Raw genomic sequence first — 144,179 nt, 5'->3', positions numbered from 1 at the left:
AACGTCTCAGGGCCCCTCAGGAACCGCAGCTCCCCAGACGTAATCGTAATCTGGCGGTTCTACCTTCCTCCCGCCACTCGATCCTTTCCCCCACCAAATGCCCTGGACTCCGAAGCCACTCTGAGCAGCCGCAGCTCTCCCGCCCTCCCTCGGGCCAGGTTCCATTAGGCTCTCCATCCAAGGCCGCCTCTGCCGTCAGACCGTCAGGGTTTGCTCTACGTGTTCAGTCCAGCTCTGTCTCAGATTTGACTGTGACTCTGAGAAAACAGGGATATTGTTTGTTTTTGTTCACCACTACATCCACATAAATTGCATATTGGTTAACAGTTTTAAAGATATAGATTACAGATTTTTTTTCACAGCTGAAATGCCTTTACCGTTCTTGCTAATTATAAAGTAATCTATACTTAGCATGAAAAACAAAACGTCTAACAAACACACACACACACACAGAAGTGTAAATTCAAACATAGACTCTGCCTGTCACCCAAAAACATGCCACCTCTTAGAATAACTGCAGACTATTTAATTTTTATGCTCCCAGACGTGTGTGATGCACTGACATTTATAAATATTATAAAAATAAGATTATAATACTCATAATACTGTTTTGAAACCTATTTTATTCTCCACTGGATTGTGGTGATAATAACACAAGTGCATGTATATATGTCTAAACTCACCGAGTTTTATACATTAATTAAGTGCATTTTTGTATAACAGTTACACCTCAATAAAGCTGGGGAGAAAAGGAAAACAAAAATAAACAAAAGAACAATAGATATATAACCATTGCAATTCAGATGCCCTGCAGGTAGATCTAATTCATACTGCAGTGGCTACATATTATTCCATAATCCAGCTGTGATGTAATTTATTTTTACCAATTACCTGTAGATGGGCTTCTAGATGGTATATTATATATTATACATGCAGAACTGAAAGAACCTCAGAGTAACATTCTAGTACACATTCATTTTTTGTGGATCTGAGATCACCAAGTTAGTCTGTTCTTTTCCTGAATGAGTTTCCTACATCTGGATTTCTCCATCAGTTTATATATGCACATATTTTTACTTCGCAGCATGTTTGAAATCAGGATGCAGGTTGCAGTAGATGGCAACGTAGATTCAGTGAAATGTGGTACTCCTCCTCCATAAGCCGTCAATAAACATCCTTGTGTGTCAGTATGAAGATCTCCCGGAGAGACATAAATATACACCTGCTCACGGGAAACCAGGGCAAGGTGGTGGACCCAGGCATTCTGTCATCTCTCTCCCAGGGGACTAGATACACACACTCTGTTCCACATCAGAACCCATTTATCACCTGGGCAGAGAGATGCCGTGTAGATGGAAGGAAATCAAGGAATCTTATAAAGGAAGAGCGTTCTGGGGCTGCAGGGCTGAACCAGGCTTGCACTGTGCTCTTTAGTGTGGGACGTTGGCTCCAATTTCTCCTGTCGTTGGCTCTCTTCTTTGGCTTTATTAGATTCGGCACAGTAAGCTGTTAGGCGGAGTGTCACGCCCACCAGTGTCAACCCACACCTTCTTCTTGGGCTTGATTTGCATTTAAGACTAACACAGTTGTTCAGGCTTCCAGAGGAGAATTATCAGGCTGTGAGGTCCTCTGAGATAATATTTATCAAACTGTCAGCCCAAATCCAAAGTGGAAGTCAAGATCCCAATGGTATTGTAGAATCAAAGTCTTTACAGATAAATAAATAAATAAGGCAAACTAGCAAATAGTGTGCATTTGCAGACTAAGTTGAACTCTAATTAGTGAAATTATAGTTTGGTGTTGTAGTGGGTGGTACGGCACTGCAGAATTAAAAGCTGTTTCACGCTGAGGGTTCTAGTCCACAAAGCTTGTGAACCAGCGCTGTCCACCTAGCGCGCTGTCTGCCTGGGGCTGGCTTTCCCCCTTCCCGGTCCTCGGCTGCCTCTGCCGTGTTCAGCCTCTGTGTCCAGCAGGCTAAGGGCGGCCAATCCCCTGCCCCTGCACCTTCAAGTGGGATGGAAGAGAAACAGGAGAACAAGTGCCTGCTGCATCCCTTGCTCATTCCTCCTTTTCTTACATGTTTCAAAATAGCCCTTTTATTCCATTTGTAGAGCTAGGTGAGCAAAAGCCTCGGGGTGCTTGAGGTCTGCTGCTGATTAAAAGAAAATCCCTTTTCCCCACTCTTAAATCTCTTAACTCGTTTTTCCCAAATTTTTACCACAATGGTTCTTAAACCTATCTGGGCTAAGAGTCTTTGCAGACTCTAGCGAAAAATGCAAAGCCCAGAGAATACCACAAAAAAATTGACTTACGGTTTGAGGCTCTTTGAAGCTGGATCAGCTGTACATCTAGCTATTGGATCCATGAGAATCCAAGGTTACAAACATCAGACTATTAAGTTAACCATGCGTCAAATATGAGAGAGAGTCAGAGGGCAAAACATTAAAAAAAAAATAGATATGCTCTTAGGGCACCACTGTTCTTGTCTGCTCATTCTGAACACCAGCATTTTACCTGTAATTTTCAAGTTGAATTCTGCTTGATCCAGCACAATACAAAAGTAAGTTCTTAAATTTGAGGTATTAATGTGACATTGAAAGAAGAGTTATTAAAGTTTCCTGAACTCACTACAAAAGTTTCCTGAACTCACTGCAAAATAACTTTACCACTTATTTTAATTGTGCTTTGCTATAAATGTAATGAGTGCAGTGATATATGGTACATATTTGATATTAACTTTGATTTCTTCTTATTGAAGAATTGACAAAGCAAGTACAGGTGTGCTTAATAGAAATGTCTCTAACCTTATCTAGTCTAACTTCTTCTATTCCTTGATTATTTTGTTTCCGTGTCATTTAATGATCCTCATTTGCACCCCAAAGGCGTCTCATTATATCAGAGATTCTGGTATTAATTGCATAACATCATGAATCACACTGTCTGAAACAGATCAAACCCAGACAATGTAGAGCGTTTCCATGAGCTCCCCACATTTCAAGTCATTCAGTTCAGGAATATAAGATTGCCCTTTCTCCTTCAATGAGTTTCTGAAGCCACCTGTTACCCTTTCCCAAGAATTGTTCTTTTACCTGGCGTTGTTTGTATGCGTTCACATTTAGATTGTGGGGATGTAATGGTTAATTTTATGAGTCATCTTGACTGGGCTGCAGGGCGCCCAGATAGCTGGCTAAATATTATTTCTGAGTGTGTCTGTTTCGGGATGAGATTAACATTTGAATTGGTAGACTGAGTAAAGAAGTGTGGACTCATCCAATCCCTTGAGGACCTGAGTAGAGCAAAAAGGTAGAGAAAGGGCAAATTTGCTCTTCGTGCCTGATTTACTTACTTGAACTGGGACATAGATCTCCTCCTGCCTTTGGACTGGGACTTACCCCGTGGGTTGCCCTGGTTCTCAAGCCGTCGGGTTTGGACTGGAGCTATGTCACCGACTTCCCTGGGCCTCCAACCTGTAGACAGTAGATCAAAAGACTTCTCAACCTCCACTATCACGTGAGCTAATCCCTCATAATCAATTGCTTTCTATATATCTATATTTGTCCTATTAGTTCTATGTCTCTGGAGAACCCTGAATGATACAACACTTTTGATATTCCCAGGAAATTAGAAAACCATGCTAATTTCTTGTTGCATAAAATGGATACATTAGAACATTCTGATGAGCAAATTCTAAACAATAGAGCAAAAGCTTTCACACTGATTTACCTTTTCTCCCTTAAAAAGTCGCCTTGATGTGATCATTAAAATTATGAGAATCCCGGGAGTAGGGTATCGGTCTGTCAGACATTTTTACAAAAATCTAGTGCCTCACAAGAGGATGGGAGGGTAGTAACAGATGAACCAGAGCAGGAGTTTTGCAGAGAAGAGAAACTGGAGAAGGATGCAGAAGCCAGAACAAGTGTCAGCACCCTCGGTCTAAAAACAGCCATCAGTGACCAGAGGAAATGACAAGCTGGCGAGAAGAAGGAAGTTGTCCTGGCGTGGGCTTTTGCACCCAGCACAGCCCTCTTCATTTTCACAGTGTGGAGGGAGAGGGTCCTGCCTACGCCTCGCAGCCTCCTCTGCACCCACACCTGCCTCGTGAAGGTTGCTGCCCAATACCGTTGACCTACACACAGACCCCAGGGTCAGGTGTGTGTCGGGAGAGGCCACTAGAGGCTGCCGCACCGCACGCCTGCAGAAGGAGTCATCTTCAGCTGTCCAGGGTTAGACTCCTAGTCCTTTTTTCTTAACAAACAGAAAAGCAAGGAATTTATGACTCACAAAGACAGGTAAATAATATGGATATTTCAGGAAAACTGTTGTGTCTAAAGAGAAGGACCAAGATGAATAAACAGAAGTGGGGACCTGGAGAAAAACAGAGCTAATTCAAGGAACAGAAAATGTAAAAAAAATAAATAAATAGGGACTTCCCTTGTGGTCCACTGCAGGGGCCACAGTTTTGATCCCTGGTCGAGGAACTAAGATCCCGCATAAATAAAATAAAATAAAGTTTTAAAAAATAAATAAATAAAACAAGATGGAGATAATGCAGTAGGTATTTTATGCATGAAAAAGTTGCTTTGAAAATGAACAGGCCTGGCCACTTGGAGCCGTCCTCGGCATTGTCGCCTTTCTTGTGCCTCGCATGCAGCCTGGTCACTCCCCTCTGAAATGTCCTGCACACCTTTTCCTCCTCGTCATCTCTCTTCCCCAGCTGTCATCCCGCCTCTCGCTGGCCGCTGTCAGCACAGCCTAGTGGGCTCTGCACAGCTATTCTGTGTAACCTTCCCAGACATCCCCCACTGGTGGAGTGAGAGGTATCTTTCAGAACCTGATTCTGATCAGCTTCCCCACTCACTTTTCCTCAGTGCCTCCTCAGTTCGGTGAGGTTATGGGCTAGAACCTTGGCCACAGCCCCGAGGCCCCATGAACTGGCCAAGCTCGCCCTCCCTTACCCCCTCTGCACTGAGTCACATCCAGTGTGATGGGCCTCTTGCCGTCGTGGGGCTTCTGTCTAGGCAATGCTCCCATTTGCCTGGCTTCATTTCATCCTTTGATCCTTTCACCTTCATCCGTTTGTATTCTTTTATTCTTCAGACCTCAGTTCAAATGTCATGTATTCAGAGAGGCTGAATGGTATGTTTCTCCATCATGATGATATCTTGTCATTTTTCTTTATTTCAGTAATCAGATTTCCAATTGCATATTTATTTGGTTGTTTGTTTAGATCAATCTTTTCTTAACTACATTATATTTAACTCACCAAAATTCTACCTCCATGTGGGAGGACTAATATAATTTACTTATCATTAGATACCTGGAAAAGAGCACAGCAGATACCAATAAAGGATTTCAAACCCCTATGATACATGAGCTTTATGAATTCTGTCATTGACCCTGAAAGCTCCATGTTATTCTCACGTTGTCGTTGAAATTGAGGGTCAGCAGTAGTTAGTAGTTTGTCACGGTTTAAGTTGTTCAAATAACACCAATAACCTTTTAAGGTTTATCTCTGATTGTTTAAAAGTTTCACTTTATATTATGCCAAAAGATGTAAGTCCCTCTGGTACATTTCTTCAAATGTGAAAACTATAGGACACATCTAATCAGAGAGTCTACGTAAAGAAGGTCCAGAGTCTCACCTTTTCCATCTGAAGGGGGTCCTTCCTTTAACCTCATCTCCTGGGGCAAGATATCACCAAGGGTCCCCTGTACTTGGGATTAACTCCAGAATAAAGGGGTAATGGGGAGAGAGAGCACACCAGGAACCAGTCCTGTCACTTGGGAATTGTCTATACTGTCTCTCAGCTTTGATGTCTCCTTTAGTGAGTGTGACTGACTGGGCAGACTCTGGGGGGCATTATATGCACTAACAGACATACAATTCCTGGCACCTGGTAGACACTTAGAAAACCTAAGGTCTGTAACCCGATACAATCTATTTCATTTTATCACCATCTCAAAAGTTTGCTGCAAAGTAAAGTAAATATTCATTTATATGTATTTACATATCAAGCATAAATATTAAGAAATACCATGTATTTCTTAAAAGTACAGGTATTTTTAAAATAAACATTATAAATAATAATTGCCTAGAATCAAGCTATATGCTGCCAGAAACCTTTAGAGTTTTAAGTTGATTTTTTTTAAATCTAGAATAAACAAAGAAAAAATATCCTGAAATACTGAAATTGGAGAGGCAAGTGTTGCTTTTCTGTTCTTTGGACAATAATTGTTTCTTAGTAAAACCCTTAAGGTTTATTCTTAATGGACAGATAAAAATGCCTTGTAATTAAATACATTGTATTAAATGCTTTCTTGAAAATGCTTTTTCTAAATCAGTTTTTTCTTAAATAATATTAGAAGTTCTCTCAATTCTATTTTCTTTGCTACACAAATATTTTTTACATAGAGCAAAAAATATGTAAATATATTTAAATGTGAATTTAATATGGCTTATTTTGCTTCTATTGCCTGCTAAAGACATATTACACCACATGAAAATTCTTTCTTAAATACAGTGTGTTTTCCATAGAATGAAATTGTAACGTGAATGAGGTTAGAACAATTGCTTATGATTTTCCAATAAAAACATAGATTTAATTTTATGGTTAAATTTTAAATTTGAAACCACTATGACATAACTGTGTGTATTTTCCAGTTTTATTTTTTTGAGGGCCTAGTGAGTATATCTCTATGTGCAGATGTATACAGAGAGATATAATCTCAGAACACAAGAAGTTCTCAGCAGATACGGATATGCACCTCAGTTTCATAATCAAATAGAAATATTTAAGCACTAGGAATCAATTTAACCACCTTCTCTGGGAAAGAAAACTGTCAAAATTGGTAAAGCTCTTTGAGACTGTCTTTAAAGCTCATTGATGCTGTAAAATCTTCCATAATCACTTATTTGATCTCTAAGAACTTTGATAATCTCTGCATCACTTTTTTCCCCCTCAAGAAGGCAATAATTTACAATGGTCAGTTTTTAAACAGGCTTTAATGAAGGTAAATGTCTTTACTAAAATAAAGGCATTAAATTAAAACTTCTATCTTAAACCACATGCTTCACTTGAAGATGTCCATGATTTCTAATTTGTTAGGACTTCTGCTTGATTATATAACTACCCTCCTAGAGAGTAAAATCTCCTTGCATCTTTTGACAGTTTCTAGCCTGTGACACAAAATGAAGAGTTAAATGCATTCAGTTTATTGTTATTGTTAGCATTATTACTCAGGGTGTTTTTCTTCCTGATTAGCGATGGCTCCTGACAGAATCTGACGTATCATGCTGTCAGGAAAGGGGTAAACAGGTGCTCAGGGGACGAGTCGCAGACTCACTGAGGCAAATTGGCAGAGGGAGGCCTGTCAGAAGCAATCACGCTAACGCCCACGTCTCTATTCACTGTGAGCGGAGACGTTCGGCAGACAGGGCTGGAGACTTCTGGTGACACTGCTCGTGCAGGGGACAGTGGCAGAATTCAGCCAAACACACAGCAACCTCCCTGATCATGGTGTGGGTTGGAAGATTTCACCCAACTGGACCTATCCCAAGGTTACATTCCAACGAGGCGGCTTCTGTTCATGCAAAACCCAGAGCCCTGCCAGCTACACACCTTCTAAGGGAACCGTACTGTCCAAGACACCAGAGCCCCGAAAACACTTTCTGAACAAGTACTTGCTTTATAAACCCTGTAAAGACAGCTCGTGAGCACAGTTTTTGTTTCTTCGGGCGGAGCATTCCCACCTGTCAAGACAAGCACTTCTCAGCCAAGATTTGAGCCCCGTGCTCTCAGACTGATGTCAAACCATCGTGAGGGTCAAGAGGGCGGCTGTCTGGCAACAGCCGTGCATTGAAGACCCCAGAGCCGCATGCCACGGGCTGCAACCTGGTCAGAAGCACTTGAATGCGAGGAATGTGACAACAAGGATGCCTGCTTGTTGGATTGGAAGAAGATGGTTTATCGGTGCCCGAGCCCCTGCCCTGCTTGCGTCCTGCCCTCCTCTCTTCTCCAGTGCTCACTGGGCCCCCAGCGCTGGGTGTGTGATGGGGGACACAGGTACCCGGGTCTGCGTGTAGACAGAATTGGGTTCCTGACATGGTATTAAATTTATGCAGCCATCCAATTACTACAGTGAATAATAACAACATAATTTTGAAGTGTATTACATTCTAAAACAGTCTTTAAAAAAATTCCCTCGAAAAAAATAAAATGCTATCTCCCACTTGCTAATACAATTCCAACACATAATTTGCTCCCTGATAAATACAAGCTATGTTACACCAAGGGTTCTCCATTTGCAATAATTCACAAATTATTTATAGTTTACACAAGATAGGCTCTTCCTGTAAAACTTAAATGCCTCATTTTTAGCTAAAGAACATAAAATCATTTATTGATAGTTTACATTTACCCATCCCCTTTCCCAGAAATAGATGATACATTTTTCTTGTGATGCAATATTTCCCATATGCATAAATGGTTTAGTAGCAACAGTAAATCAGAAAAGGATTAATAAAATATTTGGGATAGGGGCAAGAAAATCGATCTCCTTATCACTCGTGTTTGCATTCATCTGATGTAACTGCTGTTCTCCAAGACACAGGGCACTCCTTGGAGAGGATGGGAAATGCTTGCTTCCCTTCACTGTAGGAGCAGGGGCAGGACCAGGGCACCTCCATCAGCCACAGGACCTGGCTCGCCCACCCTTCTCGGGAAACATGGGGGTCAGGGTGTGTCCTCCACGCAGCAGGACAGAGCCAGACTGAGTCTACCCATGTGAAGTAGTCCAAATAGTAACAATATTGAAATAGGTTTTTTTTTTGTTTTTAAGCTTTGGGATTCATGTTAAAAAAAAAACAAAACAAAACAAACAAAAACAAAAAGACACTTGGGATGGACTAAGAAACTAAAACATATCAACCAGTTACTACACTGAGTGCAGGGCTGCAGGATCTGTTCACACTTTTTACGTCTGTGAGCACTACGGGAAAAGACAACACTTGAAATGCTTCCATTTCTTTCCACACCACATGTGCATCTCATTGTATAAGAAAATACGTGCTGACAAGTAGCATAATATTTTAAGAAAACAACACTTTTGACCTATATTCCAATGGTTTTCCCTTTTTCTTGGTGAATTTTTTAAACAGGCTAAAAACTCCTAGCTTCCTGAACTTCAAATATTTTCTTCTCTAGTTCTCTTATTAAATTAAATTGAAGGAGCTCACTATTTAAAACAAAATCCTTCTTTTCATTAAAGAAATCATACTTTTGTTCAGCCACATTTTAAGTTTTATTTTGAATACCTGAAGCTTTTAGTGAAATGCCTCTTAAATATGTGATAAAAATTTTTAATCATGATGATCAAAGGATGGAAGCTATTGTTTTATACCTTTAGCTTTTTCAAAGTGCATTGAGAATCACAAACCCTGTAGGTGGACCACCATCTTGGAAAAGAGACAGAGAAATTGAATTGTAAGAACAAAGAATAGAAGCTTTCTTGTAAAAGGAGAAATTTCCATGCACAGCCCTGTCCCTAGTGAATCAATGTGTTAGACTCTGAAAGGCAAGTACATCTTATTGGGAGATGTTCTGCAGCCCCAGTTATAACCCCAGAGCTGCTTGGAGGGAAACAGTGTTTATAGAGTAGACATGAATTAAAAGTAAAACTTATCTGTAATGAAGAAAAGAAAACTTTCTATTAGAAAAAAAAAGAAAAATTAATTCAAAAATAATGTTCCGTTCTAAAACAGGAAGATGTTGTTGTGATTCTAAGGGAAGCTTTTTGGGGTAATGTAGTATGGACAGTTTCTCAAATGCAACAGGACAGCAGCTAATTGTATAATTAGTCTTTGTTCATTATACCTGTGTGGTATAATCAGATTTAGGGATAATATGAAACTATGGAACTGCAGGTCTTGTCACATTAAATTGATGAGAAAAATTATTGCTTAAAGAGACCTTATGACATGTTAATAAATGGGTATAGTCTGTAAGGAATATTAACAAAACCTGTCTGAACGAGATTATAAATCTCCAATGAGTTTTCAAATTACTCATGCCTCCAGGACACAGAAACACAAACTACTGGATTGGAGCCATGTCAGATTTGCAGCTACAAGGCTGAAAAAAAAAAGCAAGATAAAAGGCAATGCTTAATTAAATGTGTCTACAAATAAATTCCAGGTTAGGTTAATTTAATTGTGTCTGTGTAATGCAGTGCACCTCTGGACATTTCAGAATGACGTTGGCTCAGTCCTAAAGCATCGGGAAAGCCCGTATGCCCTCAAACAGTGTACTCTAAGAACAAATACGTCTATTTTTTATTTAATATCTTATTGGACCTTTTTTTGCAGGAAGAGCAAGCTTATTGAGGCATGGATGATTTATAATTTAGGTTAGAAACTATTTTCTCAGGCACTTTGTTGACCCTTTAACACCAATTGCAGTGAACAAAGAGCAAATAGTAAGATGTTCCACATACCTTGGATTTACCAAATCAGTTTGTTTTCACAAATGAAGAAGCTCAAGTCCACAGAGATTAAATCCCTTGGACTAAGTTACTTATGTGGCAAATGCTTCTTGGACCATGGGTCTGAGCCCAGGCAGGAAACTGACTCTAATTCAGTTTTACACGCGTAACCATGCTGATGTCTACGGCCTCCCAACAGTTTCTAAGAAAACCTGTTTCATTAAACAGGAGGCGACTTAAGCATAAGGTTAGCAATGAGAACATCAGCAAATCATCTAAGAATGTGAGGCGTAACTTAACACCTATTTATTTTAAGTCTTTCACTGTATCATTTTCCTTGGCTCTGCTGAGAAATAGTTAAGTCTAGATTCACATGTATGAATGAGATTCCTGAGAAAACGGCTGTTCTTCTCAACTTGCATCACTTAAGGGTGATGTTAAGAAGACGTGCAATTGACAAATGTGTGGAGAGCAACGATGACAGCTGTTTCAAGTGGTATTTCCAGAAAGTTGCGCTGAGGCCCATGAATCCACTCCTACTCGGAAGGCAGTGCTGCTTTGGCTTTCATGGGTGTTCTGGGTTTGGTGCTAGATCGGGTATATTGAGTGACCTTGGATGGTGTTTCATCAGCATGGTTGTTGAGGAACAATGGCTGTGATCCATCCGCCGTCTTCTAGGAGAAAGCCTTGGATACCCTTGGGCGGAAACTGGACTCACATCACCCTTGTGTTCATCCAGCAGAGGGATGCACATGGGGTTAGGTCCAGCCTGCAGACCAGACTGCTGACCTCTGACTCGAAATCCCTTCTTGGAAGCCTCATGAAATAAAGTTCAAAGACACCATTGGCAACTCAAATATTCTTTCATCTCGATTTGTTTAATGTACCAAAAAATATACCAGCATTTCCATTCCTTCACTCATTCATTTATTCCCTCTAAGTTTACAATATTTGGAAAAAGAGTTCCTATGTTTTTTCCAAAACGCGCAGCAGATTAGAGGTGTTCAGTTTAACTACATTTTCTTAGAATGGGTGGGCAGGTCCCTAAATCTCCATCCGGAGCTCCCATTTCCATTTTAACTGATGTTTTATCTAATGATACTGCTTGGAAGAAGCCAGGACAGGACCCCTTTGCTTAAATAAAAGTTTTTGCTTAGGGATTTTAAACAACTGACCCAGATCCTTCCAACCTCAAATCCAGGGTTAAGCATGACAATACCAAATTGGTATAAGTAAGCATACAGCTGCCAATATTAGGAAAAGTGTTAGGATAAAATATTTTTTCACAGAAATGTATTACCTTGAGTATTATTTAAAATTATTCGCTTTTGTTATTTCCCTCGGAGATCTATTGTGTTTTATTTTGTCATATCTAATTACTCCTCTTCTGTTTATGTTTTTAATTGAGGAAATAATAGTCAAAATTGAAGCAATTAAAATTATTTAAAGTCACCAATAAGTTTTATTGTGAAAAAACTGCTAATCTCTTTCTCCAGGAGATATCGGGAGAAAGAATTGGTGAGGGAGTTGAATACAGTGGTGTATAGAGTTGGGGATGTTTCAAAATAGCAAGAGGATAGAATTTGTTCATGCTTCAAATAATTAGGAAAAAATGTCTAGCACTAATCAGTTTCAAACTGGGTAGAAGTACTTATCTCCTGGCTTCAATAAATATTTAAAATGCTATCCATCATATTATTTTGAGCTCCTTACTCAATTTAACTCTACCCTCCTCCATCCAATTCTGCTTCCTCACTTTAAATATTTTCTTCATGGACCAGCTGCATAGTTTTAGAGCATCATCCGGGCCCCAAATGCCAAGAGTAAGGAAATAGGTGGGCTATGGAGATTAATAAAAATTAAATTCACGTATTTACTCTCAGTCCATTCCATCACAAACGTATTTTTTAAGTATTTCAACTACCTATATTAATGCTTTTTTCTTTTATTATTGAGGTATAGTTGACATGTAACATCATTATCAGTTTCAGATGTACAACATAATGATTCAATATTTGTGTATATTGTGAAATGATCACAAGTCTAGTTAACACCCATCACCATACACCGTTACAGTTTTTTTCCTTGTGATGAGACCTTTTAAGATCTATAAGATCAATATTCTGTTCTTAATGAAGAACTCTACATATTTTTTCTAAATATTCCTGTTTACATAATTTTGACACTTCATTTTACTTGTGCTTAGAAGTTAGGGGATAAGGTCTCCCTATATTGTAATACTGGGGTTCTCTGCACCTTAGCTGTGAGATTTCTAAGCGAGGTAGTGAGGGACTTACTACCTAATCAAGACTAAATTTTCAGGTCCAAGAAACTAATTAACCAGAAACCATTGCCCTCTATCTTTTACACCCAAAGCAGGTAAATGTGCACTTATAGGTACATCAATTTACTTCCTATCTTTCCTCACTAGACGATGAAGCCCAAGATAGCAAAGACTTTGTTGTTTCCTTCACTAACACATCCCCAGAATGTAGAACAGTGCCTGGAGCATAGTAGCTGCTCAGTAAATATTTTTGGAATGAACCAGTGGATGGAAGGGGGGTGTAGATGCACAGAGGATGGGAGGGCACAGATGTGTAGATAGATGGAAGTGTAGATGGGTGAGCAGACAGGTGAAAGGGTGGTGGGTGGATAGGAGGGTAGATGGATGACTAGCGTAGCCTGTTCCAGTTCCAAGGCCATCTGCAGGAGAATTCCCCCTTTCTCAGAAGAGGATCAGGCTTTTTGTACTATGCAGGGCTTCAACTGATTGGACGAGGCCCACCTACATTATGGAGAGCAATTGCTTTACTCTACAGCTTAAACTATTAATCTCATCCAGAAGCACCCTCACAAAAACACCCAGAATAATGTTTGGCCAAATATCTGGGTACCTTATAGCCAGTGAAGTTGACACATAAAATTAGCCATCAGAGTTGCTCTTATCTATGCTATGAATTTCTGTCCTTTAGTAAGATTTTAATTTTTTTTACATTATGACTAAGGGCAAATTTATGATCCATAAGGTAACAGCTTATTAATAGTTTTTTGCTGTCATATTATGACCACTGTGGTTTATTCATGGTCTCTTCTCTGTTTATTGTCTCTTCCCTTCCTTCATTTGAATGCTCCAGATGCCTTTACTTGCCATCTTTCTTCCCTATGGTTTCAGTACAATCATTCTCCTTCGTAGTCCCCTATCATGAGTTTTTATATACATGCTTTTAAAAGTATCTTTTTGCATTTACTCTTACATATCAATATTCATCCTTATCTAAATAATGGCTAAAGTTAAATAATATATGTATCATTTTCCTGAGTAACACAAGATAGACCACTTTTATGTCAATCATTTCAATCTCGTTTTACATGTTACTTTAGTCAGATATTTTAATCTCACTTCATTATAGGGACATCAAATTATTCATTGCTATTTTTGTTGAATTTCATAGTCCATGCTTATTCAGAATTATTATCATAGTTATGAACTTATTTGCTCTCTTTTGCTTCTTAGTGATATATTAGAGCCTCTCAATGTATCCATCACATCTTTTGTCTCTTGGTCATTTTTTTGTGTTTTTTTTTTTTGTGTGTGTGTGTGTCTTTTTGAATCTCTGTGCTGTATTTTAGCCAAGGGTCACTATTTTTTTTTTCCTGTAAAGGACCAAATAGTAAATATTTTAGGCTTTTTAGGTCACATAGGTCTCTGCCACAACTATTCAACCCTGCCATTGTAGAGTGAAAACAACCATAAGTAATGCATAAATGAGTGGAGTTGGTCGTGTTTTGATAAAACTTTATTTACAAAAACTGCTGTCAGTGGCCATAAGGTTTGGTTTCTGATACATGTTCTAGATGAATTTGTCAGTTTTCTTCCAATTTACTGTTTCTGTTTAATCATGTCCCTTTGATGGATTCTAGAGTTCATCCTACATATATTGTCTCACGTGACAAAATTTTTGAAATTCAAGACTCAGTTGAAAATAATATGAAATATTGAGGGCTCTTCTGTTAATTAAATGGTACATTGTGTATGTGATATTTATGCTACATCCATGGTAACATCTCGATGAACTGTTGCCACATTAACAAAAATGCTGATGTTTCCTTAGATGGATTCTGTAGCTTAGTGTTTGTTTATAAAATATCTTCCTCTACTTGGAATTTTGGGTAATATCTGGAAATCTAACATATTTTTATTTGGTTCTTCTTTTTTTCTGGTAGAACCTAATAGTAAATGAGGTTTTGATGTTGGTTACGCCAAAGGAGGGCAAGTGGCAGATGATAATACATTTTAAAACAGGCCATGATTGATGGACAATTTTCTTTAAAAGTAAATAAAATGACTAGTCTGAGACATTATTGAAAACAAAAAGCCAAAAAAGTTATGAATAAGAGGAATGTCAGTGTAGTTTAATCCAGCTTCAGTTAAACCAACTTTTCTTCCTTACAGTGTGGATACAACATGCACTTTTTTGACAATTGTATCCTTTTTACTCTCAAATTTCTAGTGCTAAGAAAAAATCTTGACTGCCCCAAGCTTCTCCTTTAATGACATGATCTGTGCCAAATCGGACATGTCTCTCAGCCCTGCTTGGGCTTATGTCTAAGTACATATTGGAAAACCTTGTTCAGCCCCTCCTTAACTTTTCACAATAATAATCCCATTTACTGAAAACCCATCTTAGAGACTGGAGCTTGATAATGTCATGAAGCCGCCGGTCATTAGGGTGCCTCTAGTGGTGCTGTTGTGCAATTTGGTGAGTAACGATGTGTTTGCCTTGTATTATTCTCTTTAGCCTAGTTGAATTATGAATGATTAAGAAAAGCTTTGCCCATCATAGGAAATGTTGGATACAGACATGCACTCAGACAGAAAACTCAGAATCAATCAGTAGATCATGTTATTTGTTCATTCATTTTAAAATTTATTGTTTCAAAAGTATTTATTGAGCATCTACTACATACTAGGCACTGAGAATAGGTCAGTCAAGTTTCTTGTTCTCATGGAATTTTGGACTTTTTTTTTTTTTTGCATTGAAGCTACAATAATTACATATCCTAAGCAAATAGTTACCATATGGGTTTTTTTCTTAGTACCTGATTTTACTCAGGAAATAAAGAATAAAATGGAGCAAAGTGAGTATTTTTATTCATTTCAAGCAGAAATTAATATATTTCCTCAGATGTACATTTAATCAATTGATTTTTGATCCACACATGAATGAGTAAAATATTGTTAATGCTCTCTGAAAGTTGAATAAAAACAAAGATAAAGCATTAAAAAGGCAGACAGTCTCAATGTATTTAGAATAAATAAATGAATCATATATGCTCTACAAAAGCTCATTTGCAGGAACAAACCAACTTATTTTCTGGGATTAAAAAAAAAGTCTTTTCTGAGGACAGTTGACAAAATTTCATTGCTTTTGAATTTTCCATCTTTGTTTCATCCCTTTTGAAGGCTACTTTAAACTTACAATTGTATTTTCAACTTTATAGGTAAGTAATACCTAACAAGTATATTTGCATCAAAGTGCATATTTTTGCTCGCTTTGACAAAAAATATATATATATGAACTAAAAAAAAAAAAACAAAAAACTTCCCTTCTATTTTGGCTTTAAATATGATATTCTTCATATGTGGACCTGTGGACCCACCATCACCAGGGTTTGAATCACTCTCTTCATTAGTTGTGATGAATGCATGCCTGTCCCTTCTCGTCAGGTGATCCCAAAGAATTTATAGGATGTTTCTGGCAAAAGGAGTCTTTGATTAAGGAACGTAGCATAGCTTGCTACCCAAGGAAGCTGTCAAAAATCATTATGATTTTTCATACCTTTGGTAGGAACTTTGTAACCCAGTTAATCAGTCAGAGTCAGTTTTAGTTACGCACTTAAAAAAATACACTGAATTTTCTGCACATGGAGGAGGAGGATTTGTAATCAGATATGCCCTTTTTGCTCCCATTTACGTGTGAAGCCTGCCCCGTGTCCCCACCAAGCCTTTACTTCTGGTGCTTAAAAGTGCACTCTCCCCACTGCCCAGCATCTGATAACCCTTTGCCTACAGCTGTTATCTTTGTACCTTTCCCACTTGGGAAGTATATGCACACTCATTGCTTCAACTACCGTTTGAGTGAAATCTCTAATCCGGATCATCCACCCACACCTGAGTGTCGATATTTTAGTGTCAATTTAGTATTTCTATAAGAATGTCTCACTTTCATGTCTCACACGTTCAAATTCTGCACAGCATTTTCCTAACCAAGCTAGAGACCCTTTCTGCTTCCTTTTGGCACAAACATCACAGTGGCCCCCTGGGAAGTTGCCCTTCCTTCCCTCCTTCTTCCCTCCCTCCCTCCCTTCCTTCCTTCCTGCCTTTCTTCCTTCCTTCCTTCCTTCCCCTCAACTTTTCTGTTAACCTGCCATGGTCTGTATATAATCCTATATTACTTTAACTTGGCCCCTGGGTTTCTACATCTGTCCCAATGACCAGTAGGTGGACTCCTTAATATTAGGGACTTAGTTCTCTCTTTCTCTTTTTATTTTCCAGAACCTAACATAGTGCAGGATACAAAGTAAGCCCTCAATAATCTCTTCCTGAACAGATAAAGAAGGAAATAAACATCTGCAATCACAACCTCTGTTCACTCTTCCTGTATATTTTTTTTTACCTGGTTTCTCACTCTTCCTTGCCCACACCTCTCTAAAATGACTCCTGTTTGAATGACGGTAAGTATCATTACCTGTCTCCTTCCCACCAAAATCAACGCCTTGCAGTCCTGTTCCATATGCTATTTTTTTTTTTTTTTTTTTTTTTTTTTTTTTAGCGGTACACGGGCCTCTCACTGTTGTGGCCTCTCCCGTTGCGGAGCACAGGCTCTGGACGCGCAGGCTCAGCGGCCATGGCTCACGGGCCCAGCCGCTCCACGGCATGTGGGATCTTCCCGGACCGTGTCCCCTGCATCGGCAGGCGGACTCTCAACCACTGCGCCACCAGGGAAGCCCCCATATCCTATTTTATAACCAATGATGGCTGTTGCTGTTTAGAGACCTCACAGTAATACGAGCTGATATATAACAATACAGTTTGTTGTATTAAACTAAAGCGTCTAAACAGGCAGCATTTTACCCGTACATTCACTGGGGGCACGTATTAATTAAGATACTCAATGGGTCCAAGAGGAAGGAGAGAGGCACTGGTTTCACTCAACTTTTCTGAGTTAGTTGTTAAGGAAAGCTTACATCCCTGTCATTTTTCCTGGAAAAATTCTCCCAGGAAAGTACACAGTTTGTATGAGCTTCTCTCTTCTCCAAGAAGCCTAGAAAGTTGCCCTCTTAAAAGAGAGAGGGAGTTCACGCTGACTTTCAATACTTCCAACAAACAAGAGTGAAAGATTATGTCTCCCATTGGGATTACAACAAAACTGCCTCCAAATACGGGTTTGTGTTTCTCCAGTAGACACCTGTAAAGTGTCAATTGAAAACATCTTAAAGATAATCTTGCATAATAATTGAGGCATGCTTAGTATTCAAATGGATATCTTATCTTTGAATATCTTTATAAATATTAACTAAATTCTTACAACATCAGCCCTATGATTAAATATCAGTTCCCTCCATATTATGTTTCAGGGAAAAATGGATCAATAGAAGAAGTAATATTCTTATAGAGAGACGGAGGGAAAAAATAGGGTTTTTGAGAACAATTTAAAATGGAAAATCTAAGTAAAAGTGAACTTGAAGGCTTAAAGGTATTAATTCATTGCTGCCAGACCCTTTGGGGGTTATCAAGATTGAAACAAAGCTGGTTTCGTTTCGTATCTGATAAAATTCAGTTTCAATCTCCACACGACATGTCAAGCAATAAGGGTCTTTTTGGAAGCAACCAAGTGGATAGTGGCCTTGGACTGAAGGCAGTGACTGCATAGGCACCTCACAGCCACCGGACCTGTGAGGCTCTCCTGAGCGGCCAGCTGCTTGGCCTGGGGACCCAGGGCAAGGCCGGAACGTGTGAGCGTAGGACTGTCTCACCCTGAGATGTGTGTGGCGGGCAAATGAGAGAGGGAGGCAGAGTACTAACAAACAGTCCTCTTCCACTGCTTTTTTTTAAAGATAGAAATCATGTATATATATTTTTTCTTTGTTTATTGATATGTAATTGACAAACATCACTGTATAAACTTACAGTGTACAGCATAATGATTTGATTTACATATATTGTGAAATGTTTACTACAAGAAGTTTAGTTAACATCCATCACCTTGTACAGTTATTAAAAACAGAAAGAAAAAGACAAAACGTATTTTCCCTCATGGTGAGAACTTTTAGCACTGCTTTACTCTCACTGCGGGCACCGATGGTCTGTGTGGAGACTTTCAAGGGCCTCCCTCCTTCTTGTTGATGGGGCCCCCAGTAGAAGAAAGCACAGGTGAGCTCCCTCACATCCTTCCTAAGCTGGGAGGTCCTGGTGTTTACCCTGAACTCCAGCACGGGCATCAGGACAAGGGTAGCACGGGCTGCAGACCTCTGTCTCCGATTCACAGATGGGCTCGGCACAGGCCCACAGAAGCAACCAGCTCAAGGCCTCAACTGCAGAAACAAAAACATCAGACTTAAATCGCATGCTTAAAACTCCAAAGGTTAACCAGGAAACCATCATTTCTCTCTCGACCCGGAGGACAATATAAATAAATCACCTGATATTGGTAACAAAGTTCCTCTCCATCACAATTGCACAGACTCACGGGTCAAGGGTCAGAAAATAATGACCCGGGAAAGCTTGTAATGATGGAGCACAGTTGAAGGGGCCTGATCTCTGATGGCCAAGGTGCTTCCAAGTCAATGAGATGTGTTTGACCCAGAAAAGCTAATGACTTAGAGAATGTCAGCTGGCGGCACTGAATAGAGAAGCTTCTGATTGTCTGTAAGACAGAGCCTGGTTTTGTGCACGAAGGCCCCTGAGCATGACGGAGAACATGCCCCCACGAAAATTGCAGCTGTCTGTGCATCAGAAACATGTGCGCTTAGGCAGGGATTCCTCCAGAAGACGTTTTCCGTAAATCTTTGAGGAAAGATTCAGTCGTGGATTTATTGTCGGTTTGCTGCATAATATTGGCAAGTTGCCTTCCCCTACGACTGTCTCCACTCATGAAGCACGGAGAACACCCTGCTGAATTCAGGCATCCCCGCACTCCCAGCATCAAAGTGAAATACTAGGAAATTACAAGTGAATCTTAACACAACTTCTAAAATTTGGCAAATTCAAGCACTACATTTTTTTTTGAATCTTTAAAATCACCCATGTTTGGAAGATGGTTATTTTGATAGTGAAAAATGTGAAATGTCGTGTTTAAAACACAGAATGAAAACGTATCTTATGCCTATTTGGTTCTCCTTTCTTAGGGAGGGCAAAATGTAAAACCTCACAAAGATTCATCTTAGGGAGAAAGATGGATGAGTTTTTTTTTCTTTTGCAGACACTGTCCATTTTATCAACATGAAAAAAACCCAAAATGCATATTTAAAGATCGGGCAAAACCGTAAAGTTGATTAAGAGCACCTCTAACTGTTATTTTTCCCTTCCTTCTTCTTGGTCCAATGCCAACAATCATCAGTTATTCCAGACGGAGTTGTTGAGTAGAGCAGCTGGACCCCACCGTGCAGGATGGCATTTTTGTCCTTTCTGTGTGAGCTGACTTAGGCTGGAGGAGGAGTAAGGGATAAAACGCTTCCTTGAATTCTGACTGTGGTGTGCACTAGCTTGAGAGGATTTTCATGACACTTTCTAGTGGAATGGACCGTTCAGTTGGCTATCAAGATGTGTGTTCTTGACTCTGTCTTGGAGCTAACCCATGTATTTGCATATCTAAAATGGCATTCATTTAAAAGATGTATGTTAATGAATAACATCATTAACATGAAATTTTAGATTCTAATGGGTGCTGTTTAGGGGCTTACCAGTAGACAAAGGACAGACACAGTTTACATCCTATTCAGGAAAAGAACATTAGATTATTAAATCTGACTGTCCACAGCTGCCTGTAACTTTAGGGGGAAACATTAAAATAACCACGTTTAATGAGATTATTAGTTAAGGATATGCAATTAGATCTGTTTTGTATCCAGTGAACCACTCTTAAATATGTCAACATTTTTATTACAAAATACACTATTATGATAATCCTTTAAAATAATTCTAATTCATAGCTATATGAAGTTCCCATTTTGTGAGTCACTGCATTAAGTTGGTAATTGGAATAAGATGGTTGCTCCCATTGGAAAGAGACTATGCATTAGAATAAATCAACTGCTTCTTATGAGCTTGTAAGAAGTATGTGATCCATTTTGCTTCCTGTTCCACTCTGTGCAAACAATGAAGATATTTATGAACACAGTGAATTCTGTTGAGTAACTGAATTGCATGTAATCAAATAAGATATGATTGAGAAAAAAAAGGTAGGAAGAATAAGGAAACGACCGGGGTGAATATGTGATATGGACACATGGGTGGGGCAGGGGCGGGATAAAAGTCCAAATTATAACCAACTAAAGGACGGTGCTAAGGCGGCGCTGTCTTTTTAGTTCAGGATCGCTTATGTGAAACCTATTAATAGGATCTCAGAGCTGTGAATCTGGCTGGAAAAAGCAGCTCAGTCTGTGGAAGGCAGGTTTGCTCAAGTCCATTGTCTCAATGTCTGTCTCCGGATTTGAGAATATGAATGAGAGAAACAGTTGATGGTGGAAAGATTTCATCTCCCCTCAGCGGCTGGAAAAATGAAGGACTTGAGACCAGCACAGCAAATGCTTAAGCTGAGATTTGAAATCAGAAGCTTTCCTGCAATGCCTCTCATGCTGATCTCTGAGACTGTCTTTGCATCCCTCAAAATAACTCTGTAATTTGTCTCTGGCATCTAATAGAGATGGAATGGGTGGCTCTCACCACACAGTCTAAAAATAGAATCTCCCATTTTAGAGAACATCCAACAGAACGCAGGCTATAGGTACCCTGGTTTATTTGCAAAACAAAGCCTGCTTGCTTCCTCAGACAAGCTTTGCATCATTGCGGAATAGCTCAGAGTGGGTAAGATGTGCTTAAAATGCAGTAAAAGACAAGGAGGTCACAGAAAAGGGGAAAAATGGAAATCACTCCGAGGATTGGCAGGAAGTCGGTTTCTTCTTGACCCTGTGGACCGACCGTGGATTACTGAATGAGACTCAGAACAACATATAAAAAAACAAAAAAACTCAGGAAGAGTCAACAGGCTCTTTCTTCTCCTTGGGAATGATAGACACAGCAGGAGAATTTATCCCTAACATCAGTTGTTTGAAAGGCACACAGAGTACGGCTTCTCATGCACAACTTGAAAGACACTCCCTAGTGTTTCTTATTGTTTCATTTTTTCCTGTGTTTATCCCAAGTTGGCATAAATAAACTAGTGAAACAGCAAATTTGTGTATCTGGTAATTATGTCTAAGCCCCAGAACTAGAATATATGAAATTGGCCCGACTCTTACATTTTAAGATACTCTAGAAAGAAATAAAGAAAAAAGGAGAGGAGGGAGGGAGAGACAGAGAGAGAGAGGGAGAGACCACAGCCTTATTACTGAGACGATATTCAATTCTATAAGAAATCTTAAGTCATACACAAACCCAGAATAGGAATCCCTATTCAAATTTAACCATTTTAAAGTAGTTACTATGGGGTACAGTAAGAGAACATAAAAATAATATTAAATGAGACCAATGTTTCATTAAGTTCAAAATCTTCAAACAGCCTCAGTTTATTTTCTCTAACTTTGATCTCAAAAGATGAGAAATTTAGCTAGGATAAACCTTTTCTCTCTTGGCCAATTTTCTAAAATCCTAATCCCTGGACCAACAAGGGGTTTGGAGAGAGTAGTACTCAGTGTACAATTTAGCTGGATTGGTGGACAGGCTCTGCCACTTCATTATCTTTTAACTGGGGAAAGTTGCATAACTTCTCTGTGCCTCAGTTTCCACATCTGCAAACTGGGAACAATTTTAGAATTTATCTCATAATGTTTGTTATGGGTTGAATTGTGTCCCCCGCAAAAAATCCATATGTCAAAGTCCTCAGAATGTGACCTTATTTGGAGACAGGGTCTTTGCAGAGGTCATCAAGTTAAAATGAGGTCAGTAGGGTGGCCCCTGATCCAATATGACCAGTGTCCTTATAAAAGGGGAAAATTTGGAAACAGACACAGACAGGAGACCCCAAATGAAGATGGAGGCGAAGACTGGGATGATGTGTCTACAAGCCAAGGCACACAAGAGTTGCCAGCAAACCACCAGAAGTTGGGGGAGAGGCCAGGAACAGGTTCCCCCTGGCAGCCTCAGAAGGACCCCACCCTGCTGACGCCATGATCTCAGACTTCAAGCCTCGGAACTCGGAGATGATAAGTTTCTGTTAAGTCATCCAGTCTGTGGTATTTTGTTACAGCAGCCTTGAAAAACTAATATCGGGTCATTGAGAGGTTGATGGACTGATAAATGTAAGAAGCTTGGAAACATGCCAGGAGCAAGATAAAAGCTCAGTAACAGTGAGCTAGGATTATTGTTATTATTACTGCTACGACTCAGGTCATTTTAAATTTTAATGACATATATTCTATGACTATTTCCTCTAAATAACATAACTACCTTGAGTCGATGACCACAGGTGGCTCCTTACCGACTTGTTTGATTGACACAACTGGCCAGTGGATTTGGTGAGGAAAGACACGTGGAGCTGTTTGGGGGACATTCATAGTCGGCCTGACTCCGTGTTCTTTGCCTTCCAGCAGCTGAGTCCAGGCTCTCCCCATTGCCCTGCACATGCAGGAGGGCACCACCCAGACTGCTCCGTACACATGTGCAAACACACAAGCATGCCCACCCCTACATAAAGCCAATGCCCTCTCCTCCTTTTCAAGGAAAGACCATCAAATGGGGAGACGAAATGGAACAGAGCAGAAAAGCAGCTTCTGAGCCCTCACTACACAAGCGCTGTGCAGCTCCAGGTTAAAAACAGATGGTCCGGCCCGATAGTTTTCACTCTCAACTGCAGAGCATGAGTGGGAAAGCTCATTTCTAGATTTGCCCAAGAACGGAGACCACTTTGGAAAGGTTGTTCCATGGGTCGTGGCCCCAGCAACACTTCCCATGGTGCTGAGTCTTAGAATATTTTGCAGCTTCCTGCCTCCATCCAGGGTTCAGACCTTTCATAAGCAGCATGGCCGTTATCTCTGAGTCACTTCCTGACACTCAGCTACGCATACCTTACATGCCAATACTTGTCTCAAAACTTGGGCCAAATTACTCTGTCTTGGGGATTCTCTCTTTTCACGTCTCCCAGACTTTAACTTGAAGATGAACTCTCCGGGGCTCACAGCTGACACATAACAGATGCCTTCTGTAGGAGTGAATGGAGGCTACTTGCCAGCTAGGCCCAGGAGAAATTCTGCACAGCCAGGAGGTGCCAGCTCTCCTACCCCTCTGCGTCCCCACCCAAAGGAACGTGAGCCCCTCTTTCCTGAAGACGGGCACCAGTCTCCCTGCAGGACCATCTGCGGGGCTTGGAAGGAGGGTCCAATTTCCCAGATTCTTGAATACCTTGTTTAGAACTTTCCCAAGCAGTTTTCTTCTTGAAATATGTCTTTAGGCAAAATGCAGTCTAAACATCTCTCAGGTGATTTAACACAGATATCCAGATAACCTGTTGGCTTTTGAGGAATTTCAACCTGACATACAGGTGGCATGCAAGTGAGTTTTGTTACTAGAAACTTGAAATAATGCAGTTACTGTGACCAGTCTCATAGAATCCCCCCAAATACACTTATATTATTGAACTACATGGAAGGTTCTTACATTTGCACACTTGTGTGTGTGTGTGTGTGTGTGTGTGTGTGGTACGCGGACCTCTCACTGCCGTGGCCTCTCCCGTTGCAGAGTACAGGCTCTGGACACGCAGGTCCAGCGGCCATGGCTCACGGGCCCAGCCGCTCCGCGGCATGTGGGATCCTCCCAGACCGGGGCACGAGCCTGTGTCCCCTGCATCGGCAGGCAGACTCCCAACCACTGTGCCACCAGGGAAGCCCGACATTTGCACGTTTTAGAGAGTAAGTCACCATTTAGCTTTTTAATCTTAATAGCAGTACTAAATAATTGGTGTATATATATATATATATAGAGAGAGAGAGAGAGAGAGAGAGAGACAGAGAGACAGAGAGAGACAGAGAGAGAGATTTAAGACGCTATCAAACAGTATTTCAAGGGATGTGGAAAATTGCTTTTGCTATCAAACAAAGCAGGGCATTTCAAGGACAGCCAAATAACTCCTGGGTTGTCTTAGATCAAGCTGAGTTCTCAGATCCGCAAATGATCTTCAAGTTTTCGTGGTGCATGTCAAACACATGGGGCACTCACTGTATGCCAGGCTTCTTGAAGCTGGAAAGTGAATAAAATAACATTTGCTTTTCAATCTGTCCAAAAATATACAAAATACAGCACCATATAATGACTGTTTAATGGTGGTTACCTAATGAATTTAAAACAAGTTACATAGACACAGGCGATTTGAGGTTTTCCAGGAACATGCACATGTAATGCATAGAGGCAGTTGTGTCGTTAAGCTGGTACCCAGGGAACAGGTGTGGGCAAGATGATCAAAGGCAGCATGATCATACCTATTAAATCGTTAACCTAATATCGTGCTTCGTTCAGTACATCTCCTAAAGATATAAAATTTAATTTACAATTGTAAGTGAATATTTAATGTATGCTCATTGCCGTGATAGAAATATTTGCAGAGTATTATGGAGCAGAAAAAAGATAAATAATTTTGCTTGCAGGTGAAGAGAAAGACTTGTATTGAGCTGGGTCTTGAAGAATGAGGAGACTGTAAGTGTGAAGTTCAGGGAACCAGTGAAAGGGCAAGGCGTTCTGGGAAAAGGAAGGACAGGGGTCAGGCACAGAATTGTAAATATACAGGAGACGTGCAGAGAGAGGTGAGAATTTCCACTTGGAGGATGACAGTGCAGGCAGGTGTCTGACATCCTTGTAGGTCCTTTATGTCCTACCTACCTACCCACTTACCTACCTATCCATCTATGCCTGTCTATCTGTCTATCTCATCTATCTATCATCTATACATCCAGTCCGTTCGTCCAACCATCCATCCGTCCTCTGTATGTATGTATTTACCTATCCATCCTATTTATCATCTCTCTCGTTATCGGACATGATTCCTGAAAGCCTCTCCAGGTGGTTTTTTTTTTTTTTAAGTATTTTATAAATTTAGTTATTTATTTTTGGCTGCATTGGGTCTTCGTTGCTGCGCGCTGGCCCTCTCTAGTTGTGGTGAGCGGGGGCTACTCTTCACTGCGGTGCGCGGACTTCTCATTGCGGTGGCCTCTCTTGTTGTGGAGCACGGGCTGTAGGTGCATGGGCTTCAGTAGTTGTGGCACTTGGGCTCTAGAGTGCAGACTCAGCAGTTGCGGCCCACGGGCCTAGTTGCTCCGTGACAAGTGGGATCCTCCCTGACCAGGGCTCAAACCTGTGTCCCCTGCATTGGCAGGCGGGTTCGTAACCACTTCACCACCAGGGAAGTCCGGAGGTTTGTATAATCTCTTAAGGATTCAGTCTACCATTGAACTGGTAGCTATGGTGGAATATTAAATCATAAACGATATGAAGGAAATATTTTAAAACATTTCTAAAGATCAGTAATTTCAGAATCTGGTCAGCTTCTTTTGGATTCAAGCAGCGCACTGAACAATATTAATTCTGTTTGTGCAGGAGCGCTACGCCCAAACTGTTCTGAGAGCTGAAGCTGCCATTCTGTTTTGCGCCATTTTCTCTCAGTCCAAGGGTGTGGCTACACACACAAACGGGTCTCACCAAATTAAGCATTTCATGGGATTTTAAAGGTTGGATTCAGTTGAGAGATTAGGTTGCTTTCTTCCAGCTGCAACATTTCAGATGGAGGCGGCTTGGAGACTTCACTTTCTAATGCTTGTTTAAGCTTGTGGAGGTTGCCTAGGTGATGGGACCCCAGGTCACATGAAGTCAGAGGAGCGGAGGGCAGGGAGGGTGGGCGCCTTTCTGCGCTGAGGCCCAGGCTCGGTGTGAGAGGCGGCCTTCTCCGTGTTGGCCAAGTGTCTTCATGTTGACTCTGTACGCCATCCCCGTGCCTCTGCATGATGGTGCTATCAACATGCCTTCAGTATGCTGGTGTAGGCCCTGTAGGGTCACTGCTAAAAGGCCATTTCCTTTTACAGTCCAACCATATTTAGTGTCTCTGTCTCTCTAGAACAACTGGGCTTCCTTCAGTCATATAAGGATGCCCAGCTGTCCTCTGACAGGCAGGCCTTACTAAACTCACTGCTGATTTTTATGTGTTAAAGCCAGTGGCACCACAGCCTGTAACAGGCACCCATGCACTGAAGAGTGATCTATAATCTTGCCCGGCAGGGGGAACGGATAATTGGTTGCTCCCTTTCCTGTGGGCAAGCTTCCAGCACGTTTAGTCATTGAGGGTAGATAAACACAACTGCGTTTCAGAGATTTTTGCAGTTACCCCCAATATATGCCTTTATACAGAGGACCTTTACCTTAAAAAGTCATAAATTAATTCCAATGTTTTAAGCAGATGGCATCTATACTCCTCTTTCATTTCTTTGAAAAGAGTTTCACAGTGTTTTTAATTTTGAGTTTTTTAAAGGATGCATGGGTTAAAAATCTTTTTGAATCATTTAGTGTTCCATAAGCCAGTCCTGTCTTGTGGTAGCTTGGTTTAATAATAAATGAACTTTTAAAATCTAATCCTGGGTAATTCAGGAAACAGAATGTCCTCCTCCTAATGTCTTTTTCTGATAATGATGGAGATTTACATTGATAAAATTGCTTGCATGGAAGATGAAGTGGTCCTGATGGCTGCTTTCAATCGTGGACGGGCCGTGCAAGGCCATGAGGTTCCTTGCGTGGACAGAGCGGACGCATTCCTCAAGGGCGCAGGACCAGGCTGCATCCACGTGGAGGCTTCTGCCAGAGGGAGACCCAGGTACACAGACAGGAACTGGGGGGCTGGCCCACAGGGAAAAGGGCCGAGAGCTTGACTTTGCTGGCCCTTTCATTCAACCAGTTGATTGATAAATAGTCACTGAATGTTGACTCAGTATCACATATTTTCTTGGGCAGTGGGGATAAAGCAGTGCAAAACACCCAGAAATCCTTGCCTTTCTAGGGTTCTCATTTTGGTACCTAAAGTCAGAAATGATGTAGATGAATGGAATGTGTAATAAATTAGATGAAGGTAAGTGCTACGGGGGGAAAAAAGCAGAAGGAGGACAGAGGCTGCTGCCGGGTTCCTGCTGGGCGGAGGGGCCCCTTTTAAACAAGGAGGAGGAGGAGGACCCAGAGAGGAGATAACATTTGAGCAAAGTCCTGAGCAGAGTGAATCCCAGGAGAAAACATTCCAGGTGGACAGAGAGAAGAGCAAGTGCAAAGGGCGGGAGCCAGTGAGGATGTCGGTGGAAATGCGGTCTTAGGGGAAACAGGGGGCTTGCAGCCATGGGGTATTTCGGGTAGAGAACTGGCATGATCTGAACTCACTGGTTAGACCGTGGGGACCAAGGGCATAACCAGAGCCCAGCTGGGAGGCCGTGCAGTGATCCTGACAAGACATTGCGGTGGCGTGGACCAGAGAGTGCCGGCAGAGATGAGAAGCAGGCAGACCGTGGACGTGTTCTGGAAGTTAGGCAGAATTTGCTGTGGATTAGACGCGGGTGTGAGAGGGGGAAGTGAGGGCTCCAGTGTGTGCTGTCTTTGTAAATGAAGGGGAGCTTGGAGTGGGGCTGGAGGGCATCAGACTGAGCCCAGCCACCCTGCGGGTGATGTCCTGCCACGGGGGACACCAAACAGGGTCTCTCCCCTTCACTCATGGATGGTGCAAAATCAAGGGAATGGCTGCTGTGATGTGGATGCCTTTTGCGGCAGAGCTGAGGGAAAGGGTTCCACCCTAACCATTTGTAGGGAAGGAAAAAAGTCTTTTTCTTTTTACCCTTCTTGGTCCTTAGATGGGGCTTCATGAACAAAACACACATGAACAAGAGAAAAGCGTACACATTTATTGAATATGTTTTACTTGACACAGGAGCCTTCACAAGGAAAGAAGCAGTGAGAGCTGAACGCTTATATGCCAGCTTGGACGAAGAATAGTAATTGTGAAAACCTGACAAGGGAAATGGGTCCAGGCCAGGGCAGTTGACGGTGACTTAGTCATTACAAAGATGGGGCTCGTTTTCCAAGCTTGTTCTTCCTCCCGGTACAGGGGGTGCCCTTTCACTCGGCAGTTTCAGCTCCTGCTTTCAGGAAGGAGGAGGAGGTCAGAGGGCCCTACTTGCACCTGCTGTTTTTCAAGAACCTTTAACTCAAAATAATACGTCAGATCAGCATAGTTGGGGGGTGGTTGGCGTGTTCTGCATCCCTCCACGTGCAGGGCTGCTGGCTCAGGACCACGGCTGGTGGGGAAGCGTGCCCTGCCTGAGAGCTGCTTAGGAACAGTGAGGGGGAAGATATCGTTGTTGATGATGACCGCAGGACATGGCTCTTTTCCCACGGGGGTGAAAGCCACGCCTTCTGAAAGGGCACTGGCAGAAGCTATACTTGGGCATCAGCTCCAAGGGCAGAGCAGGGCTGTACACGCATTGACCCCTGGGCGGTGCACCTGGGGCCCCGGCAGCAGGACGCTCTCTCGATGGGCACCTACTGCACGGCTGCGTGACAGCAGTCTCGTGCGGGGCTGCACGACACGGGACTTCTTGGGACAATACGCCGACCTTGAGAAGAGGCCCTGTGGAAGCTAGCTGTTCCCCAAATCTCTCTTTCTCTTCCTTCACAGATGGTCTCACTGGGGGAAATTCCAGCATTATAGACTTATTCTTTTGCAGGTCTGAAAGGATTTATGGTTTTTGGAAAACTTCTTATGCGAATGAAAAGTACTTTGGGAGGAGTAAGTCATTAACCGGCTCTCAAGTAGCCCTTCCACAGGAATTGACTTCCAAGGTCAGTCTGAGATAAATGCGGATTTGGGCAAAGGCTGTGTCCCCGCAGGGGGCTGGGATCAGCTGCCAGCAGCAGAGGAGACAGACAGCTGATGGGGCAGGGAACAGGGCCCGTCAGGCCTGTTTAGGTACTTTTTTGGGCCACCTCCTTCCCCGTTGCAGGCCCAGGTGGACCCTCCAGCCCTACCTTGCTTACTTGTCTCTAAAGCTGGCCCAAGGAAACATCTTTAAAATTGGATCTATCCCCTCCTAGATTTTAAAAGACACCAAGAGGAGGAAAAGTCCTCTGTAACAGAGAGAGCTGAAGGGGCGGCCCCAGGACAAGCAAAAGAAAACCGTCAGCCGTTCCACATCTGCAGCTGTGCTTACAGCAGTTCAACACTTGAAGCAAAATATTTCTATTACAGAACACAGAGCTTTCTTCATCTGTGCTCCATAGTTTGCCCCTGGCTACCTATTAACGTCTGGGGCCAATTAAAGCTGTTGATTTTACTCTAAAATCCGCATGCAAAAGAGGGTTTCTGATTATCTTGGAGTTTTCCTCTCCCTAGTTGCTCTCCACGATTCCCTGCTTCTCACTGAAAGTCCTTGAGACATTGTATTTTTCTCTAAATAGGCCAGAACAGGATTTTACTTTGCATTGGGTTCCAGGTTTTCTCTTGGTGAACTTTGGATGGTTATTTTCACCTGCCAGCTACTGTACCCCAGTGCCTGGCAGTGCTGAGGGCTTCCTGTAGCAGTGGAAGGCCCACTAGGTGTCCTCCTGGTAGGGCCCAGTCCACCGTTCTGTTGAGTGGCCCTGAGACTGAGGGCCACTTTTTATCTCAGTGTCCGTGGTTGCCTCCAGGGGATTTTGCCGTTGGAGAAATGCTTAGCACATCACACTTTCCTCTTTTTTTTTTAACTAGAAGCTCAAAAATCTGTAAACCAAACTGATCTCAAACATATTATTTTTTTTTTTGCGGTACGCGGGCCTCTCACTGTTGTGGCCTCTCCCGTTGCAGAGCACAGGCTCCGGACGCGCAGGCTCAGCGGCCATGGCTCACGGGCCCAGCCGCTCCGAGGCATGTGGGATCTTCCCGGACCGGGGCACGAACCCGTGTCCCCTGCGTCGGTAGGCGGACTCTCAACCACTGCGCCACCAGAGAAGCCCTCAAACGTATTTTTAATGAATCGTGTACCGTCTTAGTGTGGTGGCAAGAGCATCAGCCCCGAAGTCTCCCTCCACAGCTGGAAGCAATCCCAGGAGCCTTTCTGACCTTGTCTCCCCACATGGAAAGTGTGAGTTTGGGGACAAGTCAATAGTTTTCACATGAATTGTGCTGCAGACCCTTTTCCATTTGTAAACTGAGGCCTCAGGCTTCTGCACTCATAGTTTGAAAACCTCGCGACTAAGTGATTTCTGAGATCCCCCATTTCCCCAAACCCCAGTTTCCAGAATCCTACTGTAACTCCGCATCTCCCAGTAACTCAGAGTGCACAGTGTTGGCAGCTGCCCTTCAGAAGCACTACTTCTGTCCCTGGACGACAGCCTCTTGTCTTATTTGCTGGGTGGCCCTGAGCACCTTGAGTCGCATTTCACATCCTCTATTTTCTCTTCTGTAAACTGGGACTATTCCAGAATGGTTGGGAGAATTGATGAAGTGTAGTGTGTAAACCACTCAGCACATCGGCGGGGAGGGACCAAAACCGAACAGGAAGCTCACTGCCTTCTCCAGCCTGACTTATCTAGGGTCCTTAAGTTGCATAAGATCTGCTTTAAAAACCCTTTGAGGCAAATTGCTTTAGTCACCAAAAGATTTAAACCCGAGGGAGTTTTCTCCTGATGATTTTGGGTTTTTCAGTGCCTTTTCTGCAACAAATGTATTTTAAAAGTATTATTTTTAAATGTAACTATTTTGGAAATTTCTCACTTGGAAGCAATTTTCTGCTGCAGGTCAAAGGATTAAGAGGGAAAAAAAACAGGTTAGTCCACCGCAGGATATATTGTATATGCTTTCTAGAAAAATTTTTTAAGGAAGCAGGAGAAGTGTAAGCTAAAGGCAGAATTTAAATTTGAAGCATTCATTCAGCAGCTGTCTTTAGAAGGAGGGAAGACTGAATTGTGTCCAAATCAAGCATCGGATCCAGGGGAAGCAGGCGAGAAACTAGAAAATGTGAAGAAAACAGCAGAAATGGCTGTTAAAAGGTCATAGCCTTTTAAAATTGGCAAGACTTTTTGCTCAGATAACAGACCCAAGAGCTGGAGGTCTTAATTCAGGCATGAAGATGGGGGGAGGATGAGGGGGGACTCGCAGGAACGATGGGTTTGAACCTACTCGGAGTTGTCCGAAATCTACTTTAGGTAGAAGATTAAAAGTTAGAAAAAAAAAGTGCAAAGCAGTTAGGGGTCATCCGGAGAGTTCTTTGGGTGAGGAGTCCCTTGGCCCAGTATTATTATCAGGGACTCAAGTTCTGGGGACCTTTCAGTTTTTTCAGCATCAGGAGGGCAGCCTGGGACCTCCGGGTCAAGTTTTCATCCCAAGCTTGGGCATGATACAGACCCTCTCCTAGACCAAAGGAGAGGAGAGTCAGGGCCTCTGGGCCTCTTCTCAGCGGGGCCTCCACCTTGGCCCCCATCCCTGCTGGGCCTTAGCAAGAATTCTGCTAAGTCACTTTATCAAGAATCCCTCCACCCCCGGCATCTGATCACCCCCTGTATCTAATCATATTCTTCATCCCCCACCCCGGATGCCCGGTCCCTATGGCCTGCCTTCGGTGAGAATCCTGTTGAGCTGGTTTAATAAGAATCCTCCCCGCACCATGTCTCCTCTTATTCACATCCATCCAATGGCCCCCTCACTCTGCTTGTCAGTATAAACCCCCAGCTTTGTCTTTGCCATAAAGAGTTGAACCCTGGGCTTCCCTGGTGGCGCAGTGGTTGAGAGTCCGCCTGCCGATTCAGGGGACACGGGTTCGTGCCCCGGTCTGGGAAGATCCCACATGCTGCGGAGCGGCTGGGCCTGTGAGCCATGGCCGCTGAGCCTGTGCATCTAGAGCCTGTGCTCCGCAAGGGGAGAGGCCACAACAGTGAGAGGCCTGCGTACCGCAAAAAACAAAAAACAAAACAAGAAAAAGGAGTTGAACCCCCATCCTTGGTATCGTGCCAGGGCGGCCCGTGCTAAGACAACATCCCGTAGCCCAAAGCCCCAGCCTCAGCGAAGCCGAAGTGTGCGCGACGATTCCATCTTTGCGCTTTGGTTGTCGTTATGGTTGCCTGCTTGCTTCTGGTGCAGCATGCTAGATTCTAGCCTCTGTCATTAGATGACAGAACACAGAATGTGGGCCGGAATATTCCTCCATGAGAACCAGGAGCCTATCTGACTTTCGTTACATCCTGCGAACATCTGTGGCTCTCTCAAGACACTGTTACATCATCTTTTGACCAAAAAATCAAAAATAATGTGACTTTGGGGAGTGTTTTTAAGACTTTCTCTTTACCTAGTGTAACATCCATCATGTAATGTCTCCTTCTGCCAATTCCAGGCAAATGTCTTTCCTGCTTTTTCAAACTGTCTGACATGCTACAGTTAATAAAACCTATCCAGATCTTTATTCCGTTGGATCCTTGTGTGATCTTTTTAGGGTCATGTCACTGCTCCTTAAACCTCCCCAGCTATCAGCACAATCTCTCTAAGAGCAGTTCGACTGCCCTGGACGCTCCACCACCCCACCCCTGGTGGGCAGTTCCTGCTCCCAAAATAGGCCAAGGCTCTCGAACTATGTCTTTCACCACCCCGCCCCCCAGAGCTTGGAGCAGCTATAAATTGACAATGGATGTAAACGCTACCCCCAAAATATGTGGAATCGGCATATTGATTATTTTGCGTTGAAGGCATTTGAGAATCAGCAGGTGCAGGGAGTGCTGTCTGACCTCCTTTTTCTACCATAAAGCAGGTCATCAAATTTCCCATGAGAAGAGTGTCCTCCCTGGACCAGGACAACCAGAACACTCTTGTCCGTGCCCGATGGATCTGTGCAACCTACAAAAATAAGCCCAATCTTTCATTCACCCCCCCGCCATATCTCCGAATCCTTGTCCCACAGTTTACTGGCCCTACCCCAAGTCTCTTTGTCTTGTGACATCCCCATGATTTATCATTCTTTGTGTAAAAGGCACATAAGTTTGGGGGCCTAATGGCTTCTTCTGTGTTCATTTTCCTTCTGAGGGCTCCCATGTACTTGTAAAAATATTACCTAAATTTGTATGCTTTTCTCTTGTTAATCTGTCTTATGTCAGTTTCATTTTTAGGCCAATCCCAAGGGCTAAGAGGGTAGAAGGAAGTTTGTTTTCTCCCCTACAGGTGTTAATAACTAATGTCACCTGGAACTCTTCTCAGATCCTACAAATGCTTTAACTCAGAGGGAAATGGTTCATTACACCGTTGGAGAGGAATATTAATCTTGGCATTTATAAGGAACTGCAGCCAGTTAGTAAGAAAGAGACATTTCTGTCCAAAGGGCATTCATGGCACAATATGCCAGCCTGTTTGTGAGATGGTCCCGGGCCAGGCGAGATTCAGCTCTCAAGGAGCATAGGGAAAGATCCCATCTGTCATCTTCTGTGTATAAAGGTGGCAGGTGTAGGGGGACAATTGAGTGGGCATCACTATCTCAGAAAGAAAGACAAACAAGCCAGCGCCTAGTTTTAAGCTATGAACTCTAAGCGTACTCGAACGTGAATTACAATCTAGCAGGTAGAAGAACACAGGTGAGGGTATTTGGACTCTCTCCTTGGCTGTGACATGTGGGGACAATGGGGGCGAGAAGGAACCAGCACCTGCTGGCAAACTGTGCGCTCCAGGAACCGTTTTGAGCGCCTTATGCACCAACACAATCATGTCACTGTCACTGCTGTATGGGGAGAAAACTTGGGTTACCAGAAGTTAAATAATTTGCCAAAGACCACATTCATATGGAAAAGCCAGGCTCCCAATCCGTGTATCTGATCGTCCTGGGCTTGGGTAATACATTTAGTTCCTTTATTTTAAAAATGAGTTTGGATTAAACCATCTCATCAGCTCCCTCCAGCTGACGAGGTGTATGATTGTAGGAGCTGTGATCCTGACTTTAAAGCAGTGTTTATCAAAGCTTGTATGAATCTTTATTCCCAAGAGGCGTTAATATAATTTGAAAAACAGTGTTGGTTGGTTAACTATCTTAGAGAAACAATGAAAACTTCTTCCTTCCTTTAAAAGATTAATGATGTAATTAACATATGAAGGACTCTGAGAAATCTTACTGTAAGGAAAACAGTTTAACTTTGTTCCGAAGTAATTAGAAAAAGAACTTTAATGTAGTATTTATTACTTTTTTTTCAATGAATGTTCCATAAAACGTATTTCCCAAAACCTGGATCAAACTTTTATTTTTCTTCATAATATGAAACAAATGATTGAGACACATGACATTAAGAAAGCCAAAGATATTTGGTATTTGATCAGTCATCCTATTTCGTTTACTTTACCGTAGTAATCTCGTGCTCGTGGCGATATGGTCTTTGGGTGTTAGTGGTCTACGCTAAGGGAGTTCTTTTGGACCAGACTTGGTGGTCTTGGTGGCAGTTGACAAAGAGTTGTAATTATGATGACTTTATGATCATTCACTGCTCCAGGTCCAAATAGTCTATTTTTGAACTCTCAGACTTAGCCAGCATCTGATGATATAAATACTTCCTATTCTTTGGCACTTCTTGAATTGTCTTTTAATATCTCTTGTGTGGCAAGCTCTTCCATGGCTTCAGTTTCTTCTGCAGTGCTACCTTGTGGACTGTCCCTAGGAGTATAATACCGACCCCTGGGTGAGTCAACGCACCTCATCTGAGCAAATGGTACAAACGTGCGGGAGGGAGGAAGCACACCGGTCAACTCTCCCAGTCACTCCAGGACCTGGTGATGTTATTTCCCTGTATGTAATACCTCCAAGGTCATGGGCAGAATCTTCTGTATCTTTACCGCAGATGATTATAACAGGGGGAAATGGATGTGAGTGAAGTGAGTCGGCCGGCACGTGAAAGAGAATTCCACCAGAGTCCACAATATTCTCACTATTCTGAATGCAGTCTCCATTTTTTGATGCATGGGGAACCATCAATGTGATCCACACATGGAACCCCAAAACTTCACACCCTGTTGTTTCTAGGTGTCTAAACTAAACTTTAGGGTGAAACTATATAATGATTTCTATGCCTTATGCTTCGGAGGACATCTAAAACACTGTCTGAGACAGTTATTATATTTCCATTTCTTTGATTTTGGATTAGACCCCCAACCTTTAATTTGGTGCTCCCCAAAATTGCAGTATGTATTTGAACACGTGTGATCGTGTATGTAAGACTTTAAAATTGTGGAGTATTTGCTTTTCTCTGATTGGTGGAACAGACATGGAAGAATGAAAAATATATAGTAAATGTATACAGATCTATCTACCTGACATATCCATCTATCATCCACATCCATCCTTCCTCCCTCCCTCCCCCGCTTCCTTCCTTCCTTTCATCTCAGAAAAATATTTAAATGACCAGCAGCCTTTCCCATGATCTCCATTTTCAGATGTTAAGCCTGTATCATTTGGTTTTATCTTCTCTTAATTTGGAATTTGGGGAATGACATAGGGTGGTTGTGTCAGTTGTCATTACGGCTAGGTGTCTGGTTAATTTTTTTCTGTTCGACTTAAACTCAGTCATCCATATAAGTAAAGAAAAGTGGGTTCAGAAAAGTCTCAATTCAGTTTCAATGGTGAGATCATTCTACATAGCAAATATCACTGGCGGTTTATTATATCACTGAATATATTATTATTAATATATAAATAATAAAATAATACAATAATAAAAATTAAATAATACTCACAAGTATATTTATAGTAATATAAAATAAATTCATTATTTTATATTATCATTTGTTATATATTATTTGTATGTATACAAATAACATTTTATGTATGAATTAAATCAAGCGCAGTGTTTCATAGCAAATTTAAGATAAAAATATATGCATTATATAAGGATTAAATGTTATTTTTAAAAGTGAGTGATGCTATTTGGACAATGGAAAATAAGGTTTGGAGAGAAAATGTTGAAAGAAGTACATAAAATGTATGCCATAATGGCCTAAGTCCAGCCTGTGACATTGGAGATCCACAGATTGGACTAGAAATTGTAATGAAGACAAATAAGAAGCATGATCAGTCAAATGATTTGGAGATTACATGACGGAAAAGAGACACTTTTTCACTTAGGAGAGACACATCTATTTCTAGTTCACTGGAACATTTTCCCAACTGGTCTCCCTAGAAAGGACAGCACACAATATAGAAAAACATCATTCACAAGAGCAGCCTCCCCAGAAACACAGCAGGGATTTTACCCCTCAAGGTACGGCAAGGGCAGGACGCCAAAGCACAGTTTTATAGGAAAAGCTGTGGGTGGAGGTCACGGGTGCAGAGCCGCTGGCAGGCTGAAGGGTCCTGTCCTGTCATGCGGCTCCCTCCCAGTCCAACATGGAGCACCCTGGATTTCAGGATGGACTAGATGCCTGAGGCCATTTTCCATGAATTTCTTCCAATGAATCTTTCTTAGGTGAACCTCTTAATAAATAATGTACATCAGTCAGCTACAGGTTAGAGTCCATGAAAATACCCGGAATGCAGCTATTCTCTGGCCTTGGCCTAATGTAGAAGCATGTGCCTTAATTGGATTTACAGTCTCTTAAGAAAGCAGAGGTGCCTGACAGGACTACAGGGCTCTGTAGGTAGCTGAATGCCTGACTCGTGCAAGGGGGCAAAGGGACGGACGCCTGAGTCATGGAGAAGCAACATGGGGACGCCTCTTGCTTACAGACTAATGGACCCCCAAGGATGCAGAGTTCTAGTTCATAGCCAAGCAAAGGGGCAGTGATTATTTTAAGGGGGGTGTGACTGAGAATCATCCTCAGTGTTACAATGCAAACAAAAATTGACAAGGAAGCCCACAGGAATTCACGGTAGACACTATTTTAAGAACTCATACCTTCCAGGATCCACTGGTTGCAAAATGCATGTCAGAATCACTCAGTGGCCGTGTCCCTATATAAAGCTGCTAACTATACTCATTCGGTTAAATGTTGGGTAACACTGGCCAGGTTTGATAAAGGTACTTCGAATGATTGATCCTTTCACTGTGATAATGGTGAAGATTTCAGAGCCAATAGTCTGCGAAGTCTACTCCTCGTCTATGTCTATGTCAATACAGCCATCTGGTCTACACATACAAATACCTTAAACTCTCTTTTTTCTGGTCGATGCAAGGGAAAGACCGGGGGAAGTTGTCTTCACCCGAAAATAATATCAAGTCACCAGGAAACATTCACAAAAGGCGGGGGAATCAAGCACTTGTCTTTAACCTTCTGGAAAGTATTCTCAGATCTGTCAGTGAACATCACTATGGACTCCAATTATTGACTGCCATATTGATAAATGGCAGGTATATCTAGAAATAAATGACTGTGGACTCTCACTAGGATAGTAAGCTCTATCTTGTCTCTACCTAAATTCCTTAAAAGTATGATCTGACTGGCCATTATTCTGTACCTGTCGTTTCATCTCCGCACTCCCTTACACCTTGTACTCTGATAATATCAAACTATTTTCAGTTCTGGGACCCAGCCTGCTGCTTCCCACACCCATGGCTTCACGCCAGCTACTCCCTCTTGTCTAGACTAGCCGCCCTCTCCTCGATCACCTGGCAAACCCACCATTCGTATTTCAAGTCACGTCCAGACCCCTCCCGTTCTGGAAATACCCTTCCCCCCTCCCTCTACTCTCTGAAGAAGTATTACTTCTGTGTTCTAAGCAAAAATTTGCAAAGAACTCTTTAATATTCCTAACAGAAAAATCAATAGATGCCTTGTACCAAGGAGTCCTCCCATTCAGTACGAGAGCCTCTCTGACTATAATGATACTGCGCTGTATTGTTTCAGTAACAGTCACATTTAAAGCAAATCATATTTTCTCAATGCAGTATAAACCAACCCTAAATTAGGACCCAAACCTCATTACTTTATATCAAGATAATGTAAAGTTCTCAAGGTCTAAATCGTGGGCATTTTAAGTACAAGGAACAATGCAAATTCAAGAAAAGCGTGCTTTTCCTGTCTTTTGGTAATCTGCTATGCTTATTTGTGCCATAATTTTTTGTATAGTCAGCCTGGTAATATTCAGCAATTTGTAGTATAATTTCATCTCTTCATGTTTTAATTGTATTCATCCCAATGGCTCATTTCCTTGAGTGTCCTCCAGCTGGAATTCAGAATTTTAAATGAAAGTTGAGCAAGCAACTCAAGGCGTACTGAAGAAATAAGTCAGTTTTTGTTTTTTTTTTTAATGAGTGGAGGGCTGCTAGGCAAATTCCCAGAATCCAGTTACACAGATACGAGTTGTTAATAGTGGTTTGGCACTTGGTCTGCCCTGTGTCATTTTATCACGCACCGGCTTTAATTGATGGGCTACACGGTGCCTAATATGATGTGCATTGAACATTTTCCTTAAAGGATTAAAACACTGACATCTGGTGAATGAGAAAGAGCTTTGTATTTCACCAAGGGTGTCTCCACTGTGATTCATTACAGGTAAAGCATCATTTTCATAATAGTGACATTAAAACTATGTGCTACTCTGTTTTATATGTCCTGTCATCTATACCTCCTTCACAGTACTTCTTATACAAGCATATCCTGAACTATTATTAAAACAAATAATTATTTGATGTACCCAAGAGCCAACAAATGCGGTGAAAGTACGCCCGTGAGCATTTCTGCTTAGCAAAGACGTTTCCGTTAATGGTGACGTTTCCTTTGGAAATGGCTGTAACTGACTTATTCTGTTCTGGGGATAGGAAGGTCTGGGAAACAATGTGTCATGATTAGTATGCACTTAGTTCACCAAAAAAGATAAGAGGCTGAAATATAAAATAGGTCCCACCAGACTTAAGTTAATTCTAGGATGACAGGTCTATTACACCAGTACAGTTAGACAAACAATCTTAATATAGAACATCTAATAGGAGGGAAAGCATCCCCAGAAGCACAAAGTAATGCTTCTATGTTTGGTTAACTCTTTTCGAATTACTGGAGGAGGGCTGTACCCCTGTTTTGGCTCATCTGACTTAGGGTGAGTGAGGATAAGTTGGGAAAGAGGAGAATTATGATCATGATTGAAATTTTAAAATAGTAAAGTGTTAGGCATACAGGCAGAGAAAAAAAAACACACAGAATGTCAGAGCTGCAAGTGCAATTAGAAAGAATGTTATTGCACATTTTTTTTTTCTATTTCACAGTTGAAGGAATTACAGCCAGAAGAGTCAAGTTGCTTATTTATTGCCCCACAGTTAGCTAAATTCAGAAATGGGATGAACGTGCCTTCTTGTACTAGTACAGTGCTTTTTCTATGGCGGCAAGGATCCATCTGCAAATATCAATGGGAGTGGAAACAGTCAGACTGGACAAAAGGAACAAGAAAACAATACCTAGTTACCCAATTCCTGTGAAGAGCAAGGAATTTAGCAATGAGTCTACGGGAAAAGTCAGTCATTGTGATTAATATAAGTTGTTATGCACAGCTGGTTTGACAAATTTCCAGGGGAGAAAGTTTTTAAGAAACCACCGTATGGCTTTGTTTTCTACTCATTTACTCAACCCAGGTGGACTGAATTTGATCTATAAAACAGGGAGGACATACAGAGATGGACCACTTCAAGATGGGTAAAACCCCAGGCACGTTTCCTAGACTACAGAATCCACCCCTCATCGCATGAGGCACGTTAAAAACGCATCCACATTCTACATCCTCAGAGGGAAACTACTGTGCAAATACGAGTGCTTGAAAAACTATGTTAACTCATTCGGTTAACAGTTGGCTCTGATTTCCAAGAAAGCCAAGGAGTCCATTCTGCCTGACTCCACCGTTATGCTGCTATGTTTGGATGCTGTGATGGGAAGACGCAGGAAGTAACAGCACAATCAGCAGATCCCTGCGTGACTCAGGATGACACCCACACAGGCTCCATGGAAAGCATCAGCCTCCTGGCTGGCCCTGACACCCTGACCGGGCAGAGGTGCTGAAGCTGCTCTGGATCCTCACTCCTCCCCTTGGCATGTAGCACGTTGGGGCAGGCTCTGTCCATCTAGCCTTGTCATAGCTGAGCACCTGCTGTCCTGTGTGTGGAAGCCAGACTTAGTGCTTTTGATACAAATAAGGCTGTGTCTTGGGCTGTTCGGGCTGTGATAAAGTACCACAGACTGGGTGCCTTACAAACAATAGACATGTGTTTCTCCCAGTTCTGGAGGCTGGAAGTCCAAGATCAAGCAGACTCCATGTCTGGTGAGAACCCACTTGGTTCAGAGAAGGCATCTTCTCGCTGTGTCCTCATGGGGTGGAACGTGCCAGACTATTGGAAGGCATTATCTTTCCACATATATGTCTAAGGTGAGATATTAACCTATGAGCTTTTAGTAAGGGTCATTAAGTTAGTTGGCTGTCACAGTGGAACGGAACTGGGCACACACAGAATTGTTAACTAAGGATGGGGCTGAGATGGAGATGGCATTGGAGGTAGAAATGGTGATGGGGAGATTTTCATCTCGCTCACAGATTCGCTTTGTGGAAACCTCTGCGTTCAAGTCCTGTGACTTCTCGTCCTTCGAATCTAGCATCTTTCCAATGTGCTTGTGCTCAGCACCCTTGCTCCTCACAGAGCAAATTCTGAGTAATGTGAAAAAAAAAACTAGACACATGAAAATATAAGGAAATATCAGCCAATGCAGAGAAAAATATTCCCAGGTCCAGAGGTGGGAGTGAGCTTGATATCCTCTCAAAATATGAAAGCATAAGGAAATGTGAAGTCAGAGAGGCAGGCGGGGGAGCCAGACCCACTGGGCGCCTTAGGCTGTGGAAAGGAATTTGGATTTTATTCTTAGTGTATGTGAAACCATGAGAGAATTTTACTTGGGAATGGGATATTCTGGTTCATGTTTTAAAAGAACTCTCTGATGGCTGCGAGGAGAACATGGCCAGAGGAAAGCTACAGTCCTGACAAGAGGTTGGGGGTTATATTCAAACATACATGGATATAAACACAGTGTATGTGCTATGTGATCATATCTATTGGGGGAATGTATTCAAAGTATAGTTTGAATGAGGGCCCAACAAGATTTGCTGATCTGCGGTATGAGGATATAGGGAATGAGAAAGAGAAAAATGTGGACCAACAGCAGGTTTGAGGCTGAGGAACTGTGTGAAGGATCGTAATCTTTCCTCTGTAGTGATGGCCTGCAGGACCATGCATGTGGGTAGACAGGGAAGTGGTTGGGGAGAATCAGCTCCGTTAGCATCTTTAATACCCCAAAGGGCTATTAAACAACCAAAGGAGATTTTGAGTTGGCAGAAACAATAATGTCTGGAGAACGCAGGTTTGTTCCAGTGCAATTGATACATCAGGGAATAATTTGGGCACAACAGGAATTCTCAGATTTCACGTTTGCTTATGGACAATTTTGTCCACCAAAAACAGGACGCGATCTCGGAAAACTGCAGGCAGCCGAACTGAAGCACCCAGGATGCACACAGTGCAGACTTCACTCCCCCCACCTCACCTTAAGTCGTGGCTGCAGCCTCGAGACACCCACTTCCAAAAGCAGAGGATGTGTCTTCTTCAGAATAAAGCTCCTGATTCACTGTAGTCGTTGTGCATCCTCAGCCATTTAGCCTGTGCAAAACCGCTAACATTTGATGAGTTTTCTAGCTTCTTTATGCGTCACTGATGACTCGTTTGAGAGTTGGGCCTCACCCCATTGCCCCAGAAGCCTTGTGTTTTGCCTGCCCGATTTGACACGTGCTGCAAGGGTTAGGACACATATGTCGTGTGACAGCAGAACTGACTGCATCAGTGGCTGGAGTTCAAGTGAAAAGACAGAGCTGGAGAGGGAAATGTGGCGTCTTGGACTTGGGGTTACGGAAGGGGACGTGGTTCCCGTGACCTCCTCACATAAGCTCCCAGGCTGTCCCTTCTCCTGTGCCCGCTCCTCTATTGCAAGCAACTTTATCCCAACTTCCAGCAAAGGGCCTGGATTTTAAGAGCTGCTTCATAATTTGCCAACCTAGCTGTTCCCAGAACAATATATGCCATCCTTCAAAATCTTAATCACTGTGAACAAAATGGTGTTTGCTGCAAGTTTGTCTCAGCTGAGTTACATGCAGGCATTAAGTTCATTTTGTTCTTAAAACATATGTACAAATGCTGGCTCTCCTCTCTCTCTCCCTCTCTTATTTTATTGTGTTATTTTATTTAGATGTGCATTTTTGTCTCATTTTATCCTGAGACGTTCTCCAGAATCCTTCCCACCTCCCCAGTTGGCCTGGCAGGTATGGTCTACCCACATCCTGTCAGGGGCCTGAATGACAGCTTACGTTCTAGCTATTATCCATGGCATGTACAGGACCCACGAGAAACTTGCTATGGTCTCAACGTTCGTGTCCCCCAAAAGTTCATGTTGAAACCTAACCCCCAAAATGTTGGTATCAGGAGATGATGAGGTCATGAGGGTGGAGCTCCCACGATGGGATTAGTGCCCTTATAATGGAGACCACAGAGAGCCCCTCAGCCCTTCCTCCAGGTGAGGACACACAGAAAAGACGCCATCTGTGAACCAGGAATCGGGTCCTTGGCAGATACTGAAACTACCGGAGCCTTGATCTGAGAATAAATGTCTGTTGTTCATAAGCCACCCAGTCTATGGTGTCCTGTTATTGCAGCTTGAACGAACTGCAACAAAACTGAAATACCTTTTCTACTCAAGGAGGCAGTGTTCTGGCCCCCTGGGCACTGTGCCCACTTTCCCCCCAAGGCCTGGGAGCAGCAGCGTCTATGGCAGTTCAGGGGCTGCACCAGTTTAGAGGGTGGAATGGTTTGGGCAGGACAAGCGAGGCAGAACCGATTGTGACAGCCCCAACATCATAGTCCCTCTCTAGTCACCTTGATATAAAAGGAAGGAAAATGGGGAGTCACTCAGTTGGTTTTGTTAGAATTCTCCCTTTTAGAAACACAGCAATAAAGTGGCTGGCGCACCAGCAGGAGATTTCAAATCCTGAAAGATGGGGCTTTAGGGCTCCTGTTTTGGCCGAGGGCCAGGAAAGCAACAGGCACCATACGCCCTCCTGCCACGAGCTGGGGGATGCGGGGTGTGGAGGCAGGTATGGATGGCCTTTCCTGGTGATCCTTAAAGACTCGCACCTATTTTCCTCCCAACAAACTACCTCGTTCCAGTCACCTTCTCTCCTCCGTGGTTTCATAAAACACCCTGCTTTCTCTGAGTTATGAAACTGGCAAATGCCAATAAAGAAGTGCTGCCCTTTTCTGCCTCATAATCCATCGATAAAGACTGCTCACCCCTGCTACCCTCAGTACCCTTAACAGGCTGCCAGCAAGCACTGGACGCCCGGCTGTCAGGAAGACCCACCTGAGTCTGACATCCTTAGCAGGTGGGCTGCCTTCCTGCTTTGGGACTAAACTTCCATGTGTATAAATAATCACTCTCCCGTCCGTTCACTGGAGGAAGGTTATTGTATTTCACAAGCTGCTAAAAACCCGGAGTGTCAAAGGCATGCTATATAGCATCACCCGAGGCAAACAGATCATTGTCAGAGGCTTACCGCAATAACCCCTCTTTATGGGTGATGGATTTTATTTGAGAGTTTATGACAAACATCTGAAACATCAGGTATTCGTGTTGTAATCACCTTTTATGGGCTTTCGTCTTCTCCCAAGCTCAGAAGGGGCATGCACACCTATGCCTGGAATTTAGAGAGGCTGAGACTTGCATGATGATTCCCGGGCATGTTGTGGGCGTGTCTCTCAATTTCTCTGCTTTGCATCTTTATAAAACCTACCTTGCGTGAATCTGATGAGAATTAATTGGGCATTAATTCTAATGTTCTTTGAAGATTTGAAAGTGCTCTTTGTGGCCATGATTTCAGCAGCTTTATGAGTCTGGGTCCTTTTAATTGGTTTTCACCGATTGCTCTTTTTTTTTTTTAATTAATTCATGAAAATTAACCCTTTTGTGAGAATGTTCCTGTTACGTTTTTCGGTTTTGGAGAGCACCGTTTCCGTCTGGCAGTGGAAACTGATGTGCCAGTGTGCCAGCATTGCCCTAGTGGGACTTGCTGCCCCTCTTTTTTCTCCGTTGCTGGAGGATGAGAATTCTGCCTGCACCGACCAGGTTGACACACATTCCACAAAATGGTGGTTCTCAGAAGTGCTGATCGATACGTGTGTGACAGGGTGGTCATTACGCTAGAGCACAACCTGGGTTGTGGAGGAATTGGTCCATTTTCATCGGGATGCAGTGAAGGACCGTCCAGCCGGCTGTGAAATCACGCTACAGTTTCTGAGGTGGGGGGGGGGGTGTGATGTTCATGTTGGAGAGACAGTCTTTCTGTGGTGGGAGGAGCTTGGGGGTCAGAGAGCACAGTTCAGTGCCTGTGGCTTTTCCTGCACTTTCCCTCTGGAAGGGCAGGCCAGTGCACAGCCCACCAGACAGTCACAAATGCCACTGGGCTTCTGCAAATCGAGCCTCGTAGGATGGGAGCCCTTGGTTCTCTCTGTGTCCACACAGCAGGGGGATGAGTCAGACATGAGCCATAGTCAGGCAGGTTTCTAGAAAATGTGGCAACGGTTCTGGAATCTAGTTCTACCTACGCATCTGCTATATATAGTCTTGAGTAACCTTTATAAATTGCCTTACTACCCATGTCCTCACCAGTTGAATAGAGAAAATAATATCTCTCCCGGCTTTGACATGAGGATGGAGTGCATTTACGTTCCAAATTATGTATTATTAAGTACAGGCAGGTAGAAAGTTAATTGTTTAAAAGTTGAACCATGTAATGTGATAAGGGGTATTTAAAAGGCATAGACACTGCCCGAAGGCACGTTAATCATTAAATTAGATTTTGATGTGGCTCCCAATCCCAGGTCTCTGGAAAATGCCTGCACATTTATCTGCTATAACCACCTCTTCACTCAGCACATTGACGCCCTCAGCTCAAAACTTCCTGATTCCATTCCAGAAAAAGCACAGCCCGACCCAGCCAATTACACTCTGCATTCCGCACCATTCATTTCTGAATTTGATATTTACAGTGTATCTTTAAGTGGTCCAAATGTGACAACCAAGAGAAGCAATGATGACAGATCACTGCTCCTACATTTCACATGCATTCAAAGGTAAACCTCATTTGGTTGAACTCATTCCAATAGCAAAACTCAAATGAATTTTCAGTGTTTAATCTGGAGCCTGCAGCTATTGTAGAAGCTGTCATCATTGCCAAAATTAAAAGTGTTACATATTCAGACATGAGGTAATAAAGGCATCAGTATAGGGCTAAAATGTCTACGAAAAATGAAAACCCACCTCCGCTACTTAAATCCCATAACATTCTGGCCGCGCAGTAGGAATTGAATTTTTAAAGGCCTAAAACATTTTCATTATATTTGCCTCTACCTTTTTTCCTTGCTGATGTTATAACAATCGAGCTATACTATTTATTTTCTGAGTTTTTACTCTCTATATGGATTTTACTAAATGAAATGTACACATTGACACTACCAACCAATTAATTCCTTAAGACCCATTATTTGTGTCCAACAAGTGAAATAAAAAGATTTAAAACATGATTCTAGCTTACAAGGAGCTCTACAATATATTTAGGGAATGAAATAAGCCCATGATTAATAATAAGTGGACAGCAATATGCATACTGGCAATTTAGGTTTACAAATAAAATAAAGTGCTGATGGTGCTGTCCAGCCTGCTGTCAAATGGAAATTCATTTTATAAAATCCAAAGGGTGATAAGTTACAGGTGAAGTGAGCTGAGTCTGATCACAATAGGCCCGTGCTGTTAAGATTGATGCTCATGGCCAAGGAAGGAGGGGCCAGAGTGAAGCCTGAGGCTGTGATATGAACACGAAGAAGGACAGTCATGAACCCTGCTGCCCTCTGCACCTCATCCCACCATTAATCCATGATCCCAGCTCCCCTGTTCCTGGAACGTGACTGTGAGATCATGGAAAATGGTTGTTGGTTTCTGTGCCCGGTTCGTGACACAGGACTCCTGAAACCCTTGGAATTCCTGGGTGATGGGAGTGTATTTTGTTCTAATGAGGTGACTTTGGGTGGGTTCCTGGATGAGGGCTGGTCCCCAGAAAGACCGACCTATGATTAGAAGCTTGGAATTTCCAGCCCTGCCTCCATTCTCTCGAGAAGGGAGAGGGGCTGAAAATGGAGTTAATGATGGCTTGTGCCTATGTGATGAAACCTTCATAAAATCCCCAAAGTAAGGAGTTCAGAGAGCTCCCAAGTCGGGTGAACATGTGATGTGAAGGTGCTGGGAGGGTGGCACCTGGAGAGCATGGGAGCCCCACCCCTTCCCGCACACCTCTGTGTATCTCTTCCATCTGGATGTTCATCCGGATCCTTTACTATGTTCTTTAATGAACTGGTAAACATAGGTGCTTCCCTGAGTTCTGTGAGCCGCTCTAGCAAATTAATCACATCCGGGGAGGGTGTCATTGGAACCTCCGATCTATAGCCAGTTGGTCAGAAGGACAGGGGACAACATGGACTTGCAACTGGCATTTGAAGACTCTGTGTGTGGGGTGTGTGTGTGTGTGTGTGTGTGTGTGTGTGTGTGTGTGTGTGGTGGGGATAGTCCTGTGGGACTGAGCCCTTAACCTGGGGGATCTGACATTATCTCCAGATAAAAGGTGTCAGAACTGGTCTGACACCCAGCTGTGGAGGGAAGCCTTCACATACACATTTGGTGACCAGAAATATCAGAAGTGTTGTGAGTGTTCTGTGTGAAGAGTAAAGGAGCCTCACAGGAAAGAAAGACACATTGGAAGAGCTGGGGTTTACCTACATGGGAAGGAAAAAGCTGCAGGTTTTTCCTTTGCAATAACAAAACCCAGAGTATGGAATGGGCAACGTGGCCTCGGTTTCCTGATGCTAATTACATAAAATATTCTTTTGCCCAAGCTTAGTGGAAAAGAAAAGATGAGAATTAACAATGAGGAAGAAACTCGGGTTGAATTTCAGAGAATCAAAGAAAACGTGCTCCATCTCGCCGTTCCGTTTTGAGGTTCACAGAATGCTTTGGGGCTCCGGATGGCATCACACCAAGCCTAGGAAACTTACTCTATGGGCCCTAAGGTGGATCTTTTCTGGTCTTTTTTTCCCTCTGTGAACATGTCATTTTTTTTGCCTCAAGAGTTCTCCATCCACCACCCTGCACATCAACAACCCTCACGGGAGCCCTATTTTCCCCACTGCAATATCAGCCTAAACATCACACTCACATGGTATCTTCTCAGCCCTTCAGCCCATGCGAGGGCTCCTGGTCACGTACTGTGAGCCTCGGTTCCTCCAAGTGTGGTCTGGGGGCTTGTTAGAGATGCAGACTCTCAGACCGCATCCCAGACTGACAGAGTCAGAATCTGTGTTGCAACAAGCACCCCCAGAGAACTATGTGCACAGTAAGGTCTGAGAGGCACTGGTTTCAAGCACCTGGACCTCTTCCTCATAGCATCTTTCATTATTACTCGCTGGACGGTGTGGGTGAGGCCTGTCTGCTTCTCCTTGGCGCTCTCAGAGATGCAGCTGCATCCCTGCAGGGGAAGTGGTGTCTCACTTCCCCTCGGACAGCAAGTTCTATGGAGGAAGGAACCTTATTTACCTTTGTTGTCTTTGCAGTACCTGGCCTGATGCCCGGCTAAGCGTGCTGTGCAGCGAATGAATGAAAGAAAGAAAGAATGAATGAGCAAAGAACACTGGGAGAAATATCCTGTCCCTCCATTTCGGGAGCTGAGGCACCCGGCTGAGGTGAGCATAATGACACAGGCAAAAGGAAGGAGCAGCCAAAGCAAAACCCACTGAGATGGACAGATGACCCCAGGAGCTGGAGAAAAAGACTTGAGAGTCCTCAGGACCCTCAGTCAAAGGAAGGGACTGACAGTCTTAGGACCTGAATACTCAGATCCCTGACCATTTCCCAACCAAGTAAAGGTTATGCTCGTAAGATTGCAGCTCAAATTAACCACCCTTGGGTAGAATTCCCCTCCTGGATGGATCACTGCCAGGAAGCTCTCTTGGTGGTTTCTGGCTGGAAAAAAAAAAAATGTAATCTCTCAGTTTTCTATAACAGCTCCCAGTGTGATTCCAGCTGCTTTTCCAACCACGTACTCCCACTGCGTCCTTTGTCCCATCTACCATACATTTCAGACGCACGGGGCTCACTGTTGCCCTTTAGCAAAATGGCCCTGCCCGTCTTTCTTTGTGCCTTTGCCTAAGAGTTCCTCCGCTGAACTTTGTTTCCTCACCACACACAACTGCCCCAGTCCTACTCTACCTTCTAGGTAGACTTTCCATCTCCCTCCACCCCAAGACTCCTTCCCTAAGCAGCTGGACAGAACATACCCACCTTCCCCATGCTTTTACCAAAACCACTTGCTATCATGAGGTTTGCACTTACCAGAGTGAATGTGATTTGTAATTGTTTAAATCTATTAGAATCAAATGATGATCTTCCAGAAAAGTTTGAATCATTTTTATAACTTCACAATGTCTATTGGAGTGTTTTATATAGGTTTATGCCTCAAGATACTTCCCAAATTAGATTGACTAGATTGGCTTAGGGATAAAGGTTGAGATAGATTGTGCTCCAGCGAAAACTTGAGACTTCGGTCACTTTGGCGAAATTCACATATACTATAAAGGAAAACATTAACTTCATACGAGCAAGACATACAAAGATTTTTAAAATCGTCACAAGATAAATGTACGTGAAGATACTCACAAATAAAATTCCAATACAAATATGCCTCATACTGACCTTACATGGCTCTGCTTCTCCTTGGAGCCCACCTCCAGGCAACTTTTTTTCATTTCATCAAAATACTAATAGGAGGGGTGCCCTTTCAGTAAAAGAAAACTTTCTCTTCCCTGCTTGAGGAATTCAGAAGCTATTTATACTCAATGCTTTGGACCATCCAAAGAGTTAGAAGCAAGGTTTGTTTGATCAAGTAATTCACAGTGATATTGCAAGGATATAATATAAGCAGAGACAACAGGACAATCAATAAGGTTGCCATCCCTTAACAGAAATCAGTGTTTGCACACTGGGCTTGTTAATGAATGCTTAATCTCAAAGGCAAAGTAAGAAAAACAAAGGCAGAAGTCCAGGTTGAAAAAAAACACACTTTTGAGAGCATTAGGATGAATGAAATAAAGAAATTAAGAAAGGTACCTTCTCGGGCTGTAGCTAAACCAAAGAATTGTTTTCAAAAAGACCAATTCTTGTGCGGTTGAAATAATATGAGAGATGTGGTCTGGAATTGAAAAATATTACTGATTAAACATGACCGTATCTTTTACATCTTAGAGGTGTTAAATGTGAAAAATCTACTATAATCTAGTTTTAAACTGAAAATTGAACCCACGGTTTGCTAAACAAATTCACAACCAATTGGGGATATTTCACGTCTAAATAGCTAACAGTTGAAGATCTTGCAGCTCATAAGTCCCCTCTCTTTGCCTCTGAAATCTGTGAGAAGATTTCACAGTCTACTCTGTGTTCGTCTTTGTTTGGTCCTTTCAGTATCACAATAGCTCTTGAGGGCATGGCTGGATCACATCTGCTCATGGGTGTTTGGTTAAATGAAATCATAATCTTCCAAAAAGCAAATACTGAAAACATGCCATTGTAACCAGACCTTTTCGGTTTCCTCTGACTTAGCAGAGATGAGTTTTCATCCCTAGTCACATGCTGAGTCTCTGACACTAAAGGTGCACATGGTACAGAGGGCTGGGCTGTGTGTGGTAGAGATGGGGACCCGCATGTGGTCACCACAGAAGGAGCTTCAAAGTTTATTTTTGCAGCTTTCTAGAGGTAGAGTCCTCTGGTGCCATCATGAAAGAGGAAATTCTATTCTCTCCATTAAAATTTTTTAAAAATTCTAAAAGAACTGAACTGCAGCTCTATTTTTAAAGGAAATATGGACCTGCAGTCAGGCAGGCATGCATTGCGATGGATTGGAACTAGGAAAGATCACCGGGGGGAAAATTTTGTAAAGAGATATTTCATAAACAAATGCCCTTTTGTTCGGTGAGCTATTCAGATGCTGGGAGCTAGCACAGTTTTAGATCTTTTTCTTTGCTCAAAATCCTATCAGAAATTCGGCAAGAAAAACTAGCAAGAAATTCAATCCTGTTTTTCTCAAGAATCACAGATTCCATCAATTTGGGCCTGAAGCCATGCTCACCCTGGGTTATCCCCCCAAAGTAGCCTTTAAAGGCATACAGTTGTACACACTGGCATACATGTTAGACCAAAAAGGCAGCAATGGAGCATCCATCTTCCATCACTGGGGAGAAAAGAGAACCTGGTAATGAGGGAGATTTGGTGGTAGAATTATGACTTGGCAGAAGTATTGGATTGAGAAGTAAAGAGCTATTAGGAAAGAAATCAACGAGTCTTATTGAGAGTTACTCTGCGTGGTATTTGGCCTCACCAGCATTTTAGTCTCTTTGTTATACTCTTTGTTATACTCTTACACCACAGTATAACTGTGGTGTAGCTTCTTTGCCAAAGAATGCAGTCCAGAAGTAATAAAACACACCTCTTCTTTGCTAGGCTGGAGGCAAACACCCTATTCCATTTTTTTCAAGAGGTCAATATGGGTATCATCTATTGATTGTGGCTTAAGGCAGCAGTTTGAAAAGTTCTAGCCTGTTTGTGAAATGATTAGACAGCAAAACGAGACAAAGTGAAATGGCTATGTCCAGTCAACTCCCTAAATTATCAAGAGACTTAGTCTGTGTTCGCAAAGAAGCGATTACTAGGGTTTACTTTGGTACGTACACATGGGTGTTTGCAAATAAACCTTCAAGGTTGTATCCTTAGGAGGCCAAGTTTCACCTCAGAAAGAGCATGGGGTTCAGAGTTGGAGACCACTTTCTTCATTCCAGGGTCACCTACATCGAGAGAAGCCAAACCCAGGATTGCTGTGAATGGTCAACCAGCAGCCTCCTTGCTCTTGCTCAGTGCAGTCGCACCATTTTCTTCCGGGAAGCAGAGCATAACTATTCTATAGCCCCATTCCTTAAAAATCACGAAAAGACTTCCTAGTCTGAGTAACTAAACTGGATAACTTCATTCAGTCAATAGATGTTGACTGGAGTACATATAGCATATATACTCAGATAATTTACGACAGAAATGCTTTTATTTGCAAAACTCCAAGCTCCCAACCCGGGTTCAGCTCTGTGGCCATGGTTAATACTGTCACAAGCTTTCAGTGGAATTTGATTTGGAAATTCTTACAGTATAATCAGGAATTTACAACTGTTCTGCAATCCCCTAACCATGTGATCTGGTGTGATTGGCGGGGAGAGGGCAGGACAGCGTTTTGGATGCTGTATAGTTTTCTTTAATTCCCCAGTTAACTTCAGCAGTAGAGTTGCTTATGCACACAGAGGTGACATATTGTAATTCATTTATTTAGTGGGTAAAAGAGAGCGAGAACAAGAAAAAAGCCAAACAAATATATTAGCGAATATACTAGTTTATTATGTATTTATATATAAAATATATTATTAATATATTAATTACCTAGGAGAAAGGTAAATCTACATATGCATAGGAATGAAGACCATCATTGTGAAAAATCTCAATGTGATAAGTTGCCCCCTTTTTAATCAAAAAGTAAAGTATTTGAATCATTAAAATGTTATTGAAGTGGAATAGGAAGAGAATGTTGGATTTTAGAAATTGACTGAAATCTCAGAAGCAAAATACAAATGACTCAAATTGCAAAAATTCTCTAGACGAAATTATTATAGAAATGTTCCTGGTGATTCAGCAATATTTTCACTAACCAACAACTTTAAAATGTTATTTAGCTTGATAAAGCTTCTTACATCCTGCATGGGAAACCATTTGCTCAACAAGTCCAGAAGATAACACTGTAGCTTTTTACAAAGTCAGGAAAATTCAAAACAAGAACTGAAGGAAAAAATGGAAGAAGCTACTGAATTTCTTTAGGTAGCAATACTTAAAAGAAAACCATTATGAGCTCATCAGAAAAATTATCTTGTAGATCGTGGATTTTCTGCACAAGATGAGAATTGGGCAAAGCAGTCCTCGCTGAGCACTGAAATGGTCTCCTCTCGGTCACGTCCATGATCTGGGATTGTTTTCTCAGAATAACAGGAAAGGGAGGAGAGTTGAGCTGAAAAACCCATCTGGTTCTAATTCAACACGCCCAATAGACTCTTACACACCAGCTCCAAAGAACGAAAGCCAAATTAAAATGGTACTAATTTGAGGGAGCAAGTGGAATGAACCCCGCTTCCCATCGCTATGGACGTCCTATTGTGATGGGTCTGGCTAGTGTGCCAGTCCGAGCGGGGAGGGACTGTTTGTCCATTGTACGTTCCAGTTCGCCTGAGAATTAAAGCATGCCACTCATAATATCTTGTCAAACTTATATCTAACCTGGAGTCAATAAAATCCTCTCTGGATGTGGTTTGTGGGTCTGCCTTCTTCACGGCCAGATGCTCTCTGGTCCAGGCCTGAGAGCATACAAGGCTGCCCCTGTACCTGAGCTGTTTCCTCATTTTACTGGGGTTCAGGAGAAACAAGATGAACTCAGAAACATATCAGAAGATTAAGGTCTCTGGTTGCTAATTCTTTCCTCCCATCCACTTAGACGCTGGCTTTATGCAATACTCCAAGGGAGGCCCAGTGAAGGAAGAGATGCGTTTCTACAGGACAGTGTCTAAGTTCTCTGAGCCTGACATAATCAGCTATGTGTCTTGGCAGATGTATGGGACTTCAAAAGACATGTGTTCCAGCATGATATACAGAGTATATCTACGTACCTATGTGTCTTGCAGATTACGTACATATATTCTCTATTGAATTGTTATAGATTTGTACAGAAGCAGAGAAGACAGACAAGATTTAAGGTAAGCAAAAAGGAAGCATTCAAGATTAAAAAAAAAAAAAGACAGAACTTGAGTTACACTAGCACAAGGGTATTGAATTTCTTTAGATTCTGGTATCTAAATTGGCAAAGTAAAGGGATTTGACCTCAAGTCCTTCAGTGAATTGCAGAGTAAATTGTGCTTTAAGTTATAACTGGAAAATGAATATTTAGACTATATGTTTGAAGAGCATAAATGCATGTGGAAGGGCAAAGACAGCCATGAACAGAGCGTAATACAGACTGGCCCTCTGGGGGTCAAGTTTATTTGATGTCACTTCCTACATAACGGTATTGGGAAGGCTCACTTCTGACATGGGCCATCGTTGATAAAGGCCCAAATGCCACCATCCAGGGCACAGGATCCCAAACAGAACTACATCCAGGAAGGCCCTGATACAGTAAGGCACAATTAAAGCCAGACTTCCCCATTACTTTCTGAGTTTTACTGTCACCTAAGATAATATTCTAATATTGTTCTGATTGTAAGAATAAAAGATTTACTATAGAAAAATGTGAGAAGAAAGAAAATAGTACAAAGATGAAAAAATTTACCCATAATTTTTTACCATAACTACTGTTCATATTTAGATATATTCCTTTCAATTTTTATATCTATTTCTAAAAACATACAGATATATACATGGATGTATTTTAAAGAAAATTCTATCTGTACTGTATCACGGTTTGGTTTTCTACTTTATTTTTACTTAATGGTATATCATCAGTTTCCCATGTTAATTTGGCTTAAAACAATGGCTATATAATATACCATTGTTTGATTATTATTGCATTATAAATTCCTTAATAAATACACTGCTTTAAAAAGATTACAGTATTTAATATTTGTCAGTATAAATTGTACTACAGTGAATACCCTTTTAAATATAGGTGTAGGTATAAAAATAGGTATAAGTGTAGGTAGATAGATATGGGTATAGATAAATATATAGGTATAGATATAGATATATAGGTATAGATATAATCTGTGGTAAATGTCACAAAGAGAACTTGGTAGAAATGAACTATGGGTAAATTATAACAGTCTGGTGTTTGAATGACGTACACATGTACAGTGAGAGTTTGATTAGAAATGATGGATAATGTAAGAAAAATAGTTGAAGGAGCACTTAGAGAAAAAATAATTCACTGACTGACTTTGCTCTGACCCTACCCTTGAGTTATTTAACTCCCATTTGTTGCCTAGGCTGTAACACAAGGATAGATCTTTGTACAAATGCTTTTTGACCATAAAGTGAAATATCAGTGATCATGTTTCAGAAATTGACCCAGGGATTAGAAGTCATATACACATGCATTTAAAAAGTCAGCAAGAACGCAAAGTATTAATACAGTGAGTTTTTTTCCTTCTTACTTAACATATCAAGTTGGTGCCACTTTTTTTTTTTTTTTTTTTTGCGGTACACGGGCCTCTCACTGTTGTGGCCTCTCCCGTTGCGGAGCACAGGCTCCGGACGCGCCGGCTCAGCGGCCATGACTCACGGGCCCAGCCGCTCCGCGGCATGTGGGATCTTCCCGGACCGGGGGCACGAACCCGCGTCCCCTGCATCGGCAGGCGGACTCTGAACCACTGCGCCACCAGGGAAGCCCATGGTGCCACTTTTTAACTTATAAAATATAATTTATAAACACTCCAGTTTCCTTCAAGAAAAGTTGTACACAAATTCCCCAATGCATAAATTCTTATTTTTATTGTCAAATGGCACTATAATTTTATGTTGTCCTGTTTTTAATTTGTTCATAATGAAATTATTTTTTGCTTTTCCTTCTGAATTATTTTTAAATTTACACAAAGCATTGAATGGTTCTGAATCAAGATAGACTCTATTTTTATAATGTAGGATGCTTTGTGTACATTTAGTATAAAACATGAGTAAACTACAGAATTTTATCTTGTGTATGATACAAAAATGTTTTTATAACACAAATAATGTCATGTGAAGTAGCATCCTTAGTATAAAAAAGTGTTATAAAGATTTCTGGCATTTACATCATATTTGCAAAAGATATTGCTAAATTCCATATTTCATTTTTTCTTTCTAAAATTTAAATAACACATAATCCTATTTCCAAAATACGGCATATTTCTTTCATCAGGAAAGCAGTACTCATCTTTTAAAGAATTGAACTTCAGTTAATTAGAACCATCAGATTATTATTACTTTAATATATTTCTAAAATCTAAGAAAAAACATTCCTTTTACTCCAAAATAGGCAGTACAGAGAGAGTTTCTAATTTTCTTTTTTTTTAAATCAGTTACATATTTGAAAGCAATTCATAAACCCCACTGAGTTTGTTTTGGAAAGTGCTTTTCTGATTGTGTAAGAAAATGTTATCTATGTCAGTAATAAATGGCAGTCATGGAATTTTGGCATCAAATGCTTCAGCCGTCCACATGAAATGGATGGCTGAAATGGATGAAATGAAATGGATGGTCAGTCCCCACTTAGATTAGCTCATGTATACAATGTCACTGCAGAGAAAGAGAAAAGAATGACTCTTGTGGGCCTGTCCTGTATAAATATTATATCCATTCTATAACGTTAAGTGGGAGAGTGAGATCAGACAGTATTTTAAAAGAATGGCTTCAGAAACAGTGTCTTCAGAGAAAAGTGTCGTGCTGACTGTGATCTCTTTGTAAAGATCCTCTTATTTCAAGCCCAGCTCTGCTGAGCATCTCAGGACATCTGTTTTCACAGTAGACCTGGAGATGTTTGGTTTCAAATGTCAAAATGTAGAATAATTTGCCATAGATCTGGGCAAATCCTTCCTAAACAAGAAAATAACATATTATACCTACAGAGACAAGCATAACAATAAGATTAACATGCAATGATTCTGAGGGTATTTTTTACAAAATGGGATTAATTGTACTCGGCTCATGATGCTGACACGTGCCTCTAACCACAGGGCACAGGGCAAGCTTGTGCCCCAGCCTGGCCCCCCTCTCCTTGTAGGAGCATGCTCCACCAGCCCTGATCTGCCCACGCTGCATGGGGCCACCTGAACTGCACCCCTGGGGGGAGATGACACTCGGGTGTACGTGTGTATACGTACATACTCATGCACGCATGCACATACACACATGCACACACAGAGAGTCCGAGGCAAGGCCTTTTATTACAGTTACTTCCAGGTCTTTAAGGACACAGTCCTTTTCCTTCCACCCAGTTTGGCTTCTTCATCAAAATATTTTTAATGGAAAATTCATGACACGCCCTTTTTTTTAAGTCTCTTCTTTCAAAGGTTCCACTCCCCGTTGACTTTAATCTGGGGGTTCCTCAGAAACAAACACCCCAGCCACTGTGCCTCCTCTCTTGCCAATGGGTCCCAGAGGCCTGTGTCCTTGCACCAAAGAACCTGCAGAGCAACAGTGTTCTCTCCCTTGAGAAGGAGAATTCTCTGCTCCACGGGCATCTGTGTGGTCCTGTGGCCTCGGAGAACATGTGGGAAGGAGAGCAATGAAAGGCACCAGCAGGCTCTTTGAATGTGGGCACAACAGGGCCCTGGTGGATGTTCATGGTGTTCAATTTCCTCCGACGTTGAGATTTCTGCTTACGAGTCTCCAAAATATCCATCAGTACTTTGTTCCAAGACCCAGCGACACTGTCCCTTCAAGGCTGCCTTATTGTTTCCTTGTTCTATGTCTCCTTCACTCCATCCTGCTGGACTAGAGTCCCCGTGGACATTCATTTCTGACACCAAGTCACATTTGCTGGCTGAGGCTGTGGTCACTCATTCCTATCAAAGACCAGAGCCTCCTCGGCCCTGCCCTTCTTTCTTAGGTGGGAAGTTGCACCTCCATTTCACATTGAGATCCGTGGAGCGATCATGTTCTCCTCTTAAACCAGACCCTTTGCTTTCAGATGGCCTGAGAAGCTTCAGGGCAGTCGTTCTCAAACTCCACCAGGTATAGGAACCCCACTGTCCAAGGCCACGCCCAGATGGAAAACAGAAGAAATGCATCCCTACCTCATTTCTCATTCTCAACATCTACAAGCATGTACGGGCTGGAGACACACACATCTGGATTTGAATTCCTGCTCTGCCACTTCTGAGCATGGGGACTTTGTCACGATATGATTATCCTCTTTGAAATATGGTCTAATAACCTCATGAGATAAATAAGAAGCTTTAAAAAATATCCAAAATGAGGAAGAACGGGTAGGGGGACATATTTTAAAACATCAGTGTATATAAACAGAGTTTCCACTAAATTTACTTTAACCATGGGGTGACATGGACCTAGGAAAATATTGCAGGAAACAGGAGGCCTGTCTTTTATGACAGCTTTTATGCTAGAAGAACCAAACAGACTTTATTTTTGTTGTCACTAGGTTCGTGGCCAGACCACTTTGGAAAAGATGTGTGACACGTGACAGAGAGAAAACAAAAGACTGAAAAGGTTTTCAGTCTTCTCCCCCAAAGAGAATACTCTCCAAATTGGAAAAGGTAAATTGTTAGGATGGGCAAGAGCCAGGGTGCATATTTCTTATGTGTGAGAAGCACAAGGTCCTGGTGGCCAACAACTGATGTTAAGATCCTCCCAGTATGACAGGAAACCACTGAGGACTCTTCGTGAATGGGAGGCCTGTTGCAGACTGGCTGGTCCCCTGACTTTCCAGGAGAAATAATCGTGTTCGTTCCTGATACATCGCTACAGCAGTTTATTAGGGCACATAAAATTATTTATCGGAGTTTGTAAAAAAAACAGCAGGTTTTGCTAAAAATATGTGCCAAGCTATCATTGCTTTCTGACAGCAAAGCCAGAAACACAACAGTGATCTCCTGAGAATATTGTTTAAGATTTGGTTCTGATGCTTAGCTCAGAGCCAGCCAGTGTGGGGCATGGCTGTGGGTCCTACTCCATTGTGTGGGTTGACTCCCAGCAACAGTCTCAGGACACTGGGGTCTCCCTCTCCCCAGCTGAAAATCACTACTAGACAATGGCGGCGTTAGTGGCAGGAGAGGAGAGGGAGGTTCTGTTACAGTGACATGAACGTCAGGATCTGAGGCTGACCCCGGGGCTGGGGTGTTGCCATACGTGAAAGCACTTGGATTTGGTGAGCGAGATAGGTGGCCACAGTGACTAGGGTGGTGATGACCAGGCAATCATAGCTGAGTGATCTCTAGAGGAATGTGTTTCAAGAAGAGGGAGTGGCTACACTCTAGAAGCTGGTGAAAGTAGAGGTGTCCACTGGATGTGGCAGTATGGAAACTCAGTGAATTTGGGAAGAGCCATTTCACGGGATGAATGAAGGAGCCTTCCAGGTCATGGTGGGAAAGGACACAGACTTCTACCCCTCCTCCCATCAGAAACAAATTATACAGCTCTAAAGGGATTTTATTAGGCACAAACCCATAACTAAAGGAATAATGTAACTTATATGTGGTATCTTTAAAAAAAGAAAAAAATGGACTCATATATATTATACAAAGAATAGATTGATGGTTGCTGGAGGTGAAGTGGTTGAACAAAATGGGTGAAGGGGTCAAAAGATACAAATTTCCAGTTATAAAATAAGTCCTGAAGTTGTAACATACAGCATAGTGACTACAGTTAAGAATACTGTACTGCATATTTGAAAGTTGCTAAGAGAATGGATCTTAAAAGTCCTCATCACAAGAAAAAAATCTGTAGCTGTGTGTGGTGATGGATGTTAACTAGACGTATTGTGGCATTCATTTCACAATATATACAAATACTGAATCTCTGTGTTGTACACCTAAAACTAATATAAAGTTATGTGTCAATTATTACTTTAAAAAAAAAGGATAATGTGAAAGGCAAGAACGGAAGCACACTTTTAGGAGCTTTGGAGCAAGTGGATGGGGGAAACTACCATTCCAAGAAAACAGAATCTAAAATCATTTGGCTAATAATTTATTTAGGGCTTCCCTGGTGGCGCAGTGGTTGAGAGTCCGCCTGCCGATGCAGGGGACACAGGTTCGTGCCCCGGTCCGGGAAGATACCACATGCCGCGGAGCGGCTGGGCCTGTGAGCCATGGCCTCCGAGCCTGCGCGTCCGGAGCCTGTGCTCCGCAATGGGAGAGGCCACAACAGTGAGAGGCCCGCGCACCACAAAATAATAATAATAATAATAATTTATTTAACTATGATCAGACAGCAATCACCAGACATCTGAGAAAAGCCTCTAACACAAAAATAATAGAGACCCAAACAAAAATAAATTACAAGAAAAAAGGAGAAAAGAAAAGAAAATCAACAACAAACAAAAAAGGAAAGCCACTTGGAAGAAGCAGAGATTATGAAGGAAGAGGGAAACTCACAAACATTAAACAAACAAAAATAAATCAGCAGTATCCTCAGGGATTAGAAAATGTGCATCTATGAACCAAGAATATGTGATATTTATACATATGAAATATTCAGAGACCAGGAAAAGGGCACTTGGGAATTAAAATCATGATATAAAATAGATAATGGAGAGAATGTTTGGAAGTTATGTTCAAGAAATTCACCAAAAAAAGAGCAGCTGAACAGAAGAAAGGGACAAGAAGATTAAAAAAAAAAAGAAAAAAAAGCTGGAGATCCAGTTTAGGGTGTGGTGCTCAAGTGTAGTTAATAAGTATACCAGGAAATTAATAAACCATAATGGAAAAGAATATGAAAAAGCATGATATATATATATATATATATATATATATATATATATATATATATATATATAATATGTATAACAGAATCACTTTGCTATACAGCAGAAATTAACACAATATTGTAAATCAACTATACTTCAATAAAAGAAATTTTTAAAAAATAACAATACCAGGCAAAAGGAAAAGAATGCAGAGTAAATAAATATTAACAGAGTATTTCAGTAATCTCTCTGGGAATAGGAGGATTTCTAGAGCAAAAGAACACAACGAAAGCCACAGTAAAGATGCAAATAGACTTATACCAAAGAATTCTGTTGTGAAATTTCAGCAAAGAGAGAACTCACCAAACTTCCAAAGGAAAAAACGAAACTAAAAATAGATTGTATATAGAAGATCAATGACCAGAGGACTTCGGGCTTCTTCACAATGCCTCTGAAAGCCAGGAAACAATGGATAAATCCCTTTACTACCCTAAACACAAAACAAAACAAAGATATTTCTAAGATAGAGCCCATACTCAACTATTACTTGTGAATGCTAAAAGGTCTCAAAAAAATTGATTCTCTAAGCATTTGTCTCTGGGTAGTGCTTACAGAATCTACTCTAGAAGGTATAAACTAGGAAAGAGGCAGCTCTGGAAATGAGAAACCATGGTCCAAGACAGGAGACAGATGAAGGGACCCACTGAGTGGGATGCTAAAGGGAGATCTCAGGCCGAGGACTGCGGACCACAAACAGAGGCACCAGCCCAGACTGAACCAGTCCAGAAGCTCCAACAGAGGCTCACCCCCCAGGCACCCCGATTATCTGAATACACTGAGAGGAGAAGTACAACCTCGGAGATGAGTTTGAAATTAATCTGTAAGGAGAATTTAGGAAACTAAGCATCACAGGACCAAAAATAATCACAGAACCATCATGAACTCCAGGGGAAAAGGAGAGAGTGAGGAAATGGAAGGAACAGCTGTGAACAAAATTTCAAGGAGATTTTCAGAAAAGGGAGTGGAGAAATGGGGCAGGACCTGGAGGAGATGGAGTTTGTTGGCTTTTGTTTTGTTTTGTTCGGAAAAACAGTAAGTTGTGGTTCCCGTATGTGAGAAGGATCCGTTCGTTGTTGAGGCTGGCATTTCAGGAGAGACAGGTCCCTGGAGCCATGGCTCCTTGAGAAGACAGGAGGGGATAAGGTCTGGGGGAGGGGCTGTCCCTTGAGGGTCATCACATGAAAGCAGGGCAACAACGTGGAAGATGCAACTCGATTTAGAGAGTTAGTGGAGGGAAGATTGAAGGTGGAACGTTTCCTTCACTGGGCAATAAGGAATGCCTATCATTTCTTTTCTTCTCACAACACAATTTTTACAAGACCCTGAGAGGTGAACATCATAACCGCCCCCTCTTGTAAAAGAGGAAACTGAGGCTCACAGACGTTACGCAACTTTCCTAAAGTCACAGAGGCAGTGAGGGGAAGAGCAGGAAACGAAGGGCAAGGCCACTCTGACTCCAATGGCCTTACTCTTGAGGACCCTTCAGTAACGTATCTCCTGGAAGGTGCTTTCCCCCGCTCCGAGGATCTCAGGGCCCTGGGGGAGACGGACTGTGAGGCTGCTTTCATGAGAGCCAGGCAACGTACACACACGATGGGATCGAATTTTACTGTTCTCTCTACCTCTCCAGCCAGGACAGGCATGAAAGGAAACCAGTTCTATTTTTAGTAGAATGAGATTTCTAACAGCTGTCCAGATCCTTGAGGTCCCTTGAAGATCCTGTTTCTTATCTGTACAACTCATCCCATCTGAGTTATCTGGTTAAAAATTGGCAACAGGATGTGATGAAACCCAGAACAGACATCACAACATATTTGTCATATCTGAACAGCGGACCCTATGTGGCAATTACCTCGTTGGAAATAATGGCATAAATATTAAGATGCTTGACTGATTTTACTGATGAGGCATATCGAGAAGAAAAATTGTACATGTTTCAAATTCTGAAAAATCTTTGGCACTTGTGAAGTTACTTCCAGGGAGGGCAAAGCAGGTTCATGCCCCCTGAGCCATTCCTAATTGAGGAGCACTCAAAACAGACTTTCAACAGAACTGGGGTGAATGAGGTGAGTCTGAGATGGAGACTGGAGAATCCCAAGAGAGAGACAATCACAGCACATTATTTTCAAGTCTTTGGGGTAAGATAATAAATAGCAGAGTATGTTCCTAAAAACGAGGTTTTCAGTTAATGTGCATATTTGGAAAGAGAAGCTTATTCAATCTTTCACCAATAATAACAATAAATGAGTGAGATTAATAAACATGACAGACTCCTAGAATCATCTAGAACCAACAGAACTGAGTCTAGATAAGGACAGATTCTATGCACATAGCAGAATAGGGAGAAAGGCTAGCTTCTACCCTGCTTCTGCTTTGCCTCTGTCTCTGCTTCCTAATCAGTGATGGAAACACATTTTAACCACTGACCTCAGTGGCTTTTGGAATCTAAGAAATATACTGCTTTAAATTGTTCTGCAAGTTCCAGTAGGATCTCTGACTTCTGTCTCACTCCACGGCCACATACTGTCTTTGACATACTCTCTGACCTTCTAACTCACCCACTTAACCTGAGACTAGTCGGATCATTGTCACACTCTACCACTCTTCTAGTTTCAGGAGAAAAAAATAAAAAAGGTTTCATTGAAAACCTGGTCTTTATTTTAGCAACAAGGCCCAGCCTCACTCTTCTTGCAAATTAGCAAAACCTAAAACACTAAGTTCTGGTTTCTGGGCAAAGCCCCAACATTTCCTCACCAAGGACATTTGGTTAACTGCTCTCCATGAGGTCATTTGTCACTTTGCTAAGTTCTCACTTCCCTGCAGGCAGATTCCTGCCCTTTTATCTCAGCGCGCCCATAAAACTTGCAGTCTCTCCCAGTACGTAGCCAGAAGTGATGTGCATTCAGAAGCAGGCAAGGAGAGCTGGACTTGCTGCCTCTGCCACCTCAGCCTCGCTGATGGGATGCGCAGTGGATTAAATCAAGCCGTACAGGGAAATCGCAAACTCGGTATCAAAAAAAAAAATTGTTTATGACTCATTCTATTTTTGCTGCCTAAAGAGAACTTAAAGGTTTCTTTAATAAGACTCTGCTAGTGCCAGTGGCAAATTACAAAGGAAATAATTAAACTGTTCCTTGCTTTCACTGGTCTTCCCTCTAGAGGGACTCAAAGACGTAGACACCTGCAAACACGGGAAAAGTTCTCACGTTCGTGTTAGCACCACCTGGGGAATTGCCCATCCAGGGACATCCCCACGTGAGGGCGGGGGTCCCAGGGGCTGTACCCAACCCCATGTCCCGGCCACTGCCTCGGGGTCTCACGTCCCCCCTTTTCACAAGTGCCGTCGGTGAATCCACTTCCTAATCACTGTAGCTCACGTCAATCAAACATTCCAGGCACTATGGGGTCACACACGTCCCCCTGTTTTCTCTTTACAATACTGTGAGGTAGGTACCTTCCTGATTGCCGCATCCATGGGAGGCTCTTGAAGATAATTTAAATAGACCATCCAGGGTCCAACTTCAGGCAGCAAGACAGGAAACCCAGAGCTGTCAGAGCCCCACGTCTCATTGTTAACACGCTTTCAGGACAGTCACCCCTTACGCTCATGTGGTTGAAGACATCAACAGGGAAGGAAGGCAGAGAATTCCAGGTGAAGAGCACATTATGCACAAAGGCACAGGGATCACGGATGAGTCTTCATAATTCTGCTTCTGCATGAAATGTTGCCCTTCCTCAGTTTGGTAGATAAAATACAAGAGTCGTGAGATAACATGCTATGTCCCGATGGGAGAGATTATTCTGTGCTGTGAACCCCAAAGTGGAGAGGCTTAATAATCAGGGCTTATCTCCCACCCACCTCACCTGGACATCACGCCCCAGAGGATGGCTTTGGTCCTAACCATGACCAGAGAACCATGTCTGATGGAAGCTCCCACGTGCTGTTGCTCCACCTCCTGGACCACAAGTCCCTGAAAGCAGGGTGGACAGGCTGGCAAAGAAAGTGCACGGCCAACACAAACCCACCGTCCGTGGCTGCAGGCTACAGGTGACTCATGCCTTGTCTTTCCCAGCACATTGACCAGAAATGGCCACCTGTCCCCACCAAGGGGCAAGGTGTCTGGTAAGTGTCAGGAAGCACGTGGATCTCCAGAGGCAGTGAAGTTCACTGATCCACTTCCTATGGCCAGGATCCCAAGGGCTTTCAAATATTAGCTCCTTTATTTCCCATTTCCACCTCCATGGGGTTCTTCTGGAATCTTTAAGCGCATATATGACAAATGGATGAAATTTCTTTCTCATGACTGGAGCAGAGAAGGAAAACTGAAAGCAAGGTCAATCTGAACTAATTCAAAGCCTAAAACATACAACACTATAAGGAGGAAAAAGTAACGCCTGGGTGCTGCCAGCCAGCGGCGGCCAGGGCTCTGGATAAGGATGCCCGAGTTCTGTTGTTGCAGGAGAGTAAGGGCTGTGGGCCTGACGTCCGCCTCAGCTGACGTCCGCCCACATCTGCACGCCTGGCGGGCGGAGTGACGGCAAACTCCCGCAGACCGTGTCCTAATCATTGTGGGTTCCAAGTCAGGAGAAAGTTAACGACTGTGCTTTACTGCATAAAAGTGTTTTGCTTGGGCTTCCCTGGTGGTGCAGTGGTTGGGAGTCCACCTGCCGATGCAGAGAACACGGGTTCGAACCCCGGTCCGGGGGGATCCCGCATGCCGAGGAGTGGCTCGGCCCGTGAACCATGGCCGCTGAGCCTGCGCGTCCGGAGCCTGTGCTCCGCAATGGGAGAGGCCACAACAGTGAGAGGCCCGCGTACCGCAAAAAAATAAAGGGGGGGGGGTTTGCTTTTAGTTTTTCCCCCTGTTCTAATGTATCCCTAAACTGTTATCAGATTATCATGTTACACAGAGCTCAGGCATATTGCTTTGCTGTTGTGTTGGTAGGAGTCTTTAGTTGCAGACAACAGAAACAGACCTTTAGCTTAAAGTGGGAGTTTGCTGTAAGGACACAGGACGCCTCGTGGAACCAATGAATCTGAACACAGATAAGCTTGAGGAACAGACTGGCGCTGGGCCTCCGGCTCTCATTCTCCTTCTCTCTGCACAGCTGGCTCTCTCCACACATCTCATCTCTGTCTCTCTCTCCTGTTCCATTTCACTGCTCTACACAAGAGGACCTGGCTGCCTCCTGGTTCCCGACTTGCTTACCTGCTATAGTTCTAACCCTTCGAGATTGACTGAATTCTGTTGGCTTCGGTTCCAGACAGCAGGGAGTAGGAGAGCGATGGCCCAGCTTGGGTGAGGTGTTCATCCCTGATGTGACCAGACTGGCCAAGACTGCGGGACTCCAAGTCACAAGGAAGGGGGAAGGGGCCTTTTCCAGGGAAGTAGCTGTGGGCGGGTCATGTACCCCAAGATGTTTATTACGGTAGTGAAGAGCACAGAGGCCCTGGGGGAGCGCAACGCGTGGTAAACGCACAGCTGTTACGTAGAAACGCGTTGTCTACTCAAGCAGGACAGTAAAACAGGGTTCTTTCCTGTACTTCTCTGAATCTTTTATGTATGGACTCCAACGATGCATCTCCAAAAATGGGGACATCAGACTCATCCAAACATATTTGACTGCATGACCTTTATTTAGCAATAAAGTAAGGATCTGAGGAGACAATGTTAGAAGCCCTCCGGCATGTAATGGTGCCTGGTGTCCTACCCACAGGTGTTCTGTTCTGGAATTGCAGTGCTTCCCCTCAATAACTGTCAAAATTCTGCCCTTTCTGCAAGACCAGTGGAGGTCACTTCCTCCCGGAAAACTTTTCCTCCAACCCTCCCCTGTCCTCCTGTGTTCGCGGTCCCACCCTCCCCACACCCCTACTCACTGCATGTGATTAGCAAGATGAAATGTTAACACTCAGCACACTCAGCAAGCAGATGCGACCTCTTTTCTTTCTTAAGGAATAAAAGCGGCCCTGGGACTCCTGAGAACATGGGCAGCAGTTCCACGCTCAGAGCTGGACTTGGTCTTACACTCTACTTTCTCCAGCATCATGGGGTCCAAATTGTCGCTGTCACCACCAGCAGCTGCGTGAGAGAGGACCCCAGAGTCTTTCGATTCTGGAGCTCTTGAAACCGAGGGGTGGTCCTGCTGCCTCGCCTTTCTCTCTGCTCCTTACGCCCCACCATGACAAAGGCTTCCCATGCCGTTGCCTTCCAGTCACTGGAAGCGTGTGTGCAGCTCCTTCCAGCGTGAGCAGACCCCTGGGGGAGGGTCACCCCACCCTCTGATCCACTGCTCACAGACCCAGCCTCACGGCTGACTTCTCAAAGTTAGATCAGGGGTTTAATGGCTTTGCCATCTGGGCACTGCTGTCTCCATCACCAGCTCTAACCTCCCTCCTATTTTGAGGACACAGTCGACATCCTTTGTAAGACATCACATCAGCCTGGGTCTCCTCACCTATCCAAGCTGCCCCTTTTCTTGTTTTAAGTAGCAACCCTTCTTTTGAATGACTGAAAATTATAACATGAGCATAGCTTTCACACTGAATCTAAGAACAGGTGGAAAAGGATATTCAGCAGAAACTTTCAGCTGGGACCTCACAGCTCAACAGAGGAGATGCAAGACAACACGTGTTAAAGCAGAGAGAGAAGCATCCTTCCAGAGAACCCTCAGATGGACTGATTTATAATTCTTAGGAACCACAGAAGGGTTATGTCGTGGGGCTGAATATTAGTGCATGGCCAGGGCTCTTAAGCCAAAGGAAACCAACTAAGAAATGCTTCCTCATGTCCTTGCTGTTAGCTGCTCAGGGGTGAGGAAGTGGGGGAGGAGGATAGGAAACTCGGGGGGATGGGGGTTGGCGGTGAGATAGTCCTCTGATCTGGCAGTCCTGGGAGCCCTCTTTCCTATAGGAGTGGAACACATTTCAAAATCCATCCTCTTTCCCATGAACATTTGTTTGCATTCCTCTGTCCCTTGCTCTATGCATTCTTTACTGATGCAGATTAGAGAGTTCATAAAAATGCATCATGGACCCATTTAAACTATATGATTAACTGCCAATATGTGATATTAACTCGTAGGATTTTATGGAGATTAGCACGTATAATTATATTTGATGGTATATGATAATTACCTGTTTGGTTGCATTTTAAAGTATGATGACTTGAGAACATTCATCAATCCATATATGGCTCAGAGACTGATAAAAATTGCAACTCATCTTAATTGTTTTTAAAGTAATCAGACTGACATCTTTGAAGCCTAAAGGAGACTGATTTCATGGAGACCATGTTAATAATACAGTGATTGGAACACTAATTGAAAATCCTTTTTTTTTTTAAATGGAACATTCTGATCAATATTTTCCAAATGGCTAATGAAGTATGAATGGAATGTTTCTGCATTTCAGGTTAAACATACAAAAATTCAGCTGGGGTTCTGATTCATCTAGGAGGCCAGGGTACAGACACTCCCTTGGAAAAGGTTCTGGAGTCGTTGTTTTCATGATGGGACAGGGAGAAGCTTCCCCAGTTCAGTAAGGAAATCTTCACGCTTTCCTTGTACCCTCATCTCCCTCTGCTTTTTCTTGGACTCTTCCTGGCCTTCGAGACACTCTTCTGTCCCTCCTCCTGCACGGAGGGAGTGATTCAGTTACAGACATGTGATCCCTGTGTCACATGACAAAAGCTCTGTTTCCCACTCTACCCATGCATAGTGTTAGTTGATATTTAAGCTGACCTTGGACCTATTTTTACATTCCTTACTCCTGTGTTTTTGCCGTGTCCCCCAAATGACTCACCGCGGCATGAATCCCAAGTGATATACACAGGCAACGTGCAGCTTACCCTAAAGTTCAAGTCCCCTTCAGCTCTGAGTTATGCAGACTTAAATATTGACTCACGCTGACTATGCACATTGGGCAAGACCAACCCCAGTGATGCAGAATCCTGTGTCTGGGATATCCCAGCACCCCATCACTTCACCTGTGCTATTCTAGCAGACAGGACTGAGCAAACAGAGTCAGGAGGCCCCCATGAGGACCCAAGATGAGAGAAGGAGGAAGTGTGGGGTCGTGAAGGTCGAGGTTGTCTCTGCACCAACTTGGGAGAAATGGCCACTCGGATGTGGAGCTGGCAAGTAGAGGGTAGGAAAGGTAGGGCATGGAGGGCAGACACAGCTGTGTGCAGAGCACATCCAACAAGAAAGATGCTCTTCCTGTATCTTTAATCAGGTCTTTTGAATTCTGGTGGCTTTATGTATGTTTCATATCAGCTGAGGGGAAAGCTCTAACAAGAAATGCTTGATGTTTCTGTAATGTTCGCTAGTCTTATTCTGAGGCTGGTCAATAAAATTATGATTTCAGTGTCTTTAAAAAAACTTTACTTTTTTTTTTTTGTGGTACACGGGCCTCTCACTGTTGTGGCCTCTCGCGTTGCAGAGCACAGGCTCCGGACGCGCAGGCTCAGCGGCCATGGCTCACGGGCCCAGCCGCTCCGCGGCATGTGGGATCTTCCCGGACCGGGACACGAACCTGTGTCCCCTGCATTGGCAGGCAGACTCTCAACAACTGCCCCACCAGGGAAGTCCTACTTTTTTTATATCATAAGTCAGGCCACAAGCAAATGAATCATTTCCCATTTGCACATACACTGCTTTGCTAAAATGAAGTGAAATATAATAGTATGAAGGCAATTCTGTTGACAATAGTAGCAGTTGTAAAGCCAAAAGTCTGGCTGTCCAGTGTGGGTATGGATGTCAATTTCTCACACAGATGAGTTGAAGCACACTGAATTATCTAGATCAAATGATGTGTGTGTGTGTGTGTGTGTGTGTGTGTGTGTGTGATTAAGTAAAATAAACTATTTTTTTCTCATCATAGAAAAAAATACTATGAAGAAAAGAAGAAAATAATAAATAACTGAGAATGCAATGTAATAGAATTTCTATTCATTTATTACTTAAAATTTATAATTTTGTAAATCAAAGAATAAGCTCTTGTCTTGCACAGTATTGATCCACACTATTCAAGAGCCAGATAGGTGAAAATTAGGGTCACAATAAAGTATTCAAGTGCGTTTTCATTATTCACAAGCTAAAGTTCCTAAAGTGTATGAAATCTGTGATATAAAAGGCAAAATATAAAGCATCCTTCTCGGGCTTCCCTGGTGGTACAGTGGTTAAGAATCTGCCTGCCAATTCAGGGGACATGGGTTCGAGCCCTGGTCCAGGAAGATCCCACATGCCACGGAGCAACTAAGCCCATGAGCCACAACTACTGAGCCTGCGCACTAGAGCCCTTGAGCCACAACTACTGAATCCCATGCACCTAAAGCCTGTGCTCCACAGCAAGAGAAACCACCACAATGAGAAGCCCACGCACTGCAACAGAGAGTAGCCCCTGATCGCCGTAACTAGAGAAAGTCCCGCGCAGCAGTGAAAACCCAACGCAGCCAAAAGTATACTACTAAAAAAAAAAGCATCCCTCTTTTAGAGTTCTTTGCTCAGAAATTATTCAAAGGCTTCAAAACAAAGACATTGTTCCTGAAAAATCTTGAAAAAAACCACAAGTTAAAGATGATATTAAATGGGATTATATTAAAGATTATATTAAATATTAGGGATTTTGGTTTAGTCTTGATGTTTTTTCATACATAAAGACCTAAACTTTCAGGCCTTACTTTAGTGAACCAAAATCTCAAAGACTCTGCTTGTAGGGCTTTTTGCAGATGTTTTTAGCAGCAGATAAAATTAAATTGATGCTACCACACTGAATAATAACTTCATATGTGATTCATATTTGACATCTTTTAGCATATTTCTAAATGGTCTTTTAAACAATAACAGTGGTTTCTGGTCTGACATGTAAAGAGCTTGGAAGTTGTCATCCTCATCCTCACAATAAGAAAAAAGATGAGAAAAGTCAACAACTCTTCTTAAATCCATCAGAGAATTGACGTCCCAGGGCAGACCACTGCCCTGAAAACTGGAAAGAAAGGTGAGCAATAAGAATCATAGCTTACTGGGGATAAGCCCAGGAGCAGAAGCCCACCCACTGGAGCAGTATTGTTAGGGTCTGTGGTTTGGTATCAGACACTAATTTTAGAAAATTCTCAGTTGTTGTTACTTCAAATGAACAAATAGGATTTATCTCATGTATGCAAGGCTGGCTCAGCATTGAAAAATCAATTAATGTAATCCATCACATCAACAGGCTAGGAGCTTCAAGATGGCGGAAGAGTAAGACGCAGAGATCACCTTCCTCCCCACAAATACATCAGAAATACATCTACACGTGGAACAACTCCTACAGAACACCTACTGAACGCTGGCAGAAGACCTCAGACGTCCCAAAAGGCAAGAAACTCCCCATGTACCTGGGTAGGACAAAAGAAAAAAGAAAAAACAGAGACAAAAGAATAGGGATGGGACCTGCACCAGTGGGAGGCAGCTGTGAAGGAGGAAAGGTTTCCACACACTAGGAAGCCTCTTCGCGGGCGGAGACTGCGGGTGGCGGAGGGGGGAAGCTTCGGAGCCGCAGAGGAGAGCGCAGCAACAGGGGTGCGGGGGCCAAAGTGGAGAGATTCCCGCACAGAGGACCGGTGCCGACGAGCACCCACTGGCCCGAGAGGCTTCTCTGCTCACCTGCCGGGGTGGGCGGGGCTGGGAGCTGAGGCTCGGGCTTCAGAGGTCGGATCGCAGGGAGAGGAATGGGGTTGGCAGCGTGAGCACAGCCTGAAGGGGGCTAGTGCGCCACAGCTAGCCAGGAGGGAGTCCGGGGAAATGTCTGGAGCTGCCGAGGAGGCAAGAGACTTTTTCTTGCCTCTGTTTCCTGGTGCGCGAGGAGAGGGGATTAAGAGAGCTGCTTAAAGGAGCTCCAGAGACGGGCGCGAGGTGCGGCTAACAGCGCGGACCCCAGAGACTGGCATGAGATGCTAAGGCTGCTGCTGCTGCCACCAAGAAGCCTGTGTGCAAGCACAGGTCACTCTCCACGCCTCTCTCCCGGGAGCCTGTGCAGCCCGCCACTGCCAGGGTCCCGGGATCCAGGGACAACTTCCCCGGAGAACGCACAGCGCGCCTCAGGCTGCTGCAACGTCATGGCTGACGTTGGCTGCCTGCCTGACGCTGCCGCCGCAGGCCCGCCCCGCACTCCGTACCCCTCCCTCCCCCCGGCCTGAGTGAGCCAGAGCACCCAAATCAGCGGCTCCTTTAACCCCGTCCTGTCTGAGCGAAGAACAGACGCCCTCCGGCGACTTACACGCAGAGACGGGTTCAAATCCAAAGCTGAACCCCGGAAGCTGTGCGAACAAAGAAGAGAAAGGGAAATCTCTCCCAGCAGCCTCAGGAGCAGCGGATTAAATCTCCACAATCAACTTGATGTACCTGCATCTGTGGAATACCTGAACAGACAACGAATCATCCCAAATTGAGGAGGTGAACTTTGGAATCAACGATATATATATTTTTTCCCCTTTTTCTCTTTTTGTGAGTGTGCATGTTTATGATTCTGTGTGTGATTTTCTCTGTATAGCTTTGCTTTTACCATTTGTGCTAGGGTTCTGTCTGTCCGTTTTTTTTGTTTGTTTGTTTGTTTTCAGTATAGTTTTTAGCACTTGTTATCATTGGTGGATTTGTTTTTTGGTTTGGTTGCTCTCTTCTGTCTTTTTTTTATTACTTAAAAAAAATTTTTAATACTTTTTTATTATTATTATCATTTTTTAATTTTATCTTCTTCCTTCTTTTTTTCCCTCCATTTTATTCTGAGCTGAGTGATGACAGACTCTTGGTGCTCCAGCCAGGCATCAGGGCTGTGCCTCTGTGGTGGGAGAGCCAAGTTCAGGACACTGGTCCACAAGACACCCCCCAGCTCCACGTAATATCAAATGGCAAAAATCTCCCAGAGATCTCCATCTCAATGCCAAGACCCAGCTCCACTCAACGACCAGCAAGCTACAATGCTGGACACCCTATGCCAAACAACTAGCAAGACAGGAACACAACCCCACCCATTAGCAGAGAGGCTGCCTAAAATCATAATAAGGCCACAGACACCCCAAAACACACCACCAGCCTTGGACCTGCCCACCAGAAAGACAACATCCAGCCTCATCCACAGGCACTAATCCCCTCTACCAGGAAGCCTACACAACCCACTGAACCAACCTTAGCCACTGGGGACAGTCACCAAAAACAATGGGAACTATGAACCGGCAGCCTGTGAAAAGGAGACCCCAAACACAGTAAGTTAAGCAAAATGAGAAGACAGAAAAACACACAGCAGATGAAGGAGCAAGATAAAAACCCACCAGACCTAACAAATGAAGAGGAAATAGGCAGTCTACCTGAAAAAGAATTCAGAATAATGATAGTAAAGATGATCCAAAATCTTGCAAATAGAATGGAGAAAATACAAGAAACGTTTAACAAGGACCTAGAAGAACTAAAGAGCAAACAAATAGTGATGAACAACACAATAAATGAAATTAAAAATTCTCTAGAAGGGATCAATAGCAGAATAACTGAGGCAGAAGAATGGATAAGTGACCTGGAAGATAAAATAGTGGAAATAAATACTGCAGAGCAGAATAAAGAAAAAAGAATAAAAAGGATTGAGGACAGTCTCAGAGACCACTGGGACAACATTAAATGCAACAAAATTCGAATTATAGGGGTCCCAGAAGAAGAAGAGAAAAAGAAAGGGACTGAGGAAATATTTGAAGAGATTATAGTTGAAAACTTCCCTAATATGGGAAAGGAAATAGTTAATCAAGTCCAGGAAGCACAGAGAGTCCCATACAGGATAAATCCAGGGAGAGACAAGCCAAGACACATATTAATCAAACTATCAAAAATTAAATACAAAGAAAAAATATTAACAGCAGCATGGGAAAAACAACAAATAACACAAGGGAATCCCCATCAGGTTAACAGCTGATCTTTCAGCAGAAACTCTGCAAGCCAGAAGGGAGTGGCAGGACATATTTAAAGTGATGAAGGAGAAAAACCTACAACCAAGATTACTCTACCAGCAAGGATCTCATTCAGATTTGATGGAGAAATTAAAACCTTTACAGACAAGCAAAAGCTGAAAGAGTTCAGCACCACCAAACCAGCTTTACAACAAATGCTAAAGGAACTTTTCTAGGCAAGAAATACAAGAGAAGGAAAAGACCTCCAATAACAAACCCAAAACAATTAAGAAAATGATACTAGGAACATACATATCGATAATTACCTTAAATGTAAATGGATTAAATGCTCCAACCAAAAGACATAGACTGGCTGAATGGATACAAAAACAAGGTCCGTATATATGCTGTCTACAAGAGACCCACTTCAGACCCAGGGACACATACAGACTGAAAGTGAGGGGATAGAAAATGATATTCCATGCAAATGGAAATCAAAAGAAAGCTGGAGTAGCAATTCTCATATCAGACAAAATAGACTTTAAAATAAAGACTATTACAAGAGACAAAGAAGGACACTACATAATGATCAAGGGATCAATCCAAGAAGATATAACAATTGTAAATATTTATGCAGCCAACATAGAAGCACCTCAATACATAAGGCAAATGTTAACAGCCATAAAAGGGGAAATCAACAGTAACACAATCATAGTAGGGGACTTTAACACCCCACTTTCACCAATGGACAGATCATCCAAAATGAAAATAAATAAGGAAACACAAGCTTTAAATGATACATTAAACAAGGTGGACTTAATTGATATTTATAGGACATTCCATCCAAAAACAACAGAATACACATTCTTCTCAAGGGTTCCTGGAACATTCTCCAGGATAGATCATATCTTGGGTCACAAATCAAGCCTTGATAAATTAAAGAAAATTCAAATCATATCAAGTAACTTTTCTGACAACAATGCTATGAGAGTAGATATCAATTACAGGAAAAAATCTGTAAAAAATACAAACACATGGAGGCTAAACAATACACTACTTAATAACCAAAAGATCACTGAAATATCAAAGAGGAAATCAAAAAATACCTAGAAACAAATGACAATGAAAACGTGACCACCCAAAACCTATGGGATGCAGCAAAAGCAGTTCTAAGAGGGAAGTTTATAGCAATAAAATCCTACCTCAAGCAACAAGAAACATCTCAAATAAACAACCTAACCTTACACCTAAAGCAATTAGAGAAAGAAGAACATCACATCAACAGGCTTAAGAAGAAAAATCATATAATCAAATACAGGAAAAAAAGAAAAACCTTGATTAAAAAACCTTGATCAAATTCAACACCCAGGCATGATAAAATACCTCCATGAACCAGAGATAGAGGAGAACTTCCCTGACTTGATACAGGACACCTACCAAAACTGCACCTACTGTCATAAAAAAGGTGCGAAACTAGATGCCCTCCTGCTAACATCAGGAACAGGTGAGAGGTCTGCCCTCAATACTCCTTTTCAACATTGTACTGGAAATCCCTGATAACACAATAAAACCAGAAAATGGAATAAAGGGAAAACATATTGGAAAGGAAGAAATAAAATGTCTTTGTTCACAGGTGGCATGATTGCCTCTGTAAAAGGATCTCAAAGAATTAATAGAAAACTCCTGGAACTAATAACCAGTTATAGCAAGGCCGCAGGATACAAGGTTTAGATATACAAAAGCCAATGGCTTTCTATATACCCACAATGATAATTAGATTTGAAATTAAAAACACAACACCATTTATTTTAGCACCAAAAAATGATACTTAGGTATAAATCTAACAAAACGAGTACAAGATCTATATGAGGGAAACTATAAAATTCCAATGAATGAAATCAAAGAACTAAATAAATGAAGATATCCCTCATTCATGGATAGGAAGGCTCAATATTGTTACAATGTCAGTTCTTCCCAACCTGATCTGTGGATTCAATATAATTCCAATCAAATTTCCACCAAGACACTTTGTGAATATTAACAAACTCATTCTTTTTTTTAAATTTTTATTGGAGTATAGTTGATGTACAATGTTGTGTTAGTTTCAGGTGTACAGCAAAGTGAATCAGTTTACATATATACATATATCCACCCTTTTTTAGATTCTTTTCCCATATAGGCCATTACAGAGTATTGAGGAGAGTAACAAACTCATAAAGTCTGTATGGAAAGGAAAAAGAACCAGAATAGCCAACACATTATTGAAGAAGAACTTAACGCTACTCAACTTCAAGACCTACTACAAAGCTACAATGATCAAGACAGTGTGGTTTTGTTGAAAGAGTTGACAAATAAATCAATGGAACAGAACAGAGAGCCCAGAAATAAACCCACACAACTAATCTTTGACAAAGGAACAAAGACAATTAAGTGGAGAAAACTTAGTGTTTTCAACAATTGGTGTGGGAAAAACTGGACATCCACATGCAAAAAAAGAAAAAAAAAAAAAAAGAAAACCAGACACAGACCCTTTCACAAATATCAACTCAAAACAGATCATAGACCTAAATGTAAGACATAAATCTATAAAACTTCTGGAAGTTAATGTAGGAGAAAACCTAGGTAACCTTGGAAATGGTGATGACTTTTTAGATAAAACACCAAAAGCAAGATCCATGAAAGAAAAAAATGATAAGTGGGGCTTTATTAAAGTTATAAAGGTATCCTCTATAAGAGACACTGTTAAGTGAATGAAAAGCAAAGCCACAGACTGGGAGAAAATATTTCCAAAACATATACCTGATGAATAACTTTATCCAAAATATAAAAGAACTCCTAAAACTCAACAGAAAGAAAACATAAAACTCAATTAAAAATGGGCAAAAGATCTGAAGAGACACCTCAACAAAAAAACCCATGCAATTAAAAAGTCATGTCCAAGAAATAGACTCACAGACATAGAAAACAAACTTACAATTACCTAAGAGGGGAGGGAGGGAAGGGTAAATTAGGAGTTTGGGATTAACATATACACACTACTAGGGAATTCCCTGGTGGTCCAGTGGTTAAGCCTCTGCACTCTTACTGCTGGGGCCCGAGTTCAATCTCTGGTCAGAGAACTAAGATCCCGCAAGCTGTGCGGCATGCCCCCACAAAAAAAAAAATCCGTATGCACACTATTAAATTTAAAATAGATAACCAACAAGGACCTACTGTATAGCACAGGGACTTATACTCAATATCTTGTAATAGTCTGTATGGGAAAAGAATCTTAAAAAGTATATATATATGTATATATAACTGAATCACTTTGCTGTACACTTGAAACTAAAATTTTTTTCAATTAAATAAAAAGTCATGTTTAAAAATGTTCACATCAACACAAAGTGAGTTGCAGTGGTGTTTTTGTGGTCATGGCTTGTGCAAAATAGAATAATGCAAAACATCCAGGCAGTTAGTTAGCAGGACAGATTCCCTCCTCCTGGCTTTGCCTTTGCAGGCTGAACACGTGGTTCACTCCATTACAGGCCTTCCCCTGCTTTTCTTCATCTTCTGACCTGCTGTTAATAGTGCAGCTTCTCATCTTCAGAACAGGATCTTGTTCCTGCCAGGGATGAATTCACTTACGGTTTATCTCCACTATTTCTTTTCAGTCCCACCCACTTCAAAGTATGCTGACGATCTATGAGTCCTTTAAAAACGGATCGTTTCTTTGCCTTCAATCATTCCTGGCTCTTCAGAAGCTGTCCTGGCAGGTAATTCTAAGCCACGTTCAGATAGTCTCTATAGAATGTCTCCTCTGCCATATTTTATTAAAAGATTGAGCTCCTTCTTCGAGGATAATAACCATGTAATCCACCTCTCTCGGTTGTCTGTTTCCTAGGAAAAGTCTTGGCAGCAGTGGCTCAGCCCCTGAGAAGTTCTCAAATCATCTCAGACCGGTTGCCCTCACTTAATTCTTCCTGCCTGCTCTGGTCAGAGGATGGAGATGTAACCCACTGAATCAGGTACAGTCTGAGCCAACCAGCATACTCAGAACATATGCTATTGCCTTAATATTTTTACATTTATCTTATTGAAGTATAGTTGATTTACAATGTTGTGATAATTTCTGGTGTACAGCAAAGTGATTCAGCTATACATATATATATTCTTTTTCATATTCTTTTCTATTATGGTTTATTATTAGGATATTGAGTACAGTTCTCTGTGCTATACAGTGGGACCTTGTTGTTTATCGATTCTATATATAATAGTTTGTATCTACTAACTCCAAACTCCCAATCCTTCCCTCCCCTACCCTCCACCCCCTTGGCAACCAGAAGTCTGTTCTCTATGTCTGTGACTCTATTTCTCTTTTTTAGATAAGTTCATTTGTGTCATATTTTAGATTCCAGATGTAAGTGATATGGTGGTACTTGTCTTTCTCTTTCTGACTTACTTAATTTAGTATGACAATCTGTAGGTCTACCCATGTTTTTGCAAATGGCATTATTTCATTCTTTTTTATGGCTGAGTAATATTCCATTGTGTGTATGTATATATATATATATATATATATATATATATATACCATATCTTCTTTATCCATTCATCTGTTGATGGACATTTGGGAGCTTCCATGTCTTGGCTATTGTAAATAGTGACCATAGGGGTGCATATATCTTTTCAAATTATAGTTTTCTCCAGATATATGCCCAAGAGTGGGACTGCTGAATCATATGTTAGTTCTATTTTTAGTTTTTTGAGAAACCTCCTTACTGTTCTCCATAGTGGCTGCACCAACTTACATTCCCACCAACAGTGTAGGAGGGTTTCCTTTTCTCTACACCCTTTGCAGCATTTTGCTATGGCCTTTAATATTCCAGATAATAAAGCATTAAAATAACAAAACAGAAACAAACCAAAATAGAATATAAGCTTTTCAAAATTCCCCTTTTGCTACAGAGGAATTCTCCTAAAATGGTTTTATTCCTCTCACTGCCCTGGGCACCCAGGCTTCCTGTCCCTCAGGGACTCCGCCTGTGCTTGCTCTTAATGACTCTGTCTACCTTCAGTGTATTTAGCTCACTTAGCCCTCTTTCAACAGTTTGGCAACAACTCTCTCTCGTAAGAACCAGTTCACACGGGGCAATCAGGAAGGGTCTGTGCTCTGTCGATGGTAACACAGCACAGCCTTCTCCCCAGCTATTCCAGGTGCCATAGTCTAGTCCACAGGGAGCAACATGGATTTTTTTTAATGGAATTATAACTATTAAGGCACTTTGTTTATGCTACTGAAATGCAATCGTTTTAAAGAGAATGAGTTGGTATACATTTTTTTCTGTTGTTTTATTTTGTTTCATTACATATTAAAACCAGGCAGCATGAGGCACTGATAAAAGAAATATGCATTGGATGTAGGAGGGGTTCAAGCTTCCCTGTTTCATCAGCCTGACCCTAACATGAGGCACATCACTTCCCTCCTTGTCAGTTTACTACGCGATTAGGCGAAGGCCTGGAGAAGTATGAAATCCTGAAATAACAATTCAAAGAATATTTGAGAGCCTTGGTTGTCACCTAGTGCAGCTGAAACTGAGAAAAGCAGTCAGATCAGCAGATGATGAGACACCAGGCCATTTGCATGTGCTGGAGGTGGGCCGTGCTGCTTCCAGGGAGACCCATCAAAAGGTCCACTTCACTTATAGGCATGTGTGATGCACTGGTAATCCTGAAATACAAAGTACCCAACATTAAAGGAGAAAACCAACATGCAAATACAGGCACTTACATGTATTCAGTGTAAGTGTAACCTTCTTGGAAAAAGAAAAGTGAATACAAGCAAAATCACCTAGCACGCTTGAGAAATAGTTGAACCAGATGATGAAAATATTTTATCCTAAAATTGGTAAGTTGATTGGTTCCTACATTCATGCTTTCAACAATGAGGAAGATTTTTTCACTGAAAAGAGCCAAGCTGATGAAAAAGTATTAAGGACCACAACTTTGAACAGAGCCAACTGTCACAGCACGGTTAAGTCCCTCGTCAGGGAGACTGGGAGGGAATCTTCAGGGCAGCTTCTTGGACTCCAGCAATTAGAACCAAGTACATTCTGGGACCGAGTCACCCAGGCCTGCGTTCTCAGCATTTATGAAGAAAGCTGGTTCCAATCAACTGCCCAGCAGAGGCCCTGACTTCTTCAGCATCTCGTTCCCTGAAGGTACCTCTTACTTCATGCAAGCTCATCGCCTCAGGACCACACTGAACAATCATAGAGAATAGGTGGATACTCAGTTAGAGCATTTGTTTACCCATATGGTCATCTGACTTAGAGCTGTGTCCCGATGCACCCGTCAATGGTCTGTGCTGAGCAGTATGTCAACATGGGCATCTAAATAGAAACCCCATCCACAAATGATAGGAACCCAAATAGGATGATGATCAGAGCTGGCTGGAAATTTGTTCAGAAAAGGAATTCAGTTTAGAAAACTTTGTGTTGTTGCTGTTTTATCTAATACTTTTTAAGTATGTGTAGAGTGAAAATACAAACTATAAAATAGATGGTGGTTTTTAAGTACTACAAAGAGAAGTTTGAAGATTAATTTAAACTAGAGTTTTAACATCTTGGAAGTATATGGAAAACAGCAAAAAAAAATTCCATTGAGGACAAAAGAGTAGTGATTTTTTAAAAGAATCCATAAGGCATTCATGGGAGACAATCAGGAAGACACTGAGCAGAGTCTGGGAAGAGGTCACCTAAATATGTCCCTTTCCCTCCATCACCAACACGACGTCCTGGGACTGCTGTCCCATGTCTAAGGCAGCAGTGGGCGGACCCCCGAATGCGATCTGGTAAGGCCGCAGGCTCTGTGGGAAGCCCTGCAGGGAAATTGGCATGGGCTCCATCCTCCATAGGCTGGGCAGTAATCTGGGTACCATTGACACTGGGGTCCTCAGTAGTCAAGAACTTAGGACAGTGAGTCATGGGAAGTGCCTAATCGGCGGAGAAGTGGAGACCCCTGGGGAGGAGGTCACTGCAGTGGGCTCTGCCTGAGCTTGTTCAGTCGTCCTGACCTCTTAAAGGTGAAGAAACAGCGGCAGGGAGCAGAGCCCTACCTGTTCCTGGGTGGGAGAACCAGGAAGCAGATGAGTGGGAAGAGGCTCATCCAGGCATCTCAAGAGGTGGTTGCACTGGTGGCCATGGAGGGAGGAAAGATCTCGCCTGTCTCCAGTTCCAGCAATGCCACCATCTGTGGTGCAGAACACGAGCAGATGTGAGCAGCCATGAGCAAGCAAAGCAAAGTAGCGCACACCCAAGAGGTCTGCACAGCCCGAGAAAGGGAAGGCAGTGACAACAAGACACATACTCTCGGTGAACCAGAGCACAGACGATGGCTCCAGGGAAAGAGATCCAAGTGCCACGCAAAGAAGAGTCTCTGAAGCTACAATCTAAACTATCTTCTAGATGAGATGGAAAAGAAGATGGTTACCATTGAGTACCACGTTAGAAACCTGGAAAACCAATTCTAGGAACTATCTCTAAGCACAGAACAAAATTGTAGAGCTAGAATCATGGACAGAATATGAGAGACCAGGAAAGTAAACCTCAGAGAAGACTGTGAGAAAAACACTAGTTCTAGAAGGAAAAGAAGAAATTAATGGACTTGTGAAAAATTTCCCAGGTATGCCTTAGATAAGGAAAATGATACTATGAGTTGTAAGAAATAAAGAAGCAAATAGAGAAATAAATATAAGATATTGCAACATCTTAAATCTATTATTGAGAAAAGGGATTCTACATGATACTAGAGTAACATCTTGAGATAATATATGAGAAATATCTACCATCTTTCAAAACCAACAATGTTATGAATATGCAGTTATTTGGAAAATATATCAGCCTTGCGCTCTACATGAAAGAATTCTTTGGGAAATGCTGACGCCAAATAGCAAATGCATTATAATAGTGAGCTCAGGGTGGGCAATAAATAGATAGTCTACAAATGGAAACAAAAATTAAAGTTAGAATGACAATCTGGGAAAATGTTAACTTTGGAATTTAAAGCACAAAGAAATAAAGAGGAACATTCTAGTTTTCATATGTACCAAGCCATACTGGCCTAACCAAATAAAGCAAAAACTAAACTGTTATTATAAATTGAGTGGGATATTTTAATCTGCTTCTTTGGGATTTGGACAGACTTAAAAGACAAAAAAATTCCATGAAATAATTAAATAATAATAAAATGAATATGTGTGGTTTAATTGGTATATACCAAATATCACATTCCTTGAAAAGACAATTTTTTATGCCCATGTTCATGGAACATTTACAAAATAAGTCACTTTCTTAGCCCAAAAGAATGCCTAAGTACATTTTTTATTTATTTTTAATTTAATTTAATTTTAAAATTTTTAACTTATTTATTTTTAAATTAGTTATCCATTTTATATGTATTAGTGTATATACATCAATCCCAATCTCCCAATTCATCACACCACCACCACCACCCCCGCCACTTTCCCCCCTTGGTGTGCATGTTTGTTCTCTATACCTGTGTCTCAGTTTCTGCCCTTCAAACCAGTTCATCTGTACCATTTTCCTAGGTTCCATATATGTGCATTAATATATGATATTTGTTTTTCTCTTTCTTAATTACTTCACTCTGTATGACAGTCTCTAGATCCATCCACGTCTCTACAAATGGCCCAATTTCGTTCCTTTTTATGGCTGAGTAATATTCCATTGTATATATGTACCACATCTTCCTTATCCATTCGTCTGTCAGTGGGCATTTAGTGCTTCCATGACCTGGCTACTGTAAATAGTGCTGCAATGAACATTGGGGTGCATGTGTCTTTTTGAATTATGGTTTTCTCTGGGTATATGCCCAGTAGTGGTATTGCTGGGTCATATGGTAATTCTATTTTTAGTTTTTTAAGGAACCTCCATACTGTTCTCCATAGTGGCTGTATCAATTTACATTCCCACCAACAGTGCAAGAGGGCTGCTTTTTATCGACACCCACTCCAGCATTTGTTGTTTGTAGATATTCTGACGATGCCCATTCTAACTAATGTGAGGTGATACCTCACTGTAGTTTTGATTTGCATTTCTCCAATAATTAGTTATGTTGAGCAGCTTTTCATGTGCTTCTTGACCATCTGTATGTCTTCTTTGGACAAGTGTCTATTTAGGTCTTCTGCTCATTTTTTGATTGGGTTGTTTGTTTTTTAAATATTGAAGTTCATGAGCTGTTTATATATTTTGGAGATTAATCCTTTGTCTGTTGATTTGTTTGCAAATATATTCTCCCATTCTGAGGGTTGTCTTTTCGTCTTGTTTGTAGTTTCCTTTGCTGTGAAAAAGCTTTTAAGTTTCTTTAGGTCCCATTTGTTTATTTTTGTTTTTATTTTCATTACTCTAGGAGATGGATCAAAAAAGATCTTGCTGTGATTTATGTCAAAGTGTGTTCTTCCTATGTTTTCCTCAAAGAGTTTTATTTACATTTAGGTCTCTAATCCATTTTGAGTTTATTTTTGTGTATGGTGTTAGGGAGTGCTCTAATTTCATTCTTTTACATGTAGCTGTCCAGTTTTCCTAGCACCACTTATTGAAGAGACTGTCTTTTCTCCACTGTATATCCTTGCCTCCTTTGTCATAGATTAGTTGACCATAGGTGTGTGGGTTTATCTCTGGGCTTTCTATCCTGTTCCATTGATCTATATTTCTGTTTTTGTGCCAGTACCATATTGTCTTGATTACTGTAGCTTTGTATAGTCTGAAGTCAGGGAGTCTGATTCCTCCAGTTCCGTTTTTTTCCCTCGAGACTGCTTTGGCTATTTGGGCTCTTTTGTGTATCCATACAATATGTATATTTTTTAAAATAAAAGCTTTACTGGGTTCACTCTGTGAAGATGAACTAATAAGCTCAGAAATAATTAATAATATAAAAGGGCCAAAAATCAGAATCCCTTAGGAATTAAGAAGAACATTCCTAGACAGATAACTCTTGGATCAAAGAGAAAATCAAAAGGAAAATTACAACTATGTAAAAAGTTATGAAGAAGAATGTTCTTCATAGCTAAATCTGTGGGACAAAATGAAAGCAGTTCATAGCAGAGGGGAGAAAATTGACATGAAACATCATCATTATTTACAAAGAAAGTTAAACAATAAAGAGAGTTATGCTCATCCTAAGAATATATAAAATAATTTAAACAAAAAGCAAACAGGAAATGGAATTTCATAACAAAAGCTAAAATTAATGTAAAATTTTAAAGGTAGCAGAAATTTAAAAATTCAAATCTAATTTAGGTCAGTTTATTTATATGAATGCCTCATGTGCTTGTTTAAAGGAAGAAGAGAGAAGGCAAAAAAATAGTTTTTCTAAGAGAGAGAACCAAGGAATAACTATAGATATAGAAGTGATTAAAGCAGTCATAAAAATATACGTGTATATGAAACTTTCTGACAAGACATTTGAAATTTTAGAGGAAATGGATGATTTCCCAGCAAAATATATATTGCCAAAATTCACCCAAGAAGATAGGAAGGGGAAACTTAAATACATCAGTTACCATAAGAAAGTTTAGAAAAAGACACTTAGAGATCTACCATTGAAAAAGGCACCAAGGACAGATGGAGTCCCAGCTGAGGTTTATGTAACATGAATTTATATAACCTTCAAGAGAGAGAGCTTTTCAAAGTTAAATTATTCCAGGCCTCAGAAAAAAGATGAAAGGCCTCCCAATTCACTTTACAAAGGCAACATAACTCTTTTAAAAATCCGATAAAGATAGAACAATTCAGGGACATTGTAGCTAGGTCTGATTTATGAAGATGGACAAAAAATTATTATAATATTAGAATTGTATTCTACATTATTTTCCTAATTTATCAACAGTTTCTTCTGATGAGCATCTAACCTGTTTCATGACAGCAAACAAAATAAATGGACGATATATACCTATGATGTTAGATGGTGGTAAGTGAAAATGGAAGAGTATTAAACAGAGGATGTAGACAGAGAGGTTAGTTGGGAGGAATCGGCTATTTAGGGTGATCTTTTTGGCTTTGTCAGAGAAGGCACCTCTCAGGTTGCTGGTAAAGACCAGACCAAGTATGTGGGCCTAGGAGATGTCTGGGGAGCCCGACTCTGGAAGAGGAATACGCCAGTGCAAATCCTGAGGGGCAACGTGAAGACATGGTGTCTGGACAAAAATAACCCCTGAGGAGGGTACAAAAGATGTGATACCCTATATGTTCCAGTTATCCATGTCTGCATAACAAACCACCCCAAAACTTAGTGGCCTAAAATGTCAGCAACATTTATCTTACTTATGAAGCTGGAATCTAAGTAGTGTTCACAGGGACAGCTTGTCTCTACTCCACTCAGCATCTGCTTGAAGGCAGGAGATGGTAATCAACCAAAAGCTCAACATTCAGGAAGACCTCAAACACTTGAGGCTGGCACGGCTGGGGCTCCTCAGGCGTCTTTCTCTTTCCCCACAAGTTCTCTCTATAGGGTCTCTACGGTAATGGGGCATCACAGGCAGTAATGATGATGCCTTTTAAGAAGCCATCAGAAGGCGTTCAATGCAGAGCTGGTGTTACCTGACCCCTCTTTCAGCAGTGCCACTCTGGCTGCTGCACTGGAGTTGAACTGAAAGAGACAAGGGTTGAGGTTGGAGACCAAGAAGGAAGCCTCTGCACTGATCCAGGCAAGAGCTCACAGCGCCTTAGATTGTGGTAGTAACAGTAAACATGATGAGACGTGATGTGACCATGGATATATTTTTAAGATAGAATCAAAAGGATATTCTGATGGATTGAATTTGTGATAGGAGGAAGAATACGAAGGGATAAGGATGGCTTCAAGGATTGTGGCTTGAGAAGCCTGCTTTAAAAATAACCATAAAGTGGGGCTTCCCTGGTGGCACAGTGGTTGAGAGTCCGCCTGCCGATGCAGGGGACACGGGTTCGTGCCCTGGTCTGGGAATATCCCACATGCTGCGGAGCAGCTGGGCCTGTGAGCCATGGCCGCTGAGCCTGCGCGTCCGGAGCCTGTGCTCCGCAACAAGAGAGGCCACAACAGTGAGAGGCCCGCGTACCGCAAAAAAAAAAAAAAAGACTGTGAGATCAGCACATCTAGGTGATGGTGGGGAGAGGTCACAGCTAAGTTTTGAAGACTTCAAGTTTAAGATACCTACTGGACATCCAAATGGTATCAAACACAAGTTGGATACATGGGACCTGAGTTAGTGGGGAGAGTTCCTCGTTGGAAATGGAAGTTTGGGAGTCTTGAGCTATACTGGTGACTTAAAGCTGTGACATTGGATGAGATTTCCAAGACGGTTTAAATAGAGATGGGGGAAGTCCGAGGAGGCATTCCAAAGTCGAGAGTTGTTTTAGTGGCGCCCTGGAGGTCAGAAACCTAACCAGAGGGAGACATGAAATGGAGAAAGGAAGTTCAGACAACTCAGAGGAGTTTCACCGTGAGGAACAGAGAAAATGAGGCAAAACTTGGACAGGAAAATAGAATAAAAAGAGATTTTTATTTGCTTAATGATCAGAGATATAACAGCATGTTTACATATTGATGGGGAAGATTAATTAATGAGAAGAAAGAGGGAGCATTCCTGGAGCAATGTCCCTGGACCAGTTGGAGGAGAGGGATCTAATACACATGGTAGAGGGGAGGTGGCTCAGGTTAAGAGTGACGGGAGAGGACGTGGATATGCTCGCAGGTGGTCAGTGTGAGTGCGTGTGTGTGTGCGTGTGTGTGTGTGTGGTGGGGCAAGTCCATGAACATCCTCTTCAGACTGCTTCCCTCTCCTCAGAGAGACTGAAAGGGATGTCACCAAGCAGGTGAGAATGGAGGAGAAGGGCAGGAGCTTGAGGGGCAAGGAGAGTGGGAGTGGGAGAGCGACATGACCCTGTCAATACGGGATGACAGTGGGCGTCTCTGAGAATTCACCTAAGGTGTGTTTATTCTTCTCCAGCCACATTCAGCTGGGTGGGTGTGGGCATGCAGCAGACAGAAAGATGAATCACTGCTCCGTCATGTAAGATCCCTTATGCAAACATAAAAGAGAAAATTAATGTAAAGTGTTAAAAGATATTTAATGAAACTCCTCTTTAGCCATTCCTCTTTAAAACTTTGTTTAAAAAAAGAGTATATATGAAGTGCTTAAGTACAATGATAGCTATTCCTACAAGACAATTGTAATTATTATTTTAAAGGGTAAAATGCAAAATTTATTTTAATTAAAGTTAGACACTAGATATGTATCCTTACTATTACAATTATAATTAAATATTGTCTTCAGGGATCTAGTCACTATAATTAAAGAGTTTAATAAGTGGTGTGAAGTTTTCAAAAGATAAAAATACCTCCTTTTTTATGAGACGATTTTACAACTAGAAAACCCAAAAGGCTTTTTCTAAATAATTGGAATTAATAGAAGAATTCAGTAAGGTGAATGGATATAAGATAAATATATAAAAGCCATTAGGGTTTTTTTAGTTTAATAATTAGAACTTAGAGGAAAATGAAAAAAAAATCTCATAATGAGAAAAGCATGAGATTTTTATTAAGTATAAACTAGCAAGAAGGAAACAGGATGTACATCAAGATAAACAGAATATCTTCTTGAACAATATAACATATGAACAAATGGAAAGATATACAATATTCTGGAATGAGAGCTCTTTGCTATATAAAATGTTAAATATTTCAAATGTAATATATGTTCATTATTACATCAAATTCCTTTTAAGTTACATGACCAAAATTTTATAAGAAAATAAATGTAAAAAAATAGCCAAGAATAATTTTGAATTATGTAAACTAGGAGGCAAGTGATGTGACTTACTAGATATCAGAACGAGAAAAACTAGAAAGCCATTAAAATAAAATGAATATGTCATTAGCATAGGGATATTCAAATAGATAAATGAAAAACCTGAGAGGTTAATATATAATAAGGATAATATTTCTATTTAGTGAGAAAAAGATAGACTCTTTAGTAAACAGGGCTGGCAAAAATAGCTACATATCTGGAAAACGACAAAATGTGAACACTGTTTTGCCTCATATAAAAATTGATTCCGAGTGAGGAAATACTTGAAATAAAACAATGAGGTAACATGGTTTTGGAAGAACCTAAGTGAGCAGAGATAAATTCAGGAGGCCTGGGGAGCCCAGCATCCCCCTCCTCCCAGTTTATCAGGACGTCAGTGCTCCTTGGGGCTCACAAGGGGCGAGCTCCCCTGGCTCCTGTGACACCAGGGCTTAGCTGTTACCCACTCCCCTGCACATGTAAAGTGACAGGGGTCCTTAGACACCCCACCAACCCCAGCTCTGCAGTATGGCAGGGGGAGTGGTGCCCCCCATTTCTTCTGTGAGCTACAGATTACAGAAGTAAACAACCCCTACTTTTCTGTGCTGCATCAACAAACTGTGTCTGTGCACTTTGGCAGGTATCATCTAAGGACTGGGCAGGCTCATTAAACAGCTATTAGAATCTCAGAAGCTATAAAGTAAAGACACACATATTCTATTTTACAGAAATAAAATATTCATATGGTAAAATGTATCATGAACAATGTAAATAGAACAACTATTATTTGGGGGGAAATTGCTGATAATATAAATCATACAAAGATGTGACAAATCCATCTGAAGGGGAAAAACAACCCAATAGGAAAATGGGAAAATATTGTGAAGAAGCGATTCACAGAAGCGCAAATCTAAATGACCTGGGAACTTATGGCAATATGTGCAAACTTACCATCAGAGACATGCTGATTACAGTGACAATGAACTACCATCTATACTTGGTAGACAGGCTAAAGTAACCACTGCCGCCAGCAGAGATACAGAAAGTGGACACCCTCATATATTACATAAAATGTACATTGTTATAGCTTTTTGAAAAAAGTCATAGTTCATGATAAGATCACATTTATAGATCCATGTAAGGCTGTGTGTATGAAAAACTTTTAAAAGGAGAAGAAAAGATGAGGAAGGCTACAGCTTGATGAGTAACCAGGAGCCGAGTGGTCTAGACCCAGCACAGAAACACCTCGGATGGAGGGCCGCGTTTGGTTAGGTCACCCTTAGGAACGAGGCAGAGAGGAGAGGAGATGCATACTTTCAAGAGAGAAATCCAAGTAGTACTATTCGTCATGAACTCACTTCTGCATTGGATATAGAAAGCTGGAAAAAAGCTGCTCTGAACGTAACAACAAAGAAAAAAACCCACAATCTATAAAATGATACCTTTTCTCGAACATACCAGAGAGCTGAGATCGTAGGACAAACAAAAAGCCTGAAATCTGAGGGAAGAGGCCATCCAAGGAGAGAGAACACAGGAGGGTGGCTTAGCCCGGGAGGAGGAAGCCAGGGCCAGGCACGTGGGGAAGAGGACCCTACATTCCAACACGGTACTGAGTGTGAACGTGGGCTGGCTCAAAGCAGAGAACTGCCGGGGCCCTGGGCTCAGGGGGAGTTTGCAGGCACTCGCAGGCATGTCTCCACGGCCTCCATGGGCGCTCAAGAGAAAGATGGGGGGCGGGGGCGGGAAGGGTTCCTCCCTGGAGGAGAGTGGCCGCCACTATGGGAAGGGCATGTCACACAGCTGCCGGCGGAGGAGTAACAAGAGCTGTCACCCAGTACAGGTGCAGACCCACCGAGAGTGGAGGAAGGATACCGTGGAGGAGGGGCCAGAAATGGCCCCAGGCCAAGCCCTTCACCATTGAAGCCTCCTATACAGCAACAGGGGCAGGGACTCCTCCCTGGCACGAGACACCCCCCCCCCCACAAATATGCGAGGCAGAGATTGGCTGCCGTGAGGGGATCACAGAGGACCACTGAGAAATTCCCACCTGTGAGACCCAGGCACACACAGGCCCACCCAAGACTGAGGCTGAACCAGGACCACAGAGGCCCGCCAGCCCCTGCACAGCCCCCCACTACCTGACCAGCAAACACTAACACACAAGCAGATCAATCCACCACCAGACAGGGCCAGAGCTTGGAGAGGCCAGCCATGGCTCAGGCGCACAGGGAAAGCTTCAAGCTGAGGGTGCAGCAGGACCATGGAAAGCTCCCCGTCCTCTGGTCCCACCCTCAGCTCAGGGGAATTCTGGAGGAATTCAGAGCTAGTGGTCAGAAGGAAACAGAACAACAAGAGGACCCAAGCACAGCTCAACTCCTGAGGCTGAGGGTAACTCAGCCTCCCGTCCCAGCAGCCAGGCAGAAGGGGTGTGCCCGGTCTCAGTCTTCCTCTCCACACCTAATATCAAGCATTTGGTTAAAACTAATGGGCACAAAAAAGCAAGGAAGAAAGACACATGCCATTTTCAGGAGACAACATGGTGAACAGACCCAGACTCAAGTGGTCCAGACATCTTTACCCTCAGATAGGTATCTTTAAATAACAGTGATTAGTGTGTTAAAGGCTCTGGTGGAAAAGACGTGAAGAGACGGTGCATTTCAGCAGAGACGGAAATTGTAAGAAAGAGTCACATACAATGCTGATCCAACAAACACAAATCCCAGGATAACACAGATGAAGAATGTACCTAACAGAGTCGTCAGTAGACTCAGTACCACCACAGAGAGAACCAGTGGCTTGAAGCAACAGGACAATGGATATCAGCCAAACTGAAATACAGAGAGAGCAACAGTGAAAATCCAGTTGGCATCATTTGATGGTTGTTCCCTCATCAATCAGCCTCTCCGGGCCTCAGTGTCAGTCAGTGTCTCACTGGACATTTCTTCCCTTTCCCACCAATGCCCAAGTGTAACTGCAGATAACGAGAACTGACAGCCTTGAACAGGAACCCTGGAAGCATCAGCTTTAACCGAAAAAGGCTAGAATACACTCAATATAGATCCTGCCTACTCATGTCTGCCAAGGCGAGGAACAAAGCATACAATTTTCTGGCGCCCACACAGAAAAAGTGAGGGGGCATTTACATGAATATATTATATTTTATACTCATCACTTACATTCTTAACCACATGCAGATTCTCCTTTTCAAACGTCCCTCACCAGTACTCAGACCCTTTCCAGCTCTGGCCTTAGGCAAGTTAACTACAATAAGGAAATTGCAATAAATGTCTTCATAAGACAATGTATGTAAAGAACCTAAACAATGCTCGGAACTGAATTGACACCTGATAAATGGACACTCCTGCTCTAGCTTTGACTGAAGTTCTTTTTATTATGCATTCATATTCTCAAACAGCTAAGGGTGCCTCAACATCACAAACTGTATGCAAGTTACAAAGTCTCTTTCCCTGGAGAGCAAGATAAACACCCATCTGCCTGACCTGGTGCAGGTGAACTGTCGCACTGGCAGGAAGACAGAACAAACCATGTCCGGGTGGCTCTCAGCCCTCCAGCCCTTGGATTATTCCTGCTCAGCATATTCAACCTTCTAAAAGCCTCTTCTGTATTCACTCCCATAAGACAGCTTGTAAGAGGAAGTGGAAACCTCCAAATATATTGTTCATAAGTAAATCATGCTAATATTTACAGATATATTGGGGAAAGTATATACTGGTCCACTTAATTATAGTAATGATACTATCCTGTTAAGCTTCTATGAAGACAGAATAAATAAAATATTTGAATAACTTCACCAAATAAATTTAAAAAAAGAATTATCCAGCTCAACCTGAATCTAAGACATGTAATATGAGAGTTCTCGTCTGATTCCCTCTTGTTTTTTGTCCTTGTTGTACATTAAATATATATTGTGTTTAAAAATGATCTGGGGCAAATGGCAGCATGTTAATGGTTGGACAGACCAGAGCAATTCATGTAAATATGAAAGTAATAATTAATTTCAACTGCAGAAGAGCAGATTAATCACTTGTGTAAACTGAAGTTTGCAGGTAATTTGTCAATGTTTATGTCAGGAAAGCTCTAGAGTAGCTTTAATCCACACATCTGCATTAAAAATTTTTAATGATATTTCAGATGATATTAATCAAATATGAGAGAATAGAATTTGGGCTCATACAGCAGTTTTCATAGCTGAGATGGCTACAAGCGCTTGGCAAATTAATGACCAAGGTGTGCCACGACTGGTAAATATAGTAAGGTCATGGGCCTGTGGTAGCTCACAGCCAACCTGAGATCTTAGAGCTCATTTTACTACTGCAGTGTAGTCTCTTAAGGTCAGCATCTTTAACAGCCGTAGAAGAAGCCAAGGAAGTCCTATAATACATCATTATGAAAAGGAGCTATGACAGCACAGAAACATTCAGAGGTCTATCTAATCAGCAAGGAACCCTCGCTGCATCCCTCCAGAGTGATGGGGAATGTATTGCTTAGGGATGGAGATCGCCAAGCTCTTTCTCTTCTTTCTTGTTCGTAACATCCAACTCAGTTGGTTTCTCATGGCATTGTCATTTCTTTATTTAGACAATAATTCTAGAATTTTAATTACCCTTGAACACAAGCAAATAATTTTAGTGAAATTTACTGTAGTACAGCTCACAAACTGAAAAGTGTACAAATCGTAAAAATGTGCACAATTGAAGTGCACTAGGTGAAGAATTCTGACAAAGCAAATGCATCTGTGTCACCCCCACCCAGAGCAGGAAATAAAATACTGCCATCACCCCAGACCCTTCCCATGCCTCCCAGCCCCTGGCCTCTCCCAAAGGCATCTGCTATCCTGACTTTAACACTTGAGATGAGCCTTTGCATTTTAAAACTTTTAGGGAGTTATCCCAATGTTTGAATAGACCGCAATCCACTTATCCCTCCTACTCTTTAGATGAGTTGGTTGGTTGGCCCTTTGAGTTGTCATGAAGAGTTTCAGTGTAAAGATTCTTGGACATATCTTTGGGTGAACGTTTGTCCTCAGTTTGGTGGGATATTTTCCTAGGAGTAGAATTGCTGGTGGCACTGCGTGTGTATGTCCCATTTTAGAATTGCACATGTGGATATTTCCTTCCACCAGCAGTGGCTGAGAGTTCTAGCTGGTCCCGCACTCCCCCTGACTCCCACTGCTAGCCAACCTGTGTTTCAACCACACCAGTTGGGTGGTGACTAGTGGGATCTCATTCACTGTAAGTTGCATTTCCCTATGATTAATGAGGTGGACACTTTTTCATGTATTTATTGGCTGTTTGTATAGCCTCTTTTGTGAAGTAGCTGTTCAGTTCTCTGGAGTGTATTTCCATGGGATTGTCTGTCTTTTATTGATTTGTAGAACTTCTTTATATATTCTGGACATAAATCCTTGGTGCCGTTTGAATTGCAAATATCTTCTCCCAGTCTGTGGCTTGGTCTTTTCACTCTGCTAATGGCATCTTTTGATGAAAGTTCTTAATTATAATAAAGGCCAGTTTATAAATTTTTCCTTTATACTCAGTGTTTTGGTCTTCTTTTTAAGAACTCTTTACTCATCCCAAGGTCATGAAGATATCCTCATATTTTCTTTTAGAGATTGTGTTGTTTTCCTTTCATATTTAGATCTGTAACCCATCTGGAATTCATTTTTATGAATGATATGAAATAAAGTCAAAATGGGTTTTATTTCAGGGAAGTAATAGTGAATAAACCACAGTGCCTGAATTCAGAGACTCTGCTTTCTAATGAGGGAAGTGGACAATTGAGCAATTAATTACAATATAGTCGATATTTCTAAGTGATACTATAATGAGAAAAGGAAATGGTTGTGTTAAAACTGTGCTTTGAGTACAACACCTTACTTGGTCTGACTGGTAATGAGAGGCAGGTTTCCTGGCATAGGTAATGTAGACATTTTAGAGAAACGAGGGCAGTATCATTCTGCATAATCATCAACAAGGCTATCCTGCCTTCCCCCGAGGGGGTGAATCCAGGGCATGGGTATCCTGGAACAGTAGAATGAGGGTGTTTCAGCAGAAATGGTGCCCGAGCAAGATGGCGCCACAACCCTGAGCAGGAGGGGGGCCGCTGCCCCCAGCAAGTGGCCTGGGAAATTTAGGGCCGTGGCAGTGTTGTCTTTTATGGGCTATGATGTAATCTCCTTCAGTTATTCTTAAGGCATCAAGTAGATGCTTTTATACTCAGTGAACTGGTTGGTTTGTTTGTCCAAGTTTTCTTCACCTTCATGGTCTCTATCCTCCATAGCGCTTTCTTCTGTTTGTTTTGACCACTCTATTTCTTGTTAAGAGGATATACACAATGTATAGTGATCCCTGACTGTCTAAACCCTCCATCCCTTTGCTCCTCCCATGTTTTAAGATACTCACTTGGGAAAACCACAACCACAACCATGGTGGAAACAACCCCCCCCACCCCGCCCCTGCAGCTGTGACACTGAGGAAAACACACAACCAGGCTGAGTGGTGTCATCTTTAACCTATGATCACAAACACAATGCACCCTGAGGGCTGCCGGACCATCATGGTAATAATGTTATAATAATATACTGCATTTCCCTTATCCATCCTCTTGCCATCCATCTGGGCTTACACCTACACCTCCCCCTCTACTCCATCTTCACCATCTTCCAGGCCCCATTCTTAGTCTCCACTGATTGTTGTGTTTTCTCTTTGACTGAGGAAAGGGAAGGAATATGAAGAGGACCCCACAGCATCATAACTAACCACCCGGCATCACCTGTGGCCACGCACTCTGGTCCCCATCCATCCATTATTACAGACAAGTGACCTGTGCTCCTGGGCTAAGCCAGTCAGCCCACCTGTTCACCTGCTCTCATCCCCTCTTGCCCCTCCAAGGATATGGCTCCAAGGATTCTTGATTTTCTCCTCCACATCACTGTACTTTCTTTCTCTGCTTAGTCATTCCCAGCAGATGCAAACAAGCCATTATTTATTCCATCTTGAAAACATAGGTCTGCTTCTCCTACCACCCTCTGACTAATGTCTCCCTTGCAGAAGAATTCCTGAAAAGGATCGCCTACGCTTTTCATGTCCTTTCCTTCTCCAACCAGGCTTTCACTCGCCCACCCCCACTCTCCTCCAGAAGGGTCTTGTCCAGGGCACCACCATCTCCTCACTGTGGAATACAATGGGCCTTTCTTGAAGGCCCATTCAACTCCTCATTTGAAGAGTTGCTTACCCCTTCTTACCTAAAACCCTTCTCTCTCTAGCTTCTAGGGCACCTCCCAGTTCTGGCATATTTTCCCCGAACTCATTGATCTCATCTTCTCCGTCTTCCTTGCTTGTTCTTGCTTTCATTTCCAGTTCCTTGAGTGCTGGGGCTTCAAGGCGTGGACCTTCTCCCTCTGCTCTTTCCACCTACACTCACCCTTCAAGATCTCACCTGCATTCATGCTTTAAAGAACGTCCACACTCCAGTGACAGATTTCATCTCCAGCTTAGACCTCTTTCTTGGACCTGGACTCCAACTCTCTGGGTGACTTTTGTACCTGGATTGCTAACAGACACTCAGTGTATCTAAAGCTGACCTCTCCACCTGTCCCTTCTACCTGCCCTTTCTGTAGCCCTTGCCACACACACTCCATCGATCAAAACTCTGTTCTGTTCTTCCCATAATAACGTTGAAAACCGAGGTGTCTCTCTTATCTCCTTTTTCTCACTTTTGTATAATCCAAACTGTTGGAAACCTCTGTTGTCTTTTCCTTCAAGTTAAATTCGGAATCTGAACGCTTCTTATGTTCTGGAAGTCCAGGACCCCACCACCTCCCCAGGGACCGTACTGGGTGGTCTTCCAGCCTCCACCTTGCCCCATTCTCCAACTCAATAAGTAACCAATTGCTCCCTAAACCGGAAGTTGGGTCCTGGGGTCCCATCCTCCAACCTTCTGATGACTTGTGCTTTACTCTGAGTCAAAGCCCAGGAGGAGCTGACCGACTCCCTTCATTTCTCAGGCTTCCTCTCATACTCCCCCTCCTTCCCTTGCTCTGGTCCCACCCCTCACTCTTCCCAGATCTTCCTCCTGCTGATCTCAGCCATCCTTCTGTATCAGAGCCAAACCCTCTTACCTCAGCCCAGGATGCTTCTTCCCCAGACAGAGTGCCAGGCTCACTCCTTCACCATGTTGGAGATTTTGCAAAAACGTGTCTCCTCAAGTATGAGATCTATCATGAACAGTTTATTCAAAATTGCTACCTAATCCCCCAATAGCCAGCATTCCAGAAATCCCTTACCTGGATACGTTTTGTCTTAGGTCTTATTACTTTCTAGCATATCATAAAATTTACATGTCAGTTATGTTTATAGCTAATTGTATAGAATATATGCTCCATGAGGGCAGAGATTTTTGTCTATTTTTTTTTTACTAGTTTTTTTTTTCCATGAGTTTCTAGAATAAAGACCAGACCAATAGCTGCTCAGTAATATTTGTTGAATGAACACATATTCCGGTCAGGTCATCTGGGGTATAGAGAAGAGGGTTCGAATTGTATCATCATAGAGACTGTTCTATTGTCCACATGATTTAAGGAGAATCAGAAATTTTATTGAAGAGAAAAATTAATGCCAGAATCCAATATATATTACTACACCAAACCATATGTACATACATGTGCAAACACACATACACAAAAACATGGGTAATTTTTATTCAAGGTAAAAAATTCCCAAGTTTAAAAGTATCTCTAAGGATTGGATATAGTGATAGAAAACTTAGATTGATCCTACCTAATGACAAAAGAAAACTTTTAGAGAATGCATGACCCTTGAAGAATTAGGATATATTCTGCCTGCAAATGCTTCCTATTTCCTTGACAAAGTAAGAATCATTATATCTTCCACAGGGTTATCAAAGCCATTTGGCTCAGAATCAATCACATATGATATTTTGAAACCTTTCCAAATGGTGCCCTCATGCCAAATTTAAAACATATAAACTACTGAATAGCTTTGTGAGAAAGCATCTTTGCAGTCATTGTGTAGTTTCTGAATTTTTCAGCAATGGGTTATTTCTCCTGACCATCTGGTACTTTAGTCCTTGTTTGTTCACAATGTTTTCATTGTGAGGTTGAAAAAAAGGTATATGTCTTTTCAGTCCAATTATTAAACTCCTTGAAGGAGGGATACAGAACACTCATCTTTGTGTTCTTCCATTTCTAGAGCCTATAATAGATGATCAATAAATATCTGTGTCTTAATTATTATTTGAAAACACTGAACTCACTTCTATCCACCAGGACCCCAATTTACCTTATTGTGTAACTAATATTCAGCTAAGGCCGGTCCACAGATGAGCTGTGGTCACTTCTGGTTGATATCCAAACTCGTTCTCTGGAAAACCTCCTTGCAAGTGGCCCTAAAGGAGCCTACATAGTCACATGCCGCGTGCCATCGTCAGTTTGCTCCACCCACAGGCCAATAATGTGACAAGTCAGGCAAAAGAAGCAAGGTACAAATTGTGGGAAAATACCTAAACATGACAGGATCCTTCCCTGGAAGGAAAAAAGAGAGCAGAGCAAGCAGTTTTATTAAGGCCAAAATGAAAAGGTCCTGGAATTTTAAAAGCAGGAAACTAGATGACAATTTTTTTCCTTTCACTTTTGAACATAAAATGGGCTAATGTGTTGAAGAAAGTACTAGGTTATTAATGTTACCATGAAATGGAAGTGGAGGGACATTAATCATCATAGGTTAGTGTGTGTGTCTGTTTCTGTGTGTGGCTGTGTTTGTGTGTCTGTCTGTCTATGTGTGTCTATGTGTTTATGTATGTCTGTGTTGCTCTGTTTGTGCATATGTGTGTGTCTGTTTCTATGTGTGTGCATATGTGTCTGTGTGTTGCTGTGTTTGTCTCTGTGTGTCTGTTTCTATGTTGCTGTGTTTATGCTTGTCTATCTATGTGTGTCTACGTGTGTGTATGTATGTGTTGATGTGTTTCTGCATGTGTGCGTGTCTGTTGCCGTGTTGCTGTGTTTGTCTATGTGTGTCTGTGTTCCTGTGTGTTGCTGTGTTTGTGTGTCTGTCTATGTGTGTCTGTGTGTGTCTGTCTATGTGTGTCTGTGTGTCTATGTTCGTGTGTCTTAGTCCAGTGAAGGTCTTTTTATTTTGTTAAGATGCAAACACTTCACTTTTCCTTTCACAATATCTGCAAATTTTAACTGACATCTAATTTCATTGTTGAAAGGGAAACTGTTCTACTAATATCTGATGCTTGGTGTTAACTACTCTCATTCTTGGAATTATGTAAAATTCCATTGAAGGTACAAACTTGAAATGAGACTTTTTTGAGGAACTCAAGCATGCAGAATTGAGATCTGAAATCTGCTGTTTTGTGCAGATACAGCCTAAGATAGGAAGTTAGGGTTTGGGTTGCTTTAGTGGAAGGGAAATGATTCATATCAATGCTGGTATGTATTAGGTGCCCTAAATTTAGCTTTCCTCTTGGTTTAAAGCCTAATATTGATATGGTTATATGAAACTTATACTAAACTGCAATTTTCTTGTTCCCTTTTCCTGTCACTCAATTACCACACTTTCATTAAGTATCTGTTAAGACATATTTAGTACATAAAATAAAATCTGAGTTGACTTCATAGAACATGCTCATTCGGGAAATGTTGCACCATCAACTAAGTAAGAACAATGGGTCTCAAAACCATCGGATTTGGAGACAAAACACAAAGAATGCTGGAACGATATTACAAATGAACCCATGTCCTTTGGCCCTCCAGGAAAACAGATATATATTTACAACAAAAGGTGTTTCAGAAATAAAATTACTTTGGTACTCTGCATCTCTTTACTTATTGTCATATGCTACAGAATCATAAGGCAACTTAATACTGCCTAAAAATAAATCTCAGGGTAAAAACCATAACTAAGTATTCTTCCTGGAAACTGAGGAAAGAAAGCTGAAATGTTCCACATGTGTATATACGTAGAGAGAGAGCATTTTAAAATTCTTTATCGATTTGCACTAAATATCCATGAATTCTTCCTGATATGTATCCTGAGGTCCCTTCACAAGAGTGCATCTGAGAAACAAAGATTAAGAAAATAATAGGCCCTGCATATCAGGCTGCTTTGCTGCTGGGTGGGGTACTTAGATGACCCAAAGATCACCACAGGAACCTCCCCTCAGACTTTGTGGGACAGTGTTTGACATGCAAGTGGGCTCTGGCTTTTAGGAACCTTCATGATGGTAGTCGCTTTACAAAATGCAATAGCCTGCAATTTTCATCTGAGAGCAAAAGATTGTAAACTTAGTTTAAGAAGCAAAATTAATACTTGGAAAATTGGAAAACATTATTTCTGGGTGTGTCTGGGACGGTATTTCCAGGAGGATTAGCATTTGAATCCATAGGCTGAGGAAAGGAGATGGCCCTCCCCAATGTGGTAGGTGTCATCCAAACACTGAGGGCCCCAATGGAACAAAAAGGCAGAGGATGGGCGAATTTTCTTTCTGCTGGAGCTGAGACATCCATCTCCTCCTGCCCCAGACATCAAAGCTCCTGGTTCTTAGGCCGTAGGCCTCAGGCTGGGAGTTACACTCTTGCCTCCCTGGTCTGGTTTCCAGACCTTCTGACTTGGACTGAGTTACACTCCTGGTTCTCCAGCCTGCAGATGGTGGATACTGGGACTTCTTGTCCTCCAAAACCACGTGAGATAATTCCCATAATAAAGCTTCTCTTATATCTCTCTATATCATACTGGTCTGTTTCCCTGGAGAACCCTGACTCATACATTCAGACTGTTGGCAGAATTCCTTTCTTTCTGGCTGTATGACTGGGGGGCCCCTGGCTTCTAACTTGCTGTCAGGTAGAGGCTGCCCTCAAGTCCTAGAGGTGACGACCTGTGGTCTCCTGACATGTGGTAGCTCCTTTTTCCAAGGCCGGCAGGATGGTCTTTCTCCAGTCCATGACCAAGTCCTGTAGAATAAGGCACCTCACCATCTTGGCCACATAACATAACCTAATCGAGAGAGTGCCATTCGTCATCTGTGTTGTTCTCTCTTGGTTAGAGACACATCACAGGTCCTACCCACACACAGGGGACAGAATTCCACGGGGCATGACTCACTGAGGTCACCTAGAAGTTTGCTACTCAATGTCCAAGAGCACTGGATAAATTACAAGGGGTTGTGAGCCCCACACCACAGAGCTAAAATTGAATTTTGCCTTTAGATCATTTTGAAGTCAAACCACCAAAATACATGTTTTAAGTGTTCCATTCAGATTCTACAATATTTACTTTCTGATTCATAATCCAACTACTTCCTTATTGGATTATTATCATCTCATTATAGCCCACAAGTTCGACAATGCTCCCTCTTGTACTTTCTTTCCTTTGTGAAGAAAACTGTTCCAAAAGTAACAATAAACACAGGGAGTTCACTGAAGTGGTGGTAGTACATTGGATCACTGGTTTGTTTCCCCTTATTACACATGGGAAGAATTTTACTTCTATGGTGGACAACTTTAGGGAAGGCATCTCCATCAGTGGAAACAAACTCACCTTTGATGACTTTGTTCAGTGGCATGTGGCTGTGGATTTACCCTGGAGCAGAAATTTGTGATTCAAAGCAGTAAACCCACACTTGTGTTCCTCAAGGTATTAATGGTGCACATTGGGTGAAGGGGGTTGGAGGTTGGGGATGGGAAATGTATCCAAATCAAAAAAGAATTGTGAAAATGAGTTTTAGGAAAACCTGAACAAAGCAACAATAAGATTCTGTTACACTACACACCTGTTAGAATGGCCAAAATCTGGGACACTGGCAACAGCAAATGCTGGTGAGGATGTGGAGCAACAGGAACCCTCATTCCTGGCTGGTGGGGATGCAACATGGTGCAACCCCTTTGCAAGGAGGTTTGGCGGTTTCTTGCAAAACTAAACGTACTCTTACCATACGATCCAGGAATCTTGCTCCTTGGTATTTACCCAAAGGAGATGAAAACTTATGTCCACACAAAAATCTGCACATGTATCTTATAGCAGCTTTATTCATGATTGCGAAACTTGGAAAAGCAACCAAGTTGTCCTTCAGTTGGTGATGGATTAGTAAACTGTGGAGCATCCAGACAATAGAATATTATTCTGAGCTAAAAAGAAATGAGCTGTCAAGCCATGGAGAGACACGGCAGAAACTTAAATTCATATTCCTAAGTGAAAGAAGACCATCTGAAAATGCTACATACTGTATGATTCCAAGTCTATGACATTCTGGAAAAGGCATGACTATGGTGACAGTAAGAGGATCAGTGATTACCAGGGGCTGTGGGGAAGAGGAGAAAAATAGGCAGAGCACAGAGGATTTTCAGGGCAGAGAAACTACTCTGTGTGACACTATAATGGTGAATACATGTCATTATACATTTGTCCAAACCCAGAGAATGTATACCTAGATCGAACCCTAGTGTCTACTGTGGACCTTGGGTGAGGATGACGTGTCCATGCAGGGTCATCAGTTGTAACAAATGTACTATCTGGTGGGGATGTTGATAATGGGGGAGGGTATGCATGTTTGGGGTAACGGAGTAAATAGGAAGCCTGCCTGTCTTCCCCTCAATTTTGTTGTAAACAAAATTGCTCTAAAAATATTGTCTTCTAATAAATTTTTTTTTTAATTAAGCAGATGTCTTTCTGTCGGTGCTGGTTACTTTATGAAATTTTCAAAGACGTGACTACAGCTCTCCATGGCGATATAAGTTTTTTGAACAAAACAATCATGTGACACACCTATTAATACTCCATGGGAGAATCTTCTATTGTTATGTATTTTATTTATCAAAATCCCTAAATTGGAAAGTGGTAATAAATATTAACCAGGTGTCCACGTCTGGTGACACTCAAGATCTGTTTACAGGTATTGATGTGTCAGACTTTGCAGTGACCCAATGGTAGCAAAATGGTCCAACCGGTTGGCAGCCCCCTTGCCTGCTTTGTTGAACCAGGAAGCTGAAGTTCTTTCCTCTAAAATTAATGGCTTCTTTATTTGCATAACGACCTCCTTTGGTTCAGCTTGCAGAGGCAATTAATTACATTAGAATACCTCAAATATAGGGTTTCTTCATTGGGCTAATAATCCTCTGATAGGAACCATGAATTTCCCCTCTGTTGTCTTTTGCTAATGACCATGGTTTGTAAACCGTGGAGTCCAGTGTATGGGGTGGGTATGTATGGAGATTTTAGAAGAAAGAATACCATGTAAATACTGACTTAGGTACCAAAATATCATAACGTACATATTTAAAAGTGGATTCTTTGACTTGGAGCAGGGTCATCTGCATTAGGAAAAACCCAGCTTGTCAACAGACTCCAAATAAGAATGGGCTTAGAAAAAGGTAGCAGTTTATCCTTTCTCACTTATTTAAATCCAGAAGCAAAGGGCCCAGAGCTGTGACGGCCATTCTGCTCCTCCTTCCAGCTTCCTCTTCACCTTTCCCAGGTGTGGGCCAATCCTCATGGTTCAAAGTGATGCTCTGTGCGCTCTAGGGAACAGGAGGGGAGCAGGAAACAGAGGAGGAGGGCAAAACGTTCACTCCAATCGCGGCCTGTGCACCGTGATAAAGAGTGGGCCCCGCTCCCCGCAACTAGAGAAAGCCCTTGCACAGAAATGAAGACCCAACACAGCCAAAAATAAATAAATTAATTAATTCATTAAAAAAAACAACAACACCCACTTCTTATCAATAGTTCAGTTCCAGCTAGAAGTCTGGCCTGGCTTAGCTGGTCTCATGCTTAGGGTTTCACAAAGCTGAAATCAAGAGGCCAGGCAGGTTGTGTTCTCACTTAGAGCTCAGCGTCCTTTTCTAAGCCCATTCAGGTTGCTGGCACAATTCAGCTTTTTGCAGTTGTAGGGCCAAGGTCCCCATCTCCTTGCTGGCTGTCAGCTGATGGCAGTTCTTAGCCATGGATCCCCCAAGTCCCATCCCGGGTGTCCCTCTCCGTCTTCACAACCAGGCATGGAGAATTTCCTTTGCAGTCTCTTCTGCTGCAAATGTTTATTGCAAGGGGCCCAGTTCCTTTCAAGGCTTCACTAGATTATGTGGGGTTCCCCAGGATAATCCCCCTCTCTTAAAATCAAGGTGTGTATAACCTAACGTAATCACGGGAGAGCTAGCCCATCATTTTCACAATCCTGGGGATTATATGGGGCTTGGATCAGCAGGCAGGAATCTTGGGGCATCTTAGAATTCTGCCTACCACAGTAGTCCAGGAAATATGGTCTTCATTCTGGGTGGCTTAAAACCTGGGACCCAGACTTTTTTGAAGAGCCAGCAGCCTCTGCCAGAGAGATTATTCCTGTGCATGGTTTCATTCATCATTAGTGCTTGAAAGGAATGACAGCAGTCTCTGCTGTTCTTCGTGAAAAATTTGATTAAAACAGAGAAGAGGCCAAGAAACACGGTCTTCCCCTAATCACTGAGCTGTCTTTTCCAGGACCAGTGAGGTTTCAGATGACTCTTTGACTAGCCCACAACTTTGCAGGTATCTTATAATTTGAAGTGCTCCATTCTTTGGTTCTTGCTCCTGGAATGTGTCACTGTCTCCATTCTCTCATGTTGTATTTTAACGTAAGGGAGCATTCTTGTGTACCATACCAATTGTAATTCAGGGAAAACATACAGGTTTAATACACGTTAGGGAAATAGTTTGAAATAGTTCTCTCTTTCTGAGAGAATGGAGTCATGTTTCCCATAGAAGATTGTAAACTGTATTGTCCAAAGACAGCAACAGCACTCTCTCCTGTCCCATATGTTCTTGTGTCCTGTGAATTCAACTCCCCTTCCATTTGGAGGTGGAGCCTATTCCCCGCCACCCCCTTGAATTGGGATGGAACTGAGTTAACTGAGTGATACAGTAGCTTCTAGGGCAGAAAAGGCCACGCTACCCTGCCTGTGTCTCTTGCGACCCTGCCCGCTGCAGTGCTGGTCACCACCTGAGATGTCCTGCTGTACGAGGCCGCCATGTTGTGAGGAAGACCGGGCTGCTTGGGAGGAGACTCTGAGGCTGCAGAAGGGACAGGTTCCCAGTCTGCCCCCGGGTTCCTCCTTCCTGTGGTCCAGCACCCGCTGCCCTGGGACTGCAGATATGTGAGGACTCGTGCCAGACAAGCCCTTCCCAGACTGCTGCAAGCCCCTGCATCGTGGGGGGGTGGGGGGTGTTACCAGGAGGAGCTAATTGGAACATTCCTCTGTTCAGAACTGACAAACTGATTTGTCTAGAAGTAACATAGAAGCCTGTCTGCTCTGAGGATTTTCAAGACAAAATGCAGATGCATTTGCTGTTTCAGTCAAAGACATGCTGGGGATTTGAACATCTACACACTCTCACAGTGCAAGAGAAGACACAAAAAATCTAACCATTATTTTTCATTCACATTTAACAGTATCAACTCTGAGTCACAATGTAAGGTGAGAAGATCACTGCTACAATGTTATGTATAAGTATAAAGAGTTGTGAAAAACAGGGCAATGATCATCTAAAATTTTAATGAGTAGTAAATAAAATAAAATTTTAATCGATGTATGCTTTCAGGAATTTTTGAGACATACCTATATTCATTTATTTCTTCTAGCTTATTAGTCCTCCAGGAGTTCTGGAGTCATAAGCAATTCATATTTATTTGCAGAGTAATACACTCAGCCTCTTATTCCTTGATAAATGTATCTTTTAAACATTTTTTAAGGAGGTGGAATTTTTGCTATTAATCCCTTCCAAATGGTAGTCAGAGAAAATGGAGTTTTCCTGAGTACTGGTAACGTATGCTAACATAAGTGTTAATGTGAACAAACCAAAGTGTCCTCGTATGTATAGATAGGCTTTCTCAGGAAAGTTTGATGAGCTTGGAATTCCATTCTTAGATAACAATGTCAAAGGGTCCTCTCCCTACGATGAATAGGATTTTGTCTAAAATGAGTTATTAACAAGATGAAAGATACTGTACTTAAAGTCTATTTTTAGCTGCCTTTGTCTGAAACGACCTTAAACATATGATTCATGACAAAATGTAATCCCTTTTCAAATATCTCATGTGCTCACTTCATGCATTTTAAGCCCAGGGCACTTCTAGCCTACAGCCCTTTCCACCAGGAAGTGGAGTGTCAGCTGGATTCCACATATATTTCTTTTCAAAGTTCCCATACTAATGCAAACATTTACTTCCTTTTTGATTCATCGCCATTAAGGTTATGGGAAATTGAGTTCAGCAGCCACGTTAAATGCCGACGGAAAGAAAAAGAGAGAGAGGGAGAAAGGGAGTGACTGAAGCCCTGATCTCTGCAGGAAAGGAGGTCCAAGTGACCACTTAAAGCAGAGCACTGGAGAATAATTTGATGCCATTTTTAACGTTGATCCTTTGCTTCTGTAACTCTGCCAGAATAGATGAAAATACTCCATACAGTATTTACTCCAGTCCTTGCACATTTACTCCTCAATAATTTTTATTCCTATTTCATCATAGGAAAAATCATTCTATTAGACTGAGTGACTAGAAAAATAAAGATGATTAAATAAAATTTCTGGAATTGAGTGTTTTTTAAACATTTTTTTGTTATTTCCAACATATGAAGATATAAAGACAGTAATATTTTTTTTGAAAATCCCTTATAGAGTGTTATATATATAAATTATTGTAATCTGTTTAATTGTTAATTAGTATAAATGATACCTTTAAGGTATTAAAAAGAAGATCTTTTGAAATTCCACTCCTGGGTATATATCCCCAAAAAAACCAAAAACATTAATTCAAAAAGATACATGCACCCCAATGTTCACAGCAGCACTATTTACAATAGCCAGGACAGGGAAGCAACCTAAGCAGCCATCAACAGATGAATGGTTAAAGAAGATGTGGTACATATATACGATGGAATATTACTCAGCCATAGAAAGGAACGAAATTGAGTCATTTGTAGAGACGTGGATGGACCTAGAGACTGTCATACAGAGTGAAGTAAGTCAGAAAGAGAAAAACAAATGTCGTATATTAATGCATATATGTGGAATCTGAAAAAAGTTGGTATAGATGACCTTATTTACAAAGCAGAAATGCAGACACAGACGTAGAGAACAAATGTATGGATACCAAGGGGGAAAGTGGGGGTGGGATGAATTGGGAGATTGGGATTGACATATATACGCTATTGATACTATGTATAAGATAGATAACTAATGAGAACATACTTTATAGCACAGGGAACTCTACTCAATGCTCTCTGGTGACCTAAATGGGAAGGAAATCCAAGAAAGAGAGGATAGATGTATACGTATAGCTGATCCACTTTGCTGTACAGTAGAAACTAACAAAATATTGTAAAGCAACTACACTCCAATAAAAAATTTTTAAGAAAGATGTGGTGTACATATACAATGGAATATTACCCAGACATATAAAAAAACCAAATTTTACCATTTTCAACAACATGGATGGCCTTGGAGGGCACTATGCTCAGTGAACTAAGTCAGACAGAGAAAGACAAATACTATATGGTATCACTTACATGTGGAATCTAAAAAACAAAACAAACTACTGAATATAACAAAACAGAAGCAGCCTCACAGAGACTACTAGTGATTACCAGAGGGGAGAGGGAAGGGGAGAGGGGCAGCATAGGGGTAGGGGAGTAAGAGGTATAAACTATTAGGTATAAAATAAGCTACAAGGATATATTGTACAGCACAAGGAATATAGGCAACATTTTATAATAACTATAAATGGAGTATAAACTTTAAAAATTGTGAATCACTATATTGTACAGCTGTAACTTATATAATACTGCACAGTGATTTTACTTCATTTTTTTAAAATTCCCTTTAAAAATAAAATTGAAGATAAATAAATAAAAATACATATTTCAATGAGAACAATTAAAACAAATATTTACTTGACAGTTAAAAAGAAAAGAAGATTTGAAGAGTTTTATTATGGTGTTAATCACTTTCCTTGTGTTTTTGTTGCTTATCTGCAAAAAAAAAAAAAAGATTTGAGTAATTAAGGTAAGAAAGAATAACATTTATTGAACACTTCTCTCTAGGGACTTTGCGTATATTATCTCAATTACTTTTAACAATAGGCAAATTTTAAATACGAGATTCAGAGAGGTTAAGTAATGTGCCCAGCATCACACAGCATGTTGGTGGCAGAGCTGAGATATGACACCAGATCTGTGTCTTCCCAAGTGCCATGCTCCTTCATGTTTCTCCACTGCGAGAATCAGCACACCTGCTCCACAGTAAGGGCTTGTTCTGAATGTTGGGATGTGTTTGTGTTCTAAAACCTGCACTATGCTAAGAATAAAATCAAACAACAAAGTATATTTTTATGTTTGATTCTGGTTGAAATCTTAAGTAAAATCATGAAATACATTACTCTTTTTAAAAATTTTTATTAGAGAGTTTGTCAAATTAATATGAACAATAGGGAAAACAAGGTAGATTCCATTTCTTTACAATTCAATCATTTAATAGTCAAAAGTTCTCATCCATACACTGTCCAGAATTTTTCAAGTTACTTTCAGAAATATGCAGCTTGTTTTCTTGGCTAGGATCTAACACTGTCTTTTGAGAGAGAGAGAGACACACACACACAGAGAAGGGCAAGGAATAAGGGTGTGTATGTATATAGCTTTTAGTCTAGAACAGATGTGTTATTCAGGAAAATACTACTGGGTTATCCAATACCACTTCAACATTTCTGGAAAAAATTGTCTTCAAGTGAAAATGCTAATTATCTTCACGTTCAATTACAACACAGTCTAATATATTTTTATTTTCCTATATAATTAGCTGTAATGAAAAATATGACATATTGATAGTAAGATGGTGATTTTAATCATAGTAATAATAATTTCAGGTCTCTGTCCAGAATTTTACCATCGTCAGAGCATCTTCACATACATGATCTCACATGTAAGCTGAAGCCATTCAGTTTACCTTGTTCACTCAGCACTTCCAACCTCACCTAAAATAATCCATCTCCAGATGGAGATGAGCAAGGAAGTGCTGATTAGTAAACAGTCAGTAACTGGGGCACAGCCAGACAGATGGCCTCCTACTGGCTGCTGGAGCAGCATTAGGAGAAGGGCAGTGGCCAGAGGAGGGTGCTCCTAGAGGTCAGCCACCCATCCCGACAACAAGAAGGAGACGGGCTGTGAATGCCAAGTTCAGAGGAACCCACCCCTGCTCCAGACCTCCGTCTGGCTCAGAGACTCACTGAATTTACACCTGAGGGTCCCTTAGAAACCTGCCAGAGCCATCCTTTTTTTCCCCCAAGAGCAAACCATATTAAGCTTTTGCCCAGTCTTGCATAGATGATTAGTAAAGCACACATAATTAAATCACAAGTCTCAAAATACCTTCCCACTGGGCAAGTATTTCCTTATTTTATTGTGAGACCATATTTAAGGAAAATAATCTCCTCTTGAAAACCTGCCAAAGAACAGGGAAGGATGCAGGTCAGGTCCTTTCCTCATCTTGCTAAGGACCAGGAGTAGATTTTTAGTCTTTGAAATATATGCTCCAAATATTTTCAGTATTTAAAAATAAAAAAGAAAGGATGATATGATTTGCCCAACCATTCGCTTGATATTTCCGATGGTCCAAAAGGAGGGGTTCAGTCACATCCGCCTTGAAGGTCTTCCTGGGGATCAGCCCACCTCCACCAGCTCCCATGTCATCATAATAGAACTGGGGGGTCATTATCCTGAAGGCTTTCAGAGGCACTTGGACCAAACCATGACAGTGGATGAATTTTCATATTTTTAAGATACTTCTTGGCAACCACACGATATGACAGGTGTGACTGCTGTAAACCTGATAATTAACTTTGGTCCATGATTTTAACATCTAGAAGAAGCTGTTCCACCATTTTTAATTTTAAAGTCAATTTTATTATGAAATTATATTACCACAGAAAAGAAAGCTAGGGAAACAGGGGGAAAACCTCATAATTCCACAAGGCTACCAAAGCAAATGACATATTTATCTGGAAACATTTTATCTGCATACATTTGGTGTAATATAAATGCACATCAATTGGTATAATACACATACCACTGGGGGTCTCCACCCGTTTGTAACTTCTCTCAATACTTCCAGTCCTACTGAATGCAGGGGCCCAGCAACTTCATGAGCTTTCCTACTTCTAAATCCCACACCAACACATAGTGGCCCCATTTTACCCTGTGTCAACCCAGATATAAAACTCAGCCTTATAGGCAGAACACTCTATGACATAAATCACAGCAAGATCCTTTTTGACCCACCTCCTAGAGAAATGGAAATAAAAACAAAAATAAACAAATAGGACCTAATGAAACTTAAAAGCTTTTGCACAGCAAAGGAAACCATAAACAAGACCTAAAGAAAACCCTCAGAATGGGAGAAAATATTTGCAAATGAAGCAACTGACAAAGGATTAATCTCCAAAATTTACAAGCAGCTCATGCAGCTCAATAACAAAAAAAACAAACAACCCAATCCAAAAATGGGCAGAAGACCTAAATAGACATTTCTCCAAAGAAGATATACAGACTGCCAACAAACACATGAAAGAATGCTTAACATCAGTAATCATTAGAGAAATGCAAATCAAAACTACAATGAGATATCATCTCACACCAGTCAGAATGGCCATCATCAAAAAATCTAGAAACAATAAATGCTGGAGAGGGTGTGGAGGAAAGGGAACACTCTTGCACTGCTGGTGGGAATGTGAATTGGTATAGCCACTATGGAGAACAGGATGGAGGTTCCTTAAAAAGCTACAAATAGAACTACCATATGACCCAGCAATCCCACTACTGGGCATATACCCTGAGAAAACCATAATTCAAAAAGAGTCACGTACCAAAATGTTCATTGCAGCTCTATTTACAATAGCCCGGAGATGGAAACAACCTAAGTGTCCATCATCGGATGAATGGATAAAGAAGATGTAGCACATATATACAATGGAATATTACTCAGCCATAAAAAGAAACGAAATTGAGCTATTTGTAATGAGATGGATGGACCTAGAGTCTGTCATACAGAGTGAAGTAAGTCAGAAAGAGAAAGATAAATACCGTATGCTAACACATACATATGGAATTTAAGAAAAAAAAATGTCATGAAGAACCTAGGGGTAAGACAGGAATAAAGACACAGACCTACTAGAGAATGGACTTGAGGATATGGGGAGGGGGAAGGGTAAGCTGTGACAAAGTGAGAGAGTGGCATGGACATATATACACTACCAAACATAAAATAGCTAGCTAGTGGGAAGCAGCCGCATAGAACAGGGAGATCAGCTCAGTGCTTTGTGACCACATAAAGGGGTGGGATAGGGAGGGTGGGAGGGAGGGAGACGCAAGAGGGAAGAGATATGGGAACATATGTATATGTATAACTGATTCACTTTGTTATAAAGTGGAAACTAACACACCATTGTAAAGCAATTATACGCCAATAAAGATGTGAAAAAAAAAAAAAAACTCAGCCTTCTATCAACAACCCCTCACTCCTCCCATGCCGCCCCATGCCATTGCCACCAGCACCATCAAGTACAAACACACCCCCTTCCAGACTTCCAATGCTCAGGGATAACCATTTTGTTAATGACCATATCTGTGACACTTTAAGGAGGATATGTACAGCAACAAAATCAGAAAGTATTTTAATTTTATAATTACCTAAAGACCATTTCACATCTCCCTTTAATATTTGGACTCAGACTTTCTTGTATGGATTTTATGGTACCTGGAATTTCTGGTAAGTTTATTCTTTTTCTCTTTCTCCCTTCCTGCCTTTGTTCTGTCTCTTTTAACAAAAGCAATATATGTCTTCATTTCGTCAGTACGTTCATATTATTGCAGAGGTTTCAATTCAAAATACTGCTTTGGATCTTTCTGACATCTTATCCTAATATGACCCAGTTGCTTTCCAAGCCTACCTCACAGTTGGACCCTAAAGTGTTTTATTTCTTTCATTCTGAGGTTAGATCCATGATTTCTTGAACCCCATCTCCTCTTCATTTGCATACATTGCGGTTGGTGTGTTTGCAGTTGATTCCTTTGGGTTGGTCTACGGGAAGTGTGAACCGGAAGTCACCTGTGGCAGGCAGGCAGATCGGGTTTGTTAGATTTGGTTTCATGGTGCTTTCTTGGCCGCATCTACCTTTAGGCAGAGCCTGTACATCCTCCAGTTTCCTCCAGGGCCCGACAATTCTTATTGTCTTGTAAGTGATCTGGCTCATTTTTTAATATTGTTGTTGTTGGCATTCCCATTTACAATTCCAGGTGAAATGTAGTATTTCTCACTTTCTCAGCTGATGGACATCGTGATGACAGAATTCTAGGTTCAAATTATTTACCCCCAGAACTTTGATGCAAGGTTCCACCAACTTCACTGCTGCTATTAAGAAACCAGACCAGTGCCAGTCTGTTTTCCTTTCCAAGAAATGCAAATTCACCCTCCGTCTCTCTGGAGTCTTTAAATATGCCCTTTATCCTTGGTGTGCTAAAAATTTGAAAAGCTGTGTCTGCATGTCAGTTCTTGTTCATGGTCTCGTCAGCACAATTTAATCTAAAGGCCCTCCTTTCTTCGGTTCCAGCAAATTCTACTCTCTTTTGTTAGCTTTTTCCCTCTGTTTCCTGGATTCTCTCCTTTTTTGGACTAGATTCATACCGACTCACTGATTGACCTTTTCGTCTCTTCTCACACATTTCCTATTTCTTTATCTCTTTGTCCAAAATCTGAGAGATTTCTCTGTCTATTTCTTTAATCCCTTCAATGGAATTTTACTTTTCTATTTCTAAAGTACCTTCTACTAAAAATTCCAAATATGTGAACAGAAGTGGTTTCTGGGCCAGCATGTAAGGAGCTTGGATGTTGTCAATCTCATCCATAAAACAAGAAAAAAAACTAAACTGAAAATCAGTAGCTCTTCTTAAATCCATCAAAGAGCTGCGGTCACAGAGCAAACCGCTGACCCCCCCCAAAATGAAGATACAGACAGGCAGTTATGGAGAATCACACTTACTGGGGCAGAAGCCTATGAGTAGAAACTTCCTTGGGAACCAGTGTCAACTACTGCTTTTAAATTTTAAAAAATCCAATAATTCGTTGGAGATTTTAAAATCCCTTTTAACCACAGTCTCTTCTTATTTCATAGAAGCATTATCTTGTTGAATCTTTCTAAACATACTAATAGGAGATGATTTTAAATCTTTACCATCCCCTTGATTTTTTAAGTGATTTACACAATTGGTAACAGTATTTATTCATCCTAGCAATTTTTTTCACAGGACACTACTGGTGTTCTTCTGGTGTCTGGTGCCCCTTAGTTGTCTGCTTATGTTTGTGAATTGAAGGACTAGTTAATTACAGAAGGCTGCTCAGAGTTTCTTCTGAAGCCTTGGAGGTCTATCTCTACACAGTCCTCCCTTGAGTGGGTAGGTTGACTGTAACTAACCTCTGCTCACCCAGGGAAGCTGTGGTGACTGGAAGGGTTCAGTGTAGGATGGCTGCATGGGAAGCAGGCAGGACATCTGGGTCCTCTCCATTCTTGAGAGAGGAAGAAGGCTTGCCTCTGGGCGTCAACACCAGCAAGCACAGCCCTAACCCTTCCCATGTTTGGTGGGTGTGCATCTCATTTAACCCCGAGAAAAGTGCCACCCCAGAAAGCCTGGGGTGTGTGTGTATGTGTGTGTGTGTGTGTGTGTGTGTGTGTGTGTGTGTGTGTGTGTCTGTCTGTCTGTCTACAATGACTTGCAGAGCTCTTCCATTGACAGTTTTGCAATTCTTGACGTTGGTCTCTGCCCCACTTCCCACTCTCACTTCCCATACTTTTAAGAAGCAAGAGGAGGGTTTCTCTCGAGGACACTTCAGAAGGGAGGGCCTTGCCCCTCCTCTCTCGCTATTTCCTATGCACGATCCAGCCTAGGGTTAGCTCTGATTTTTTTTATAAATGTGTCTAAATGTTTTCCACATTCTACACGTTGATCAATATTACTGACTGGCTGTTCGCTCACCTTTCCTCCTCTCAGACCTTTTATGAATATTCTTCTTTGTGTTTCTTTACTGTTACTTTAATGGGATTTTAGGAAGGAGAGGAAATAATTCCATGTGCCCCATCTGCTAATGTGATCATAGAGAAAGGCACGCACACCCCTCCCACAAGCATTCTGTATTCAGTATCTTCCATGACTCTTTTTTTTTTTTTTTTTTTTGCGGTACGCGGGCCTCACACTGCTGTGGCCTCTCCCGTTGCAGAGCACAGGCTCCAGACGCACAGACTCAGCGGCCATGGTTCACGGGCCCAGCCGCTCCGCAGCATGTGGGATCTTCCCGAACCAGGGCACGAACCCACGTCCCCTGCATCGGCAGCCGGACTCTCAACCACTGTGCCACCAGGGAAGCCCTCTTTCGTGACTCTTAATGAGCATAATATTCCATTCAGAACCTGCCCATCATTTATTTACCTGTTTTCTGATTTTGTATATTCATCAACTTCTCACTTTTTATGCTTAGAAAACAGGCTACAATGAATATGATCTGTTCATGTAGCCTTTGCCTTCATTTCAATTATTTTCTTTGGATTGATTCCTAGAAATAGGACTCCTGAGTCAAAGGAGATATTTATTTTTATGACTCAAATGGTTTTCCAAAAAAGCGATGCCAATTTACAATGATACCAACAGTACATGAGAATACTCATTTCACCTTTTTCACCTCTGGTCACTAAAACTCTTTTAAATATTTGCTTTCCTGTGTCTTCTAAATTTTTTAATTAGTTTATTAAGTCTCTGATTATTACTTTTGCCTGGCTCATTAGCAAAACAAATGGTTTAAACAAAGTAATCCCTTTGATTTCTTTTTTTTTAGTGAAAGCATAGACTTTATACAGATTCTTTTGATTTTAATGTGCTTTTAACTAATAAATTCAGTAAAATTAATTCTCACATTTTATTCAATAATTTCTCCTTTCTCTACTTCTGAAAAAAATACAATGAAAGTCACTCAGAGAAATCTACTGTCTACCTTCAGTGCTCCATTTCCACTAGAAATATATCACTTTTTCGCTTAGTAATAAGTTTTCCTCTTGCCTGTGTAATTACAACACAACAGATACAAAAGAAGAATAAACCAATTGGCTTTAAAAGGTAATAAATTCCTTTAAAAAAAAAGTTTTATGGTACCAACTAACATTGTTTGAGACCAACAAATAATTTGGTAAACAAAAGCCTTCTTCTGGCATTATATGTAAATATTATATATAATTTTCAAGACAATGTAAGGTAGATACTATTGTCTGTTACCTAAGTTTTACTTAACAACAGTTTAGAATTAGCAAAGTAGAAAAACCATTTGAGATTAAAGTAATCATGTTAGGCGGAACCTTAGAATGAAAAGTGATGGTTTTTAGCCAATCAAATCAGGGTCAGATAGAGAAAAAAATAATTTCAAATCATATTGTACAGATAACAACAACAAACCCCTGGATTTTAAATAATAATCAGTTGCATCATCAAAAAGCTTAAAATCTGTCCAAACACCATTTAGAGAAAATTATTTTTAACATATTTTAGAAAATTATATTTATTTTATATTTTGAGTGTTGAAGTTAAAAAGTGGTCAACAGGAAAAGTATTTGTATGGAATATATCTTTGTTCAACATAATTAGATATAAATTCCGTTTAAAAATTTCAAATCATGAAGTCAAAATTTTGGAAGTCTTTCGACTCTTTTTTCGACAAGCACATTGGGGTTCAGTGTTGATTGGAATTCTATCCACATGTGTCTGACGATCAATTTAGAGGGCGTCGATCCACATCTATAGCACAAACATGGAATAATTAGTAAATTAAATAGTATGTTATGAATGAAGGCTGAGTTTGTACCCAGGGAAAAAGGTACCAATTATACATTACTGAAAATATAACTCAAAAGAGTATCGAGAGCTGTCATGGACTGAATGTCTGCGTCCCCCCAAAACTCAGATGTTGAAATCCTAGCACCCAGTGTGATGGTATCAGGAGGTGGATACTTTGGGAGGTGTTGAGGTCATGAGGGTGGAGCCCTCACAATGGGATTAGCATCCTTACAAGAGACACAAGAGAGCCTTCTTCTCCCTCTGCTCTCTGCCCTGTGAAGACACAAGGAGAAGATGCCTTCTGTGAACCAGGAAGCAGGTCCTCACCAGATACAGAATCTGCAGGGGCCTTGATCTTGGACTTCCAGCCTCCAGAGCTGTGACAAATAAAGTCCCATTGTTTTAGCCACCCAGTCTGCAGTATTCTGTTATAACAGCCCAAACTAAGACAAGTGCTGAGAGAGAAACATTGACTCAGACAAACGGGAAAATGAACACGGGGTGTGTGTTAGTATCTCAAGATCCCTGCCTTGCCTGGTGTCTTAGTGCATTTTATTTTCCAAAACTAGATTATAGTTCAATTAACTGGAAAATACTAATCACATGGTTTCAGCTTATAGTAGAGGAATGATATGTGAAGATGACTCAGTGTGCACCCTGTCCAAGAAATACACATTTTCTTGGTCAACATCTTTAAAATTTCAGCTTTTCCACAAATATGCTGGTCAGTATGTTCCCAAGCACATCAACACTAATATAAAGATCATATCCATTATATATGAATATGAAAATTATGCAAGTGAAAATTATATTTCCTCCGTGGGTGAATTTAAAAATCTTGTCATTGTAATGATGTTAAAACATAATATCTACATGTTGATGAAGCCAGGAACAAGAGGACAAAATTAGATCTCATTCTGATGTGTTTACCCATAACCTAAATCTGATAGAAGTTAAGAAAAATTCTATTCTGAAACCCCAGCTTAGCAAAGACTCTCATACAATCAAAGGAGATAAGTTCTAGGGTTACTAATAAGCTATAGTCAAATTCCATCGTTCAAGGTACACACTGACGTATAAATTAGGGGGATCATAGCATCCAGGATGGTCCCCATAGCTGCCTGCACCTTCCCTTACGATGCCAGCTGTCCTCTCATTGGGAACAATAACAGACATGCTTCCCTTATTTTCTGGAAAAAGAGTGAGAAAGGAAGGGGAAGAGCTCTCGATCATGTTTGAAAAGAAACACACCTGCATCCTGTTCTAATATTGTCAGAGACCAACAAATAATTGGTTAAACAAAGGCCTTGGTCTGGGTAGTATACCTGATTTCCAAGACAATCTTATAAGGCCAAGACAATTATTGTCCCATTTTTCAGATGAGGAAAATGAGAGCCAAAGTGTTTAAACGATTTGTTCAAGGATGCCCTCCTGATAAATGAAGGAGAGGATTTAAACCACAACTAAATTTTCAAAGCCAATGTTCTTAACTATTAAGCTACATTGCTGCCTTAATGTGTTGGAAAGTGTTGTGTTAGCCAGTCAAGTTAACTCCTGTTACCAACTAAATAATTGATAAAAGTGAATAAAGATCAGTCATGAATGAATATTCTTTAAATTCTCCAAGGACAAAAGAGATTTCATTCCAGAGGAGACATATCCTTCGCATGTTTTTCTAGCAGTGCTAAGGAGAGCTTGCTGAATGTAACACTTCTCGGGGACATATGCTGACAGGGTGGTATTCTCTGTTTCACCAAACATAGATACTGTACATTTAAGAATTACATGAAAATCTGCAACTATTCTTCTGGCACGACATCTCCTCTGCCCCTAGACAGAGCAGTGAAACCCTGCCAGAATATGGAATTTTAAAGAAGCGTAAGACAGTGTCTCTTACTGCCAGAATTCTTTGTTGTCCAGCTCACAGCTGTTCCTTAGCAAAGCAGTTTCTCAACCCTGAGGACACACCAACTGGTGAGAACAGTCGTGGATCACACAGTTCCCAAGTGTGCACTAGACGAGTGAAATTGTCATCATGTAGAAGCTACAAATTGAAATATCGTAAAACAATTAACGTGGATGCTGTGTCAGCCACACTCCTGAATCACATCCATGTCCACATGTTTCAAAATCCTAACAGCTTTTCCCCCAACTGGAGAAAGCGAAATCGCAAGGTATTATTCAATGCTATCTTTTGAAGTTTATGAAAATGAACGTACATTTTATTGTTTATTTTCTTGCCAGTGAAGTCTTAAATCACCCATTGTCTGAAAATTGTCCAGATGAACAGGTTCTGAAAGGAAATTTTCACAGTAAAGCCAACTCTGTTCTTTTAACAATTAAATGAATAAAGATGTTTATTTAGATCTTGATGAGGCAACCCTTCCGCAGAGAATGTGTAACTGAAGTGTTTCTAAATTCTCTCCCATCCTTGTCAATCTATCCCGTCAACCCCATCTTCTGGGGGTACTTCCTCATCCACTTCTGTGTGAAGTCTGCTGAGGCAGCAAATCCACAGGGACCTCTCTTTTCTCAGAGATCCAGATGTGCTTCACAACACTAAGTGGTGTTTTAGATGTCATTCTCATGTTTTCAAAGCTTGATAAAAGTGAATAAAGATCAGTCATGAATGAATATTCTTTAAATTCTAGTTTAAAAATTCTAAACTTAAAATTCAAGTTTTAAAGCCTTTTTTAAAAAAGAAACTAGTCATGCATTCCTGTTGCATCTACTACAGCAAGAACAGTGCCTGATAAATGCATATTTACTGGTAAAATGTATGAACATTCTTTACTTGAAAGTACTAACTGTTGGGTAGTATAATGTCTCCAGTTCGTATTCAGGGAAGTGTAGGGTTCGTACTGTCACACTGGTTCATCCTAAGATAGAGGGAAGAAGATAGCTGAAAGATGGACTTAGTTGTAACTGTGTGGATATTTAAGAAATTGGATGGTATAATACAGAAAATCCATTTTCAGATTTATTCTAACACTGGTTCTCTTATTATATTCTCTTTGGACTCCTTGTGGAGGTAAAGGAAAAGGAAGGCATCTCTGAATATATATCACCACATTAAATGTAGGCTAAGAAGGCATCTCCTCTTACAACAGTTGATAATTATTCACTTTTTTATTCCTGCCCCAATTCTGGCATCACATGTAAATCCATATGTCAGTCAGAAGGGAGTCCAGACTATCCTTTTTATGTACCATATAGAATAGGTTAGTCCCAATTTGAAACATGTGTCATATTCACCATCCTCTTAGTGCTAATATTCATAAGCTTCATTTGACTTTTTTGGTAAATATTCTGAAGACTATTAACTTATATCTTTTTCTCCCAACTAAAAGGTAAGGTATTTCATAATACTTGCAAAGTCAGGTAATTGATTCCAAAAGGAACTCAAAGGTTGGAATTGCAATTTCCTCTAAAGGAAACACCCATGTTTGGAATCTTTAGAAGCTGTCTTTACATTATTAACAGCCCTACTTATAGTTGACAGACAAGTAATAATGTGGCCATCTATCTCCAAGACAGCAGCGCTGAATATATTTCTAACATTATAAATGAACTTTAAAAGCCCTACAGACAAATTTCATTAAAATAAAGAATGTAAATTTGGTAAATGGAGTCTTTGGATTTTATTGATGAATAAATCTTTACTTTTCTACAACTGCTAATAAGGATCTTGAAGGTTAAATAAATAAAATAAACATTTCCTATGTATTAGATGCAGTGCTCTTTGGGCCAGCGTGGTGTAGAATGCTTTTAGGATGACTGCACTTACACATTCTCAAAGCTGGGCAAAGGCATCCTGTAATATTCTGTAGGAAGAGCAGCAGTCCTGGCAGAGTCTTGATCTTCCACAAATGAAACCCAAGAAGGATTCTCCATGATCCAACATAGATCCTTCTTGCTACATAAGGCTGTCCAAGGCCGGCAGAATGATATATTTCAGAATCTCATCTCGACCAGGTCAAGCTCAATAGTGTACCTCTGGTGGTTTAGTGAGTTAGGTTAAAAAGAGTTAATTAAAAACAGTTCTTTCTTAATATGGTACAGAAATTACCCTTTTTAAAGAAGGAATTCTCTTTCTCCTAGGAAACAGTTTTGACCATTTCTTACCCTAAGTCGAGAGCATCCGAGTGTTCTTGGACATTTGCACATAGGACAGTCTCAAGATTTGTTGTCTCATGTCTCAGAATGGCTCCACATTTAAGAGAATCTTTGAATTTGGGTAAAAATATGTGGTGCTACTAAGGATGTTTAGCTTAGTGGTGTCTTAAAAAGTGTTTGTTTTTTGAAATGTGTCAGTTACCTGGTGAGATTTATCAAAACTTCTGGTGTGTGTGTGTAGAGCAGGCAAGAAATAGATAGAAATTAACTTTGGTTTCAAAGAATCTTCTGGCATTGAAATCAGCTTAGAAAAGACTACCTTGTCTGACACACCCACTTCCACAAGTGTAGAGATTTACAATAAATCAATGAACTTACCCAGCGAATGTAAATTATAGCCAAGTTCCCAAGAGCCAGGCTCTTAACTTGCTGGAAACGGCTTTTCAAGACGTGACAGCCTTCTGATGGCAGGACAATTTCTGACAAAGCATTTGCTGATAGATATTCCAATATCAGGAAAGATATTATACATCAAAAGGATGGCTATTTACTTCAATTTCTATGAAGTCATTCATTCATCATTTATGTCATAATGTGTGCTAAGACCCTGGGATTCTGGGACCTTGAGACACAGGATGGAGAAAACTCCAGCCCTGCCTCCTGAAGCTCAGTCTTATGAAACACACACACTGAAACATCAATTCATCAATTTTCTTTCCCTCTTCAACATCTTTATAGATTAACAGGAATAGAAAAATTTTTTTCTGACAACTGTACATCACTCTATTTAGTCAATAAACAATGAATTCTTCCGTGTGCTAAGCATGCTGGCTTTGCCAATGTGAACACTTGACCAATAAAAGATACAGTTGCTGACCACCAAGAAATCATCATCTAATTGGGAAAAAAATGTACATCACAGAAAAAAATGGAGGAAAGGTATAACTAAATTGACTAGTGATAAATTGATTCTGCTATGAAGCAATAAACTGAATGGGAAGGCTGAATGTTGGTAAAGGATTTGGGCAACCAGTCAAACTGGGCAAAATGCTAACTCAGGTCCCCTGGAGGCATTGCAGTCAGGCGAGAAATCTAGTCCAAGATGGAAGTAAAAATCACACCCCAGCCAATATTTTCATCACCTGATATTTCTGAGCCCCAAATGTATCTGGAAATGTACTGAGTGCAAATTCCTGTCCTTGAGTGAAAAGGGACTGGGGTTTGGCCAGCTACAACTGCCTGCAAGGTAAGCACTACGGATGCCGTTTCACAGATTAAGAAAATGATCCTCAGACAGGGTCCATAGCTTCTTCAGAATTCCTCAGAGAATAGATGGGTGAACTCAATTCAAACCCAGGCCTATGTGTCAGACATTCTGAATCCCCCTGTTGTCTCCCCTTCTTGCTGTGCTGACTTTATGCCAGATTCACGGAGAAATGAACTATAAAATGAAATAAGTCACCAGGTCAAAAGGTGGGACCGAGGAAATGTCAAGAAACAGACTGCAAAGCAGGCCATAGCACGTTGCTGCGTGTTGTAACAGGAAATCACGTCTGAGCGTGGGAAACCCATAGCTGCACGAGCCCTGCCGGGCAGTGCAGGACAGCATAGTCACGGTGACTCAGAGCCTCAGGGACGGACTGGCATGGATCCCCAGGCGGGGTTACTAAAATGACAGGGATCTGTGGAAGTGACTATTGTCAAGAAAGGTTTCTTGGCAGTAGCATTTTTCTTCCCCTTTTCTGTGAAATGTGTAAAGAATTTGGGGAGGAAATGAGCAGAGAGGTGAGTTCAAAGCAAAGGGCACAAATGACTCATGGATCAGATAACAGTGACAAGATGGGAAAGTGAGAGATGCAGCAAAATCCCTCTCATTTGGTTGAGGGTGGAGTAATTCCCAGGTCATACCCACCAACTTCTTGCCATAAGAAGATGCCAGAAAAAAACAATGTCCAGTCTTCAATTTTTCAGTTAGGAAACTTACTAACATTCTGCATCTTTGATTATTTCATTCCTTGTAATATATTGGAATGATATTTAAACATGACTTCAAATAGAAGCCCCATACTATTTATTTAAAGTCCATTTTCAAAATTCTTTTAAAAGTAATTACAGGAAATTATCAGCCTTTGTATCTTGCTGGCTGACACGTCATATAAATCAACCGATGTGTCACTTCTGATCAAGCCCATGTAATCATGTTACATGACAGGAACTGACGGTCATAAATAGACATGATAACCTAATTTGGAAAGCTCAGAGAAATGCAATTCCCTTTCAACTTTAGTTCAAAAACACTGGTGAAACTGCAGAGGATTGGCATATTGATGTAACTTTGAAGAATATTTGTAACATTTTCTTGTTTCAAACCTGAAATCTATCTCAGTTTCATACTTCAGATATAAGCTCATAAAAATGTGTAATATAAAATATTTATAGCAAATGTTAAAAAGAAAGAAATGATGTGATTATCTGATTCAATCGATTTTTACCCAGTTCACTGAGTAATAAGAGTCTCTTTGAGGTGCAGCGTATAATCAGGGGTCTCTTCCCTTAGCAGAGAGTAACAGCTTGCCAATGACTCTATATTGAGAAAACCAGAGGCATTTAATGGAGAGAAGAAAGATGTATTCAAAATTGTGCTACCCAAGTGCGGTTGCCAAACTTTGAACTTCACAAGAGAGATGAACACCACAAAAGCAAGAAACTGCATCTCTTGGACCACCTAGCGTATTGTGAGGAGGACTTGACATGCTGAAGGCAGGATGGGAGTGGAGATTCTTGTTTCTTAATGCTGGAGGCTGGCACCTGCAAGGCACATGTTAGAAGTTGTACACGTGTTAAAGACAGGGACCGTTGGGCAAGGCTTGGGCCAGCTCAGCTCTGACCATTGTCCTGCGTTGGGCAGATTACTCAGGTGGCTAGATGTCATCCCAGAGCCCAGAATGACCTAGGCACCGCTGTGTGTGGGTCCCTGCTATTATCCTTCACTTGCTGTATGAAACCGACCCAGCAGAATAATGCAGTAATGTGCCTGTCCTATTTCTACTCTCACTGGCTTGCAGTCCCATCTGCTTTATCTTTGTGTATGAAAGTGGTGAGATTTCAGCCACGATGAAGGATACACTTATATCCTACAGGCTAATTTATCCAGATATACACACAAGAGTGCTTTGACTATTTGATACCATATTATGTTGTGGGAGAAGAAATGTTATAATCCATGTTTCTAGGAGTATGACACCTTTTCTGTGTGTGAATCTGACAATGAATGATTTCCTTCTATTTTTCCTTCTACACAAGTTAAAAAACACAGCTTAGTACCTCTGAAGAGTAAGTTCAAAGGAGGATGAGGTGAGGCAATTAGGTAGAATGTCTGTTACCCACAAAATCTCCCATGTTCCTCCCAATTAGTGTAGTGGTATTTTTATCCAAAGAAGGGAGATAATGGGTGATGATAATGTTCTTCTTAGGAATATTGGCATGAGGTTTTCTTCTGATAGTTCATTTAATCCAAATAATGCCTTCCCCCAACACACACAAAAAGAATGAGATTAGTTATCTCTAAAATTTACCCCAAGTTATTTTCTCACAAGTCTGAAACAGGAAGATCTAGCTTTGAAAAATCTAACAAAATTTATTTATTTAAAAAAATCACATAGCTGACAATTTAATAAATTATATTCATGTACCTGGTGAAATCTTCAATTAATAAAAAGAGGTGGCCACTATGGGGACTAGACAAGGAAGAATCAGGAAACAAAACTATTGTGGTATTTGTACAACTGTGCCAGAGAGTAAGATAATAAATCTAGCTGACCTAAATCTTTCTGGAACTAAAAAGGGCATTCTATTGTGAAGCAATTATAGTGAATGTCTGTTCACGACCTAGAAAAAGTACCTCTCAAGAACACCCATTTCCTGTCATCATTTAACATGATTTTGGAGTTGTAGTAAATGCAACAAGACAAGAAAAATTAAATGTAAATAAAAGAGAGGAGATATTATAAACACATTTTGATGTCCATCTTTCAAACATCTCTTTTATAAGACATTTGACCCACTGACACCACCACTGAGCCTGATTCTGACCCCACTAGTTACTGATCAGGCGTACTGAACACCTACCATGAGAGTAGCCACCCACAGCCTGGCTAGCAGCATCTGACTTATGTGTCTTGGTTCAAAAAATAATTGTGCCAATCGTATTTGCTTCCCAGGAAAATAGAGATGATTCTTTTCACTAAAAGTGGAGAGAGATAAAGAAGCAAGGGGAACTAGAAGGAAGGGAGTTGTAAGCAGAGAAAGGCAGAGAAAAATGGGGGTGCCCCTCTGAGAAAGCAGCCCTAGTTCTTGACATCTTCCACTGTCCCTGGGAAATAAAAATCTCTGCTCAGCTTTTGGTTCTTAGATTCCTGTGAGCTCTGCTTGTAATCATTTAATAGATAGACAGTCTCTGTTTCTTGAAACTGGAAGACCCCTGAAAATCCAGGGTAGGTAAAAATATTTAAAGTCCTCAGCAATTACTGAGTGCCCATGATGTGAGATTTCCTCACTTGCCCTCTCAGTAATCCAGGACATAGGAGTCACCAACACTAGGTAGCAGGGGATACAAACCACATGAAACAATACATGACCTGCTTATGGCACATGACGATGAATAATGGAGAGAGGAGAGAGAATTCAGACGCAAGCATTCTGACTCCCAAGTCCATGTTTTAAACTATCTGCAGGGCTGCTGCTTCCCTGCTGATATTGTGACAATCTGTCTGCAGAAATGAAGAGAATAAAAAAGAAAGCTATTAAAACTGCTGTTGTTCTTTGATTCTAAAATGTAATCAATTGGAATATTTAAAATCACTTTACTTATAGCAATTTACAGAAAAAACAAAACACTGAAATAATTTTATACTTTTTTCTAAGGAGGCAGTAAGACATTTTTATTCATACAATTTTATACTGCCTCCTTCTGTAAGATTTAATCTGTATTTAAGTTTAGTGATCTTCGTTTCATAGTTTAGATTTTCTTCTGAAAGATATTTGGCCATTATGTATGTCTTCATGGGGACTCATTGGTTCTGATAAGCTGCACTCATCATTTTCAGGCTTGACACTATAATTTCAAGGATTATAGAGAAGATCGGAGTTTATACTTCCAGTTTGGTCAAAATTGTGGTTTTATTTTTTCTTTTTTTTAATTAATTTTTATTGGAGTATAGTTGCTTTATTTTTTTCTTAATTTATTTACATAAGGATAAAAGTCAATGAACTTTATCTTGGAAGACATATAGAAACTTCAGACTGGTATTTAGTACCTAGTGATAATCTCTCATGATGCATGAATCTGTTACCACAACCTCTCTGAGTTGAAGAATTGCATGATCTATTGGAGACATTTAAAAACTACATACCACATTAAAGTGGTATGCAGAAGCATTGTCTGTACATACAATACAGTTTTGTTTCTATACTCTATCACCTGTAATCACTTCTCAGGCAACTGACAATTTCTGACCCAAATTTAATTTAAATTTCAGTTGCATCCAGTGCTACCAATGCAAAGAGCCCATGTGACAGCCAAATGGACTGATGTCATCTCAGCCCGGATGAAAGCAATCTGCCAGCAATGACAGCTCTGCCGGGACTCACCAACCCCCCCTCCCCCACCCCCCGCCCCGTGACAGCTGTAGAGAGCACTATGGTTGACATGGATTATAAACCAGAGACATTAAAATATGAAGAAAGCATGCACTTGAAAATGATAGAAACGGTGATGAGAGAGTTCAGTAAGATGGCCAGTTGCCAAATAAATGCAGAAAAATCAATATTTTTCCTATATGTCGGCAATAAAAATCATTTTATTATTCCTCTGTGGCCATTGGGAAATGTATTGGAAATGTTTATACTGTTATAATCTTTACCCTATTATAACAATAGCCTCACGATAATGAAAATACCTTGCAATAAACTTATCAAACAACTTTCTGGAGTGATAAGAAGAGGAGCATTCCTTCTGCCAGGAATTGTGGTAAACGCGCCACATATGCCATCTCGTTTAATCCCCACAAGAACCCGTGTAATAGATGTACCACTTATGAGAAAAATGCAAAATATGAGGCTTAGAAAGGAGTTCATAAGGTTCAGAAGATCATATTAAGAGGTGAAACTGAGATAGTTTGTAAGTTGCCGTACTCACTGGGTCTTGAACCTCAAATCTACATCTCTCTAATTCTCAAGTTCCAATAAATTCCCCATAATTATGTTGTTTCAAGAAAAGTATTTTATCTCAGAGAAAGTGCCCAGAATAATTTTTTTCCAAAGTTAACAAAGGGCTCTCTTATTTGCTGGAATTTTTATTTCTTATTTAATTGGACACTTTAGCCATGATAAGGAAAATAATAAAAATAGATGAAATTTTATTTCAATATTTTTCAAATACTCCTCTGAAAAATATTAGAACCATTAGAACTTTCTGACACCATAAGCCAGAATCAAAACCTCCGAGGAACTTTTACGTTTTTCTGTCCTCAAATTAAGGAGGGCTCCAGTTACAGCCTTAAAAAGGATCTGAATTGGTCCACCCATCTCAAATCTCTGTGGCTACACAATAACAAAGGCACCAAAACAACACCAAATGGTATGTGTCCAGCAAAAATGAAGTCTTTAAGTCAAGATAATGCAAAATTTCAAAGCACAGAAAAGTAACAAGGTGATGAGCAAAAAGTTTTCTTAAATTAGATAGGTTCTAGGGACTGTCTGCACTTGTTTTTTTCCGGTTTTAATGAGAAATCCCATTAAAACTTTGATGTCAGCACTGTTGGTTTTCTACATTTTATTTCTCAATTGCAGCCCATTCTTGAAATGTGGATTATTGAATTACATATTTACCAAACTGGATTTGAAAGCAAAACTATGTAAAACAAAAACACTATTGAGTTAATAACCTAATAAGCAGTGACATGTTACCTTGAGGGGTTTGTGGGAGAGACAAACGTTTTATCCACCTGCTCATGAGTCATCATGGACCTTATCCAAGTTAAATCTTGGCAATATTGCCTCTTTTTAACCTTATTCATTACCACATTTGGCAATTACTAAAGTGATTATAAATAAGTGATTTCCTGTAGACCTTGGAATCACCATAAGCAGAGCATCAACATTACCTTTTAAAATAAATTAAACTAAGGAGTCACTATTTTCGCCAGACCACAAGCTCTGATCATGCTACTGGGAAAGGCTTTATAGAGTTGGAATACTCTGCTACCACCTTTAACTCACCACCCTCCTCTTAGGACGCCACTGGGGGCTGCTTGTCCAGACAGCCCCGAGAGCCAAGTCCCTTGGAAACCAGTGAAAGCTCCAGGCTTGCTTGTGATCTGCTGAATGAGAAGGAAGCTGGGAAAAAGAACATTGACAAAGGCACACGTGAACTACTTAACGCAGCAAAGGTAGTGGCGAGGTTGGGACTCAGAGTTACAGCTGTCACAGTCCCTGTTGCCGAGGTACCTTCTGACGGTACTGGTGTGGCTAGAGTATCACCACAGTGTTATTTCACAGAACACATGACACTCTCCAGCGCTTTACTGTGGATCCTGTTTTCCATGAACTTCTGGGTTGTGATCCAGTCCGTAGGGGACAGGGTTCCACAGCATAAAATGCTGTCCCACAGATGCTATTGTTGAAACCCTCTGAGAGAAATAACCAAGGCTGCTCTGTTTAATGCTGATACCACCTTCAGATGATCATTTAATGCCCCTAATCAATGGCATTGCTTATGCACATGACTCTACATGCCTCCCAGAGTAAAATCAGGAGTCATTTATTCATTCAGCACATTTTTAGGAAGCACCTACTGGATGCAAAGCAGTGCCCTAGACACGTTGGTTGTATCATGAACGGAAGAGACAAAGATCCCAACGTCGTCCAACTTACTTTCTGGTGAGAGAGACAGTTCATAATCAAAAAACACTAAACAAGTAAATTATATAGTATGTTAGAAGGTGATAAGTGCTCGGGCAAAAAGAAAAAAATAGAGTGGAAAAGGATTTGGAAATATGAGAGCTTGGTGAAGTAGGGAGGTTTGGACAGATCTCATGTTTGTAGAATAAGAAATCAAATTTTTAAAAAACATAACTAATAGGCAAAGCATCAAGATTTTAGATACTATGCAATGCAAAACTAAAATCTGGCTCTGTCCATCTCATCCCTGTGGCCAGCCTCTGCCTCCCGCCCCTGGAAAGTCCTGGTTTCATGACCGTTGCACAAACAGGCAAAGAGGGCTGGCTTCCATTCCATCTCCATGGGCACCTGCTCTGCTGCCTTCACATAATTCTTAGGAGGCAACTTCAGGTCGATGTCATTTAAGGAGAGTGAGAATCCAGACAGCACACACGGGAACCACCACAGAGATAACAGCTGCCCTTTGAGGAAAACTCAGATGACAGTAGCAGGGATTCCACATGAAAGTCAGACACTCGACAGGTTTTTATGTCTCTAATAAAGCAGAATTTTCAAATTGCACCTCCAAGTAAAGGGATGCTCTATAAGTATTTTAGAAAAAAATGAAATCAAATTCGTCTGTTTCTTTCATAGTGACAAATCTTGCACAAATTCATGATATATATATGTGTGTGTGTGTGTGTGTGTGTGTAGAGCAACTAAAATTGCATTAAAAAGATAAATTTCAGTTAATTCATGTGGAATGGGCAGCAAGAGAATTAGTCCATTCAGGCTGCTGTTAAAAAATACTACAGATGGGGTGGCTTAGAAAAGACATTTATTCCTCATAGTTTTGGAGGCTGAAAATCCAAGGTCAAGGTGCAGGCAGATTCCTTGTCTGGTGAGAGCCCACTTCCTGGTTCACAGACAGCGTCTTCTCACTCTGTCCTCACATGCAGGAAGGGGCGACGGGCTCTCTGGGGTCTCTCCTATAAGGACACTAATCCCATCATGAGGGCTCCACCCCCATGACCTCATCACCCCCCAAAGGCCCCACCTTCTGACACCATCGCTTGGGAGCTAGGTTTCCACATATGAATTTTGGGGGTGACACAAACATTCAGTCTATAGTGATAGGATATACTTTTCTGAACCTGCGATAAATAAATAATAGCCTTTGGAATAAAAGGACCTTTAGTAGAGATGGCTGAGGGTTGTGCTTGACCGGGGATTGAAGGATTTGAGCAGTGACAAGGTAAGGACAACCCTGGGGGGGCAGAATTCCTTGTGTCAAAAATGAAGAGCTGCTCGCCTGTTGACAGATGACAAATTTGGGTCCCCCAGTGGTTGCTCGAGGTCGGCCTGTGCAAAGTCACAAATTGAGTGAGTGTGGAGCTGTCGAGGGGTCGAGCGGGCCCTGGGCTTCGGGGAGGCTGGGGCTGAGCTGCTCTCTGCAGGTCCATCCAGTCAGCTGGGGGAGGGCCAGGAGTCCACGAGGACTGGACTGGACCATCTGTTACTCAGGGCACAGCCGGCAGCAAGGGCCTCACGCCCCCACAGGTTCTTCTTGCCCTCACTTTCCATGAGGGTGATGCAAGGTGGTCCCGATGGGTGCTGCACATGTGGGGTTCTACATCACTGCTGATGAGCCCCCCAGTCTTGTTCGGGGGGCTGCTGGCAAACCTGCCCATCCTACCCTCTGGAGAGACGTGCTCTCTGGTAGCCGGGAGGGTAAATAAAGCTCTTCTGGGGACAGGAGGGGAGGGGAGGGGAGGAGAGGAGAGCAGGTGGCCTTTGTGTGAGGTTACAAACGTGCCCCGACCCCTACCCCTGCTAGACTTCTGGCAAGTTTTCCCATTCCTTTAGCCATGCTGATCTATCTGACCAGAAAAAGGGGCCAAATCCACTTGGCTTGTCCCATGCAGCGTTTAACTAAGGTACAACCAAGGTACAAGGGCAAAGCTGTGGACATTCAGGGTCATAGACGGACTTTGCATGGACTATAAAAAGGGCTCAAAGATGTCTGTTGAACTGAACTGGTATTTTACTTTGTGAGAGGGAGGTACACATATCGTTTAATTGATCCTACTTACTTAACATGAAGTTTTTATGGAAATTGAACTTGGCCCATATTTCACAACTTCATATGGATTATCCTAACCTACTTATCCAGTGATTATTTCTATTGCACTTCTTCAGGCTGGCTTTGAGGAAGGCAAGGTCTACAGTGTCATTCCGCATATACTGACTGAGTTTGCAATGCGCTGGGCACAGAAGCCATGTGAGGTCCTCAAACCCCCAGCTCAGGGTTTACATACAGACACAAAGGCCACACAAAGGCCACAAGACAGCGGATTCTAACACGAGTCAATCGCGCCTCAAAAACCTCCTGCAAGTCTGCCCTTCTCTCTGTCTTCAGTACATCTTCATCCTTCTCACCTGAGCGACACTCCCCTTACTCCACTACCTTTATCTACACAAATCCTTCCTGATTCGGCTTAGAGGTCTCCTGAATGTCTGTCCATCGCTTTGAAGATAAAACTCTCTCACAGGACACCACAAGCCCGGCTGCTCAGCTTCCCTGCACCGCGCACAGCCTGGCTTCCTCTCTCTCATCTCCGTTCCCTTTTCCCGTCTGGAAGTGTATCCTGCTATCTCATGTCTCTGGGCTTTGCACTTTTCCTCTGCCCAGAATATTCCTGTTTCTCCTTAAAGTCTGGGGAGGTTCCTTCCCTCAGTTCACGACAGTTGAAATGTCTTGACTCTTTCCAAGACCCTTTTGAAATGATGTTCTTTTGTGCTCATCGTACCTTAAACTTGCTTACAAACTGCACTGCTATGTATTATAACTATTTTTAAAAGTTCGATTCCTTTCCTAGAATGTGCGCTTAAGTGAAAGCCCACCTCAACATGGCTATGAAGTGGAGAGACTCCTTTTATAAGACACTGTGTCTGTGGTTTCCCCGTTCCTGCAGGGAGTCCATTTCCCACTGGACACGAGAGGGTCTCCGTAATACTCCAAACAAGTTTTTATTGAACTTCCGGTGATGTCCCCTACCTCACAAGGTAGCCTCTCCCATTGCTGGAAACTCTGAATATCAGGAAGTGTTTATCTATGATTAAATTAAGCTTCCTTGTCATTTCTACTCAGTGGTTCAGTTCTACAGTCTAGACCTACATAGATGATGTGGAAAAGCCAGTTTCATTGTAGTAAGGACGCCATCCTCTTCTTAAGAGTTTCCACTTTTCTAGACCGTATAATCATGGTACTCTGGGCTGTTTGTCCAATGGCAGTTTTCCCAGAGCATTTTTATGTGGTTTGCCAGGCTTCTTCAAGATTTGAAGATTGGCAATATCTATCATTAAAAGCTGCTTTCTGGAAATAATATAAATGTGGCCTGAGTTGGGCATAGGAACTGATAGTACCCTGCACATATATAATGTTTTACGTCTTTTCATCCATTCGAGAAGAATTTATGGTGTGCCAATCAAATGCTTAGCATTCCTTTGGGTGCTGGCGACACATAAGGCAATCTTGGCCTTCTAAAAGCTCACGACCACACAGAGAGCAATTTTCCTCCAAAACCACTAGAACTGATAGTTCTGTCTCTGGTCTGTTAGCTCAAGGGAGGAGTTTCTCCTTTTTCATATCCTCATCTTTCATACACTGAACAAATTGTGTAGAAACAAATTCATGTCTGATTTTTCACTTAGCGTGACTCTTGTTCCAGCCAGGCCTCTTTCGTGTCTCAGGACTTCAGGCAGTAGAGACACACTTAGGCTTGTCCAGAAGAAGCAGGTGTTACACAATCAGGACCCAGAGTCCCCAAGCAGAGGGGACGTCGGGGCCAAGATGCTTCCTTTCCTGCTCCATCCTCGTCTCTCAACATTTTACTCATTGTCTTTATAACTATTAATTATAATTGCTACATACCATTCCTGCAAGAGCTTACTTATCTTTGCTTTATTAACCCGTCCCCTTTCTCCACTAGATAGTTAAAATATTTCAGTTTTCTTAAAGCAAACTTTGTTTTATTGTTTTCTCTCTCTCTCTCTCTCATACATATATACATATATATTATGTATACATATATATTAGATATGTAATGGGTATATAGATATGCAGAGATATAGATAGATGTATCCATCCATATAGGGAGATCTATGTATTTTTTCATCAGTAGACATACAGCTGTCTATATATTGGGTATCTATCTATTATACATCTATTATAAAGAGAGATCTATATCTAAAGATATAGGTACATATAATATGTAATCTATTTATCTATCTCTATATGTATCTATATCTATCTATCTAGAGAGAGAGGAGTTCGTGCATTTAATTATGAGATTCCTAAAAGAGAGCCATAGATTGGCAAGTTTAGATGGGGTAAAAAAGCAGAGAAATGGTCACCCCACTTTTAAATGATCTAGAATGTCTTGGCTGAGAACAAAGCCATTTGAGAAACATGCTAACGATGGAAGGAAAAGGAAGGGCAGTTTAGGTAAGCAGAGCAGCCTCAGGATTTTTTGAGGCTCAAACAAGGAATAAAAGGCTGAGATGAGTCAGGTAAGAGGCAGGTAATGAGTGAGGGACAATTAGAGAACGAGGATTAGGGAGGAAAGAAGGTTATTTGGGGACAGAAAACAGATGGCTTTGAAACAGAAAGTAGGGAATTGGGGAAGTAAAAATAGAAACTCATGGGAGCTTGACGACCAGGGCCAAGGTTTTGTAGCAGCGGGGAACGAGGAAAGCTTGGACCGCAGCGACCTTGGGCCGCGAGGAAAGGAGAACGTTGATCTGAATGAAGAGGGAGGCGGGAGAAAAGCAAACAGGAGTCATATGAACTTAGAGGGGACACATCTGCCACTAGATCGGAAATGCCAAAGTGGTCCAACTGTACCAGAGTCAGGAAGAGGGTTGAATTTTCAAATCCATGAAAAGTTTTGCTTAAGGCTTGGCTGCATGGTGAATAATGCCCAGCGTGGGGCAGTTTACAAGAAGGGAAGTGGTAGCAGGAAAGGAACAGCTTCGTCCACATGCCATTCTTCCCCAGTCACCTGTGCAGTGTCCTACTGTTGGCCAGCGCTCTGTCCCCATCCTCCCAGCCTCCACACCTCTGTGCATCCTGCCCCTTCTCTCCATGCGGGTAGCCTGGAGGAATGCCTCCTTTTCTAGGATGGAATCACACAACGCTGAAGATTTTATGAAAATCTTCATAAAACATTAGTCTTCAGAAAAGACCGATTAGTTGGAAGGAGTGCCAGTGACAGTTCTGTGTTCTGTTTGCATATCCCTCAATGCCTAGCACATGGTCAAACACTAACACACAAAAAATATTTGTCAAATCATCTGAATTGTCCAGTTCCAGATGTTACTTGATTTATAAACATTGGTAAGTCTCAGGCTGACGTGAATGGATGCATTTTTCATTTCCATGAATTTTTATAGCATCATTAAATCTAATGAAGGAAGTGACATTGTTAAGGGCCTTGGTTATAGGAGGAAGACGAGGGACCACACCCCTCCAGGGAATATTTCAAAGCCAGCTATTTCTGTATATCAAGTTCATGCATTTTACTGCATAAAATTTAAAACTACAAGTAAGACTTCACCTGCGCCATCATCTCAAATGAAGATCAGGTTTGTTGCCAGTCTTGGACTCACAGCACACGAGGCAGAGCTCAGGAAACACAGAAGTGAGGGCTTTGGGGTGACACAGAGCAGAAGACAAACCCTAGCTATACCCCTCCCTGCGTGAGGATAGGGTAATTATTGATTCCCTCTGAAACTCGGTTTCAGTGTTTCTCAAGTTGAAAAAGGAGTAAATAACATCAAACCTGTGACGCTATTGCAACTCACTTAACCAGTTTTCTGGAAACCATGTACAAGATCTAGTAAAAAATGGATAATGAAATTTCAAATTCTTACCAAGTGCTTAAAATTAACCACCTATTACTCTTAAAATACCATCTTTCTCGTCTCAATTCTTTGTATTTTATTTTTAGAGCAAGAATCCATGGAAAGTGTTCTCACAGTATCTGGCATATAGAAAACGCTTAATAAGTGTATTATGGTGATCTCTTCTGCTGCAGATAGCGGGAAAAGCTGGGTTACTTCTGAAGGCATATCCTAAATCTGCATCCCCTTCAAGGATATCTGACCAATAAGACATTTTTAATTAATATAATTTCTTCTTTAAGCCAATGTATTTTTCTGTTCTTTCTTTTCTTCATGACATGGTGCTAATAGAATGATAAAGAAACATAAGAGAAAAGAATTATTAGCTTTGAAAAACATAAGCCCTAAATTCACTAACTTACCCAAATCTCTACTTCTTATTTCATTAATTATTCAACAAATGAGCCAAGAGGCTTGCAAATTAATTGGGAGAAGTAAACCAACAAACATGAAAGCCAAAGAAATTTAAGGAATTCAAGTAACATTTGCATTGCTCTGTTGTCTAAAAAGTTTTCAAGCAACCAAATATTTAGTGATGATAAAGTGCAAAACTGTCACATTATAAGCAATTGGCGAACCTTAGCTGTCCTAGGAGAATTTTCTTTTGTGACCATAACATCTCGTAATTGTGGATAGACACAGCAAAATGTCAGCCCAGCCCACATCTATGAAAGCTCTCGAAATGATTGATGAAGTGTCCAGGGAAAAGCCAAGAGAGTGAAAGATGATCATTGCACATCCCTGCGCTGGCAAGAGCCCCCATGTTTATCTAAGCCAGTAGCTCCCATGCTACCAATGACACCAAAATACACCAAGAGCTGTGAAGATCTGAGAAGGTGCTGGGCAAGTCAGCAACCTCAGAGTTCTCGGGCTGGAGCTGAGCTCGTCTCACCCCATGGCCCCAAACCTCCAGGACATCATGCTCCTCTCCATGCCCAGCTCTTAGAACTCCCGATGGCAGAGTGAGAAGGGCCCCTTAAGTGTGCCAGGAGCATGCACTTCAAAATCACACAGCCCACCCCAGTCCTACTCTCCTGTCAAGGCTCTGGGGCTTATCTCTTGGCCCTCTGCCTGGAGAATGTTGTGAATTCCCATAAAGATATATCAACACAAGATATCAGCATTTGCTACTCCGGAGGCATCTGCGATTTGTCAGCTGCCATTCCATGCCAGTTTCTCATCTGGATGTCAACGGCAAATGACTGCGGCAGCTTCTAAAACCAAGATTCCAGGGTCAATGACAAAATCTGCACTACCGGCCAGTTTCTTGCCTCCGTGCTCAGCCACTCCACCTTGTACCAGCAAAAGCTAACTCAACTTGGACTCACATGCCTGGATGGGGCACTACCTCGATTTTCAAGCCCTATCACTACTGTTGATAGTAAGAATAGTAGTGATATTCTTAAATAGTAATAATGACGAGGTTCATATCACTATTGTTCCTTAACATCCTTTGCCCTGTCTGTAGTAGTTTTGATTTCCATCTCACAAAAGCCGTCAAACACGCTTAGAAAAGTACAGAAGCCACAGGGAGAGTCACAGGGGAAAAGGTATTCAGAGAAACATGCTTGTCTAGACTGAAGAAGGTCTCCTAAACTCTCCTTTCTCCATCAGGCCTTTGATCCACTGATGGGAAAGTTGACTCTAAAAGGTCCATTTTCATCCCGCCCAGGCCCCCATGTAGACTAATGGTCAATAATCAAGGATGTTAAAAAAAGTAGGTGAGGGGGCATGTTAACTTTGGCATGATTATTGTTCTGAGCCAAAGCCCATGTGACCCAGGGTCTGGGATGGGAAAACTCAAAGTGAAAGACATACAGAGAACAAAGCTACATGATGAAGCAAAATAACAGGACAGTATCTCTCAACACAGACTACAAACATCAAAATGTTCCTGGTTTTCATCTCAGAGCACTGAGAGCTGCAGTGGACTTGGTCAAGTTCTGTACATTTTTCTGTATTTTCCAAATTTCCTATAATAAATAAGCACTGGAAAATTCTTATTTTGAAAATATTTGTTTTTTTAAACTAAAGATATGTGAAGAGATTCCATCTAAACTGAAGTTTTAATGGGAACATAAAATTTGAAATGGAAATTAGAATAATTGATCCATGACAATTTACTTTAAATGTTTTCTAGAAACAGTATAAAACATCTATTCAAAAAATGGATAATGGAACTTCTAATTCACAGCCAAATGTTTAAAATTAACCAAATACTACTCTGAAAACTATCATCTTTCTAGCCTTAGGTTTTTGTCTGTTTTATTTTTTTTTCTGTTTTATTTTTAAAACAAGATTTCTGGTTTTGTTTTCTGTCTACTACTTAAGTGGAAATAAAATATAGTTAATCATGATGAAAATGCAAACACATTCGATCTTAAAGATAGAAGTTGCATCACACAAACCTCCTTAATGTGAAAATTAGGTTGCAGGGGACCAGAGACCTGCCCGATTTCCAAGTCGAGGACCATAGTTCACTCTGTGGCTCTTGACCTAAGTCGTGCAACACTTCTGGCTCCAAATCTCGAGGTTTCTTTCTATGCAGTGGTCACCGATGAAGATCCTAAAGGCTCTGGGATGAGACAGGATCAGGTCTACTCCTTAAATGCCTCTTAAAAACACCATGAATGATGGGCAGGTGGACCCACACAGCCACAAATGCACATCCACAGCACACACAAAAGCTCTCACCTCACACTCTAAGAATTCATTATTAAGACTACATGTTATTTGGAAAATGGAAATAAATGCAAATTTTCCAGAAATGTAATTTTAACTAGAGGGAAATCTGATCTTGAAGTCATAGGGAGCATGGAGATGTCCTTTAAAAGATTTAACACTCTTCTAAAGCAGAGTGGAGAGAATCCACAGGGACCACTCCTGAGGCTTATTTTCTGCCTCTTGTCTGCCCAGTTGGATGCTAAATACACATCCCTTCTGGTGGTCTGTCTGATATGGGGGAGAAACTGGACAAAGGTGATATTCAAGCCTGGCTCCACCCACAGAGTTGTGTGCTCCTGGACACATCACCTGTCTAAACCAAAATTTCTGAAAAATGAGGGTAATATTATGTATCTTACTATTTTATTGTAAAAATGATACATAAGAGATAAATACAGACTTTTATGGGCTGAATTGTGTCCCCTAAAATTCCTATGTTGAGACTCTAATCCCCTAGTACCTCAGAATGTGACCATGTTTGGAGATGGGGTCTTTAAAAAATAATTAAGCTAGAGTGAGGTCATGTGGGTGGGGCCCTGATCCAATATGACTGGTGCCCTTATAAGAAGAGATCAGGACACAAATACCCACAGAAAGACAACCACGTGAAGATGCAGGAAAAGGTGGTGTCTACACACCTAGGAGAGAGGTCTCAGGAGGAATCAGCCCTGCCCACACCAAGATCTCAAACTTCTAACTTCTAGAACTCTGAGAAATAAATGTCTGTTATTTAAGGCCCTGTCTGTGATATGTGTTATGGCAGCCCAAGCAAACTAACACATAGCCTTAAACGGAGTATGTGCTCAACATTTACAGATGTTATCTTAATATTTACTATTACCACCTCTACATCAGTACAGAAGGGCATGGGCCCTGAAATATATGTTTAACGAGCAGAGGTGAGAGACCTATGCCCCTCACATCATAACTTATTTTATTCACTTCCTGTTTATTCCATCGTTGCAAAGGATGTCACATTTAAACGTTTCCTGTTTTTGCAGAAATCTTATTATTATTATCTACAGAGGTATTTTTCTTCAACTTTATTTTTCTCTTTTAGTGAGGAAGGAAGTAAAATTGAACAAGGAAGACAAATATCAATCACAAATTGTATAAGAATCTGAGCCAACAGATAAGCAAATCAACTATATCATAAAAGCATAAACTCAGCACGTGAGCTCTCGAGGACTGACTCAGAGCTTTCAGAGGCTTGCTGTTCCAAGACCTTAGTAAATCATTTCCCGCCACGATGAACTTCGGCTTCCTCATCTCTAGATTACAGAGTATGGTTCAGTCTCTAAAATCCCTTCAATCTCTGATTCATGACTCAGTATTTAAGTCTTCACTTAAAACAACAAAATTAAAATATCAGCTGGTATTTCTGGTGCTCCAGTGGTGACCACACCCAAAAGGAAGCTCAAAGACCGGACAGAGTTAAACACAGAAGATGGACTGTCGGCGACTCTTTAACCTTACGGTGCTCGAGTGCTGTGGGAAAAAAATGTGTTACTTAATGATCAATTTCCAAAGTGGAAAGAATGCATATAATATCATCATTTCTATAGCTGTTCTGAGACCTTTATCAAAGTTTATCATAGGACTTCACTCACCATCAGAGTTTCATACAGAAAGATGGTTTCTCATTTAGAAAATACCCTTCCTGACCAATGAACTCTCCCAGTTAAATAGATATAAAATGCATGGAAATGTATACAGATGTATGTGTATAAATACATACATCTTTACACATAAATATATGTATAGGTCTACGCACACAGCTGGTATGTACTATATTAAGATCAGCATATCACAGACAACTAGATATTATCAGCAGCGTGAGACAAATTATATATAAATAAATATATATTAAAATAATATAATATATGGCAAATATACATACGAATGAATCTGGGTTAAAATCCAGACTCCCCTACTTAATATGTACATGCAATTAGATAATTTTCTTACATTTATACTTACGTATAAGAAAATAATCAACACTGCTTAACTCACAGATTTTTGTAAAAAATAATTCTGTTTGTATAGATATAGTGTTTTCTTTCATTAGCCTATGAGATCTATTAATACTAGAAAGTAAGGAATTCATTCTCTTCCTCTTTGTTCTACAAAATGGGCTCACAGTCAATTATCTCAGAAACATTTTTTCTTTCTCTTTTGTTCTCCGTCTCTTTCTCCATCATTCTCATCACCCCAACATCTACCTCCCTTTTGGCAATAGGGCGGTTTTACATACCTGCAGTGTCCAATAAAATAACCACTAGCCGCATGTGGCTATTTAAATTCATTAAAATTAAATGAAATATTAAAATTCAGTTTTTTCATTCCTACTGTGTCCTGTGGAAAGTGCAGGCATGGGACGTTTTCTTTAGCGCAGAAAGTTCTACCTCACAGCCCTCTTCTAGCCTGTTCTAGATTTTTGGTAGGAATGGGTTGAATATTAAATAAAGAAGTTATTTTACTGTACACAAGCAGCTGAATTACCCCCTGAACTATGAGACTTGCTTCTTAGATTCTAGATAGTGTTACCTCGGTAGTAACTGCACATCTATGTCTGGGTTCTACTACAATCATTCCAAAATCAGTTTAGGTCAGCCTTGAGATGTGCATTCCAAAATGTGCAGTCCAGGCCAGAGTCTGTAAATGGAAATGTAGGAGCCAGGACAGGAGAAGTAGTATTACTGCTCCACTTAGCACCATTCAACCAGCCAGTGAAGTACTATGTTCATTCCTGAACAGCACACTCTGACCAGAAGCCTGACTCTGAAACGTGTCCAGGGAAAAACAGGACAAGGAGGGGACAGGGAACAGGGCCAACAGGGATGGCTAAAGAAAATCCCAGCTTTTGATCTAGGAAAGAGAAGATTTAGAGGCACACGATCTGTGCCTTAAGATAACATACAGGTCATCATGACAACGATGGGTCAGGCTTGTTCTGGGGCCACAAAACAGAACTGGGGGTCATGGCTCAGGTAGTAGAAAATAGATTTTCTGGCTAATACAAGAAAGCACTTTCTATAATGGGTAGAGTTACCTGAAAATGAAATTAAATTCCTCCAGAAGGCCTCAAGGTCTTCGTAAGAACACTTCAGTTGAGATGGACAGTCAATTGTTAGGCATATGATGTAGGAGACTTGAGCCTCAGACTTATCTGTGTAAAGATTAATAACTCAATATCACCTCAAGGTCTCCTGGGGTCTATATCGTCCAGAAAAACACTTGCTATGTCTAAATATTAAACCTGTTCACATCGTTGAAACCTTACATGTTTTCTCCAATGCAGCTCAAAACCTAAAAGCATAAATATCTTTCTAACACATGAAGTCACCATGGGGCTAGGCTTGTCCCAAGAACACAGCAGGAGCTCAGGAAATAATTACTAGTAAAGGGCTATCATTTCAGAGGATTTGTATTCATGAGAGCTGTTCCTTCTCAAGTCACCCTAAATAAAGGAAGGGGGAGGGGGATGAAAGGGGAGGAAAAAAACCAAAACACCTTTATACACCCAGAGAAAATGGAGAATAAACACAGAAAGTAGCACTAAAATCAGAGAGGTTTTTATGACGGAAAATCCAGTCAAGCAGTTTCTTGCCGAAAGCACTTGGGTTGCTTCTCTTTTGCCTCAGAATAAAGTTCAAATGCCTTTGCATGCCTTCTGCTGACTGGCCTTTCATGACCTGGTCCTGTTTCCTCTCCAGCCCCCTCTCTCCCGAGTCCTGCTTTGCCAGCTAAGCACTGACTGTTTCAGTTTCTGCTTCACGGGCCTTGACCTGTCCAGCCTCTTGACCTGGAGCACATTGGTGCCTCCGCCAGGAACACACTTTCCCCACCTGCTCTGCCCCTGCAGCATCCCTGCGCTTTAGATGTGGCTTACGCTGTTCGTACCAAAAGGAGTATCTTGTGATTCCCCCAACCATCTGTAGACAGGGCTCGGGGCCTGGTTAGTGGTTGATGACAGTGTTGGATATACTGTAGATGGATTTGAACAGGATGTAAGCTCACACATCAAAGCCCCAAACTAACAACCCCAAGAGCCATCAACTTGTTACTAGACAGGCAACCTGGGGTACAACTCGCATAGAAACCCAGCTTCTTACACATGCAACCACCTGGATGAATCTCAAGTACGTTTTTTTATAGAAAGGAGCTGGACAAAAATATCCATATTACATGATTCTGTTTATATGAAATCTAAATGCAGGAGAAACTAAGTTGATAAAATCAGATTTTGAGGTGTGTGGTGGAGGTGTTTGGAAGGGTCACAGGAGAGAGCTTTCTGGGGAAGCTAAACTTTCGTCTTATTTGGGGTTTTGAATTATGCAATTGTCAAAACTCACCTAATAGGACACTTAGAAAGAAATTAAGATTGATTTTTACAGTATTTGTGTTTCTCTATGCTTCTCGTCCCATGCCAGCCTCATAATGTATTTGCTCTCTGTGTGGAGACTTCTGGAATCCATAGCTGTGGCTTTTGCAAGCAGCTCTTCCTGGCAACGTGTCCTCTGAAACTACCCCTCTCACTTCACTTCTGGTGCAGCTCCCAGACCAACACCCATCAGGGTTCAAAGCTGATCTGCATCGCTATGGATTGAATGTTTATGTCTCCCCAAAATTCTTGTGTTCAAACTTAGCCCCAATGTGATGGTGCTGGGATGTGGGTCCTTTGGAAGGTGATGAGGTCATGAGGGTGGAGACCCCATGACGAGATCGGTGTCCTTATAAAGGAGACCCCAGGGGGCTCCCTTGCCCTTTCCTCCAGGTGAGGACACAGTGAGAAGCTGCCATCTATGAACCAAGAAGTGGGTCCTCATCAGACACTGGATCTGCTAGTGCCTTGATCTTGGACTTCCAACCTCCAGAACCATGAGAAATGCGTGCCTTGTTTGAGTTCCCAGCTCATGGTGCTTGTACAGCAGCCTGCACGGGCTGAAGCAGGCGCCACACTCAAAGAACGCCCCAGTCGCCTAATGAGCCTTCCACTCACCATACTTTTGGGGACAGTGAATTCCAGTTCCAATTAAGGAAATGATTCCACTTACTATGAGATTGTATTTGGGAAATAATTGGAGTGTTGACTCCCATTGGCCCCTCTGAGTTGTGCTTTATCTCTTTTGCCTGAGTCTGTGTCTGGGCTCTTGCTCAGTGTTCATTCTCTACAAGGGACTCACCAAGTGCAGGTGACCTGTCTCTCCTGGGCTGGATGTGGCTAAATATAAACAAGAAGGGAGGAAGATGATAGGTAGAAATTAGATAGATAGATAGATAGATAGATAGGTAGATAGATAGATAGATAGGTAGATAGATGATAGGTAGATCAAGATAGAGAGATAGACAGATAGAGAATACATGGATGGAAGATGTGTAGAGGCAAAAGCTCAGTCCCTCCTAGTGTGTCCTTCTGCCTCTTCCTCACCAAAGCCGAAAAACTCATAAGCTTCACAGGCCCGAGGAAGAAAGCTTGATATTGCACAGTTTCCCAAGGAGCTATAAGAAAACTGGATCAACTAAACAAGTACTAACAACAAGCCAATGTCTCCCAGCCAACACAGACGCTTCACCATTTTAGCCAAATCAGTGAGGTTTAAGTAACCCTTTAAAAATCTTCAGATAGAGAATTTTAGAGGAAAACCGCACCCTGTGGAGCCAGTCAGCCTACTGCCATTCATTTATGAAGGAGACACACCTCCTGCAAAGAATCGCTCTCAACCATATTTAAGGAAAAGGAAGAATGAGGCATAAATACATATGGTGTTGTTTACCAATCGAGAATTCAGGGACCTGGTGGTTGTAATGATTTTACATCCTTGAATAATTCTTATTGTGAATGAGCTGGTGGGGGGTCCAGCCCTAAATGTTGAAGGGATTCAAAGAGAGAAAAGCATCAGGTGAGGTAAGATGCTCAGCCCACCTTTGCTGGCTGCAAGTAAAGGAAATCTCACTCAAGGAGCTTAGGTAAAAAGGAAGAACAGGAGGCCTCTGTGACTCTCACCCTCCTGGGAAGGGTGATGTCTCGGGTCTTTGACTAGATTCAGAACAGGAAACACTCCTGTCTTGTTTCCTCTAAGTGCTTTCTTCAGAGGGTGACCAGATGGCCACTGGCAGGGTTGGTCTTTATTCTTTTCACAATTAGAAAGTCTAGTGTTCCCAATAATTCTGCAGTAGCCCCAAGACTGGCCTTGAATGACCCCTGAGGGCCATGGGCTCATGTGAGAATGAGAGACTGAGGACCAGAAAGCAGATTGCCATGACTGCGGGCAGCTTCCCTGGGTCTTGAGGCCAATCAACCTCAGCAAAACCTGTGGACCGGCGAGAGGCAGTTCCTATAAAAGGCACATTCTGTCACCAGAACAATGGCGGGTAGACAAACAAAACCGAAAGCCGCCAGAGAAGCCGGGACGTGGGACGTCATCTCTCCTTGTGTTGACATGGAAATGGTCAGCATACATTTTGCTAATTTCGGAAACAACAGCAGCAAGAAAACAGGAAGCCGCTGAGCCATCACTGGGCCTCTGGGGTCTCCCCTCCTGCTTGGGGGCAGGACAGAGGAGACAGCGTTGAATTCACCAAATTTCATAATATGTTGAGCCTAGAGGTGCACTTAGTTCAAAGATAACAATTTCTTTTTTGGTATCGTGACTCGGAGGGGACTTGGGAGGTGAGGAGGGAGCAGGGCCATCCCAGGGATCTCAGCCGGGAAGGTGCCCTTTCCTTTAACCTCTGCCTGTTCAAGGTCATCTGATAAAGTGACTTTGGAGCCAGGTGGAGGTTGGTTCAAATCTGACTCTGCCGCTTAGACGCCACGTGATCTCCGAGAAGCCACTTGCTCTGATCTTCCCCACTGCTTGCCTGCAGGACTGTTTGAGGTGAGAGTTCAGTTATGATGGATACATGACGTCCACACACCAGGTGCTGAAGACCTGCTGGTTTCCTTCCATGGCTGTTTCATCCTTGCTGTCAGTGAGATTCTCAGGGTAAGAAGAAATGCGAAGGGATATATGTCTATCAAGGCCAAGACACTCTTGTAAAAAGAATAGTTTTAGAATAGTTCTTACAAATTAACTAATGTTTTTATATGTCTACTCTATGCCACTTAATGCTCTAAACACTTTACATATATTAATGCACATAAGCCTCACAGAAATACTATAAGGTAGATACTCTCACTATCCCCCTTTTGCACCGGAATAAACTGAACTCCAGAGAGGTAAAGTGATTTGCCCAAGGTCACACAGCCAGTAGGGGTAGAGCTGAGATTCAAATTCAGGCAGTCAGGCTCCAGAGTCTAAGGTCCTCAACACAATTCCATGCTGCCTTGAGACCAATTACATAATTTTTTTCAAATTCTTTTTATCTTTTTAAAAAATCATGACTACATCAAAATTGCTTCTGGTGCTTTATAAATTATAATGCAGTGATAGTTAAGTATTGACTTTCCTTGTGAGATGTTTGTATTTCTTTGTCATTGATGAAGTTCTCCTGATTATAAACACTGTTAATGGTTCCAATGAAGGAGTTGAATCCAACCTTCCACGGGACACAAAGAATCTCTCCAACCTACATATTTTTACGTGTCTTTTGTGATGGGAACAAAGCGTGTCTGGGGACTACAGAGAATCGATTATTACCGGAGAGGTCATCTAGAAAGAGATAGAGGTAAAACAAAAGGGTTTTGGTAAAGCAAATGAAAACATCTGTCAGTGATGGAATAGGACTGAATTGCCCATAGTCATCGGCTGCCGTGGACCCACACGTCTAGAAAAGAAGTTAGAGAAGTGACCGCACGGCAGGGCTTGAGTCATGGCCCAGAACACAACCAGGGGATGCAGAGGCCCAAAGCATATCAAATCCACATCCCGGAGAGAGCGTCCCTGGGATGAGGAACACAGCGGCATTGGGAATTGTTATTAATAGTCTGCACACGAGGATAAAAATGTTCTTCTTCCTAAAGACTGGTTTCCATCCGATGGATCATTCCTAGGAGTGGGGGGATGAGGCTGCAGGGGCCACAGGAGGCTGAGATGAGCCCACAGTACGTGGTCTAAGGAACGAGCAGCGCAATCCAGAAGGCTATTTGATCCCTTCTACATCCTCTTCTTTTCCAGGAAACAGTCCCATCGCGCAGTAGTACAGACAACAGATACAAGGATGGATTTACAGCACACACGTGTGTACACACATACGTATGCACAGATCTGTGGTACCCCTGTGTGTGTATGTGTAACAGATGCAACGGAGTGTGCCTGAGATGCCCACCCTCCAGAGCCCCGCTGACCAGACACGCCCCGGGACAGTGGTCACTCCTGTCCTTTTCTGAGAATCACCCTCAGCTTCAGAGAGCCCCCTTGCCCAAGAATGTGTCCCCCATTTGGGACAACTCGGGTCCAGTAACTGGCCAACGCGAGGGCATAAGGGCCTCAGGTGAGAGCAACTCGGAAGGGCATCCGGCTTGAGTGCCTGTGGGACCAGTGGGGACTTTGCTGTGACCGAATCCCTGTTCTACTTCTTCTGTGGGGATCCCACCTCCTTCCTACCTCTTCGCTTCCTGAGCCCCCCACAAGCTCTGCCTCGAAGCTCCTGGGGCAGGCAGCGGAAATTGCCTGCAAACCTCTGTCTCTCATCTCTTGAGGCCTGCTTCCCAGGGAACCAGCTCAAAATAAATATTTATCCCCGCCTCTGATGCGAGCAACGAGAGGAAAGCATTTCTGACTTTGATGGGAGGTGGAGGCGCTTTCGCCCCTCCTCCTGTCGTGGACACTTAGAAGGCTGCCGGGTACCAGGGAGTTAATAAAGTTCAGAATTCTGAATTCCAATCTGTCCCTGATAAAAAGTGGACAGTTGAACCTCAGTTATCATGGCTAAAATTTAGAAAATCAGTGGGGAAATTATTGTTGCATAATTCTAAGAGCACATAACAAAAATATTTTAGATTCTCTTTGAGTGAAAATTAAACCATTTCTGCTAACATTTGTGTTATTTTTTATCTCGATATAAGATACCTTCACAAAAACATGTTCTCAATTGTTATCTGCAGCCCTTTTAGATTGAAATTATGGAACTAATGAGACAACTTAATTATGATTCTGTGATTTTTTTTTCAACCAGAAGGGCCCTCTAAATTTGGGGACGAGTATGAGTGACAGTAAATTAATAAGTCAGTCAGAGAAACAGGACACAGAGTAACACACGTCAGGCTTTTATACCAGATGCCCTTTTGAAGGAGAGGAAAGAGGAGGAAAGTGAGAGAAGACGAACTTGAACAAATTTTGATGATTCTTTTCTGATGTGGAGACGTGTATGGATATATACGGTGCATGGGGCGTATGCCTGTGATTTTAGAAAGTGGAACCTCTTGTTTTGTCATTGCCGATCCCTTTTTAGCCACACACATCTGTGATTTATTCAGGTTGGTTTGCACACC

General features: G+C 41.6%; 1 long non-coding RNA gene across 1 annotated transcript; it reads left to right on the top strand.

Annotated features, from left to right (window-relative positions):
* Positions 1–76,936: 76,936 nt before the first annotated feature.
* LOC132419863 (uncharacterized) lies at positions 76,937–123,664 on the top strand. The gene is made up of 3 exons (XR_009518261.1): positions 76,937–77,008; positions 77,137–77,260; positions 123,655–123,664. It is a non-coding gene; the product is annotated as an uncharacterized lncRNA (long non-coding RNA).
* Positions 123,665–144,179: the final 20,515 nt, after the last annotated feature.

The sequence above is a fragment of the Delphinus delphis genome, chromosome 2 (genome assembly GCF_949987515.2).
Source record: "Delphinus delphis chromosome 2, mDelDel1.2, whole genome shotgun sequence".
NCBI classification, from domain to species: Eukaryota; Metazoa; Chordata; class Mammalia; order Artiodactyla; family Delphinidae; genus Delphinus; species Delphinus delphis.
This window is presented reverse-complemented; position numbering and strand designations above follow the sequence as displayed.